Source organism: Ascidiella aspersa, chromosome 5, assembly GCF_963924565.1.
Source record: "Ascidiella aspersa chromosome 5, kaAscAspe10.2, whole genome shotgun sequence".
NCBI lineage: Eukaryota > Metazoa > Chordata > Ascidiacea > Phlebobranchia > Ascidiidae > Ascidiella > Ascidiella aspersa.
This window is the reverse complement of record NC_139451.1, coordinates 27,117,743-27,239,638: the sequence shown is the minus strand read 5'-3', so window position 1 is coordinate 27,239,638 and position 121,896 is coordinate 27,117,743. Positions and strand designations below refer to the sequence as shown.

Sequence of the window (121,896 nt, the reverse complement as noted above, 5' to 3'; positions counted from 1 at the left end):
AAGGGTAAATTTTAAACAGACGTGTACTTCAAAATCTCAATTATTTTTTAGCAGGAAACAACACGTCGCAAATCGCAGCACTAAATTTAAATCATTGGCAGAATTGGCGGCTCATTTGAATCACAAATCGCAATACTAGGGCAGTACACGAGTTGATATAGGTGGTTTTACGATACTCGGGTACCAATTTTACGACCTTATATTTATCGTAAATAACAATTTAGCGTGAGTTCTGGTTATTTTATCTTAGCGCTAATGTTCTGCCTCAGTAAGACTATCTGCCTGATTCTCAGAAATACCAAGAAACTTAATTACCATCATTAATTATATACAACAACAACGAGCTTGCGCATTGAAATAATTTACATATATTATGGACTAAACAATCAACTACTATAATCCAAGACTTTTACATAACATTTTCCTTTATCATAGAACATATCTTCAAAACGGCAGCAATACATAGCGATACTATGCTAACAATCTATAACATTCTCTAACAAAAACTTATACATACTGAAACAATAACGAAACATAATCCAACAATTTTGCCTCAATTTCACAATAATCGCGTGACCTCACATGCTATAGTGATACACAGATTCGCGAGGTAAAGAGTGTGGTAACCGGCGCCTATGAAATGCACGAATGTTTAAAACCCGTCGGGGTACTGAGTGTGTTAATTTAGTATTCTTTAAGTAATTACTAACGGCTAGAGATGTTGCAAGACCGCAACAGGTGGGGTTAGTTACCACCCCTTTTTTATTTGGTTTTAAAACCCTTTCTTAAGCACAACAAGTGTTTTCACGAGCAGATTCGCCCCGACCCTACAAGTTCAGCAAGCGGCAGATGGATCGGACGAAAAGAAGCTTTTGTTTTTAACACCTGGAGCCGCAAATCAATCGTACACTTTCAAACCTACGGGAGAAAGCGGCGGTACAGTGCGAACAGAAAGCGTAGAGTCTTCCGGGCATTGGTCACCGCTTCAGGTTAGGTCATTACTGTAGGCTTGTCCATGGACATTATAGTTGTTACCAACCTTTAATTCGGAAAGTTTCTCAGTCAGAGGTTTGAATGAAATTACACATAATGTTTTTTTTAAATCGGTGGGTAGATAACAAGTGTAAGGCTGTAGGCCTATGGTTCTTTTGATCAAGATAGCCTATCCTTTATGTATATTCATTGTGTTCGTTCACTCTTAACGCCATGACTATATATAGAAACAGGGGCCCTCGTTTTATTAAAGATCTTAATTCAGGATAAAAAAATCTTTTCAGATTGCCTTCCTGAAGTTTCAAGTTGTAATGTCGACAACGAAACAATAACATTGACGTAAGTAAGCAACGACAATTTTATTTTGTTCATTAAAGAGCAGCTGGCAAGTAAAGGCACTTATTCCCAGTGGTTTAAAAGAGTGACGTTAACACAGAAAAATATAACAGAATTCGATAGCATAAACAAGACAATACTCTTGCGCATTTTTCATAGAATGGAATACAATCATGCTGTTGCTAAATTAATTTCTGAAAGTTAATACAAAAACAAAATGCTTTAATATTTTTGCGCGTTATCGAAACTGTCATGGATTTTGCAGAAGATTTGTGGCAATTTTAAAAGTTACCCCAGCTATAAAGTCGACTTTAGATTTTCATTGCAGTCTGTATAGTTACTAGAAATCGTGTTCAGTTCAATCGGTTTTAATTTCTTTAAACACTGTTTTGCCAATAGCATAGGAGAGGTGGACATTCGACGAATGAACCCTACTTTTGGCGACCTTCTGATGTACATGTCAAACGAACGAGAGACACGCATGGAGCAACTAAATTCAAGCTGTATTGCCAAAATTAATTCAAACATTTTCCATTTTTTTGATGGTCAATGCGATGTGTGGAATGTAATTTTTTTAGATGTATTGTTTAAAATTTCCGTGTCGTTTAATTTCACATTTTTTTAACAGTTAAACATAAGTGAAACTGCAATACTTATAGTACTTTGACCACATTGCTATTTTTGATAAGCCTCGTAACGAACCTTTTTGTAATTCATACAGCCTAGAGTCTAGGCCCTGGAATAGAGGTTAAGTTGGCAAAACTTTTATCTTAATTGAAATTATAAGATCGAGAAAGCTAAAGCTTTTGCAAAAAGAATTAATCAAAATTAAAAATTGTGCGGTACAGACTACTAAAGAATCAAATTAAATTAAATTAAATACAAGTGTTTTTTTAGTTTTAAAATAACATAAACTAGCAATAGCTTATTGACATTTAGATTACATTTAAGGTGAACAAAAAGGCGAGCATCTTGGAAGTGTATTTTGCTGTGAGGAAATTTTCAACAACCACCTTCACTAAAGACAAGCCAGTGCTAATAAAATGCGAGGTTTCAAAAGACTACTCGAAGCAGTAAGTATGATCAACACGATTTATTTATATTGGTATACTACTATATGACAGGCACAAATAATAGTCTTTATTTAGATAATTTATATTGCAGCTGAGGCTAAACATGTTTCAAACTTTTTCTGTAAGTTTTTTCTTATTGCGGTATGACTGTAACGTTGGGCATTCAAGCAATTAAATATATTTTATCAATGAAAAAAACAACTGCGTCTTTCACTCTGTTTTTCAAATGCAATTTGTGGCTGCTGATAAAGCTACCGTATTTATTTTAGGTACCGCTGGATAGCGAAGAGCCACTCTGAAAAATCTCTGGTGCAAACATTAGAGAATGAGAGAGATAACTTTGCCAAATCTGATTTTCCACCTTTTGACAAATGTGGCAAAATGCAAACCTTGCTGGTACGTTCAGTGTGTTTATAGTAAAAAGTCAGTTCCATGCTTCACAATACGGTAATCGTAACATGTAAGTAAGGATACAGCAACAAAAATGTACTTAAATATTTGTTATACCCAAATATAATTATTGTAGTGATTATAATAGCTTTTACACAAAGTTAGGGAACTAATTAACGCATCACATGAAGTAAAATATTTCATACAATGTTATAAAATTGACGCCATTTTATGTTTTGTGATAAAACAGGAGGACATACAACCGAGATGCATTGTGAGAACCGAAGGTTCAAATGAATTCGTCCGTCCTATGCTTTATGCTTTTGAAAGGTAGAGATAATAATCAATGGTTCATAAATTTGTTCACAGAGAACAAGACATGATGTAATTGATATATTTCCACAAAGACCGACATTTAGGTCTACCTTGTTTTCTCAAAAAGAGACACAATATTATATTTTATCGTACAACAGATATAGTCCCCTTTTGATAAACGAAAAAGTTGCTTTATTTACTTTTAAAATATAATTAGCCAATTTACAACCATTTAGGCTAAGTTTAACATGTGCCAAGTATTTCCTATAATTTTTCATATTCACAAAATTTGTTATTTTAAGCTACTATTAGTTTGTAAGATCGAACCTTGCTTTCTTAAAATGCGAAAAAGTTTTTCTCGAATAACGTATTTTAATTTCATGAAACTCTGCCACGATTTTTTTTGTTTTGGGAAGATATAGCGAAAGAGGTGGCGTCAAATGTGAGATGTTTGACAATCTCACCGAGTATTGTGATACAGTGAAGACCCAATGTGCAACCGACTTGCGGCATGAACTACTCGGGGACTGCCGACTGAGCCTAATCAGTGGACATGTGGCAACTGACAAGTTTCACTACATAGTAAGACTGAGTTAAAAGTTAACTTAAAATATCTGCAGCAGACAACTTTTTTAGGAAGCATAAATATGGAACAAATACTGCACGATTGCATCACCTGCGTCTGCATGCTTCTTTCTGATTTTTTTAGTTTGACATAAAATAGGAGTACTATTTTCATAAAATAGGAGTATATATATGCTAGTTCCTGTAATAAATTGACTTGACTTAAGTTTTTGGACAATTGACTTTACTTGACTTAAGTTATTCGGACGAATGACAAATGACTTGGGTTGAAATAAAATGTTTTCATTAAGCATTTGTCATTATAAAATTGAGTTATTTATCTTAAGTTTTGTACGTAAAACAATTTGCTTGTAAGATGTTGGGTTTTTGCTATTTTTTAGTAGAGGTAGCTTAATAATCGGACCAATTGACCAATTTTAGTATTTTAACGTTTAATTTACTCGACAAGAATGTGACTTAAATTGACTTGCTCTAATTATGACTTAACTTGGAATTAAGTTTTTGTTTTACAAATAACTGGACTGGGGCTCAAGTCATTTTTGAAAAGTCTTGTTTGCAACACTGGCACAAACTAAAAGTTTTACACGATTGAGTGGAAGAAAAATTATGAGTTTGTTTCAGGATTGTAACGCGAAACAGCAGCCTCGCGTGACAAGTCAATCATGTCAAGTAAGTTGAAATCATTAGTAAAATTTTGCATATTTAAAACCTCTTTAAGAACCAATTTATTTTCATGTAGTCCCGAGCTTTACCTAAAATGATATATTGTTGTTTTTTTGAAGGAAAAACAATTCTGGGATTTTTGCGCAAACGTTACTGGCCGATTTTTTTGCGGCTGCGGCAAGAACAGGTTTTTCTCGGCGGAAAAAATGGCGTGCGCTTGTAAGTATATTGCGTCTTCGTCACATTTACTTATATAAATTACAAAAACTTACGTCGATCAAACACTTTAATTTTAATTTTATTCAAAGTGACTTAAACCAACAGCTCCCAAAAAGTATAAATTTCCTAAAATACATCTTTGTAAAATCCTTGAAAATGGTCGGCAGGTTTTTTTTTATTTCTGCCTTACTGAAATTGTGGAACACACTCTAAATTGCGCATTTTCTATTTTCAACGTCAATAAAAAAATCTGCGGTTACCAAACCCGTGTAACCAAGGGTGAGGTAGAACAATTTTCTTACCAAAACGACGAAAATTTTTGTTATCTGAATGAATTACCATTACGGCATCTGCAATAATCATTCTACCTGAACGCGGTTCCGACTTAATTTAACCACTGCGTGTAACCCTATCAATTTTTTCTCAATTGAAAGCACATATGTCTTGGCAGATTTTAACAATAAATTCTGAAAATTGTCATGGTATCGATTTGCGACCAACCGTTTAGACACAATATTAAAAAGAAATTCCCAACTTATCTTGCCCAAAAACCCCCTGCTTTAACAACAAAAGGGGCAAATAATGAAAATAAGTTCTTCTTTTCGGTATATACTAGATGCCTAGCAGTAACAGCATATATTTTAAGGGCATATGCTACAATATTATAATTTTACCCAAAATTGCAGCACCCGTGGGTCTGAACGCAATGATGTACCTGACAGTGGGTCTGACAATAATCTGCGTCATTGTGCTGCTCGCATTTCTCCTGATGCTGATACTAAAGACCTGGAGCCGCTATTCGCCTCAACTATTGCTCTACATCGGAACCAGATACGTTTTTAAGGAAAGGGAGGACAGCCAGAGAATCCACAGCTGCGAGTGCGAGCACCAGGGGACTTTCCCCGAGTAGAGATGAAAATAAGACTGTATACTTACTGCTTTTTGATTTTTGTGATTCTCGCAATATCCCTTGGGAGCTGGGAAACATTGTTAATCACAGAAACACTGATTTTTGAGCTGAGGAAATTGTCTTAACTGAATTTAAACTTGCGGCACACCAACAGCGCTAAAAAAGTTTGGCGCACACCTACGACGTATATGTCGATCGACACTAGACATTATCATCAAATATCAATAGGAGCCTGGTGAAGATGGGGAGATTTATAATTAAGCGCGCCGAAATTTGACGTAGCCTATTACATTAATTTATCTTCTCATTTTTTTGGTTTTACAACCCTCCTGAAATGTCTTAAGCCAGCCAAAGTCTTAAAAATTGCACCCTTGCTATGTTTAATTAATTGTTCGGAACAGCAGCCAAGATTAATCCATAAAATTAGAAAACACCAATAATATTTTACAAAAAAAACGTGAAAAGCTAGTTCACTAACATTTCCTTATACGAATTATACTACTGACTCAATGAACTCTTTTGGGACAGTAAAATAACCTATTTTGTATTCACCAAGGTCAAACGCTTTGAAAAAAATAGACTCGTTGTTGGTTTGCGATTCGTGTTGATGCTTTTACATAAACGTGCGTTCAACTGTCAAAAAATCGTTTTTCTATTCCCATGTATATGTTTGCATTTATTCTGACGGCTGTTTCAATAACTCTACAACTATGCTTCGTAGCCTGTTGTATACTCGAGCAGCTGTTGGCCCTAAGCACTGTAATATAGCCTACCTAAAGCTGTCATAAGTTATTTTCTTCCTTTGTCATATTAAATCGTAACCTAAAAACTGCGTGCTGGAAGCGAGCTAAATGAAATCTATATTGCCTTAATTGTGGCTTTAATTATCGTAAGTAAATTTGAGCAGAATGCCTTGGACAACATTGAAGAACCACTAGGCTAGTGTTTTTTATCCCTTTATGGCTAGGGACACCCCTCAGAAATAATAAATAGATTGCGGCCCCCTACAAGGTTTTTCTGTAGCTATTTTTACTAGAATGTCACAACGGAACTCAAACATCCACATCAACGCTACATAACGAACTAGGTCATATTTGGATTTTATCTAATCTTTACAAAAAAAGTTGCAAGAGTTAAGCAAAAATCAGGTTCTTAAAGATTCTCAAATATCTCTCGGCACCCTTGAGCGTTAGAAATGGCTCCCCAAAGGTTCCGCGGCACCCCGGTTAAAAACCACTGATTCAAAACATTCAAATTAACAACAAACTTAAACTTTCTACGCCTGGCATATCGTGGATGTACTTTCAAACAATCTCGTGTGCAACATAAACTAGCCAAGTACATGGACGATGTTTCGAAGAAAGGTTTATTTCCGAACTACGTCGCGCGAAGAATATAGGTCAGTGTGACTCGCCGGGACAGGTTCGGCAGAACAACAGCAGAAACGTGCTCACCTCCCAAAAACAAACAAAAGAAGGTTTTTAAGTAAGGGTGTCGATTCCGATAAACGTGTGCGCGCTTGACAGCAAAATACACGAGTATAATAGAGCGGTGTTGCAGTGGTACTTTCGTCTTTTTCGAACTTGATATGTTATAGGGTCGTGGATTTTTTTTTGTGCTGTTTGGGCCAGTGTTTTTTTCTTAACCTATGCGTCGCAGCCTAAATTTGGATCACCGGTTGATTTCGTTTGGTTGCGGAGTGTTGTAGTTTTACTTTAGATACATTGAGTTTTGAGCAAGATTTCGACAATATTTGGGATCATTGCTTAGATTACGAAGACATGGTTCATATTGATTAAATTCGCAAAGATTAATGCTAATTTCCTATATTTGTTTTGTTTAAAAAACGTCAGCAAAAATAAATGAGTCGCTAAAGCTCTGGTGTTATTCTTGCGCTTTAGTTTAGTTCCTTGTGACCGCGCAGAGGCCGAGAAACTCTGTGCTATAGGCCTTATGTGGTTTAGCACTCTTTTCTTTCAAACGCGCATTTCGCTTAAAAAAGTGTCTAATTCATATTTTATCAAATGCTAGCTTTAAACCGTTAAAAAACGCTTTTCAGTTTCAACGACTGTTTTCAACAACAAAATAGCGGAAGTGCATTTCCCAAATCAAAACTAATCGCAAACGGAAAAAAAATTGATCAAAAAAATAATCAACGATGTTTGAATGAATTATAACCTAGAAAGTGAGTTCTAAAAAAACTATTGTTTTATAAAAAAATTATACATTTGTACGATATTATACTTTTAAGAACACGCAGACGACGGTTCGTAAATATAAAAACCTAAAGAACAATCAACTTAACCGAGTTAACAGCTACATTTAGTCGGGATTATTTTACGTTCGGACCCTTAATACTAAAGTTTTTGCCTAAGATAATTACAAAACATAGGAAGGTAGGATTGCGACAAATCATGATACCACTTCACAGCTCTGCTTGGATAGGGCCTTTAAAATGGCATTTGTGAAGTTGTAAAACAATAATCAATATATTATTATCGAAACATGGGCAATCCACTGTATGAGTTTGTCGAATCATGCTACCCTTCATTGAATAATCGCGCAATTCAATTCTTACGGGGATAGGACAAAAAGGGGACGTGCAAGCATTCTAAAAAAGGTCACGAGACAGCAGGGGCAGAAAAAAGGACGCCACGTAAAAAAAAACTACTTCGCGCGAGCTGTGAGCGAGAACGAAAAACCATGTGGAGTATAATGGTTGGAGTTTGAAGTAAGACGTATTAAGAATATCAAATCCCACACAGAAGCAGGTAACATTGTCTATGTTGATATTGAATAAAGAGTTATTCGAAACGTTCAAAATGATAGCTACTTTTGTATGGGCTTTAATATTCTTACTACGAAAAACTCTGTGGAGTATAATGGTTGGAGTTTGTCGTAAAACATAGTAAGAATATAAAATCCCAAACAGAAGCAGGTAACATTGTCTATGTTGATATTGAATAAAGAGTTATTCGAAACGTTCAAAATGAGAGCTACTTTTGTATGGGCTTTAATATTCTTCTACGAAAAAACTCTGTGGAGTATTATGGTTGCAGGTTGTAGTAAGAGTATCAAAGACCACCCAGAAGTAGGTAAAACATTGACTATGTTGAGAATGAATAAATATTTTTTCGAAACGTCAAAAATTATATCTACCTCTGTATGGGCTTTGACATTCTTTACGAAAAACTGTCTTTCGTCATTAAGCGACATCGCGTAACGAAAACGGGAGAGTGGCGTGAAGAAACGAGGGCTCGACCCGCGGTAAAGTTGGATAGCGGCGAAAGGCGGAAAGCACGGAAAAGCGGACAAGCAACGACGGACAACGTGAAAACTTGAGCGGAAACATGAACGTGGACCAGTGGTGAATTGGAGTTGGGATGGCCGATATTTTGTTTTTAGTGCCGACTTTTTGGCGAAAGAGTATCCGTTAACAAATGGCGGCATTTCTCTATGGGAGATAAGCACTGATCAAACTGAAACGTGTAAACTTAAGGCTTTCCAGTTTGTTAAGCAAAATTTAATTTAGCGCTCAAAATTTGCTTTAGCGCTCAAAAGTTTGATATAGCGCTCAAAATTTTTCTTATACGCCCAAACTTTTGTTTTCGCGCTCAAAATTTTGCTTTAGCGGTCAAAATTTGGTTCTAGCCCTATTAAACTTCTTAAGTGGAAAACTCTCAGTTAGGTTGCAAATCATGACTTGAAAGGATAAATTAATTTTGCATCGGTTATCGGCTCTGATCCGATATTATCGAACATCCCGACTGAAAGGTGTTCGCTCGAGAAGCGAAGTGACGTAGGGGCAGTGGTGTGAACAGAAAAATGAAAAGGAGCACCGTGAATATGTATGAAAAGCTACTAACAGCAGTGATAGGGCGGCGAATGACCGAGAAACAAACGAGATTACGAGCTGTTTCACGAACGAAAACGACTCTATTCGTAAAAAAAAAAAGGTTTTCAAACGGATAACGGCCTCAAATTGCGGTTTAAAATACTCAGAATTATCAAGACTTGATTTTAATTATCATTAAATTGCAACAGGACAAAAAAAAATTGTGGTAAACGTTGGTTGGATAATGGATAAGCTTCGCTTTAATTGTTGCTTCAAAATTTCAAAATATCCCCATCCCGCAAAACGAAACTTTGTTACAGTAAACGAAAATTCTCATCGAAACGTCTGCAAAGGCTTTTTTACAAGCGCCTTAACACTTGGGTCACAGTACCAGTGAAGTCTGCTACACATTTCTGGTCGATCTTGGATTTGTTACAGAAAAAAATGGCAGTACATTAAAAAAAACGGCGCGGTTTTGCTAAAATGGCACGGGAGCTCAGTATAGAAAAAGCGTTGGTAATTGTTTCGGTGCAGCAGTACTCAGGTCAGGCAATGAAGAAAGGTACTAGAGAACTATTAAGGTACGTATAACAAGTGGCAAAAACAACAACAGGAGAAGAACACGATTTCGGCAATACCATTCGCGATAAGAGGGACCGTTTTATTTCATGTTGGTCTTCCAGTTGAATGCCGCCGGAAAAGTCTTGAATTTTCCTATTTCACAACACGATTAAGGCAAACGGCGTGAGAAATTGTTCTAACGAATTGCGCCATTTCGTTTGGGCATCGACCATTCTGCCAGAATTCGAAATCGAGATCAGTGGGGTACATATTCGATACGGCATATTTTTTAAAATAAAAACTAAACGAGCACGTACTTTACAAACTATAAAGCTACAGCGTGAAGCAAGAAGTGTGACAGTTGGACCATTAAATTGAATATGAACTATTTTTCTGGAGTAGTGGCGTTTTAATGGCTGATACGGAATCAATATATAGTGATATGACAGAACCATTGTTAAAAGTGAACAATAAACATGCTTTGATAAAAATGATAGGCTAACTGTTTGTAAGATGTTCATTTGTGTAACACAAATTGTTAGTACGACCAGACGATTTGTAGAAAGCATATTCGAAGAAGCTTTGCACAATTTGACCTGAATATTTTTAATTTTAAATAATTGGATCAAAAAAGTTTTCATTGTTTCAGAACAACCCGTCTTTACACAAAGAACAAATACGCACTTTGCTTTACGCACGCAGGAAAATGGCGCTTCACTGTTTAAAACGCTGGCAGCGGGAGAGAAAGAGAGGAGACAACAACAACAAAAAATGAAAAAAAGGCATGCGAAAAAAAAAGGAAAAAAGGCAGTGAAAAAAAACGAGGAGTCGAACTTTTCAGGATCAGATCAGACGGAGGTGGACGAGGAAACGTTGGCGGTGCTTTCCCGCAGCTGAGAATCGGCGGCGCGAATTTGCGCGACGATTTCTCGCCGCTGGGTGGCGTCGTGCACGTGAGAAAGCTGGAAACCGGAAGCGGCGTCGCGCTTTGGTGATTCGGCGTCACCAGCAGCAGCGCTCAGCTCGTTCTGCTTGATTGCTTCGGAACCGAGTTTGTGTGAAGTAAAGAGAAGGTAGACATCGGAGTGAGGCGAATCTAATGAAAAAATACTTGTTAAACCTTAAAAGCAGCTCAAAAGGTGAAAATCACTCGCCGGTTTAATGTTGACGCCGAAGAAAATAAAATACATGTTTTTTAACTAAGCTAAATTATTCTGCAAAGTCGAGATTTTTTTTAGTCTAAACGTTTGGTAAAAATTGAGCAACTATAGAAATAATTTTTTTTCATCGCTGCCTGTCAGCTAGTTTGTTACATTGCGAGTAAGTATTGAAAAAAGTCCAATATCACAAAACATTTTAAGAAAAACTAGCTTACAACTGCGTGCCATGAGTTTTTGATTGACTAAAAAAAAACATTTCAAAAAAATTGTACCTGTTGCGTTGTCGTTGGATTGGAATTGCACAATCTTAGCGCCGTGACGTGCAGCGAACGAATTGAGCGCCGGTGACGCAATGTCGCCGCCCTTTAGGTGCGTCACCAGCACGGGACAAAGGTCATCGGTGACGTCATTCTCACCTAGACGTCATAGTCCACCGGTTGGTAAAAAACATTTGACCACATAGACATAAAGTATACACAAATACAGAGTGCGGCTTGGTGAGTTGTTTTACTTTAATTAAAAAAAAAAACTAAAAAAAAATTTACTAACAAAAAATATAACACATAAGCAAAACTACAGAAATTCGTAAAACATAAGTGATTTTAGGCACGCTATGCAATGATCTGTCGTGTGGTTTTAAAATAAATGTCAAAGCCAAGTATAGGTCGAGTAAATACATAAAAATAAACGTTTTGATACACACTTAATTTAACTATTGACGATATAACTGAATATCGAAACGTCTTTTTTAAGCTAATGTCGATTTACTCGCCGGTATGGTTTTGACTTAAAAACTGTTGGAACATAGGGGCGACATTTTCACACAAAACTAACTTAATAATATTTTTGTAATATTAAATACCGGAAATTTCATAAGCTAAAAATACTGCAAAGCATTGCAAAAAACAAAATTAAGCGAAAAAAACAAAGTTATGTTATTATGTTACCTTCGTTCGTCGCAACTGGGTCAGCCGACTTACTCGTCACAGGGGTAACCATCGCGGGGTGAAATCCCCCACTTATCCCGTCGCCGGGGTAGGGGTAAGGCGGGGACTGCATGGGCAGCTGTGGGTTCACGTAACCGTGGGGCATGGGTGAGTAAACGAGGGTGGGGTGAAATTGTTGCCCGGCCCCAGGGTTATGGTGAAACTGATTGGCGGGTAGGGCCTGTGGGTAGATAAGGAAATCATGTTTAAATCAATACAACAGGTGTATTGTTTGCACGTTCTATTTCAACAATTTCCTTAATGACGCCATAATTACTATATAATCAATACAACAGTAACAGTATAGTGATTCTCTTAAGGCATCCCTAAAAAAAATAATAAATAGATTTGCGGCATCCCGACTGGAATTTTCGTTGACAAATGGAACTGAAACAACACCATTAACCCAAAAAATGCAGGAAAATGTTATTTGATATACTGGTCTCTAATCGTGCAGAAACAGTTGTATCAAGAAGCTTACCGAGAGAGCAAAAATCAGATTCTTAAAATCTTTCAAATTACCTATTGGCACCCTTGAGCATTAGAAATGGCACACCCAGGGCGCCGCGACGCCCCGGTTGAGAACCACTGGTATAGTACATTGTTTGCACCTTTCATCTAAACTATTTCCCTAATGACACGATAATAACTATGATTATGATATAATCAATACAACAGTATAGTGCAAGGATTCTTCACCAGGATACGTGAACTGTTCCTGGGGGGTGCCGCGATGCTGAATCAGGTACAGAAAATGTTGTACTGCTATTCATGTCTTTGCTCGGGTAAATGTAAAACTAACTCACAATTTGGTATGTGTTACTGTGTTATCAGTAACTCGTATAAAAATAAAATAACAATAGTTTCGTTATTTAAGCAATTCTAGAAGGGGGTACGAGAGTTGTTTGGTGATTTGAAAGGGGTGCAACAAGGAAAAACGTTAAGAAGCTGGCATAGTACATTGTTTGCACATTCAACTAAAATAATTTCCTTATTGACGCCATATTGACTATAAATAGTTGACTTATTTTAAAGTTATACAGAAGCGGTAACATTCCACTAACACAGTATGCAATTATGATGTCACAATGGCTGAAGAATGTAGTAGTATCGTGGGCTACACAGATCGTTACATACTTATATGCGTTTAGGTTCTAAAATTATGCGGTGCATAAGTCATTATAAAGTCCCAGTCAAGTTATTGCCATGGTTAAGATGTTGAGTATTGAAAATGACTAACTACTAAACTTAATATCATCACATTGCAACTAATAAAAATAAAACAAATAGCAACCGCTGAATTGTTCTCACGTGTAAGTTTTGCACTTTTATTGAAACAAACATTTTAAAACGCTGAAATCCATCCCAATCCCTATGTCTAAACAACTCAAGTCTATATGGTGATTATTACTGTCAACGTAATATCTGTTCTGAATATTAACAAGACGAAAAACTACCCAGGTTAAACGGAAAGATATACAGGACAGGTAACATACCTGATACTGCTGAAGGCCGCCGTTTGAGTTTGGTAGTACGTAATACATCGGTTGAGGAGATGGACTTGCCATGTAATTGAAGTTAAGGCCAGGTGTACCTGCAATGTGTACAGAATACGTTGTTTTTTTGTTATTACAAAGCAGTGTTATTAGTTTTTAAAGCCACCCGAAAAGATTGAATATGCGTCTGCGTTAACCTGGTGGTAAAATTTCGAAGAAATACACACCAATAGAATTAACCAGAAATGCGCACCAATAGAAACATGTTTAATATCCATAATAATAATAAAAAATATTCAGTTTCGATCTAACCATTTGAGAAACCATAACAGTTGCTAGACTTTATTTTACGTCAACTTAAAATGGCTAAATTTTCAATCCTGGTAAAAGTAATATTCAAAACAGAGGTGGTGGGTTGTTATTCTTACAGCCGACCACATGAACAACATAAATGTTGTGGCAGACCGTGACAAAAAGATTTCAAACACACACAATCTGACTAGATTAGGTTAAAAAATTCGATTTGAGATGAAATGCGATTTAAAGAGGGCCGCTATACATGGTTTTAATCATTCTTCAAAGACGGATACATTCGGTTAAAGCACAAATGCATAAATAAATTTCGTCCGGCCCGCGAATCGTATTTTTCTCTGGTATGATTTAAGCATGGAGGATCGTTTTGAATTATATTTAAGTTGTGATGCCGTGCAAAAATAGAGTTCAACACATTTTCATATTGATTAGCTAGGCTCATTTCCCTCAACGAGAAACGAATCAATAATTCAGTAAGACATTACGGTTTCTGAGTTAGTGAGCGGGCCAGGATATTAAAATTTTAAGCGTTTCCGGTATGCTAATGTAGTCTTGAAGCCAAGTTGATCTAGGGCAGTGGTTCTCAAACTGGGGTCCGCGGTCCTTTTGGGGTCCGCGAGACAATTTTCTGGGACCGCGAAGCACCTAACAAAAAAATCAACACGACTCTCCTAAAGAACATAATTTTTTGGGCAATAAAATTTTCAGGCAACTTACTTTTATTTTCCAAACTAAGCTCATTAGTTGTCCATTTACGTTATTGCACGCTCAAGTTAAATTGTCCATTGTGACGTCATAGTGTTGCGTTGTGCTAGTGAGAATTACGTTTTTACAGCTTGCTGCGCTGGCAATGTGGGCTATACGGCCACGGTTTTAAAACTGTTCGTTATTGCTAGACTCAAATAAATTGATTCGTTAATTAGAGGTTAACATAACTGATAGCAAAGAAGCAAGTGCACCCGTCCCATTGATACAATTAAAAACAACGCGTTATTTTGAGTTTATTTGTGTATATTTTTAAGGACCGTGAGCAATTAAAAAGTTGCTGGGGGGACCGTTGCGTAATTTTTTTAACAAAAGTTTGAGAACCACTGATCTAGGGAATACGGATGTCCTGTAATACTAAGGAAGTACTAGCGCCGATATGATATCAAATAAACACAGGGATTCAAGCTATGGTTTAACATCTAACACAGCGGTTATACCCTAAATCTAAATTCTTTAAAAAAGTAGGGAACAAACTTGTTGGCGATAAAGGAAATTTGGCCAATTAACTTATGAACGTTTTAATTTCGTCTAAACCTCTTTTACTAACTTGAATTGCTATCTTCAATTAGGGATGTCAGCTACTTATGACATTATTACTGTTATCAAGTAAGCAAAACAAAAAAAATTAAAACTTTTAAGAGGGATTTTATTACCATGTTAGTAAGCTAAAATTTCAGTTGTTAACTTACCTTTTTAAAATAAATTTACATGTATAGGCCGAATCGCTGCCTTGGATCTAATATCACGTCTAAAACTTCTATATTAGCTGGTATTGAATCGGCGCATATACCAACCTAGCATCGGACGAGTACGGATACTACCACATAGCATCGGATCAACATAATACACCGAAAAGCCATCGCAGAGTCGCCGAATCTGTCGATCTATGATGCAAGCAGAGCAAGCCAGAAAAACAACTGGCCTGCAGTGAGGTTCGAACTCACGACCTCCGGTCAAGCCGGGACCGTCGCTCTATCAACTGAGCTATGCAGGCTAAGAGAGGAGCGAGTCGAGAAACCACCATGCGCCAATAATTGCACATTTTGTTAGGAGAAGCAACTTCACACAGGGGGATCATCAGTCCGTATCAATCAATGAAAGACACACAAACATATGTGTTTAATAGCATCTGTGAATAGCATCCTCGGAAGTTGCTTTATGACCAACGATTACTATTGATACGGAAGCCGTAATCGTTGGAGGGGCTAGATCACAGATGTTATTAAACACATATGTTTGTGTGTCTTTCATTCATTCATTCACTTATCAATATAACAGTTTGTTTGATTGCAAACTATAAACGACCAAAGTAAGCACTTCAAGTTCTAAACAAAAACAATTAAATTACTGCAATTCATATATAAATGATGTGATTCTACCCCCGAATCACACACACACACACACACATATTTCACCATATACCACTGTGAAAAGTATGGCAAGTGCACACACATTTATTTTTTAACAGACCCAACCTGGACTCCCATTAACCCAAACCTTAAGCAACCAGAAATCAGACTGTAACAAAAAAGTTTACCTTGGTGCATGTAGTATTCGTTTGCCTGTTGAACGGGCGAGGCCTGAGACGGCAAATCCTCACCCATAGGGGGCCTTAAGACCCCGGCGCCAGGATACACGGGGGCCTGGGCCATGAATGGGTGCGATGGGGGCATGATAGGGTGGCCTGTGACCCCGGGGTGGACCCCAGGTAGCACAGGGGGGTGTTTGGGGAAGTTGGGGTCGTGGGATTGGGGCTGGGTAGTGTAGTACGTGACGCTACCGGGACCGGTGTGAACAGTAGAGACGACGTTTGCAGCAACTGAGGGGAAAAAAGAAAATATTTAGGAACACTAATGACATGCGAAAGTAGAACTGAGCTCTGTAACACTGAATCAAATCTTGGTTGAGCATAGTAATGGAGTCATTTGGTATCGGAGCAGACGGCCGATTTCTTTTTTGCAAAAAATAATAAAAAAATGTTTCGAAATAAAAAAGCCCTAAAAAAACTTTTTTAACCTTAGTAATATAACCTTGGTATACTGAGATGATTTAGTATCGAATCGGGATATATTTCGCCTGAAATATCGGCAGTGCTATGATTAAGTAATGTTTCGATAAAGTTTAGGACAGCCACCTATACAACCCTTGTGTCAGACAAGTGTCGATGTCAAAAATGAAAATTGCTAAAATTAGCGGCATGATGTTTTTTAAGTAACAATCCGTGAGATACAGATATTAAATATTTTTTTTTAAGTTTACAACCCAAAAGTATAAGTGGAAACACGGGGCTTGAACTCACTGTGGCGCGAATTGTAGAATCGTGGCGAGTTGTCGTTGGAGAGTGGAAGAGTCCCAGCGTCTGATCTTGCCTGCAATCAAAGAGGACAGGGTAAATAAAGAGAACCAAATTTGCGGATTAGAAACGACATATTTTGGGTAATCAAGTGGCACTGTATAAAGACAAAATTGCATCGATTGAAAAGGGATTTCTACTTTGATCTGTAAAGTACGGTAGTGCGACCAATTGTCGAGAATAGAAAACAATTTGCCTTTATATTGTGCCACCTGATTACCCTATTAAGAATTAGAATTAGGCAAATACGGCGATTTACAAAGACACATATTTTTGAGGCTTGTATAAAACAACGGTTTTGCTATTTTTGCTATAAATTATTTCGAACATATATGAATGCGAATGTAGTGGGTACACCTACATTTGTATGGGCTTTGATATTTATATGCTGATATTCATTTTAATTGTTAAAAGTGAATCAACAGCTTTTTAAACTCTCACGCAAATATACGCGTCGCTAAAACAGTGTGCTTCAAGTAGAGCATATATGAATAAAGTTCAAAACGTAATTACCGCTCGTTCTTCAGGTGAGTTGACAGGCTGAGGCGATGGCTTGGCTGCAGCTGAAATACAAAATAGGTTTGATTATAGCCTTACAAAATTAAACATATGCAAATGATGGCATTCGTGTGCCAAGTTGACCTTACTGGTCTACTAAAATACCTCTTTATCTTTTTTTTTAATTTTTTTTAAACGCTTGTTTTAACTTCCAGGGAAGCTAAAAGCGACAGTAGGCTCCCGAAGCATGAAAAAATGACGACAACAAACACTATTTAGAGAGTGAAAACTACGCGACTTGTTAATTTATGGTGTTTCATTTTGTTTTGTTTATAAACTTTATTTTATTGTCGGCTTTGTTTCAGATTAAAACAGGAGGAATTGACGTCGATTCAAATTTGGAAAAAAGTTAAAATTCACATGAAGTTATATTATTGGATTACAATTGGTCGACTATGATGTCACTAGCTAGATGTCATTCAAGGCCATCTAAGTGGGGTCTAAAAAATGAAAATAATTTACGAATATCATACCTTCCGACGTTGGACTTTCGTTTTTACTAGGCGATTGCTGGATCTAAAAAAATACACAATTTTAATTAGTACCACTAAACATGACAAAGGTTTCCGAAGTTTTTTATAAGATTCGCTGACTTATTTGCTTTATAGAACCAAATATACACTCGTTTTTTTGCACTGCTTTGTTGAATACCACATTAATTTAAGATTTTTTTTTGACGACTTGTCACAATCGCTTAAAAAAGCCTTTGAAGTAATTTTGTTTTTTAGTAAAGCTCAACTAGATAACGGACTTGTCTTTGTGCTACAACAATTTTTATTTTTTTTGCACATTTGCTGCAACTAATAACTCCATGCTCCAACACCTTATGCAGTTTTTTGAATCTCCCTATTAAAAATTTGCTTATCAAATTGCATTGTCCTTTTATGCTTTGTCTTAAACGCATGATAGAATAGGAGTAAATAAAGGGATGTGGAGACACATAAAAGGCAAATTAGGGAATCGAATACCTTATTCTGGTTTGCAACATTTTCATCGTCGTCAACCAGCTTGTCCGAAGAATCTTCTGAGCTCTTTTCAGTAGTGGTTGAGGTTACGGTCTGTAAAAAGAAACGCATTTCATTACGAGCTAGTTTGCAAATCTCATAACTGGCTACATTCCATTTTAATCCATATCGATAGGGTCTACAGCAGTGTTTGTCAACCTTGCATGGGTAGCTGACTTCTTTAATGGGTTCTCACAACTTTGTCGACCCCAAGGCTCACGTTTGGCAAAATTGCGTCATGATATGTCACAAGGTTAATGAAAAGCTCACATTATAGTTCAACTGGCTAATCTTCTGCCCGCTTAACTACCGTTTCGTGCCCTTTCGTGCCCCTGGTCTAGGGATTTCTCTAAATTTTGACCTTCTTTAATAATCCGTTAACTCTCTTAATAGATTAAAACTTAAAACATAAGCAAAAAAAAAAAGACAAAACATTGGGCTATTAACTTTGGGAGTAAATAATTAATAGATTAACATCGTAAAACACGTGATCATTTTAGTTAATATTACGCTTATGGGTTTATCAAGTAAATAAATTTCACTATCTCTCCGTTTACTGATCAAAAAATTATAGATTTTTATTAAAACAGCTTTGGTAAAAACAAGAATGAATTCCTTGAGACAACTACGAAACACGACTCACCGTCTCTGCGACGGCAAGGCCTTGCATCTGGTTAGTGACGTCACCGCTTGGGTTGATGACGTCAGGTGGAGGAGGATGCGCTTTGTTGACCGGCAAAGGACGGGGGCTCTGCAATATAAAAACAAGTTGATTGCGTACAGAGCAGATATAATGGGAAGTAGGTTCATTTCTCTGTTTTTAAGACTATAACAGCATAGATGGCGAAAAGGTTTCAGTAAAACCTTTCGAACCATCGTAAAATGAGGCTGTAAAAATAATTCGACAGTAAAAATCAAATGTGGAATATCTATAAATTCAATGCGTTTAAATAGAAGGCCAAACAACGGAGCTAGTTACATCGCATTTTATTGAATAAATTTCTCAATCCCAACACTAAACAGTGCTTAATTAAATAGTCAATTTCCGGGGACAAAACGCATGGTTAGCAAAATCCAGGCAAAATGTCTGAAATTAAACACAAAATTAGACTTTTCGTGTATCACCGTTTCGTAAAAACACCACAAAAATCGGGCAACAGATCACAGTTTCAAATATACAAATTTAGATTGTACAGGACAAAACCAGTCACCTGTTGCAGCGGCGGCGTTGGGTAGTAGACAAGGTGAACGGGGGCTTGCTGGTAGTGCTGGGGGTGGTAGAGGGCCGACTGGTACATATGCAGGGGAGTGCTGGCGCCACTGTTCGACACACTGCCTTCAGAAGGGGCTACACCCACCTAATTACGCAAAAGAAAAACTTATGTTGAATTACGCTGCAGTGTTTCAGGCCATTAAGCCGGTGGTTCTCAACCGGGGTGCCGCGTTCGATTTCTAAAGCTCGGGTGCCGAGAGATATTTGTAAATCTTTAGGAATGTGATTTTCTCTCAACTCTTACAACTTTTCGTGAAAGATTACAATGGAATAAATTCAAAACTTAAAACTTTCTACGTCGTGTGGAGTTGGTGTGTGTTGTTCCAGTTTCGTTTATAGTGACATTCTAGTGATTTACCTACGGAAAAATCTTTTAAGGGTGCCGCAATCTATTTATTATTTCTGAGGGATGTCGCAAACCATAAAAGGTTTAGATTTTAGAACCACTGTATTAAGCTGTGAAATTTCAATAACGCCATAATCAAGGTTTCCTGCCAGCGTTTTTTTATAGCAAACTTGACTGGCTGTGAGCCAATAATAACATATGCTGTCTGGTGAAACCCCAGCGGCTGTAATTTTTATCGTATGCTGTCTCTACTGCAAACCAACAGTAATACTTAATCGGGAAACTTCCTAAAGCGTCTTCCCCCAAGTTTACATTAAAATTTGAATATTTTTTATCTTTGACGAATCCCAGATTCCAAATCAATGTATACAACAAACCAGCCGCTTTTAACGGTCTCAATTCAAATCATTTCAATACAATTAATCTAATTAAGGCAATGTGCCCAAAAAATCTCTATACGCACCTGTGCGTTACTGCCATCCAGTGGTTGATTTTGAGGGTTCACGACGTCAGCGGTGTCTAAAAATATTTGAGGAATAAAAGATTTTATTTTGGCAATCATAAAACATAATTCATTAAGTAAAAATCTTAGTAACGACAATTTTGTCGTACTACATATAGAAATCGCTCTTTTGGTGAAAAACTGTATTTGTTTTCGTGAAATTTAATGTTTAAAACAAATTAGCGACAGGCCGATTACCTTAAAAATACCACTCTAATGAGAAGCAAATTCTATTTTCTCTTAATCTCTTACTATACAAAACTATTTCAATAAAACGACTAATATTGCTTAAATGTATTTAAATCGGTAACAAATATTATTGCACCCATTAAACATATGAAAAAAGGGTTTTTAAAACAAATCCACTGCTATTCACATAAATCTCTCATTCGTGTTACTTATTCGAACAAAAATAATTATACAAAATTTTAAGCACAAAAATGGCTTACTCTGTTTTGCAGTTGCGTGTGCCGTAACGCCGTAAGGCATGAGGTTTTGGTGGGCCATGGTGTAGGCGGGAATCTGCTGGTATTGTACGGGTATGGTGCGTGCTTGGTAGGTAGGAACACCGATCGCATTGGGCTGGTAGAGGATCGGGTAGCCTTCCATGTTCACATAGGGGTTGCCTGTATCGAGCCATAACAGTATATTAGTCATGGCGTAGAGTGTATCTGTCAATATATTACCACGACTTCAACCTGACCAATTTTGTGCGACGTTTTTTTCAAGAATGGGGGAAGGCTATAAATGATGCTTAGTGCAAAAAATAGGCGCTGTCGTGGATCTCTACACACTGCGCTACACGCAGTGTCGAATTCGGTGTTCAAAGCGCATAGTTTAGTTATTCGTGTATTAGAAGTGACTGTAAGCATATAATAATTTAGTGCCATTTTTTTCCAAATCTAAAAAAAAGGAAAAAATGCCGCAAAAATTTTGGGCGGACTATTGCATTGTGCTCTGCCTAATAAACTGACAAAACATTTAAATATACAAAAAAATCTACCATATACATAAATTATGCAAATGCAGGTCAGTTTTTGAATATTTTTGAAATTAAAAGTAAAACGTATTGCGGCGAAACCAAGCAAAGTTAACTGTTAATTGTTTGAGCCACTAATTTTAGCCTTTTTTTGGTTTTTAACCATTACAATACCATTTAGGGATTTAAAAAACAAAACATGTACAACGACAAGCACACTTTGACAGACATGATTAACAGATCTACTGAAGTTTCATTTAGACGTACACGTGTTTATAACGACGACTAAACAAACAGAAAGAAAAGAAGACAAAACTTAGGAACAAACTACCCATATTCAAGGAAAAGAAAAAAGAGTGATTTGTTCAGAAAGCAATTGTCTTACCGTGGCAGACTAAATGCTATTTTAATCGAAAATTGTTAGTGGATTTTTAGAAACATGACCTAGACAACGAAAGTGAAGTTACAGGTGCTGCAGATTATTCTGTCGATAAGATTTTCAGACGAATTGAGAGCAGGAAATTTTTAGTCACCAAATACGGCGTTCTGTAGAAATTTACTGAAGAATTAAGAGTACAGGAGAGTCAGCACAAAACAAACAACATTACACAGTGGGAGATAGTTGGGGAGTTCAAAAAACATGGATAGTAATAATGAAAAACAGCTCCTGTGAAAATTCAAGTTGTTAACTGTGTTTTTCCATATATTGTACAATGAGCGTTCGGCGTCATTCACAATGAAGAAGGCAATCTGAATGGGTTGCCGAAACGTTGGTTAACAATTACAATTACCAGAGAAGCTGTTCTTGATTAATTTTACTATTCCTGGTAACAACAGTTTATATTAAGGTAAATAGTGTGGAGAAATCTGTGTATTCTTCACGCAAAATGACATGGATGAAGCGATTGCCTTCGATTTTTTGCATCATCGTCTTAAAAGCAGCAAGCATTATTTGTAACTATACCTAAAGCCAAACCCCACGTTGCATAACCGCCTAAAAAGCCAAGGCTATTTTCACTGCCAGAGTGAAGTGATTTTCCCCACGCCTTCCCTATGTAAGTGATCTAACGCTTCGCAAGCGGCCAATTACCGGTATGCGGATGTGTAAGCAGGGTGTCTGGCCTCACTGTAAAGCCGACAGGCACTGCCACCACTATGTCCTTCGCCGACTGATCGATAACATGGCAAAACTCGAAGTCTCCCAACGCTTTGAATGCTGGCATTTCTGAGGGACGGGTGAATTGCGCATCGTAAACCACACAAGGACGGTGTGGCGAAGTTGTATAATGTATGGGGATGATTGGAGGTTTTTGAATGTTCATGTTTGATGAATATTGAGTTAAACGATAAAGCGTTGATAAGGGTTTTAAACGTTTAAAGGTTATGAAGGTTTAAATGTTGAAGAGAAGGGGTTTTCAAGATTCATGACGTAATTAATGCGGCGTGTTTGTGGAGGCAAATTGCGTTTAAAAGAATCAAGTTTGAGGGTATAATGTCACGATATGTTAAGTCACAAATGGGGGTTAAATGTTTATGTAATAATTAGGGGTTTGGTCATTAAAATGGTAACGAACGTTTAGAGAAGAAATTTTCCATAATTTAAAAATCATTTTAACGTCGCAGTTTATTTGAAGTAAAATTGTGTTTGAAAGAGCAGGTTTTAGGGAGTAATGTGTTGGTATGTTATAACACGAGTGCACACACAGAAACACAGAGATAGGGTTTCAATGTTAGTATGATAATTACGGTTTGAAGGTTAAAATGTTACAGGGATTTTTTCAATATTTAAAAAATCGTTAGACGCGATCATAACGCCATAGTTCATTGCCGAGTAAAATTGCGCAAAAAAGTCGATTTGAGGGCGAATTGTTACGATATGTTACAACACGCGTGCACACACAGAGACACAGAGAGACATGCGCGATGTTACCGATACGGTGTCGTGTGAAAGTCCATTGTCGACCGGAAAAAAGAGGAAATAGAAGAGAAACAAAAAACGAAGTTAATAGACCAAGTTATATGCTGCAAGCTGCTGTTAGCGATTCGCTATAAAATGCAAGATCTGCTGAATATTTAACAAATGTAAATTTGCATATACAGAAAATAAGTTCTTCTGGCACTTGTTTGTTAATTTCGACGTTTTGGCTACCTAGTACCTATTCAGAATTCCTTTATCAGGAAAACGTCATTCCTGGATAGTTGCCAAAACGTTGGATTAAACAAATAAGTACCAGCAGTACATAGTTGGCAGGCGATATTAAAATAAATACGTATATAAAAATAAAGGTGGTTATTCTGAGAAATCAACCTTAATTCTGGAAATTAATGGTTTGTTTTGTAAACCTGTGTTTTGAAAAATAAGTCTGAAAAGATTGATTTTTAACCCCAGCATTCCATAGAAAAAGAGTTTAATAGTCTCTTTTGTATTTATTAATGCAGTCTTTACAACGTTCTTAACAGAATACACTGTTATGCAAATAACTGAATTCGTCCTATCAAAAACCACACACATTGTTTAACAGCGCACCATTAAAATGACATCGCTATAAGGAAAAATCGATTACACGGAACATAAAACGCTTACCAGGATGATCGACGTAGGACTGCTTGACGTGGCCGGTGCTGATTGGTGGAGGGTCCGAGTGATCTGACCAATCATCGGTGTGCTGTCCGTTGGTGAGCGGAAAGTCGTTGGTCTGGGATTGCGAGGTTCCAACGAAGACCGACGATGTACTGCTTGATGTGCCTGCAAGTTGAATTGTGGTTTACGAAACGGGTTAGTTTTATCTTAAGATATTTTGTGTTTTTTTTTCAGAAAGTGTATAAAATCGAGTTAATATTGTATCGCTTGTTGCTAAACAACCCGATCACAACCTTAAAGAGCCGAGAAGCGATAATTTTTTTTTAAATATGTTTTTTTTAGTAAAAGGCGAAAGATTTACACGTTGTGAAATGAGACCAGAGTTTTTTTTTTGTTGATAAGTCAACCTTTTGGTGTTTGCTTTTAGTGAAAACTGCTCTTAGTAGCGCGCTTTGCCTTGAGCAGAAACGTGTCTTGTACGTGGTTCATTTCAGACGTGACTTTCTTAGTGTTAACAGCTACTTTTGTGGCGGTTTAAGTTGGTGCCCTTTATTTATTTATTTATTTATTTATTTATATTCTACTTACTTCCACCCTCCCTGGTGTTCTGTCTCGAGAGAAGAGTGATCCCAGAGTTGCTCAGCTTAGTACCTCCGCTACCACTGGATGTCGCTGGTGGGGTGGAGAGGTTGCGTCCAGGAAGACTGCTCAGGTCTAAACGTGAGCGCGTGGTTAAGTATGAAACTACTAATATCGTGTATTCCCCCCCCCCCCCCGAACAATTACTTTCGGGAGTAACCAAAGATGAATCGTGCAAAACATTTGTAAATTGTGAGGCTGCTCAGGTCTTTACAATTAAAGTTTTTATGAATGGCTTTTACTACAGGGTTGCCAGCATGGAGATAGACCGATATATCGTTTTAACGATAATGTCGGCCGATATATTGGTATCGGTAAATGTAGGCCGATACGTTGGCCGATATGTTAGTATGAAAATATCATATAATTTTTCTGTGCAACAAACAACTTACTCATTGTTTGATTAAAACATTTGGGTTTTAGTATCACGTCACGTCATTATGCAAAATAAAATAATAGTTTAATAATCACTACTAAAGGTATATAAACCAAAACTTTATGGGGATTTTATTTTCAATTTATTTAAGTTTTGAACATTTCCCAGGTATATAAAAAAACGGTATCGGGTATCGGTTAACAAAATTGTCAAAAATAGGGTATCTGTATCGGTCCAAAAAATGAATATCGGTCGATCTTTAGACTTGCCACCCAGCTTTATATTAAAGACATTCAAAGAATATTAATAGCCTTTATAAGACTTAAATCGCTTTCCGTTTTTTTTAATATAAATCAAAAACAAAACAAAATAAATGGTACGGTCATCACATTATAAAAAGTAGTATTGTTGTTCTCTCAACGCACTTTCGTAACACATAACTTTAAGTAAACATAAAATAAATCTAAGATTCTAAAGACTATTCAAAGGCTTTGGAAAAAAAACATATTTCAATACGCAAAACAATTTAAATACATTTAAAAACCTTCGAAGTTTCAAAGACTTTGTGGTTACCACGTGTACTACAATTAAGGCATAATGTTTGGAAGTTTTAGGTAAATGTTGTAAGAATATCAAAGCTCATATAGAAGGATGTTGAAAAGAAATAAAGAGATATCCGAAACGTTCAAAAGATATTTAAAAGGGTTTGACATTTTGGCGACATTTTACAATAATAATTTGATCTATATTTTCCTTAAAAAACAAGCAAATTTCCTATTTCTTGAACTTGCTTATTTGTCCATTCGCTTTTATTTTAAGGCTGAATAATTTAACATGGAGTATTGTTTACGGTGCTCAGCATCATGCCAAGTTAATATGAAAAATAAGAGATTCTTCCTAAAAATGGGTAAATCATTGAATGTTATAAATTTTAAAACTTTAAAAATGACAAATTTTTTTTGTTATGTAAACGCCATATGATATTTTTTATATTCAATTGTAAAATATCAACAAAAAATTACACATATATAGGTATATTTCGGATTTTAGGACAAAATAAGCAACAACTGTTCTTTAAATATGTTTTCCTATTCAAAATTAATTAGTACATCTAGAAATTGCGCATAGAAACAATCAACACAGGTAGTACACGTTCGCTTGCACATTAAAGATACATGGCAACTACGTAAGTTCCATCTAAGTCGATTTTACTTTTTTCATGAAAATAATGTTGTGAGCTGTACCTGTGCTGTTCCATGGTCTCTTTGCCCACTGAGCCATCACACGCTCCTTGTCTTTGTTCCTCAGTTCGCGTGGATAACGACCATCTTCTTGTGCCTGCAAAGTATTGGTCAAACGTTAGCACGCAAGCTGAAACAATGGGTTAAATCAGGGGCTTTTAATTGGGCTTTGTGAACCACTTGGGGGTACGTAGACTAGTTTCAGGTCGTCCGTGAAGGCTAAATTGAAATCTTGTATAATTTGAAAACCAGTGAACAGTTTTCGGAAGAACAGAGTTTAGAAAACGCTTGGAGACCTTCGCCTTGAATGTTTTTACACAATAGTTTCACATATTTTGGATCGAAAACAGCGGGTCCCCAAAGTTTACTAGTTCTTTGACGTCAATTTTTAACGTAATCTCTAAATATTTTATTGCAAGCCTGGTCCACGCGAAATCAAAATAGTTTAGGGGCACATTAAAAAAAAGGGCCCTGGGTTAAAATCGACCCTAAAATAACTTAACAACAGAGTTTTTATATAGGTTGAACACGATGTAGAAAAATCACTCACAGATAATGAATTAATGTAAATAATATAATAACAGGTAAATGCAAGTTTTTATTATGAAATGATTCATGTTTTACCTGAGTTTGACAAACGGTATAAAATTATTCTAATACGCCATAATATAAAGCCTTGCATTTAAAAAAAAGGTATAGCTTTTATTCTACGTAAATTTACGGACGTAGAAGGACAAATTGATGTAGGCCGCGACGGCCGTGTAAACCTGATTATTTCTGACCTAACAACTTCACCACTTTAAACAACAATGTACCCTCTTTTCAGCGCCAAACTTACTAAGTTTAGTCACTAAACGATCACAGCATACATCAACAATACGGAAATTTTTAAGAATTAACTGTTTTAGAGTCGTTATTATACATGATTTACGGCGGTGAACTGTGGCGAGAAGCCTACTGTGGTGAGATGTCGTCATCTTCATAGCTTATCTAGTCAGTCACTGGACAAATTAAGTTGAATATCATCCTTGGCCTCATTGTGTGTACATAATTAAGGGTGAATAGTTTCGGGTTAGACCGGCGAGTGAAAAAGACAAAACACACTAGTAACCGTAAAGTAGGATACTTGAAATTTCAAATATCTTGGGCCGCTTTAGAATTAGGTGCGTTATGGTCGAACATATTTAACCAATGAGGCCACTTTAGCAAGATTTTCATTGTGTATAATTATTGAGAACATCACAGTTTTTACGTCGCAGCCTTCATTTGATTACTGAGAGAAATACGTTTCCGATTAAGGTAGTGTATGCGAAATGAGTTAAAAATGCCAATGAAAGAACAAAGAAATTTTACAAAAAATTTAACTACCTCAACAATAGCAATAAATATTAAACTGTTCAACAAAAACAGTATTACGTTGAATCATTTTTTTTAAATGAACATAATTATTTTTATTCTAAAAAAACAATTCACATTTTTACGTGTTTTTAATAAAAAGTTTAATCATGTATTTCAACGGAAGCATGAAATTACTTTTTGTTGGTCGCAAGGGAGTCATTTCAGTCAAAAGTGTTACGTGTATACATGCCATGCATGGACTAAAAACAATTTTTATGAATAGAAATATTTTCACTGTAAACCTGAAGAACATGATTACAAGTTATACCACATTCGCAGCAATTTTACAACGCTTTATGCAGTTTGAAAGTAGATTCAATCAAACCAAACTAGCCAGTCGCACCTGTTCGTTCAACCAAGAAAATTAATTTTTATTTTGGAGAAATTGGAGGTTGTCAAAGATCTAAAAGTGGATTGCTTGACGATTTTTAAAAATAACTCCAAAACAACACTGTGTAAATGTCTATGCTCACACAATAAAAAAATATAAATATATATATGTATATATATTTTAATTGATTAAGAACGTTTCAAGAAAGGAAAATCTAAAAGTTGTACGATGTGATTAAAGATACAATTTAACAACAAAATGCGAATGGCTAATTGCGTTTGTTGATTCAACCAAGATGGTTTATTATAAATTTGGTTTACGAAGCTTGAAACACAATAAGAGTTGTCCGGAAGTACCTCGCTAAAATCACAAAGAAATCTAAAAATTTTACGACGCGTGAAAAATTTATCCTTTTCTACTTTTTAACAACAAAATACGAATGGCTAAATGCTTTCGTTCATTCTTCCAAGAAGGTACATTATTAATTTCGGTCTACAATACTCGAAACACATTAAGAGTTTAACTAGAAATAGCTCGTAAATCCTAATAAAAAGAAACACTGATTAGGGCAAGCGAACGACCTCGGTTTATATTTCCACGAAATATCTGCTTCGTTCTACGATTTGCTTCTCAACAATTAAACTTCTTTCAGCAAACAAGAAGGTTGTTCAGTGATTCGAACAAAACGCGTGTTGTTTACAGAAACGTTATTTTAAGTTTACGGTTTCAAATAAAGGTTTATTTTTACTACGAAATAACGCCACGGTATTGCGAAAATCGTGCCAGAGCCAGTTTAATCATTTCATTTTACCAAAAGGGAAGATTTTAGATTTCGCCGCTCGCTTTACGAGTTAATTCACAAATGTTTTATTCGATATCAACCTACAGTGTTTTTTTTTTTTTTATATTTTCTTTGTTTTTTGTGTTTTATTGGAATTTTTTTATACCAGTGGGCTTGTCCAAATTCAAAACATCTTGAAATTCATGTTGATATACCCTGCAGGGCCTAAAGTGACAGCCATTAATCGCACACTTTGCTGACATGTGAAAGTTAAAAAAAGCAAACTTCTGAAAATTTAGAAATATAAAACGAAGAAATGACTTCGGTTCTAATTACCCAAAACAAACGGCAGAATTGGGAAAGAATGAAGTCTGGATTCGACGTCATTTGGTGTCGGATGGGTTACTTTTTGTACAAAATATCGGGTATCGGTATAGCAACAGAATATCAAGAATCGGACATCTGTAATACCCACGTAATATTTCTTTTCATTAGCCGTTCTCAACAAAGTCTACTACGCCGTGAAAGCCTAAGGCAGGGGTGTCCAACAAGCGGCACGCGTGCCAAAAACGAACTGATAAAAATGGCACGCAATCCCCAATACTTAATTTTTTAAGTGGTAAATTGCCATTGTTTATTTACAATATAAAATAATCGCGGCAATTACGACAACTAACAATTACTTCTAATACTATAACATTATATTGCAATTGTAATGGAGGCTAGCATTCACAACTATAAAGTTTGGTGTGAAGAAATAAAAAAACAAAAGTCAGCTCACCGAAGGACATATAGATGAAGTAATGCGCACTGCTGCTACACGTTTTCATTATGAGTAAAAAAACACTTTTATTATCAGAAAGAATTAGTTACTAAACTTTGGCACGGGAAGAGGATATAGGATAAAAATTGGCACGTCGGCATGTTTAAGTTGGACACCCCTGGCCTAGGGTTATAATCGATTGCAGATTGCAGAATTGGCAGAAGTGTAGCGTTAAAGCAGAGCTAAAAAACGTGATGCTATAATGTGATCGATTGCTGCCATAAAGAGGGGAAGAGCCTATCGGCGCGTGTCGCAATTAAATTCTACAAATTGAAACGCCATTAAGACGGGGGAATGGCATTTGCGCGCATAAACCTCGGCTGAACGGCTAAAACGGGCACGAAAGTTCGCTTTTAACCTTTACATTAACGCCTTAACCCGCGGTCGCCCTTCGGTTTAAATGGCGAACACGCAAAACCTTATGTCGTGTTTCCTGAATGCGGCAAAATTTTTACGGAAAGTTTTTCAGTTGTTTAGCATTGTGACGACCCGCATAAGTGATTGACCTTAATGAGGGGGTTTGGATTTGAAGGCTTGTGTTCAAGATTAAAATCAACGTACAATTCTTGGTAGGAATGTAAGGTATTATCGGTTTGGAGCCGATACCCGATACAACGTTGTATAGTATCGCTAATCGCGTGGTATCGTGGCCAATTGAGACCCAAATAATTATTTTGAGACGAAACGTACAGTTGCCTACTATAAAATGATTTTGTAAAAAATAGGAGGTTAACTCTTGAGGCCACTTTAAGCTTTTTAACGCCAAACTAAATTTGAGCCAAACATCCTGTTGAATTTATATTTCAACGTTTTAAGTTCATCTAGTTTGCTTGTTTGAGCACAGTAATGAAATCATTTGTTAACGGATTCGATATTTTTGTCAAAAATATCGGTTATCGCCATTACCATAAAATGTCACGTAATGGACAACAGATTTTAAACAAAGTGGTCAAAAGTTTAACTTTATGCCTAGATTCATCCCAATGTAAAAACTCGTTTCGATTGAAAGAAGATAGTGTTTGGAGTCGGTCATGTTTGGAGTAGCGATTTTCGATACCTAACATATTATTCCAAAACCGATATCCGATAATTTGGACGTAAAGTATCGCGATCCGATTCGCTACCAACGTAATTAAAATAAGCAAAATAGAAAAAAATGAAACCTTGAGGTATTTTTTCAGGTTATTAAACCACAATTTTCTTTAGCATCAAGCTGATAACTTAAATTTACATTCTAATGTCGAAATTACTCCGTTGGATTGGAAATCATGGCTGAAATGTCTATACCACCCTAGTTTCGGACGAGTAACTATACTACTACCACTTGGCACCACATAAGCAAACTTGAACTTTGGCAACTTAAACAATTTTTAGTGTTTTTAAAATTCTTAAAATTTGGACAACAGACTGCGACATTATTTTTTCACGACGAATCAATAACAGGCACGGACAGGTCAAAAAAATTATTTTTTCATTGATAAACAGGGAGTCTCTGTAAAAGGGCAACGCGCCACCAAAAGTTCAAAGATATATAAAAAAAAATCAGCAAGGAGTAAATCGAATAGCGACGTATAAGGGTTAGCCTCGACACCCTTTACCGTCCTTAGTTCGACCAAGGAATATTTTGGTAAAAGTACGACAGTATTGATCGAAAAAAGCGTTGTACTAAATATAGTCCGTCCAAATTTCGAAATCTTAAAGTGAGGTCGTCTTAGGGGATCTTTAGTGTGATAAGCATGAACAATTTTTCGTGTTTTCAAATAACCTAAACTTTGGTTAACAGGCGACACTATCTGTACATGACGAATAAGTAACAGGAAAGGTCAAAACGAATATTTAAGTCTATTGATTAACAGGGTGTCTTTGTAAACGGGCAACGCGCCACCAAAAGTTCTAAGATCTATAAAAAATTTCAGCAAGGAAAAAATCGAATGGTGACGTATATGCGAGTTAGCTTCGACACCCTTTGGCGTACTAAGTTCAATCAACGAATATTTTGGTAAATGTACGGTAGTTTAGATCGAAAAAGGCGTTGTACTAAATATAGTCTTATCACGACTGGCATCCAAATTTCGAAAAAAGTGAGACCTTCTTAAGGGATCTTTAGTGTGATAAGCTCAAACAACTTTTCGTGTTTTCAAATAACCTAAGCTTTGGTTAACAGGCGACACTATCTGTACATGACGAATAAGTAACAGGAAAGGTCAAAACGAATATTTAAGTCTATTGATTAACAGGGTGTCTCTGTAAACGGGCAACGCGCCACCAAAAGTTCTAAGATCTATAAAAAATTTCAGCAAGGAAAAAATCGAATGGTGACGTATATGCGAGTTAGCTTCGACACCCTTTGGCGTACTAAGTTCAATCAACGAATATTTTGGTAAATGTACGGTAGTTTAGATCGAAAAAGGCGTTGTACTAAATATAGTCTTATCACGACTGGCATCCAAATTTCGAAAAAAGTGAGACCTTCTTAAGGGATCTTTAGTGTGATAAGCTCAAACAACTTTTCGTGTTTTCAAATAACCTAAGCTTTGGTTAACAGGCGACACTATCTGTACATGACGAATAAGTAACAGGAAAGGTCAAAACGAATATTTAAGTCTATTGATTAACAGGGTGTCTTTGTAAAAGGGCAACGCGCCACCAAAACTTCAAAGATCGTTAAAAAAATTCACAGCAATAGGAGAAAATTGAATGGGGGCGCGCATACGAGTTAGCTTCGCAAACCCTTTGCCGCTCTAAGTTCAATCAACGACAACGGCAATCACGCTTGTCTTTTTCAGGTCAGCGACCCATTAGACGACAGACAGCGTTGACTTTGCGTGAGGGTCGCACGAAATGCCAACGAAGCGTCGATATAATCGTTAACGCCGCTGCGGGCGCCTTAGCGTTTTGACAGGGGCGCTTGACGCGGCCTGACATTCCCGCAATATGCCAGGTCGAACGCGGCGACATGGCCGCCGTTTTGTGCGCCGTCCTTTCGCCAAAAGTGCAATCAATAAGGCGCGGGCAAGGTGATGCCTTGCGGGACCGGGTCGGCTTTTAGCGCCAATCAATAACAGGGCGCCCTTCTATAGGTAGAATGGTCGGCCTCGCCGTTGTCTGGGGCTGCTGTTAGTTTTCGGGAAAGCTTATACGTGATATCGTAATTTTGTGTATTTATGATGATGACTGATTAGTGTTTATAGTGATGTGTTTAAGTTTAATATTTTGCATCTTTTGATTGTGTGTTATTTAAGAATATAAGCACACGTTCTAAAAAAGCAATTTTACATTTTTTGTTTGAGAATAATACCTTGGTTTTTTTTAAATGTTTACCCAAACTTCCGGTGTTATTTCAAATTGAACCTTGGTATTTTACACGTTATATAAAAAAAACGTTTTTTAAACTTCCCCAACAGTGCTAGGGCGACGCAGTCACTTTCCACTTTCCTAAATCACAGCCATATAACCTTTTAATTTCTTTAATGAAATATTCAGTCAGCTTTGAAAAAAAAGTATGAAGGCATAACATCATTTATTGAAGTAGATACATTTTTCGAATTGATATATAAAAAAAATAACACTTACTACCTTATATAAATCAAAACAGCTCCTCTGCTAATTGTAATTGTTAACCTGTATAGGTTGCCGAAACGTTGGTTAACAATTACAATTACCAGGAGCTGTTTTTGATTTATATTACCATACCTGGTAGCAACAGTTTATATACTTACTACCTTATATTGAGAGAACGCCTTACACATACAAAAGTGTTTTGGCTACTGAAACGTTCATATACACAACGTGTATTCTATGATCAATACCTCTGGAGTTCAACGATTACGGCACACATTAGTACAGCGGTAGCTTCGAAAGAGCATGCGGGAATCAGGTAGCCCTAGTCAGGATTATAATGCAGGGTCGGGCTAACAAAACAACTAGCCTGCGGTGAGGTTCGAACTTACGACCTCGGCCGTACCAGGACCATTACTCTACCAACCGAGATACAAAGGCTCAGTGGCAGACTCGGACAACTAGATTTATTTTAAAATTATATTAGAATTAAAATTAGAGCATTTCAGTTTTTCCAAATTAGATTAGAAATAGATCATTTTGAGTTTTCTTAAATTAGATTAGAATTAGAATTACCGAATTCTTAAAAAAACGAATTTGAACTAGGATTACATTTGATTATTCACAATCAATTACATTTAAATCGAGAAGCATTTTAATAGGAATGTGCATGTCAATTATGTGTGTGTTAATTTTTAGGCATTTTAGCATAGCCTACGATTTTTAGTCTGTGAAAATTACGTTTCAACCAAAGAGTTTGAATTCAAATTCTTTGTTTTCACTAAGAGACTAAAAATGCAGTTGGACAAAGTAGGATTTTTGGTAAAATTATGTTAGAACTAGAATTAGAGCACACAAGCAATTCACAAATTAGATTAGAATTAGAATTAGCCGCATTTTGCTCTAATTCATTGAATTAGAAAACTAGAATTATCTAGTTGTCCAAGTCTGTTCAGTGGGGAGCACGTCAAGAAACGACCATCATAGCTTCATTGAATTCTGATTAGTCTGACTAATTTCGGTTGGCCTTTCCGAAAGCAGTCGGTGTTTCAGATATTTCCACATACTTAAAAATTATCCTATTTGCGCGATGTTTTGGTTGAACAAACTTAGCGAGCAGGGTTGGCGAAGGAATTGTTAACTTAGAAACATTGCATGGTTGTAGACTTTACCCTTTCGCTCTGTTATCCAATCCACAAGAGTTGGTGGCACCGGGCCATTCCCCTTAAATTATATTTAAATAATTGTCCTAGATAAGCGCTTTGCAGTTCAAGAAAAAATAAACTAAAACTTGCTGAAAAAATCTAATTGCATTTCCAAAATGGTTGCGGAAAACGTTGGAAACCACTGATCTAAACGAAGACGCTAATTTCTAAAATTATCACTTAATGGAGTCTGATTTCCGCGTTGTTTTGTTAATAATTCCGACTGATTTATTACAACCAACCTGATGATTGAAAATCCTGGCGCGAATCTTCTCGTAGTTGTTCTCACGTTCTTCGAAAGACCGCTGCTTACTGGAGCGCCAGTCGTCACGTGACTTCAGCTGCACCAATCAGAAGAGTTAAAATACGAGCTTTGCTTGCAATTGTTTTTCTGCATCGTTTGAATTTGAACGGCGGCTAGGCCGACGGGATGGTATTGTAAATGAGCATTTTGTCAACTGAACGTTTCACTTTGTTTTAATGATTAAGACACGTTCTTTTGACTTTTACCGAAGAAACGCTGACACTACTACCGTTTAAGTTGAAAAAAAGTGCTGTTTCAAAAAAATAGGACTCTTTTTATATTTTACTGGTTAAGAAGGTATGCATTTTTGTAAGTTTCGGGTATTTTTAGTGCTATTGTAACACAGTATGTCTCTTCTACGCATATTACAACCCCTTTTCTTAGAACGTTTACATAAATTTTACCTAAATCACAGTAGATTTTAGACGAAAATCCGTTATAGGTGCGATCCTTTTAACATTAATATTGCGCTTAACGCCTAATTCATACAAACCTAGCCAACTGAAACTCTTAAAAAATATAACGCCTTATAGCTTTCCAACATATGACAAATGACGATAGTGACTCGTAATGAAAGAAAATAAGCTCCAGGTCTTTTTAGAACACATAAAAGTCAGTAAATTTATCAAACTATTGGTCGGGCTAAAAAGCTATAGTTTTATCATCAAGGATGACGGCCAAATTAGACTTAGAGAAACAAAAAAAAGCAAATAAAAAAGCATAGTTTGTTCATAACAGCACGCCCTAGTTTCTTAAAATAAAAAACCTAAGACCTAAAACCGCGTCGGTTACCTTTGTGTTTTCGATGACTTGCGACTGATCGAGGCTCTGGCAGTTCTGCATCCTTTTCAGTATCGACCTTCTTCTCATGTCTTCCTGAGCAGCGTTCAGGTCCCCTCCTCCGTTCAAGATGTGCTCGTTGAACTTGGTGTCCGGACTGCGACAAACATAAAACTTTTTTTGGAAAAAAGTACAGCAACACCATATGGCGGGTCATTACGATGGTCAAATATGCAATATTGAAAAACAGAACAATTAACATAAGCTTTAGAAAATTTCGGACGGTTATCTAGTCCAGGGGTCCGCAAATAGTGGGACTATTAAGTTTGGGTCAAACATATAAAAAAATTTGTTGGCAACTTTTACGGCCGTATAATCCGAAACACCAAATGGCTTGTCAGTTGTCATTACGATGGTCGACTAAGCAGTACTGAAGAACAGGACATACAAAGTTACAAACGTTACATTTTCAGTCAAGCGGCGATCAGCGAAAGAATTTATAGGGTTATTTTTATTACTTTTAACGTTATTTAATATTCATTTTTACTATTGTAACTTGCTCAGCTTAAAATTTGTATAATCTTCAATAACATCAAATTGTAAAAATAAATTTCAAGATGTGCTCGATGAACTTGGTGTTTGGAACTGCGCCAAAAAAACAAACTTTTTTGGAAAACATTATTTGGAAACGAGTACAACACCATATGGCGTGTCATAACGATGGTCAAATAAGCAATTTCGAAAAACTGAACATTAAATTATATACAGTTAAGTTAAAAAAAGTTTTTAGAAAAATCGGAACAGTTATCTAGTCCAGGGGTCCGCAAGGTCGCGACCCAAATTTGGATCGCGGGACCACTAAGTTTGGGTCCAATATAAATAATCTTTAAAAAAAAAATTTTGTAGGAAAATTGTGCGGCCGCATGATCCGACAAACAAAATGACTTGTCATTCACGATTCCTAATTGAATAGGCAATACTGGAGGTGGAATAGGCAGTATTGGAGAACTGAAATTATAAACGTTTTCCAGTCACGCTCCGTATACTATCCAGTCACGCGGCGTTCGGTGAATAGTTTTATAACGTTTATTTTTAGTACCTTTAACGTTATTCAATATTTCTTTTGACTTAAGTAAGTTGCTCAGCTAAAATTCTGTATATCCTTTATATAACAAGTGCAAAATTAAATAGTATATTAACAATGGTAAGTAAAATGCAAAAAAGACTTTAGATCTGTAAAACTAAATTTGGTCAAGCACCCGAATACAGTGACAATGTATAATGCATGAAAGTACCAAAACTCAAAGCAAAGAGTTATTTTATCGCAAAAAAATCCTAAATTGAAAAAGTGTGACCAATTAATCGCAGTTTTGAAATCAGGCACGTTTTACAGTTTTCTCATTTTAACAAAATGAATAAATAAAATTCTCGTCACGTAAAGAATCACCAACAGCAAACAACGTTTCGAAGACCCAAGCTCAAATCGCAAATATATGAGCTATAGGCGTGAACGAATGCTTCCAAGCTTAGCGCAACTGGTTTCCAATCTGCTAAGTGCGGCCGGGCTGGCGGATTTCGCACAGGAAACAAAATTGACAAACCCCTGCGGTTTACCACGTTGCTTTGGCGTGCGAACTGCAGATGGGAACTTTCTCTTGTTAGGTTTATCAACGGATTGTACCGGTTTAAGTCATAGTGTGGTTGTTTTTTTAAAGCTTCGCTTTTTTTTTTGAAGCAAACACTGGTCCGGGATTTTTTTTAAACTGTGGTCCATGGGGACCCCTTTGGGGTACGTGGGCTAGTTTTAGGGGGTCCATGAAGTTCTATTAGAAATCTTGTTGCGTAACTTGAAATCTTTGAAGAAAACAGTTAAATTGAAAAATTTTACCGAGATTAATTTTTTTTTAAGAAAACAGTTAATTGAAAAATTTTACCGAGATAAATTTTTTTTTTAAGAAAACAGTTAATTGAAAAAAGCGCTTTGGTGCCTTCTAAATACTTTTAGATTTCATTTAGTTTTACCTTTGTTAGACTAAAAACAGATCCAGGCGAAAATTTTGCTATTTTATTTGTTATTACTACTCTCGTTTTATGTGGAACAATTTCTAAACTGGGGATATCAGAGCAAAATTCATTGGCAGATAAATTTTATTAGTCTGGGGTACGTCCTTTGGTCCTTCACATTGATTTTTATTGATCGCTTGACAGATTGTTTAGGACTGATGTTAAAACGATTTAGCTAGTTTTTTTTCGTCAGTATTGCCGGGTAACAAACGGTGTCCGCCACATGTGAAAAATCTTAAAATTATACTGACAGAAAATTGACGACGCAATTTGACTTGTCGTTTCCTTCGTTGATAAACGCGACAAATAGCCGCAATTGCTGCCTAATTACCGCACTTCTGACGTCATGAGAGTTTACCAACGTCCACCAGATGACGTCACGGTTCACAAATATGTAGTATTGCACAATTCTATCCAAGTAAGGTGTGCTTCTAGATATTTTAAGTGCTTTCCTACTTAGCAGTAGTTAAGTATCAGTTCGATAAAATAGTAAAATGAAATCAACGCCAGGTATATTTATCAATTCGTATTGCCTTGCGTGACGTCACAAGAGTTTACAAACGTCCCCTAAATGAAGTCATTGTTCACAAATATGCAGCCTTGCACAATTTTATCCTGTTTCTGGACATGGTATATGCCTAATTATTGTCTACCTTTTAAAAGCATAAGAGCAGTTTAAACAGTAAAATACACAGCATTGCATAATTCTATTCAAATTGGGAGTTTTTTGGACCCTTTATTTATGAACTAGTAGACTGCCTTTAAGGCACTTCATATACTTACAGTCTGGTGTTCTTGGTCTTGTTGATGATCACCGACTTTCCCTTGGCATCGATGTTGTGGTCCATGCCGAAGTATGCTGCCACCCGGTGGACAAGCATGCGGTGGTAGGAGGTCATTTCCGGAAAGCGCATGAATTCGATTCTGAAAAATAAGCAAAAAATATAGGTTTTAAGTGTTACTACCTAGCCGGGTGGATGCAGAATATTATTTAAGGGCTGGGGGTGTAAAAAATTCAGATACGACTGAACATCAAAACTGAAATTCAGTCTAATAAGTGAAAAATTCCGTCTAAATATGCAGCTCTAAAAATAATGTTCTTTTCACCCAATAAATTTGTAACGAAGAATTAATTAAGAGAATTGGTATTGAACTGTTTACAATATTTTCCGAAAAATATTTTGATAATTCTAGCTGGTGAATGGTTCACCCCAGGGTGAATAACATTTTTTTACCATCAACTGTTAAAAGTAATCTAATTGCGGCAAGCAAAACTGATTCCAACGCATACCAAATGCATATCACAATAGACTACTCTGGCTTAGTTAAGCAGAAGATCAAATATACTGAAATTTGTCAATTCTTTATTTGGAGTGGGAAAAAATATATATTAATCCCGATTTAAAAATACTGCTTACATAAACTTCAGAACATCCTTATCACTAGTCTACTACTGTGATTATTCCAAGTGTTATGTTGTGATATGTTGCATGTTTTTATGTCAAGCTTGTGATTTTGATTTCAACTGATTCTCAATATATTCCGTTTAACTGTTTTGTTTTTAAACAGAATTGCAGCGTTCATAGATTTTTACAGTCTAACCGTAGACATGAAGGTCTTTTATGGCAATACAAAGCTAAATTTACCTTGTACTATACACAAAAATTATACTACATCATGGACATTGCCTCCTAAAAATATTATACATTTTTTCCTATATAAACATATGACAAAATTGTGCGTCATGCAAATCTAACCTAACATGCATTTGTGTGTAGTTTATTTTTTATTGGGTTGAATGAAATGCAGTATTTTGTGTTTAGGGTAACGAAACTAAGAAATTCAAAAAAAAACATTATTCTAAAAAAAAAACATTATTCTAGGCAACAAGTTTACTGCAATGCTTGTACTGCCAAGACAATGCTTTGGATGTATTGTATAGGACTAAGAAGCTTTCTATTAGGGCCACATTTTAAGATTTTTATTGTACAGCCTTCTATAGAATTCAAGGGGAAACCGGAAATCTTTTATAATTAGCTTGCCACAGTTTTCTCAATCATTGTGTGTGCCTAAAATCGAAAGATATACCTTACTTTACTGCTCGACTACTTTTCTTGAATTGCCAACTTTACGATCTAAAATCATTGCGGGCCAATGGCATTCAACAGAATGAAAAGCTTATAGTATAATGCAGAATTAACCATTTAAAAAATGAAAATATAGATAGCAACTTACGCAGAATTGTTGACAAACTTCACCATGTCGTGTTCGAGCTTGAGCAGAATGCTTCGGTCCCTCGGATTGCTCTGTAGGGCTTTAACCAAAAACTCGTGCACATCAACACCCATCGAATCAAGGCATTCGGTCGTTTCAACTGAACAAAGAATAACAATGTTGAATTGTGTTGTTGCAGGATTTATTGTTTTGTTTTTTGTTTTTTAAAAAAAAATTGATAGAATTAAAAAAAACAGTTTTTAATTTTGGGGTTGATTGTTGGTCTTTTTCAGATAAAGAAGGAAGCACATCCAACATGCATAACTCATTCTTTAAACTTAACTTAGTGTTTCCTATTATGTGTTCAGATAAAACCTGCCTCACACTTTTACAAAATATTTTGTTTAAAAATTAAATTTGTATTTTCGAAACTGCAACTTGTTTGTTAAAAATTCTGCAAATATTACTATTAAAAATACTTGATCTAGGTAATAGTCGAAAAAAAGGCTTTTTAAAAAGTAAATTCGAAAAGTTTAAATAAAAGTTTTAAAACTACTTTTCTCTCAGTGGCTACAACAGAGAAAGCAACAATACAAATTTAAAATCCCAAGTGCTCGTTTATTGCAAGAACTTTTTTCAAGGAATATTCCATAAACAAGATACACAGAATAGAATTTTCTTTTATACGATGATAAAAGAGTTTTTATGCTTATCGACTTAAGCACTATGTTCATTAGCACGTCATCAAGTTGAACCAACTTAGCAAGGGCTGGCGCCTTTTTCTTAGTAGAGGGCCACTTCATTAAATATTTAAAGCAGCCCATGCTATTGAAAGCTTACATATATAGTTTTGTAATAAGCCAGCGGAACATATTGAATTTTCCCGATGGGATTGGCCAGCAGAAGACCTGACAAGCACGGGTCAGCAACAAATAGGGTAAAATCAGAAAGCTAGTGCATGATGGACCTAATGGGTAACTTAAGCTTTACCTACATTAAGATTGGCTATCTCGAAAATGCCAAGGCCAGTAAATTACTGCAAAGGATAAACTTCTGACTATTAGAGTCAAAACATGTAAATATTTTTTTTTACTTCAAGAGGTTGAAGGCATTTGCGAAGACAACGAATGAAAGAAGAAAAGAAATGAATAAATATTTAATGGACAATTGTCTGGGTTTTGTTCTGGTGGCTATAAATCATATATAAGAGAAAAATTGGACACAACAGATTAATAAAAAAAACATGCACCCATCAGCCCAAAATAAAACTAACTAAATTATTAACCCAGAACTTTGTTAAAACCTAAATATATATATACAAAACAAACAAAGTATGAGGTGCACACCTTTTTGAGAATTTCCATTCACGACCGTACTTGGCGAACTGCCGCCATCCAAATTTTGATTGGCAGCTTGCTTAGCAAAGGGGGATGAAAGCCGGTCTCGACTGGCCTGCTTTTGCAGTCTGGGTGGCTTTTCGACTTCACGACGTCGCTGAGCATTACCTGAAAAAATTCAGCAAAATTTTTCAGGTGTAGACGTCAGTAAAGTGTCTTCTTTGCTCCTCATGGGTTTAATCTACACTCAATTCATGTGTTTGTATATTACTGGAAATGTATTACTGTAATTTATTTCTTTGCTCATTTAAATATAAAACCAACTCAATATTTTTTTGAAGTATGTCAGAAAGCTGGCGACTATGTCGGCCGAAGAATCAGCCAAAATGAAGAGAGTGGTGTAAAAAAAACTTCATTTATGAAAAATAAAGTTATATTTTAATATTTTTTTTTTAAAAGATCCATTTTACAAAAAAATACTTTTGTTTGTTTCTACACATATTAAATCACATTTATTTTTGCAATGCCCGAATATGTACGAACAATATGGGATGTGAAAGGGGTGAAAGAATTATTTGGTGATTTGAGAAGTTGCAGCAAGGTAAAAGGTTAAGAAGCACTGTCTTAATCTTACCTGTATCAATGCTAGCATTCGCATTGGTCGGTGAATATGACTCATCCAAACCTTCTTCAAAGGGTGCATTATTGTTGTTATTGCTGCGGGAATTGACAACTTGATGTCTGTTGTTTTGTCGCTGGTTGTGGCAAGAAGTCTCTCGTAGGGCCTACAAAGGTAAAAATTCATTTAGAATGTTTTCTGACAACGGCATACATAAAACAAGTTGCTTGGAGATTCATAAAAATATGCAAACAAATGCATGTGTCCGATGTGTATGACACTATAAATATTTTACCTAGATTAAAAAAGCATGAATGCATGAAACATTTTTGATTAGAAAAAATGAACATATTTTATTACATTATGCTAACCACCATTTAACCTCAGCATCCAACGTACTGCTTGAGGTGTTTTGAAGGTAAGTATAAGTGAATATTAAATACTAAGTTTCCTAATTGCCTTTTACTTAAACTATATATATTAACATGTATATAAATATACATATAATATATGTATATTATACATAGGCATAAAGTAGCTTGGATTGATCTTTCAGTTCTGAATTTGACAGGAGGAAGATTTCAATGAGAATGTGGGATGTTCAATAATATTGGATTGAAGTTAAACCTGATACCAAGTGGTAGTATTTGTATTAGACCAAGATTAGGGTGGTTTTAGTGCCAATGCGATACTGAAATAATATAGCTTTTTTAGCTTTAATTTGCATCTAATACGAAGATTTGCACCTTAAAAGGTAGATTAACCAAAAAAAGTAGGTTAACATCTAGAGCAGGGGTGTCCAACTCAAACATGCGGACGTGCCAATTTTTATCTTATAACTTCTTCCTGTGCCAAAGTTTCGTAACCGAACCAATTCTTTTTAACCATAAAAGCGTTTTTTACCAAAAATAAGAACGTTTATTTAAACTTGAAAAAAAAAAAACTGTCCAGTAGAAATGCGCATCACTACATCAAAGAGTCTTAGTATTTTCTGGCAATTGACTGAACAACAAATTGAGCTTTTTGTCAATTGGCTAAATAACAATTATAGTATTTTTTGGGAAGGGGCCTGCCATTTTTTATTAGGTTGCATGCCGCATTTTGCACGTGTGCCGCTTGTTGGACACCCCTGATCTAGAGGTTAGTAAACAACAACACTGAAGTAAATTTTGGCCAAATATTAAAAAGCAATTTTGGCCAAATATACTTTTTTGAACATTTGAATTCATCTAAATTTGTGTTTGTTTGAGAATGGTACATTTGATCCCATTAGTATGGGGCTGGATCGCAATACTTTCTGTCTGAAATAACGAGTATCAGTATCGGATTAATTAATTAATATGAGCCAACCCCAGTAAGCCACTTGCAATCGGAAAATAATGCCACTTGCAATCGGGAGTGTAAGTTTTAATTTATATTAACCCTTAATCAGACAAGTTTAAATCGAGCCAGTAAAGTAAATTTTTTTTCATTCATTAAAATTACAGATTATTTTGGAAAAAAGGTGCAAAATTTGCAGTTTTATTATAATTTACAAAATAATTAAAAGATGTTTACTCAACGCTTAAGACATTTAAGACAGGAAAGACAATCTGTAGTTTAAATATCAAACAGGTAACAGACAATTACTTTAAGTAATTTTATTTACAGTATGATTCAACGGTGACAAACAGTTCATGATTACTTTTCTTACAATGACATTTGCTTATTGAAATCAGCTAAATAGTGTCGGGCTTACACTGGACAACACGACTGTGGTTTTAAGGTGATCATGCCATGTTTTTGTTAGCCTGGGCTGCGAGAAAATGTCCACTGCCTATATAGCTAGCAAAATATTGATCCAACAATTTTGGAGCTCGGGTCTAGCACAATGGGCTCGCAGAAAACAAAGGTAAACGTTGGAGGTAGCTGGGTAAATAGCACAATCCCATCTTATTTCAGGTCAAATCGTAACCTTTATTTTGACATTAAAAAAGGAAATCAAATATATACAACAAGGTAAACATATTTATAATTTGGCTAAAATTAGGCTACGATCACGTCTTTTTCAAATAAGTGAATCAATTTTCATTATAGCACTACAATTTGGGACAATGTTTATTTAACATAACTAAGGGGTAAATAAATAATATAACAAATTAAAAAACAAATATTAGGGTTGTCTATTTAAATTAATTAGAATTAGGAATATATAATAGCTAAACAACAAAACACATGCTTTTTAACTAAATATGCTTATGTTAGTCCGGGATTTTTTAGGAAATACTTAATAGGGCATATTTTTTAACATGGTGAGATATTTATTGAATAATTTGACACATTCTCATTGTAAAGTATAAAAGGGGGTTTTGTATTTTGGAGAATAATGGTTGAAGGTTTTAGTTCATAGTAGTAGTTGAATATCAAAGCCCATATATATACAGATGTAGGCAACATTTCAAATGTTTTGAATGTTGAAAATAAATGAAGAGATAGTTGAAACGTTCAAAATGTTACCTATTTCTATATGGGGTACTTGGCATTGGTAATAAAAGTTAAGTCATTAAAGTGAATTCCATTTTTATTATGATTGATTTTAGGAAAAACATGGGACAGTTAATTTTTACTCAATTTTCTTAATCAATAAAAAATGTAAACTTTATACCTCTTCCTGTGTTATTGCCACAGGGGATGGAAAAATGTTGCTGTCTCCAGAAATATAATCGTCATTTCCTTCTTGTGGTACTTCGTTTGTTTCGTCCCCATGTACAGCATTCTCCCGTTGGAGAGTTTTCTTTTTTCGCATCTAAGAATGTCAGAGAAGATTGTAGGTTGGTAAAATCGAGATTCATACTGTCTTAAGGTTTCAGTGACCTTTTTATTGTATCAAATAGTAGTTTTTTTCAATAAACAAGCATAGCACTTCAAGGGTTGTATGTGTAATCACAGTATACACACTCACAGCTATATAATAAAAAAAATACATGAAAAAATATTTTTTTTGTTTTAAATTCACCTTTAATTTTAAAATAAATATAAGTTGATATAGACATGAAAACAACCTCTTGAAACCGTTGCAAAATTTAGTATGTACAAAAAATAATTTGTCTTTCTTGCAAACCTATATCTCAGAATATGTTTATGGCATATATTTACTCCTGGTAAAACTAGAAAATATATGAAAAATACAATTTGAATTATTGACCATGTTAAAAAGTAGGGTATTTAATTGGTTTCAACTGGATAATTAAGCAAGATAAACCTAATTAAAAAAAAAAAAAATTGGCCAAAAACAAGACCTGTTTTGGTATGTTTAATATTCAACCATATTTATTACGTTTGAAAGGAAGGATTTGTTGATATTATTTGAATAAATGGGGTCAATAGATACATAAAAGGATATCGGCGCAGACCAGTGCGTGTAAAGCCAAAAACCTCAGGGGAATGTGCCATGCACGCTACATGCAGCAAGCCTCTTTAGACAAAGACGCAGGCAGTTTAAAGTTGTGCCTGCTTGCATGAAGTGCACCGCAGAGATTTGAAACAATTGCCCCTTGGGAATTTATTACGTACATTCAAAACCAACTTCAAGAGGGTTCTTTCCACAACAAAGAAGATTTTGACACTGATGTTGCATACAGAGAATGCCCAGGTAATAATAGAGGGTTAAGCTAAATTCTTACTTTGCCTGCAATTATGGGGGTATCTTGGGTCATGCTCTTTATCGTGAATTCACCAGATCTTTCTTTGTTTTCTTTTCCAACCGGCTGTAAAGTATAACGCTTTGTTTGGGAAAATATTAGCATGCCTATTGCCTATAATCTCAAACTATGTGACAACCAACAATAAAAAGCTAGATATAATTTTTGAGTAATTATTATAATCTTTACTAAGAGAATACAATTAGTGTAAATTAACACTTGACTGAAAAATATGTAATCATAGGTAAAACAGAAAATAGCTATTTTACTATAACATTGTATCTTACTTCATAACTTTTATGCGACATTATGAAATTAGTTTTAGCTTCAATTCCATCAGCGACAGTAGACATTGTTTTTGAAAACTGCAAAGAGAAAAATATTAGAATCCAATTTGTTTAAAAAAATTTACAGAAATAAAAAATTAGGTTGGTTTATAACAATTTCTATGTATTTACCTGTAAATTAGTAAACTTTCTTGTGATTATTTAGTTTATCCTACATGCATTCTGAAAGGTTTGAAAGTTCTAAAGTGACACAGAATGTCTGCAATTATATCCAATTATACAATCTGAAAAACAGCAAAAAATATTTTCAAAAACTAAAACCTGCAAATTGGGTAAAAGTTTGAAAAGGGAAAATGTTGCAACTAAATTATTATATAAAGACAACTTTGCAAATTAGGCAATATTTGAACACTCATTGGTGGAAATCAGAGTTTACTAAATACCTTGAAATATCTTCCAACACTGTATTTGCAAAAAAGCATAAAATGAATCATCTAAGTTAACAATTCGGCGCTGGTCTAGAATCCTACCACAACAAACATTATTTGGGTTAGGGCGCGGGTTAGCGTTTGGGTTATGGTGGGTCAAGTATTAGTATTGAATAAAGAATATTATAATACTTCACCCACCCACACCCAAACGCTAACGCACACCCTAACTCAAATTTTGTGACTTGATGTCATAACTGTGGTAGGATTCTAGACCAGCGCCAACAATTCCAGTAAAATTGACTATACAATTTCATAAGTTGCTTGGTGAAAGGTATTATATACTTGGCTGTTGGCTACATAACACAATTGGAGAAATATAAATAAAAAGTAAGCACACTTGCAATCTGCACTATTACTGATCTGGATTTCTGCCATAAACCTTTTGCCAGTTAGTTGTATACCCTAGCTTTTATTCGATATACACAATAACAATACACGGTTAAATAGCTGTGGTTTTGTAACTTTTAAGTTTCCCTTCCACAAACTTTACATTGCGCTACAATTTTTGCATTTATTAAAAGCTCTAAAAAAATAACCAGTCCCTACCCTACGGCATAACCTAAATCTGTAGTGTATATGTGCAATGAGACACGATTAAAGTTCGGTTTTACAACCACCTGTCTCAAAAACGAAAAACAACTAGAAAACGTGACGGTAAACGTCGTTGATAGTACGCACTCGATTCAGGTGAATAGTTGTAAATAAGCGGCCATGCACGACACCGCAATTTATACCCTGGGGAATAAAGCAAGAACGTTTTTTGTTTGAACTTACCCTCCACTACACCACATTTATCCATAGCATAGGAGAACTCTTTTCAAATCTTTTATAATAAACGTGCCTGGTATGTTTTGACATTTCCTACAAATATGTACAACATACCTAGTGTACCGACGTATTTCTTTCTCTTGGTATTGAACAAGAAATGGATGAGTTAAAACAACACATTGTATTTGGCCTTGATTCTTTGTGTTTTAATCTAAATTAAAGTGATTAAAACCAGTTTTTCGGCAGCAACACAATAACGTTTGCGCGGTAAAATTTGCTTCTAGTGCACTTGTAAAATTAGATATTTGTCAAGATTCACCGATAAAACTAGGGCAAAGTATCTTACTCCTTTGTTTACAACGACAATGATCCTACTTATATACAAAGTTTGTCATTTGTTCAGAACTCTACTTACTTAGCGTTGAGTTAAAAGAGCCAAGCTCACTAAAATAACTTTTGGATAATGCAAACAATTCCTAGCAGGAACACTAATGCCTTGGAAAGATATCCCACACAAATCTCGCAATCCCTAATGGCAGGTAACAAATACAGCTGAAGGCCGCACAGTCGTACACATAACGTATAACCAAGAGTTAAAAGATGTAGCCTACCTTTAAAAACTAGGACTTCTTCGCTATCAGAAAGTCGTGGAGACCGGATAGTCAATGGAAGAGGCTACGACTTAGGCAAAGCTAAATTCACTGGCTTAGCCGTTTGTAAATCTACGAAAAATCGCAGATAAAAGTTATTGACGAAACTTTCAAGAAAAACGCATAAAGGTCGTTAATGACGCATACATTAATTGACCATTTTTTACTTTTATTAGTTGTTCACTGCAAAGAATATGTAAAACGCTGTGCTTAGCGACGAAACATGTGGGATACCCCATCTAAGAAACTGGGTCTTTTTCTGTACCAGAATAATTAACCAAACATTGCATAAACATAAGACAATATATATATTTATATATAAATCGGCACTGTACACTACAGTGTGGCCGGCAAGCGGACATAATTAAAAAGAAATCACAAAGGCATATATCATTAAAATAGCATGATTCAAACAAAATTAAAATAAGATAAAAAAATAACAATTTAATCTTAAAAAGCTCCTTTTCGCAAATCGACTCATATGCCCGAGTTTCACCATACTTGCATAGTTATTAAAACACAGCACTGTGAAACAAAACAACAAAATATCTACTGACGTGTCACACTGAAGGGGTAAATTGCTTATACATACCAAAAGGCGATAATAAAACATCATTAAAATTAAGAGTTCAGCAATGGCTTATTGCAAACTTAAATTGCACTGCGAAAAAAAGGGTGAAGTTCACTTAATAAAATAAGATTGCTGCACAATTTTATAAAACGACATTGAGAAGACGTTTTGAAGAAAATTTGTAGGTTTTAAAAGACCTAAAATTTGACTGTTTTTAAAAAAAAAAATTTGACTGTTTTTTTTTAGAACAAAACACATATAAAAATATTTTTTAATTGTTTTTTAGAAATCCTATAAAAATGCATACCTTAAGCTAGACAAAAATAAATTTACAGACTTGAAAAATAAAGAATTTTCCAAAGACTGTTTAATACTCAAATCAATTGAAAAACATTCAAATACTTTTAGAGATTTAAATACTTTGTACAAAGACTTATGAATATACACTATGCGGTAGGATGCAAAATTACGAAAATTGAATTACAATAAAGGCTCCTAATGGTTTTAAGACTTCTTGTCTTTCTCGGTTGATCTCAAGAAGTAATACATTATCCAAAGGACGGATGAAATCAGATAGAACATCTGAAGGTAGGTTGCTGTAGATTCCGGAAATTCGCGCATTGTTTCGATGGGGTCTCTCATCACATAAATAAGTACGACACTGAGTACACATCGCACAAACTCCAATCTGTAGGCATATGACCTGGAGAAAAAACAATGAAATAATTATGTTTGACCTAATGTTTTTTTTTTTTTTAAATATTGAACATGCCCTTAGTTCAGGGGTCGGAAACTTTCGGATCCAGCAAACCAGTGAAAATCATCGGGGCGCGGATCTCTTTTACAAACTGGAACCAAGGCCAAACAAACGTTATTTTTTCTTGCAACGCGCATTTATACTTGTTTCAGTATTGTTAGACTCATTTTTAATTGATTAACACACTGAAGTCCGTCCCTGATTAAGAGCTGTAATAATAAATTGATTGTGTTTGAGTGACTCTTTTGAAAAAAGGGTTCTGGCCGCTTAAAATATGCTGAACGGGACTCAAAAGGCCGTTGCTTGTCAAAAACAGGTTCAATGTGAAACATAATTTTTTCATATATTTATATAGGCTACATAGTGGGCCAAAAGTAGGTTTACAGTTATAAAAAGTGAGCTTTGGGTCTATAAGTAAATTTATTGTTTTCGGGTTCTTCTCATACACCTTGTTCTTTACAACACCCCCCAAAAAGAAATCCATTGGTGTCAGGTCAGGTGAGCGTGGTGACCTTTCAATGCTACCTAAAAAAAAGTTTAATAACTGTAAGCCTACTTTTGGCCCACCTTGTATATATATTTACCCTTGTTGTGAACTTACTTTTGATCAAACAACATGCTAATGCAGGTTAGCGAACCAACAAAAAAAAGAACGTCAAACGTGATCATAGGGCCCGGGATTTTTGTGCGCAGAGTCATCATTTTTTCGTAGAAAGGCACCAACGCATTGTAGTGTATGAATCCGTATGCCATCAGCATCTTGGAAGTTTTTGGATTGTAAATCGTGATAGGACTTTCTACCTAAAATATACAAAGCTTGTTAAATAGAAAAAAATAATTAAACTTTAATTTTAGTTCATAATTGGGTAAACAGAACACCATCACTATGTTTTACATCAGGATGACTTAAACCCAGGCCATAAAGCTACACGTGGTATACTATAAAGCAGTGATTCTCAACCTTTTTTAGAGCCAGAGTCGCATTTCAAACCTACAAAGTTTGCAAGGAGCCGCATAAAAAACAACAGTAGGCATATAATTAAAAAACATTAAGAAAGCAACTAGAAAACAACAAATATACATTACGCTAGCCTAGGCTAACTAATTAGCACTGTTGAAACAGTTATTTCTTATTGCCATAGCTTGTCGATCAAGACTAAATATATTATGACGTCACAAACCACAAAATTATTTTAAAGAGTCGGACGGAAGTACCCGTTAACATTAGTACTTCGTACTCGGGATCCTTGCTTATCAAATTCATTCACTTTCAATTTATTTTACTTCCTTTGTTGCAATTCTGCTACTGCTAACTAATTTTTCACTCCGTTAGTGAGAGCCGCAAAATGTACAGTTGGGAGCCGCATGCGGCTCTGAGAGCCGCGGTTGAGAATCACTGCTATAAAGTATACACGTTTATTACTGAACATTGTTTTGTTTAGTGATTCCCTTTTTCGCGTATTTTAATTAAATGTTTTGTCCAGCGTTTGTAAAACACCGTTCGCAAATAATATTTTAAAAAGATACGACAAAAAGCACCAAAGTAAAAATGCTTAAAACAAATTTGAGCAATAGGTTGAAACACTGTTCACGTTTTTTCTCAAACTGTTTTGGCGATCTAAAAACACAACTGAAGTATAACCATGCGGTTTTTTGGCGACCCCGTTTTAATAGTAAGACATAAATTAATATGACCCACGTGTTTGGACTACATTTGACGATCTAAGTTTTAGAGAAATCTTGCCCTATAAGTATTTCAGAAATCTTGCCAGAACCAATCTCGATAAATCTAACCAGGTGAGGTACTGTAGTCAACAACCCAAGCACGTCAAACTGCGACCCATAAATTGAGAAAAACTGCTTAAGGCAAAGAAACCATTGAGAGAAAGAGTACATACATTGTGAATTGTTAAACCCGACTAAAAGGAAAAAACAAATGTAACATAAAAAGCTATAGATTTTATAAACAAATATTTTGACTTAAATTTGTAACTTTGGTATGCTATATTAGTGTGTTGTAAATTCAAGCAGCAAACTCATTTGACCAAAGACAATAGAGAATAGGGATGAATGGTAATATTTTTAAAATCGAAAACTTTTTATAACATTACTCATTGACAAATGAATACAAAATGCTCTAAAAGTCAAGGAATACCTCAGGCAATTCAGATGGAATTCCTAATCTTGGTTTTCCTGGTTCCCAGCCTGGGCCTTTAATGAGAACGTTGACTTTATTGCAAAAGCCCTCCATGTGAAAAAAACGCTTGGCTATATCCTTGTACATAGCCAGCTATGGGAAATATAAAAACGGTCAAATTTACTGATAAAATAAATGTTAGAGCACAGTTAAAAAGTATTTACACACCAACATAAGGACCTGCAATTAACCTTCATTATAAAAAAAATAAAAAAAATTCCCTGCTGAGCTACGCATAGTTTCCATTACAGATAACTTAACAAAAGTGGACACTGGGCATTTTTGAAACTGTTGACATCAAAAAAACAAATATAGGACTAAATTTTAGCCTTACTTTTCTGTGTTATATTCAACTAATCTAGTTTTACGCAAAAAACGAAACCTGAACACACATATGTGTGTTTACAACTTAAATCTAGCCCTTCTGAAGCTGCTTTTTGACCAACGATTACGGCTTACATATCATTAGTATACCGAAAGCCATTGCAGACTCTTCACCGAATCTGTCGATCAATGATGCAAGCAGGGCAGACTAGAAAAACAACTAGCCTGCAGTGAGGTTCGAACTCACGACCTCCGGTCAAGCCGGGACCGTCGCTCTACCAACTGAGCTATGCAGGCCCAGAAAGGAACGAGTCAAGAAACCATACGCAAATGCTTGCTCAATCTGTTAGTACAAGCAACTTCAATTGAAGGGGATTCACAGTACCATATCATTATCCAATGAAACCTGAAAACACAAATGTGTGTTTACAACTGAAATCTAGCCCTTCTGAAGCTGCTTTTTGGCCAACGATTATGGCTTACATATCATTAGCAAAAAAGCTTTGATTAAAATCTTTAAAAAATAAAAGGGCTCACAGGAAAATAAAGCATGACTTTACCTGAACATAGAGTGGGTTAAATGTATTGATTGGATGAACCAGGCCGTAAGCCAACTTGACATCCTTTTTCTCGCGTTCAAATGTTCCTTAAATGAAAAGGCATTTAATTTTTATCAGACTGCAAAATGTTTTTGAGCATTAAATATCTTTAAATTTTCATTATACATAATGTTTCAAAAGTTGAATGAATTTGTATTAAAGTAGGCTTTATATTGCTTGTGTGTTAAAATTATGTTGTTGATTTAACACGCCTGTCAACAAAAGGTATGTGGAATAACATCAATTCAGTTTATATATTGACATATTGATCAAAATACATATCCGGATGTAATAATCCACACATATACCCTTTTGCATTACAAAAATAAAAAGTACAAAAATGCATCATCACTTACACAGATTTTTAAAGCACATAGAAAATTGTGTTTTTTAAATTGCACAAATATATAATTTTTTATGGCTGATAAATTTGTTCCAGCGAATAATAACATTGTATGATTATGTCAAACAAACAGCATACTTACCAAACATTCTATCCCATATGATGAGAGTGCCAGCGTAGTTTTTATCAATGCAGTAAGGGTTTCTTCCGTGATGAACACGGTGGTGGCTTGGAGTGTTTAGAATGTACTCCAAAGGACCTGAAACGACATGGGTTTAGCAACCTATATGTTGAACATTTGAGCATTCTGTAAAAAAGCCAACGTTGTGCGAGACCAAGTCCAGCAGCTTTGCAAAATTAAAAGGGATTTAACAACACTTTTTTTAAGCTTATACATTTTTTATTGTTTTTAACAAACATTTTAAATCACAGTTAAAAAAAAAGCTACCTATATCATCGATCAGTTCTGTGTGGATCCAAAATTGAAAGAGAAGGTTAAACTGAGAGTGGACAAGATGCATTGCAGGCGGAATAAAAGGGGCTTGGACCAAGTAAAAACACTGCAAATGAATTAATAAGTTATTAACTTATAAGAAGCTAGTAGTTATTTTTAAAGTGTTGATTGCACTGTTGCTATGTATTATATCTTCCATTTAAATCATGTACATGTGACAACCATAAAGTTAAGATTCAAACCCAGTTATGGCTGCTGACAAGTTATTCATTAATCCACACAAGACCAACTTTAGTTTTTTGCGAACCGCCTTTAACTGTAGTTAAGCAAACAAATATTAAGGCAACATTCTTCTCCCAAACATAAATAAAATTGATACTAAAATACTTCGATTTTTAAGCTTCAATCGACATGTCTATTAAATAAACACCAAACAAGAATATATATCCACAGGACTTTTACCATTGACCAATATGTCTGCACGCAGGATTGTCTCAAAGCTGTTGTAAGATTGTAGTCCTCAGAGCTGTGGTGTGTCTGGTGTGAAGCCCAAATGATATTGACCTCTACAAATATCAAACAGTGTTTAAAAATAACCTTTTAGGATAGGTAATCAGGAAATGCCTTGGATTTTCTCTGGGACTAAAATGTGATGTAAAGACAGCAAAATGTTTTTGTCAAAAGAAATATTAAAATTTGTATTCTTTTTAGCGGTTTATTGCTTTCACAACATTTCTTAAGAGTAGATAAAATATATAGAAACCTTTCAGATTTCATTAAAATATTTTTATTTCTTTGCACCACCATCACTGTTTAATATTAAAATATTTAGGGGGAACTCTAAATTTCTCGCAATTGCGATAAATTAAATAAAACAAAAATTGTCTGATTAAAATTAAAATGGCCTGGCTTAGTACTTTTTTTGGTAAATAAAGATTTAAATTGCGTTGTTTTGTTAATGTTCTACAAAAGAAAGACAACTAATACCATGTGAAGCCCTGTGGAACCAATAGTATATTAAATCCAGTAGAAAAAATGCCAATATCCATGTAGCAGTGGAATCCCATGGCAAACTAACAGACCAGCGTTCATGAACATAAATGTAGAGAGTAATCTCAATTGAACGACTGCTGAAAAGCCTAAAAAACATTAAATATATTAGCTGACACTTACAATAAATGGTACTTGGTTACCGGGCAGGTGATATTTTTTCAACTTTCAGATCTTCAGAAAGTCTAAAATATTTTTTTAATGTGCCAGAAAGCAGGTTAATCAGACAAGTTGATATATAGATATATGGTTATACATTTTTGTTTTTTTATTTTGGGAATTGTATCTGAAAGTTGATGTCCACTGAAGTCTTTATCAGTTTACATTACAATAAACACAACGATGGTTACAAAACCTTAGTTCCTTAATTCGAATGAATACACAAAGTTATCAACATTAATAACAATTAACACATAATAAATATAAAACTTAACTTACACCGCAACAGAGTAGATGTTACCACTAACACAGGCGCGTCTCAAATGAAGGACAAACGTACACGTTTAAACGAGACACGTACATGCTCTAGGCAAAGCGCGCCACTAGGAGCAGTGTTTAAATAAAATAAAACACTAAGGTTAACAGTATCAATCCAATAATGTTCATTGTTTATCTTTCCATTAAAATATTTACCAAATTTAATTACACTTCCACTATTAATTATTGTTTAATTCCTAATATCATTTAAGTTTTACATAGTACTAGAACCAATTTTTCTTTTTTATGTTTTTTATTCTTTTTTCACACACTTATAGCCTTAAATATAGGATACTTATTCTTTTAAACAAAATTTATATTACAAATTTTACAACAACATACGGCAATCTATTATTTTATATAGTTAACGCAAGTATAAAACATATGCCCATATGTGTGTGTCAAGGATGAAACAAACAATACTGAGTAAAGTTTAGACTTCATTGTGGGTTTATTGTTTAGAATAATTAATTCAAAAATAAAATAATACTATCACTGACAGCTGTTGCTATAGAACAGCAACCCTTTTTATTTGCTGAACAAAAGTATATGGTTTAAAAATCAGCTTTTTTGTTTGACATAATCCTGTAATGTTAAACAACAACATTTTAACTACAGACAAAATGACAAAACACACTAGCTCAATGCAATAATGTGCTAAATTACAATATTAAACAAATAAGTGATAATTGCAATGAAACTTGCTGATTGCAAAAAAAAATCAAATAAGTTTTAGGTTGTTGTAGTTTTTCAATTATATAATAGGCCTTAAAAAAATGAATTCGATCCCTAAATGTTGCACGCAATTAAAATTGTGTTAAATTGAATTTGTTTTTGAAAATTTAGGATCCTTGCAAAATTCAATTGGAATGCAAAATGTTAAGTGCATTATGTACTAGTATGGTCACATTGTTTTTTGCACTCTGGCAATAAGTTGAGCACATTTATGTTCAATGTTTCAACATATTTAGTCAACTGCCTTGAACAAAACTTTAGCCTAATTCTCTTTATGATGATGGCTTAACGTTACTTCGGATTAATAATTAACAAAAACCTTAGAATTCTTGAAAACACTCCAGCTGTTAGACTTGTTACAGAATCGTTAACTCTGAGTTTCCTCTTTCCTTTCCAAGCTGCAATTGCAAGTTCCAGCAAAATGAGGCTTACAAAGCAAACCAGTACCTTGAAACAACATTATAAAATCTTTTACCTTTGTTCTGGGGTCACCATTTTGTTCTTTTAAAACACAAGATTTATATTTTTTACAAAGATTCTATTTTTTGTTATAGCTTAAGTAACATATCAATGTTTATTTAAAAATAATAAGGACATATTACATATTACAGTATATTTTATACCACAAATATCTTAACTATATAATTAAATATATGTAAACTTTTTTACCGAGTCAGTATAATTCGGAACTTTTGAGACATCCTCATAAAAAGATTCAGAGGGCAGTATCAAGTAAAATAAAGCACGGAATCCTTCCAAAACACCTGGTTTGTGGGAATTTGAATAAGGAATAAGATCAAGTTCAGAACTGTTCATTGCTACTTAAGTTATCCAAAAACTAAGGAAAACCTAAATACAAAAATATTGAAAAATTAACAAGCATTGTTTTCATTGTGGTTTTAACCAGAAAAAAATCACAAAAAATAAAAACAGTTATCTGTACTAAGGGTTTAAAAATATTGTAATGAAACGTTGATGGCTGGCTAAAAATAACACCAAGTCTAAAACAGAGCATACAAAATAAATTAATAAAAAAATGGCATCCTGAAATTACTTGCATAGCATTTTGGAAAAGCTATTTTTATTGGGAATCTTTGGCAGCCATCAATCATGAAATGCAGCCCATGTGCAGGTGTGCAATCATAGATTTATTTACACCGGAGGTGTTTAATGCTAACAAAATTAACTACCTGTGCAATTTAAAATTCTAGGTGCACACAAATTGCATATAAAACCTCAGGTGTGTACCTGTCGCATATTGCAGACTGGGAAAGACCCATGTACTAAACCTCAACCAAAACATATAACCAATGATAAACTACATGCATTAAGCACAATTTGTTTTAGCTAAGGTTTGTTGTCCCCCGAAAATAAATGTACATAGGTATTGGTATTAAGCCAACATTGATTTTTTTATTACTTTTATATTTTTATCGTTGTGCAGTATTGTAGTGATATGTAAGTCAATGACTGGACTTGACTTAAGTGCAACTAATGTGAACCATTTCTGAGAATAAAACACATTTTCTTTTTGATTTTAAAATTAATGTTTGATGCCAGTAAGACTTGACTTGGAATTGACAGGCAATGCTAATGACCAGTGTTGTAAACAAGGTATTTCAAAATGACTTTAGTCCCAGTCAAGTCATTTGTCTAAATGACTTAAGTCATGCCAAGTCATTTGACCCTTAGAACTTGAGTCAAGTCATTTGAAAACAGTGATTTAAGTGCACTGAAAGTTAATTTGTGAATGACTTGACTAGGACTTAAGTCATTTTATATTGATTTGTATACAGCACTGTCATTCTACATAATTTATTTTGCTTTATAAACAAAATGGAATTACGAAAATAAATCTAAATAGTATAAATATTTAAACAGCAAACAAAATGACACTAATTCCTGGCGCTGCTGATGATTAATGGGTAAATGAAAATGCAGGGGCAGATTTACCACCTGCCTAACTAACTGACTTGACAGATTAATGTGCACAGCGCAGCAAGAGTGTTTTGCAAGGTATGCGTTTGTTTAGATGGCGTCATAACATAACTCATAACTAGTAAACATTAACCTTAAAACAACTTATTGTGTTCGGTTAAAATTATGCCTAGAAATGTTATTTTTTCTGTTCTATTTAATTAAACCTCTTCGGACACAATACAATAAGCTGGTTACACGGCTGCCAGCCGCTGCAAATGATTTGCAAGAAGCGCAAAAATCCCCTTGGTTTGCAATGTAATAGCATTAAGTGTCATATAGCTTGAAAACGTTGCATTTGAACGTTTAGAAATAATCATTTTGGTTATTCGTTGCAGCAATGACGACGTTAGGTATTTGATCGGATATCCGAACTTTATATTCGTATTGCTTGCTTAGTGAGGCATTTCCACAAATTACATATGTTGGTTTTATTCGTCTGGTTCTCAAATTTCTTCAGGTAACAAAATAACCTACAGTACTACTAACAAATAAGAAGCGTAAATAGAAATAAATACGATAGTGCTAAGCAGGGCTGCGGACTACGAAAACCAATTGAGTCTCTATCTGCATTCCTGATTAAAAACCTGTTTGTTTCGCGTGTCTAAATAAAACCTTTATTTAAAATTGTTCTGGCATATTTCCTTTGTGCCCATATGCACCCTGCTTGCCGTAGTCAGCAACTGTAGGTATAATCCTCGACGAAGTCGCTCTTGAAGTATATAGCGGCTGCTCAAAATACACTCAACTATTCTATTGTAATACTTTCACGACGTTGTTTGCTGCTTTGTTAGCTGTATTCATCGAAACCGGGTCTATGCGATTTTTTTCAATGTATAACAAATTTTGTGGCCTGACTATGTGCACGTTAAATTGTTGTTTAGTTGCAATTTAGCGGAGTAAGATAGTACAGTGGTCATTGGAACCTGTTGAAATATGTGCCGCTTGCCCAGCAGCAAGTTCGGAGAAACGATAAGCCTGCGCAGTGATGCAATAGCGTATTGCTGTGCCAACTTTATTTAATTACGTGGATAGGTGTAACAGTGCGATAGTCAGGGCCGGACTAGTTAAAAGGTTTGAAGTCGGACTGTAATATCTATTTTAGGCCGGAGAACACGGGTTGTTCTAAACCAGTGGTTCTCAACCTGTGGTACGCGTACCACTAGTGGTACGTGAAGTCATTTTCGGTGGTATGCTGTACGCAGTATGTTTTTAAGTAAGATTACAGTTTTACCAAACGATTAAGCATGTTTTTATTGTAATAAACTATACAGTCATTATAATGATTGTATAGTTAAATCTTTTATGCTTCTTTAACGATAGGAACTATTATCTTTCCGGAACATCTATGCAAATTTATTAAAGTTGAGTTTTTCAACAATTTGTTGGTACGCACCAAGATCATTGAAGCTCGAGGTGGTACGCAGTGAAAAAAAGGTTGAGAACCACTGTTCTAAACGGACTCCGCACCCGCGAAGTAGTGATTATATCGAGTCGAAGACAATATTCTATTACAAGTGAATGTATCGATATTCGTCCGATATAGGGATAATATCGGTGCCGATTCGACACTAAATTAACCATTTCAGCCATGGTTATGACCTAACTTGGCGTTTTTTCACATTAAATGGTAATTTTTAACTTCGTTTTATAGTCCGGATTGTTTCTGATTACAAACCGGGAACGCAATCATTTGGTCGAAAAGATAAAAATGTAATCGATAAAAATCAATTTTGCTGCACTGAACATAATATGGGAATAGAATAGGAAGGTCCAAACATCCTTGGTGCTACGTTTCACCTTACACAGTACAAATATTCATCAAAATTTAATAGTATCATTTAGAAGGCAAGGCTAGTTATTTGAAACACTGGCGACAAAATATGAAAATAATATACAGTAGAAACAAATTGAAACGAATTACTAAGCAGGAATGGAAACAAACCAAAATAGTGGCAACAACAAATATAGGTAGGGGTAAGTGGACATAATAATAAGTACTTAATACTTGTACATTCATCCAGATAGAATTGCTAGAACTAGAGCTGGACCTATTTGGCTTTGTTATTTATATTTAAGCTACATTCCTGATACGTAAATGGCTAGTGGACATTAAAAAAATAGGTATTGTTGTAAAAGAAATATTATCAACTTGAAATCACAGCATTAAAATTAGTTTAAAAACACAAATGAACAGTTTGCGAGACGAAATGCAAATAGCACGGTCAGACTAACAATTACATAAAATCAAGACAAAAATTAAATAGTATGTCAATGAATCATTGCATCTTGAACTACGCAAAGAAAAACAGACAAAAATTGCTTAGTAGGATTGCATATAACACAATCATCGATAAAACTTTGCAAAAGGTGTTAGTCTCTATCTTTTGCAAAGGTGTTAGTCTCTATCTATTATTATAATACTTATCTTTGCGACAACAAACAGAAAGGCATCGTTTTGACAAACTGATGGGATTAGGGAAAGTTTGGTTGTAATTTATTTAACAGCATAATCTAAAATCAAGATAAAACACGTTAAGGGTATATTTTACTTAAAATGTGCAGCGGGCCGTAGTCTGCCGAAGTCTGCTCTAAAAAATACCTAATCGGCAACTACAAAATAAAGCAGTGGTAAAACTGGCGAATTAACGAAATATTAAGTAAGTGCGTTTAAATTTCACTAGGGTTTAAAACGATTATATAGGTACAGCACGACTTCTAAATTATAACACTATAAGCTACGGAATGTAAATTAAGACATACCAAAATGTTTATAAAAACGTAAAAGAGTAAATTACAAGTGTTTTTTTCTAATAAAATACTTAATCTAGCGACAATATAATATAAACAAAACAATACAGTAGTAACTGTACAGTAATGAAACAAGGTTAATTAAGTGCGTTTAAATGTAATTAGGATGTATGACATATTACGGCAAATTAATATACAACATAGTGCATAACGTAATGTAAATCTAAACAAGTCAAGCACTTTTGTCTAATTTGGCTGGGCTTGCAAAGTAACAGACAATCGAAAGAATATCTGAAGGTATGTTTTTTGTCGCCTGTGGCGCTTTGAGTTTTAATATTATTCATTAATGTAGTTCTGTATATTTTCCTCTTATAAAATACCTAATCTAGCAACAACAAAATATCAACACAACAATACAGTATAAGTGTAGAGTAATGTCACAAATTAAATGCGTGGAAATTTAATTAAGATGTATGACAGCAAATTTGACGGCTAATTAATACACAACATACTGAGTGTAGTGCATTACGTATAACGTAAATCTAAGTCAAGCCTTTTTTTCTATTTTAGTTGGGCTTGCGAAGTAATAGACAATCCAAAGAATAGAGGAAAGCAGATATAATATCTGAAGATAAGTTGCTGTGGATTGGGGTATCTTGTGCATTGTTTCGATTGGGTCTTTTAGCACTTGGAGAAACAAAACACCGACTATGCATCGCACAAACTCCAATCGGTAGCCGTAGGACCTAAAAAATAAAACGAATATTGCTTTTTGTGGGTGTCTTTATTTTGATTTTGTTGGGACTGTAGCGGCCCTGTAATTTCCCATATACGTGTACACGAAGTGAACCTTTTTCTTATTTTATCTTCTCTGGCTTTTTATGCGCGCTGTCACCGCTCGTTTGGTCTTTTCGTTTTGGTCGCTGAATAAACTAGTTGTCGCCTTTGGACTATCCATTCTCAAACTGTGTGTCGCAGCACACCCTTGTTCCCCGAGAGAATCTAAAGTTTGGAGCGGAATATTTTTTCTAATTCTAGAAAATAACCTATTTGTATTACAAATGGAGATCTGAAGCATACGAGATTTGGGTGTACGTTCTCCATTAGATAAGTGGTCTCAAACCTTTTTATTACCCGACCCCAATTTAAATTAAAATAAATCCGCTTTTATATGCGAACCCGATTTGTTTTCAAAAAGTACTGCTTGAAATAAATAAAACGAATGTATGCTTAAATCGCGCACAATTCCAGAGAACTGTTGGCCACGCCAAAATGAGAAGTTTAAATTAACACATGCATTTAGAGTTAACACATAAAACGACTTTTTGTACCATTTTTAATATACTTATTGGGCTCGTTTAAACCACGGGCGCAATGGAACCACAAAAACGGCAGTAGTTGGTGAGTTATGGCGACTCAATACAATGTTTAGGCGACCCCAAATGGGGTCTCGAAATATAGGCCGGATACCAATGCATTAGATCAGTGCTTTTCAACCTTGAAAATTTCCATCTGCACTTTTTTATTTCGGAAAATTTCCATCCGCACGAAACAAGCACAGCAAGTTTGCAATCTTTCGTTTTATTTGTGAAATAACAATGAAAGGTTTGTGTATTAAAACCGTGTGCCTAAGCCTTGACTGTTATAAAATTAATAGCTTAAGCTGCAATGAACCACTATACGAGACTATATATTACTGTAACCGTAACGCTTAAGTGGGCGCACTAGCTTTCTTGATTACTGTATTACACAAGTCATCCGCATTACAAGTTTTTTTATCCGCACAAGTGCGTACCATCCCACCGGTTAAGCACTGCATTAGATAACTGATTATATTACGCCTTGACGTGTACGACGATGGGTAATTTCTAAATATAAGGTGAGCGGTAAAATTTATTTCATTGTTTTTGTGCGGCGCAGGCCAAAAAAGTTAAAAAATGGTTTACAACCAGGCTGTTTGTCTATTAGGTGGCCAGAACCTTTAAACTAATTAATGGAATCAAATTATTTTGCATACGGTGCAATAAGTGTGTGCTGATGTTGTTTATTTGTTTTCTTTTTAGTGTGACAGTAGTGTAAGTGTCGAGGGAATAAAATATTACGAAATAAACCATAATATATAAAACTTCGGTTAGTGTCACAAGAGATAAAACATACAGTTCAAACATATATAGGTCATATTTTGGCAACAGAACGGTTAATTTATTAGTAAAAGTATCATACTTACTGTTTTGAGTTATAAATTATTAGGATTTTAGCTTTAACTTATTATGATTTATGTTGAACAAAGGTGTTTAGCAAATTAAACCAAAAATACCTTTGCAATTTACTTTAATTTTAGGTTATTAAAATCAAAAAAATATATTACACACAAGAACGTGAAAACAACAACTCTTAGATTGGGTTCTGTTTTGCCTGTAGGCCAACAGACCTGCGTAACCCGTTTTAAAACGTGTAAAAACGCCCTCTATACAAATGTTAAATCTATACCAAACCCAATTTATGTTAATTCAGTAAATATATGTTATGTAGCGTACAGATATGTTGTAAAATAAGGTTCACATCTGAACTAGAAAATGTTAACTTTTTCTAACTTTTGACATTAATCTGAAGACTCACTTTTGATCAAGCAGTAGACTTATGCAAGTTACTGAACCAAGAAAGAACACAACATCGAACGCAAGCATAGCTGCTGGAATGTCCTGTCGTAAAATCATCATCTTTTCGTAGACAGGCAACAGCACACCGCTATGCACTACACTGTAGGCCATCAGCCATTTTGAAGTTGATGGATTGTAGACACGTATAGGCTTTTCTATCTAAAATTATGTAGAATACAAATTATTTTACTTAAGTAAACAGCATATTATTTCATTCAATTTAACTTGAATATGCTAGGCCAGCGGTTCTCAACCAGTGGGCCGTGGCTCACTGGTGGGCCATAAGAACATTTGAGGTGGGCCACAGACCAATTTAAAAAAGCTAGATTTAGTTTCATTTGTGTCACTATATTTAATTTTATAGGAATAATGGCTTGGGGAGGAAATAAAAATAAAGGTAAATGCCGTATCTCACTAATGCACGGTTGAATAAATAATCGGTTTTGAAATATGTCCTGATGTGTTTAGTTCTAAACCTATTTTACATTTTTTTCTTTCAACAAAATTTGGTGGGCCACAGAATTTTTTTGCAACGTAAGTTGGCCACGAAAGAAAAAAGGTTGAGAACCACTGTGCTAGGCTGTTTGGTTGTATTGCTGTAGTTCAGTTTGACATAAAACACGGATTGCACAGAAAACGAAAGAACATTTATAAAATATTTTATTTGAAATAAAATACTTTGTTGCAATCATGACACTTTTCTATTTTTCCGACTGACGACAAGTGTTATTTTTTTTTTTTTGAAAATCTACGTTTCTTAAACAAATGACAATTTGTCATCCACATTCTGGGTGAGTGTTTTTTTTACACAATTAAGCCGCAAATTAAAGAAACCACCATCACAATTTATGGGATTTTCTGTTTAAAAATGTCACTTAAAAATGTATTTTCTGGGTTGGCTCAGCCTCATAAGAAAAGCAAATATTAAAGTATGAATCGTCGATTAGTCATAAGTTAATTACTTCCCCTTTTAAAAATAACAAGATGTTCAACTAGAAAGTGTATTTTGTCTTCAAACAATCTTTTATAGTAAGTCTGTTTTAACATACTCTTCATACTTTGCAAAACGACAGGTTGGGTATAAAATAAAGGCAACTTAAGAAATACCTTTGGTAATTCAGATGGATTTCCTAATCTTGGTTTTCCTGGTTGCCAACCTGGACCTTTAATGAGAACGTTGACTTTATTGCGAAAGCCCTTTATGTGAAAAGCACGCTTGGCTATGTCTCTGTACATCGCCAACTGAAAAGAAAATATATATTTTGCGATAACTAAGATAAGTGGGAGTCGAGGGCACGGATCTGTCTGTAGAATAAATTTGTTAAAAAAATAAGGTCAATTTAGTCAACCTAAGATTCCTAATAATAACAGAGTTTGTTTATATTTATCAAACAGGGAAATATATTTTGTAGTTTGGAAGATATTTATCAGAACAAAGCAATAAGGCAGAAGAAAAAAAAAAATTCGGGAAAATTATTTTTTTTAATTATGTCGATTTAAAAAAAATTGTTTATGGTACATCAAATTTTCGTTATAACTTGCAAGGAATGATAAAAGCTGCTGTATAATGCAACACATTCTTCACCTGGATATAAAGAGGGTTGAAAGTTTTGATTGGGTGAACAAGACCATAAGCCAACTCCACGTTCTTTTTCTCGCGTTGAAATGTTCCTAAAATGCAAATTCATGACACTGATTTACGTTGCCTGTCAAAAAATGGTATAAAATAACATCAATTCCGGTTATATATTGACATATTGATCAAAATACGAATCCAGGCTGTAATAATCCACACTTTCATATATGTTGTAACTTTGGTAATGCAATAATCCACACTTATACATTTTTTGGCATTACAGTAATAAAAATGCAGCACCACCTTTGTACAACTTTATACAGATTTTATGGCACTTGTAGAATATTGTGTTTTTCCAATTGGCATGAATAATATTTTTTACATGGGATTGAACTGTTTTTTAGTGTTTTTAACCAACAGATAAAATATAAAACTTAACCAGAACATATTGTCACAAAAACTTTACTATAAAAAAGCAGGTACATAGTGCTTGTGTGTTAAATCCTGCTTACCGAACATTCTATCCCATATGATGAGAGTGCCAGCGTAGTTTTTATCAATGCAGTAAGGGTTTCTTCCGTGATGAACGCGGTGGTGGCTTGGAGTGTTTAGAATGTACTCCAAAGGACCTGAAACAAGTAGACAATATTTGTTTGAAAAGTCTAATGTTAAAAGCATTTTGCATTACACAGAAGGTCCCAGATACATTCATTAACTCTGGGTATCACGTTGATGATAATAAATATAACACCGCATAAAGCGCTAGGTTTTCAGGAAGTCAAAGTTTATTTGATATGGTAGCACTCAGGAAAGTAGAATACAATTAAAAACTGTTTTTTTTGTTCTAAAATACTATTTTTTTTCGTGTGTACATTGTTTTTAGAGAATAGTTAAATTTGTTGGAGTGCAAATTGTGAAAAAAAAATTGTGGTTGCACATCATGTGATTAAGATTTTGACAAAAGACAACAAATTAGAGAGCAATTGTCTTTAAATGGAAGAGATAAATTTTTTCACTGTTAAGTGATTTAAAAACCAACTTCATTGAATGAACAGTAAAGTATGTTTGCTGCATTAAATTGAACCTTCAAGTTTTATTAAACAAAACTATTTATTTGATTTAAAATAAAGTACAGTCACCCAAATCATCGATCAGTTCCGTGTGGATCCAAAATTGAAAGAGCAGATTAAACTGAGAATGAAGAAGATGCATTGCAGGTGGCATGAAAGGGGCTTGAACCATATGAAAAAACTGCACAATATAAAAAATTATTATTTTTAAACATATATTACCGAGGAATTTTTTAGTGTTTGTTATATTAAACATAGAACCCAGTTACACTGCATAACTGTTGGACGCAAAAGGTTTATGTCATTTGTTTAATTTTGATGTGCCAATAGCCATTGTAATATCATAAAGTTAGGGGGCTGCTAAGTCAGATTGAATACCTAACAAGCTGTTTAGCAAGCTTTGCTTGCCAAATATCTTTGGCGGCAAAAGGTTTGGTATTCAGTCAAACATATTTGGTCTAGAGCAGTGGTTCCCAACCTTTTATCCTTCGTGGACCCTTTCGAAATGCTTTTAATTCTCGTGGCCCCCCTCGATTATAAAAAAATGGCTAAAATTTGTGGCGGCATCTTTCTTTCTTTGGGGATGCTTTTCATCACAGTGATTTTTAAGTTTTGAGGGCAGTAATGACGCATTTGACATCACCATGGAGTAGTGTAGACACTACACACAATTATGGCCATCTCGTCTAACTTTTGTGAAGCCCAAAGAGACGTAACTCTCGCATCATTTGCCAATTTTGGACATTTAATAACACAAAACCTTGTTAAGCTTTGTGTAAACCTCTGAAAGTATGTGTAATTCAACTATTATCGTTCTGTAAAGCTTGCTTTGACCACTTAACACAATTCATTTAGCAACAAAATTTATCAATGGGACAACAACAAACCTATCTCTAAAAGCCAAATGGTAGTATCGTTATTTGAAGTTTCGTGAAAAAAAATGTTTAACTTGCTTGTATTAGTTTTGCTACCATTTTAACTTGCGGTTTACAAACTAATTAAAATACTGGTTAAACGTTCCAAAGAAAAACTGAGTAAGCTAGAAATACACAAATGTTGGTTATCAGTGACAAAACAATGTTTGGCGATTAGGCGACAGCCAAAGAATTGCAATCTTGAGGTTGACTATTGCAAAACTTCTCACGAACAGCAGGCAGCAACATGCTAGAAAAAATGCGTTACAATAGGCCAAAGAAAGTTTGACACTACAAGTTTGAGTTTAACTGAAAAAATTGAAAATAGTGACACGGTTTTGCAATAGCACGACATTACTACAGAAATGCTTGTGGCCCCCCAATGACAGCTCCGTGGCCCCCCAGGAGGGGCGAAAGCCACGGTTGAGAAACCCTGGTCTCGAGTTTGGTAAACTGTTTTCAATGTAAATATCAAACAGTCCAGATCAGTTTTCCAAACATTCTTGGCTTGGCAACCATACTAATATTTACAACTAACGGAATTGAATCAAGATATATCAACTGCACAACGTAGGAAAACACGAAAAACCCTATGAATATATAATTGTATCAAACGCTTAGCAAGAGAGCAAAATTAGGTTTTTAAAAAACCTTAATATTCTCTCACTATCTTCAGCATCAAAAACGAAACTACAGTGTTGATACACTTTGGATGGGAACCACTGGTTTACGACTATGCAAATATACTATTTGGCTACTTTCTTTACAGCACACATTTATTTAACAGGTTGCAATTTAAATATAGTATTGACCTAAATTGGCTACATATTTCAACTTTTAAACACCAAACAATCACAATTTAATAACAGTAAATACCATTGACCAATACCGTTGCACAAAGGATTGTCTCAAAGCTGTTGTCAGATTGTAGTCCTCAGAGCTGTGGTGTGTCTGGTGTGAAGCCCAAATGATATTGACCTCTGCAAAAACAAAATTGTGCAAAAATTGAAACTTCAGTGCATAAAGCAATCATATATATATATATGTATTTTGTTTTAGAAAAGTAAATATTTTATGTTAACCCTTTAAATGAGCTGCAAAGAAACAATATGTATATTTTACTATTAAAGGAACAGTATGACTCAGTGTTGTAAACAAGTCATTTTAAAAAGTCCAAGTAAAGTCATTTGTAAAATAACTTAAGTCAAAGTCAAGTCATATTTGAAGCATGTCAAGTCCTTATCAAATATTTTGGTAAACTCATCTGATTATGAGCAATAACTCAACGTAAATGATACGAACAATGCAAAATACAGCAAGCAAAAGTCATTTATCTAAAAGATATAAGTCAAGTCAAGTCATTTTGCCCTAAAATTTAAGACAAATTATCTTTACAACACTGGTAGGAGTAATGCCAATTTCAAACAATGCAGGTATTATAAACATTACCATGTGTAGCCCTGTGAAACCAATAGTAGAGAAAATCCTCCACAAGAAACGACAGAAGCCACGTCCAAGCAGAATCCCACGGCAAACTCGCATTGAATTGTTCATGAATGTAAATGTACAGGGTAAGCTCAATTGAGCGACTGCTGAAAAGCCTACAAAATTATATAAGCAACTAAGATAAGGCATATGGATTATAATGTGATCTAGCACTGCTGAAATAATTTCAACAAATAATAACAGCATACTCATAACAAAAATCAACCAGTATACCATTACAAAAGCTATAAGCTAACAGGTGTTTAGATCTATTTTAGCTTTCCAACATTGATTATCACTAAATCCCTTTATTATATATTATAGTTATTTCGTTTTCATTGTAAAATTACTATCCTGGCGACGTATTATGCCTGTTACTATTAATGGTGAGTTTGGATCTGCCAAAAAATCAAAATAAATGCATTCAGGATACTGTGCGGGTAAAAGTTTCGGAGCTGCGAAATTCCTAAAAAAGGCAATGAACATATATGTCTTAAAATATATAAAAAATATATGGTTTGGAGTGACCCAATGAAAGTATAAGAAAAGTAGGCTTGTTATCATAATTGTTTAAGACATTTATTTGCCTGTTACCAGGCTATTCGCCTCACAGCCATCCATTGATTAACATAAAGTGACATGAATAGGGTCTATATAATTATATATATATTGGAAATTATTATAATGCATATATAGATATATTATGGTTTATGTGTGGTTTTACTGCCACAAGAATTCAAAGCATATTTGCACTTAGTTAATGTGCCATGTATTTTTGTGTTTAGTTATCTATTGTGTATTCTATAATGTAGGTAAATTATTGTGCTGCACAAGCTCATTTTTATCAACTTATTATTTAATAATTGCACTTAAGTTTCTTGGCATTTTTATGAAACCGGCAGTTATTTTAACTTCAAGACATAAAATGAGTGCAAGGATCCAATAAAAATAAAACTCACACAAATTGAGGTTTTTACGACATACTTTACATAACATCGTAAAGTACGGTGTATTAAACAAATAGGTTGGATTCATTTTTTTTAGTTTATAAAACATTTTTATCTTAATATAAAAAAAGCTTTGTTTTTATATTTGGAGCAACAACTCTTTTTTACCCGGTTAGCAACTTTATAATTTATATAATAATTTTGCAAATAGAAACCTGAGAATTCTTGACAAAAGACCTGCAGTTACACTTGTTATAGAATCATTTACTCTCAATTTTCTCTTGCCTTTCCAAGCAGCAATTGCAAGTTCCAACACAACAAGACTCATAAAGCAAACCAATACCTTCAACATAAAGGACATACATAATAAGTGTGCAACTTTTTTATTAAAACTCATAAATAATCTGTTTTCTAGTGACAAAATTAAAATTCGGCAATGGTACTAACAGTGAAATTTGTTTATAATTAGGAAACAAATTTTTATACCTTGAAGATTTTAAGTATTTTTTACCGTGTCAAGGTAGTTCGGTACTTTGGACACATCTTCATAAAGCGATTCGGAGGGCAGTATTAGGTAAAACAAAGCCCGAAACCCTTCCAAAACACTTGGCTTGTAGGAATTCGAATGAGGAACAAGATCATTTTCGGACCTATTCATTGCTACAATATGTCTTGACAAAAACAGGAGAGAAAATATGTAACAAAACAAATTGCACGATTGCATTACAGCAAGTAAAAGTCGTTAGCTGGTTAAAAACAACCATTACATGCGAAAAATAAATATTAATAAAGTGCATTAGGAATTCAACTTATAACAAACAGCATTAGTTAACTTGCAGGTAGGCCAATAAACTAAACAAAAAATCATGAATAGCATGGCATTGTCATGATAAGAGATTTTACTTGCAGCAAGAAATAGCTTTGTTGCAGTAGTAGAGGATATAATTCATCACACAAAATATCGCGAGACATATAATAGTGTCATGGCGAGACATATAATAGTGTCATAGATTCTAAGTGTTTGTATCTAGCTTTCGTAAGCCAAGGTTTAAAGTAGGAAAAACTTAAATATTGGTAAAATTAAAACAACAAGTAAGTCTTTATCTGAAAAGAAGAAATGCACATAATAGTGTCATCCCTAGGACATGGTTTAAAGTAGGAAGCAGCTAAATATTTGTAGGGTGCATAATGTTTAGATAAACTTAATTGGCAAAATGTACTCTGGCTGGTGTTGATTTTTTAACCTGGTCAATGGTGCTGCTTGCACTTCTGGCACTGTGCTCTCTGAGCATGTAAAATTCCATTGCACTGGTGCTGTCCAAGCTTTGGTCTTCTTCGACGGCCACACCAGGCCTGTCCATGTACTCTAAGACATATTTCCCGACGTATTTGTTTCCCTTGCGCCGTTTGATCGCCTTTCTCAGCACTTCGCCCATTGTTACATTCAAGTCTTCAACTTGAATGAGCGAAAAACCGGCGTAGTCGTTCACGCGAACGAAAACGCTCTCTCGGAATTTTCCTTCATCGGAAGCGTCTTCGCTTACCTGGTGTTTCTCAACCAAAGCGAGAGTCGGAAAACTGAACTTGGATACAGGCTCGTTGTTTTCTAATGCAGGAAAACCGTAATCGACTTCACCGTCATCTTCAGCAATGTTAAGGGAAAATCCTTGTACGTCGGATCGCTTTAGTGCCGGCTGCAAATTGTTTGTCACATATTGCCAACATGTGAGTCCGATCAAATCGACTATTTTTGCACCTGCCGAAAGAACTACAACCTGAAGGGGTCGTATGGGCGGGGCTTCGGCATAAACGTAAACAAACATGTTAATTCGCTGTGTATGGGTTGAACCCTCGTGTCCACGCCCGTCAAACTTGGAATAGTCCTTAAATGGATTGTTCACCACATTAACAGACTTTGACAGCTGTTCGGACAACACAGAAACTGTTGGTGTTCGTTTTGGGATTTTGATTTCAGTCTCATCGGGTTCAGGATTCAAATTAAAGCCTGTGGCAAAAGCAGACTGGCTTACAATTACTGGAACAGACTTTTCCGTAATTTTCATTGCATCCAGTTCTTCTGCAAAGTTATTGGAAATATATCCGTCTATAGTTTCCCTCGAGTCGGAATCAAAACCAGTTGAGCAGTCTTCAGCAGTGGGAAGTGCATTTCTCTTTGCAAACATCAGGTCCAAGTGTTCGTTCATGAATCGTTCAGGCAGGTCTTTCCAATGAACCGTTTTGATCTTGACGCGATTTTGACGCTCCTTGCGTATTCGCTCCAGCTTCTGAGCAGTGTTCGATCTCCTGCGAATACCAAAATCCCACCCGGAGGTGATATCGGGGCTGGGCGACAAGGGAATAACTTGGTCATCGTCTGATGTGCCCTCCACCGAGTTTCCTAATTGTGTTCCCGGTTCTTTTCCGTTGGAGACAGCACTGGATTTGTCTGAGGCCGCACTTTTGGACCGACGCTCTTTCAGTCGCTTGCGATGCTCATCGAGTGTTAAGAGGTCGTTGTCTTGTATGACCATTTCGCACATCCCTGTGTCGTCGCTGGTGATAAACGAGTGACGGATGTGACTAAGCAGCCAATCTGGATCATCCACCATAGCCATGGCAACCAGAGTTTGAGAAACTAAGCACAGACCAGGCACCTAAGATTAATTTTAACTGAACCTGTTAAGAGTTGAAAGCATGTGTATCATGAAACACTTGTTTCTTGGCAAAATCAAACAACAATTATTCTGATACTTTTCATAAAATCACCCAACAATAAACCGCACACTCAACTTGTGAATTTTGAAACGCAAAAAAAACGAGCAGCACGTTCTTATCATTCTCAAAAGCAAACAAGCATATACTGCAGACACATTATTATGTACTAAAATTTAGTTAAGATTTAAAAAACACGTTTGTTTAAATTTAAAAAAAAAAGTCATTAAATTAAGAAATCATACAGCAACATTAAACAGATCTATATTAATGATTGTTTTTTAGAACACAAAATCCCAACACCACATAATAATTGTTATTTTGTCAGGGGTCTTAGATTTCCCACCCACAAAGAAAAATAGTATTGCCAGACATAGTCACATTACATGCAGCAAAGGTCTCCTACGATAAAACAAAAAGCAGCTTTTTAGCTTTGTATTATTCCAAGTGAGTTAAACATGTCTGCAACGACTTGGATAGCAAAGTGGACCAGAATTTTGCTAAAACGTTATCGTTTATTTCTTCTTTCTGCCGCCGCCTTTGCTTCGGATCGCATTCAGGCTCGCTTCCTTGCTGGCCTGTGCGCGACTCTCTTTTTCCTTCTTCTCTTCATCGCGCTTTCTTGCCGCCTCCTCCCTTTGTTTGCGAATGATGGCGAGACGAGCGAGATCGGATTTAGCCTCGTCGGTCTTTCCCTCGGCGTGCAGTTGCTGGTAGCGTCTCGTAGCCTCCTGCTTTGCAATCTCTTCTTTTTCGCGACGCGACAGCTCCGTCTTCTTGGTAGGGACTTCATTCAAGTCGGAGAGCTTCTTGTTCTTCTGCACGACGTAGTTCGGATTGTTCACCTCGATTACGTTCTTCGCGTTCTGATCATCGTCCTCGTCTTCATCCGAGGACGATTCATCCTTCTTGGAGCTCCGTCTTCGTTCATCCTCTTTCCGTTGCGATTCAAGCTCGGCGACGCTGGTGAACTGTCGGCTTCGGCCCTTATGGTTCTTCTTGTATCCTCCAGGCATAACACGCTAGTTATTTTGTTCAACAAAGTGATATACTGTAAACCTGAAACTGTAAAACAACTTCTATGAATCTAAATTTAAATTATGTATTTTGATGCGGATGTTATATTTGAATGTGGTAGGATTCTGGCACTGATTTTTGTCATGTTATAGATTTTTAAAGAACCATACATTTTTACAACATCCCATTTGTTACTGTATATTCCAAGTATATATACGAAGATACTGATTTGAAATGTTTTGACATTACTTTATAGCTAAATAACTTGGCACTGGTCTAGAATCCTACTGCAGGGCTAAACTTGAATTGTAGAGACTGATGCAAGTTTATGCATTGATTGATTCCGGTTCCATTGGTTAAAGATTGATCGAAGGTGCGTGTTCCAACAGCTTACCCACAGCAAGGTATTAAACGTATCTGAGTTTATTGAATAACGAACGGCAATCAACTTACAGGAATAACTTTAAGTCCATGGTACAATACTAACAGTCCAGCATAATAAAATCTGTCTGTCGCATTATGTTAGTTGAGTGAGTTGAGCCATTTGTCCAGTTGCGTTTAGTTCAGTGACGTCCAGTTGGTTAAGTTCATAAGTTTCGTTTAGTCTCGTTTGGCTTATTGCCAACAGCTTTTGTACACATCGCTTCAAGCCTCTGTGTTACTTGTTTTATAGAAGCCGTCAAATGTGTTATGGTCATTGGGTTACATCATAAAGTTTGATTTTAATACTTAATATCAATAATAAGAACAAATAATAGTGTCCCCTGCACTACCACAACGCACATTATTATTTGGCTTAGGGTGGGCGTTTGACTATGTCAATTATTATTATTGGGTAACACTAATTTACGGAATGATGAATGGTCGGAACGCTCACTAATTTACGGAATGGTCGGAATTGTCTGAATGGAATGAATAGGGCCGAAACTAATTTGATGATTGGTCGGAACGGAATGAACTGTCGGAATAGACTGAACTATCGGAATGGAATGAATGACGCTGAAGGAGCAGAATGAACTGTCGGAATGAAATGAACGAAGTGTAGTAACAGAATGAACTGTCGGAATAGAATGAACGTTCATCTCATTCCAACAGTTCATTCTATTCCGACAGTTCATTCTGTTCCTACAGCGTCGTTCATTTCATTCCGACAGTTCATTCTGTTCCTACAGCTTCGTTCATTTCATTCCGACAGTTCATTCTGTTCCTACAGCTTCGTTCATTTCATTCCGACAGTTCATTCTGTTCCTACAGCTTCGTTCATTTCATTCCGAGAGTTCATTCCGTTCCGACCATTCATCAAATTAGGCCCTATTCAGTCCATTCCAACAATTCCAACCATTCCATAAATTAGTGAGCGTTCCGACCATTCATCATTCCGTAAATTAGTGTTACCCATTATTATTAAATATAAATATAATAACACTTGACCCACCGACACACAAACACTAACCCACACCCTAACCCAAATATTGTGCTTTGATTCATTAATTGTTTCAATGCTGTGCCAGCTGTGGTAGAATTCTAGACCAGCGCCCATAACTTATCCAGCAATCACACAATTTTATCCTAACATGTATATTACTTTTTAGGAAAGTTTATTGAGGGTTGAATTATGAAAATAATTCCAACTTTTAGAGGATGAAGTTCTACAAGGCCTTTGGTGCCTTGTAACCTGATTACATTCCACTGCCTTCCTGCCAGAGATCTTTGGCGTGGAATGCTTGCCCAAATTCACGCCAGTGACGTCATTTGGCGTGAAATATCACTGGCCTGGTGAATTAACTCTATTAACTCTGTTTTTGGCGTAAATATTGTCCTATTTTGTCGTAGGATTTCAGCCAAAACAAATTTTGGCGTAAATCTTTGGCGGCTACAAATTATAGAATGCAGTCAGGCCTTGTAACAAAATCACAAGTTTGTCCTGGCCACTAACGTGTACCAACACTAAAAAACCTATGATAATTTTATCAAAGCCTGACAAAAATATTTACACGCCCTTGGGCCATATATATAGGCTTGGTGCACCTTACTTTGAGTAGTGGCTATACGATACTATTTCTCGTAATCGGGGGCGGTGTACGAAAAAATAAAATCAGATATTAAAATTAAGGCACGAGTCAGCAACTTTCGCCAAATGAATTCATGATATCGAATTAATCTGTGCTAAACTTTGCGTTAATTAAAGTAGCGCATGTTGAACTTTAAACAGAAGTGTTTAGCGCAGTTGCTCCTGGGGCCTGGGCTCAATTTGCCATACAGAAAACGACCGCCATTTTATGTCAGACAGAAAAGTTTTTTTTAAGGATCCATGTTTGGAATAAATGCCTAATGCAAAGATTACATTAGGTTGCATCTTGCGTAACGAACATCAGAGAGTAATGTGTAAAAATTGTTGATCAATATGTTGTTTAATTTCGAGCTACATGCTTCTTTTGGTCCAAATTAGTCGAATTATATCTCTTATAATAAATGGCAAAGTTTGACCGCCGGACGGCAGACCATTGTCGCCATATGTCGCCCGATCGGTCGCATTTTAGACACAATACGGAACAGTACCGTTCGGTTATATGCCAAATTACCACAAGTAATTTTAAAATCATCGGTTATAAAGCGAGATATGAGCACACTGACACGTCACCCGATTCGTCGGCAAGTTTGGCTTAGCCATGCCACAGCATACTGCATTTTTGTCGCAAAGATAAGCCAAAGGAATATGATTTCCTGATTCCAGGATCACGCCTGTTAGCATAGAAAGAGAAATGTCTGATTCCCGTTGGATGGGGACTTCCCTTTACCTTTTTGCGACTGAAACGCGGGAAAACGCGAATCTAGGCTAAAAGGCGCTTTTTTCAAGCAACATAATTTTATAAACTAATAAAACAGACAAAAGCAAAATAGCCTGGAAAAGTAAATTGGCGCTGGTCTAGAATCCTACCACGATTTTGCAGCTTGAAATTGCGCGGCTTTAATTCCTGTAATAACGTTATTTGCAAATTTAGCGCGACTGATGATGGAGTACAAGACTGAAAACCGTTAACGCGACAAAAGTTTTGCGCGTTTGAGCGATTTGGTGCTGGTCTAGAATCCTACCACAGTTCTAAAATCAACGCACAAAATTTGAGTTAGGGTGCAGGTTATCGTTTGGGTGTGGGTGGGTCAAGTATTATTATATTCTTTGTTTAATAATAATACTTGACCCACCTTAACCCAAACGCTAACCCGCACCCTAACCCAAATGGTGTTTCGTTGTGGTAGGATTCTAGACCAGCGCCAGCGATTTTTAGTGGCTGGCCGCATTATACGTTGATTTTACATGGAATGCGCGGCTATGAGCGGGAAACTGGCCTTACTTCGAACCTGAGCGTGCGTGTTAGCGTTTGGGCGTGCGTATGGGTGAGTTTTGTGTTGTTATATTCATTATTTAATTATTATACTTGACCCACCCTAACCCAAATAATGTGCGTTTTGGTAGGATTCTAGACCAGCGCCAGTAACTTCTTGTACTTGTAGTGTAGGTTATAGTTATAATGAAATGTAATAAATTGGCACAGAAAGGGCATATGCAGGGTTTCTGTAGTTTATGTAATTGGCTGCCCTCTCAACAAACAACCGGGAAGCTCTTTTAACATTGTAGCTTTATATGTTTTCTCATGGAAAGGTGCCATTAAGCGTACAAAATGGTAGCTTGCTATACAAACTTAGCAACATTTAGGGGAAGTAGCAAATGTCTTGTTTACCCATTAGCTACCATGCAGTACATAAGCACCAGTCTGCTGTTTGAATTTCATTGCACTTTACGCCGAGATCTCTGGCATACAGAAACAACTTTTAAGGTGTGCAATTATGTTTTTACACACCTTGTGTTGGAAATCCTACCAATATTTAAGTGTACAGTATACCAATTTAGAAGTTGGAAACTCTGGTTATTGCAGTGCTAAAATAAAGCTACGTCTAAAATTTGTGGTCGTTTTACAACTGACCTGCACAGGCTCAGTGGGAGCTGTTTGAAACATGACAATTAACACAGACGCCTGCTGCATTTTGTTGGTAAATACAACTTTATTTGAAGAGGATCAACAGCCCATATACAACAAATAAAACAATTTACAATTTGTGAACAAGCCCTTCTGGAACTGTGCTGACTAGAGTCCTCTTTTTCCCAGATTTTTTCACTCCTGAGAAACAGGATTGAAAAATGAAAATCCTGACGAATATCTATGTGCCTAATTTCATCATTATGATGTTTAAAACTATTTTATTTTAGCTCCAAGCATTTAATTAATTCTTCCTAGTGCTGACCAACAACCCTAGTGCTGACCAATGATATTTCCACACATTATATACCATGCATCATGCCTTCGGGAAGGCTTACTGAAATTAGTTGGATCAGGATTTTAGTGCAAGCAAACAAAGGCTATTTTCAAGCCTTGCTTGCATGCAAATCCTGATTAAGCTAACTGATTTTGGGGCACCAATTTTTTTCAATTTGGTAAGTAAAGAGTAACGCAAAGAAAAATGGTCTGCAAACACTGCAATACACATTGTTTGGGTTACCCTGCAGGTTGGGGTTTCAAGAGTTCACACATTTTTTTATTTACTATTAATAATAATGCTTGGCTAACACTAACCCAAACGCTAACTCAAATAATGTGCGTTGCAGTATGTGGTATTTGTAGGCCGTACCTTTTTGTAATTTTTTGCCTTTTTTGATGTACCAAATTAAAAGAGCCCCCAATTTTTAGAAGCCTTTCTAAAGGCATGTGTACATTTGTAGAATCAATCATTTTGTTATGGCTCTTGGTCTGTTAGATTCATTTTTTCAAATTCCTAAATTAATTGCATAACATACAACAAATAAGTGCTCTTAATACTATTGAAAGTTGTGTTTTCTTGGCATCAAATTTTGAAATTTGCAATACTGTCCACGGATCTGCAAAATTACAAAGTGATCCAGGGTTGATTTTGAAGTAAAATTTTCACTCGCCAGCAGGGCTGCGAAGTCGGACTCGGGGAGTCGATTTGTTTTGGTTGGAGTCGGACTCTGGACTCGGGTAAGACCTTGTAAATCTACCCAAGTAGACTGATATGGCCGCCAAATGGAAATTGTAATGGTGTAATATTTTCCAACCATGTATTGTGAGTGAATGAATTATTAGATACCCCTATAGGTGGATTGCTGAATATCCACGTTATAAGAGTTACGCAATTTGGTGAAATACAGGCTGTAGAGTCCGGGCCAGGCTCGGTACTTGACAAAATAGCTCTTTTGACTGGAGTCGAAGTCGGGAGTCGGATTCAGGTTGTTTTTAACCAACTCCGCAGCCCTGTCAGTCTGGTAAGTGCAAACAAATCAGTACTCACCTGGACAAAATGCCACATGCCAAAAATATCAGTCTGTCATCTGCAAGTTTACATTCTATGCCATTGTTTAAGCAATGATTTAACCTGCCTTGTATTTCGGAGAGTTTACTTAGATCAGTGTTTCTCGACCTTTTTCACCCCAGGGCGCACTTGTAAACCTTTCAAAACGTGGTGGCGCACCTGACGCGCGAGTCGACTGCTAACTTTGTTTTTTGCTGGCAATTTTTATTACATCAGGCTCCCAATTCTATTATCTATTAAGAAGCTTGCGGAGTCGGTTAAAAATAACCCGACTCCAACTCCCGAGTCCGACTCGTCTGCAATCCTACAGCATTTAAATTTCCCATTTACGTATCTAAATTAAGGTGGATTTTCAACAATCCCCTCATAGGGGTGTCATATATCTCATCCAACCACAATACATTGCTGAAAAATATCCACCATATGCTATTTCGCCTTTTTAATTTGCATTTGGCGGGATTATTAGTTTTAAAATTGGTACTGCGCACGTCAGACTCGGGACTCCATCAGTCCGATTTCAGCAAAATAAATCGATTATGGTACGCCGAGTCTCAAATATGACTCCCGACTCCACAGACCTGCTATAAAATACGATGTGCTCAATAAGACATGCCTAAAGAGAATTAAAGGACATATTCTTGGCATCGGCCTTTTGGTGTCGTCGGTTGGGTGCCATAGTGTTTTGGCACAGGATTGTTTACCTCTGTTTGGAGTTAGGCGCGAGTAATGGGTAGAATTAGAATTTGGGTTATGGTAAAAATTATTAGGGGAGTTTGTGTTGAAGTTATGGGTGGGGTTTGGGGTTAAGTAAAAGGTAGCAAAGGCCTTATTCTTGCCATTTAGGCCTTATTCGGACGAATTTAGGTCTTATTTTGATTTAAACGCTATTACGAGTATTAGGTATCAGTCCTATTTCGGTCTTACTCCGAACTGTTTTTTATGCCGAAGTTGCTGTTGTTTTAATTGTGGTCTTAAGGCGGAAGCCCCACTAGATTGCAATAGTTCCTCTTTCTTTGTTAGCGAAGAGCCAACATCAACTATTGGGATTTCAATAAGGGCTACGAATCCAGTCATATTGCTCAGTGTTTATTCACAGAAAATAGTGACTAGATTTTATTCTAAAAGTATTCGCAAATTCTACAAATAGGCCTAATACAGAATTTTTGTAACATTTTTTCCCCATTTTCTCGCAGCGCACCGGTTGAGAAACGGTGACTTAGATGTTGTCAATGTAATCAACCCCAATTGTTTACGCCAGGGGTCCGCAAATACTTTTTGGCGCAACCCAAACTTACTTGTGACCTAAATTTCAATCTAACTATTTGTAGACCCCTGGTTTATGGAACTACTGAATGCATAGTACTTTTTGCCATATCTAAAGCACAGGTATTTTTCTATTTCAACAACTTGCATTCATTCTTTTCTATAATTTGTCAAGATCTTATCATGGGATTAAAAATACCGTGAAACAAACACCGCATCCACTGATTAAATGGACTTCAACCAACATTTATTGTTTTTTATAATGCCTCACAATATTTGCTTTTGATTGCAGTTTAGTCAGAGCTAATTTGCAGATGTTTCAGTTTGAATGTTGTCCGGCTAAATATTCCTTAATTTGATTTTTCTCTTTATTAATACCCCTGTACCTAAAATATCAGGTGTGTTAAGTAACAATGTCTGAATACAATTATGTCCACTCGAGCATTTTTCCAGTGTTTAAATCAGAGTCAGACTAGGACTCTGGATTTGAGGACTCTGTTTGTTTTGCTGGAGTCGGACTCAAGAGGAGTAAAACCATGTAAAACGACCAGAGCCCCGAATCCGACATGCGCATGCGCAGAACCAAATATTGAAACTGATATGGCCCTAACTGGAAATTGTAAAGGTGGAATATTTTCCAACCATGTAGAGTTAGGGCCGGACTTGGGGCTCAACGAAATCGCACAATTGACCAGGTTGGATTTGGGGTATTTTTGACCGACTTCGCAGCCCTGGTTTAAATAGTTTATTATAACAATGCACAATATTCTGGTTGGGTTCAGGTAGGTTAAATATTATGGGAGGTTAAAAAAATTAAAGATAAGATAGGTTAAAAAATATAGTAAGATATGGTATTCCAGTTTTTCATTTTTGTGAATATTAACACATAAAAGTGTGAATCAACCAATACATGCGAACAGAGACCATTTTATGTATTAGGATAGTTACCTAAAGTTATCTCATTTAAATTATTTTCCCAGTTTTCCTTCTTTGTGGTCTAGTGCAGTGCTCTTCAACCTTTTTTGATTTGGTGACCCCTAAAGTTGATGTCAATTAAACTGAGCAAATCTGCCGAAGTTCTATACACTCTTGGTGAGAGCTTGCCTGTAGGCTGCTTGCGAGTCCTATTGAATGTCATAAAACAGCATTCCAACAAACTTGAAAAAATAGCAAAGAAGCTATTTAATGACTGTTTTATCAAAAAAATTGTGGTATTAATGGTTCATTAAAATTTTGTGATGCACCAGTGTATACCTTTTCGTACTGGTGCACCCCATGCATATTTTGGTGTACCGGTCTAGTCTCTAGTGTACCAAATTTCTAAATGTTACGTAAATACCACCTTCTCTCTAAAAACATATAATTTTTCAAAATTGTTTACATAACAAATCCTGCAAATCACCTCTAAAACCCCAGTTTAAGAAGGTTTAGCAATGTTTTTTAATTACACATGATTATTTCTCTAATTTGTTTTTCAGAAATAGCAATAGTATATTATAATGTTTATATGAAATACTGAAAGTCAAAAATAAACATAATAATTTAAAAACCAAATGAGATGAGTCGATGACTATGGAGGATAAATCGTTTAAAAAAGATTGAACAGTAAAAACAGGTATTATGAAATAACAATGGTCTAAATTTTATTATTTCCTTAAAACATAGTTTTAGGATAAAAATTAGAGTGTCTAAAAATAACTAATTGTATTTTCGAACTGCATTATCTTAAGCTTTAACCCTAATAGAGACATAATCGATTTTTTCACAATGTGATAGCACATTTGTTTCTATTTCAGTGTTAATCTATGAATATTGGCATGTTTGCCACTTCATACATATTAACAACTTTTATATATACTGAACAACTTTACAGATTCCATTGTCAACGCCACGAAGACAACTCCTTTCAATGTTTAAAAATTAGTAAAGATTATTTTAAAGATTCATCATTTCCTACCTACTTCTGTATAAATCTAACTACAACCTCCATCGTTTTTCTGCCCAAACGCATTGACTTATTTGTTGTGTAGAGTGGCTGTAAGAACAGTCTTTGGGAAGTGTCGGTCATTTTATATTTAAAATATTTGTTTCCGAAACACTGAAATGTAAGCGTAAAGGTCACAAGTTGTTGTGATTTTATGGAAGGAAACCACAGCTCATAAAAGGTTCAAAACCAGTGACATAACCCATGTTTTTTTTAAAACATTGGATCTGTTCTAAATGACAAACAGTTCCGTGCGCAATTGTCATATTCAGTGGCTCTTATAATTCTTCTTTGTTTTTATTTTGAGCTTGGGTATTTCTGCTGGTCACGGCCTACTCCGTCATTGAATATGTTTTTTATGAAAACGTATTTTTACTGCTTTGTCACACTGGTGACGTTGTTTCCACTTTGTATGTATAACGTTATAAAATTAGCAGGTATCTATCATTGGTATAACAGAATTTTGGACGTTTGTTATTTTGACTAAATTGTTTCTCACTTATAAAATAAGTGCATATTTTGCATCTACAATTAGAAATAAAACTATGCCTAGTTATTATTTGCAAATTTGAATATTGGGTTTATTTTGTGTTGCTTTGGAAAATACTTTTCGTCTATTTGTGAAAATTTCTCGCGTTTGTCTTTTTCCTGTCGTTCTATTTAGAATAGTACCACAAACGTAATCAGTGTTAACAATGGTTTAAGTATGTTCCTCTCTAAAAAACAAAACAATACAACCATATTTGGTAACTTTATCAATTGTAAGATTGGTATTTTTTATTTATAACATTAAGAGTTTCAAAAGAGTTATTTTTTGCGACATAGTGATAATAAACAAATCAGTTATTATTAAAAGGCGGTGATGTTGTGTTTACAGTGTTGTCAAGGCAAGCAAGTCATTTAGAAAGTCTCCCAAGTCCAATTTAAGTTAAGAAAACTGCTTTAAACAAGAGAATAATGCTCCTTTGCTAAAAATGTATTCAACTAAAACATTAAGTTTAAGACAAATCATTTTTTCAAAATACTTAATGTGAAATCATTTTAGGCAAAAGTTTAAGTGCAATTTTGAGGCAACCCAAAGTTTTAAGGTTTAACAAATAGTAAAGAGTATGTTGTACAATGGACGACACTTGAGTGGTGCGAGCCAAGTTTAAAACGTGTTTCATAACTTCGACTAACATCGTAATTAAAAAAAAAATCGTAAATAATTATTAATGAATCAGGTCGTTTTCACAAAACGTTGTTTTAAATGCAGCAATTCACATATTTGTTCACATATTATTGAACGTATAGTAGATGGTAGGTCATTTCCAACTGATCACTTAACATATACGACACGTCCTAAATGTGTTTACGCAAACGTTTTCGATGGAAACTGCCAATACGAAAAATAAGTATTTTCTAGTGAAATTTGTTTTCTATCGGTATCAGGTTGCGAAAGACTTTCTAACTTGCGTAATGTTAAGCGAAACAACAATTAATAATGGAAGACGGTACTAGTAATTAATACATATTTGTTTTCAAATCATGCTGATTTGCCATGGTGGTTCAATAACCTGAGCGAAGACGTTTAATTTACCTTTCTTATTTATTAAAAACGACTTTGTTATGTTGATAGGTTCTAGCGCCACCTAGCGGGTATGACAATTGTGCTGTAAATTAAATTTAGTTAAAATATTTTTGCAATATTTTTGTGACTAAAGATTATAACACGTAAATATATTCAGCACAGGCTTACAGCGCACTCCACTGTCGCTTAATGCCAGGATTAGTATTCAACTAAGAGTTATAATGTTTAGTGTTAAATTTGCCAAAAACTTCCTTTAACACAAAAGAAAATATTAAAAAGCAAGTTTAAGCGAAAGCTTCTTCTCTAGGTTATGTGTTAATAAGTGTTTAAGTAATATTTGATGTGGTTTGTTACATTTTTAACAGTTTTAACAGAAAAAAGTTTACAATTTGACATTAAATATTTACTGCGACCTACGCACATCAATATAAAAAATCAATCTAAAATGTTCGTCTGTATGTGAAGTAAATAATTCGAACTCAAAATCCATATCTCAATCGCGAACGTAATAAGTCGATCTCTAAATCTTTACTTCGAACATGAAAGTTTTGCGTCGATCTAAACTGTTCGTACAGTTTGTGAAGTAAATAATTCGAACTCGAAATCCATATCTCGATCGCGAACGTAACCAGTCGATCTCGAAATCTTTACTTCGAACATGAAAGTTATGCGTCGATCTAACCTGTTCGTACAGTTTGTGAAGTAAATAATTCGAACTCGAAATCCATATCTCAATCGCGAACGTAATAAGTCGATCTCGAAATCTTTACTTCGAACATGAAAGTTATGCGTCGATCTAACCTGTTCGTACGGTTTGTGAAGTAAACAATTCGAACTCGAAATCCATATCTCAATCGCGAACGTAATAAGTCGATCTCGAAATCTTTACTTCGAACATCAAAGTTTTGCGTCGATCTAAACTGTTCGTACAGTTTGTGAAGTAAATAATTCGAACTCGAAATCCATATCTCGATCGCGAACGTAACCAGTCGATCTCGAAATCTTTACTTCGAACATGAAAGTTATGCGTCGATCTAAACTGTTCGTACAGTTTGTGAAGTAAATAATTCGAACTCGAAATCCATATCTCGATCGCGAACGTAATAAGTTGATCTCAAATCTTTACTTCGAACATAAAAGTTATGCGTCGATCTAAACTGTTCGTACAATTTGTGAAGTAAATAATTCGAACTCGAAATCCATATCTCAATCACGAACGTAATAAGTCCAACTCGAAATCTTTAGTTCGAACATGAAAGTTATGCGTCGATCTAAATTGTTCGTACAGTTTATGAAGTAAATAATTCGAACTCGAAATTCATATCTCGATCGCGAACGTAACCAGTCGATTTCAAATGTTTACTTCGAGCATGAAAGCTATGCGTCGAGCAACGAACAGTAAGCATACTGCAATTGTTTGTGTATGATTACATTTTTCTGTCATATCGTTAAATAAACCAGTTTCCCATCGCTCACAAAATTCGGACCGAAGGGGTGGCAAGAACGCTTACATTTTGTATGTGTTAGACCGGTTTAGGAAAAGCCGCAGTGCGTCCTATAATATGTAACTTTGTAAAATGGATTTTTTGCAAACTTATAAGATATATTTGCGCTTTGTTTGTCGTTTTTTTGATATGAAGATTAAATAAAAAGTACGACCCTATATAAATTATTATTAATAAAAAATAAAAAAATATATCACGCTGCTGAAAAGTATTGTTTTAAAGGTTTTCATGTGACTTTAGGCTAACGCGTCCCTTTCTAAGATGCAATTTTACCCAAATTTATCTGGTTAATACATTTTTGCGCGAAATGATAACGTCTTTGCAATTTAGCGATTAGTAGCCTATGCAGCATCGCTCTTTAAACTTTACTAAGATTCATACGGTTTCAGCGAACATTCCAAGCTTATAAAAAGCAGTCTTCTAAATTGAAAGTTTTGTCAAATACGCAAATTTTTCGCGCTTCGCGCACCATTTTTCCCAGTATCAATAATACTCCTTTTCATTTGCGCACAAGTCGGACTAATGCAGCATACTTCTGGAACTTTTAAGTCTTTGACGGTGCTTTGTGACGTCATTTTTTAACATTTCTTGCCCCGATCAAACAAAATCGTTGATCCGCTCCTGTAACCTTATGTTTGTGGTCCACAATGAATATGCATGAAATATTGTGGCCCGCGATGCTGTCAACTTTAGATCACCCTGTTCGAACTGAAATCTGTGTCTCAAGGTAATCATATGTTTCGTTTCGGTTGGGAAATAAATTAAAATTAAACTAAAAATTTGTATTTTGATTTAAATTGTAATTATTGATATTACAAATCAACATGTCGAATGTAATGTGAATGAGGTAAGACTAAAGTGTATATTTTGGCCTCAAAATTCTCGTCTCGCAAGGATCTCGACTGCTAACTTAATAGCTTGTTAGTTGTACCACCTTTCTGATTATTTCTGTTTATTAATTATAATGCTTAGACTTAACATTGTGATTGAAGCATTTTGTATACCTTTACTTTGAAGCATACCCGCAAGGTGGCGCTAGTATTCTTCAAAATTGCAAAGTCGTTATTAACAAATTTCTAGGGCAAGTTACATGTCTTTACTCTGGTCACTGGACCACCACATCACATTTTACCAAACCTAAGGTTAGTTATTATTTTTAAACGTGGCATAACCGTGGTTTGATACAAAATATGTATCAACAACTAACACCGTCTTCCAATATTAATTGTTTTTTGTTTAACTTTTAACATTACGCAAGACAAAGCGATCTTGTGGATCCTAAAGAAGCTAATAGCTGATGAATTAAGGTAAAAAGTAGAAAGTTTGGTGAGGACAGTATCAATCGAAAACAAAAGGCAAATACAGGAGCAGATATACAATTAGTAGTCAGAATGTCCAGTGATGAAGACACTCATCGGTCAAAATGTTTTCATATTTTCAATAAACACACACATACGACGTACGTGTACATTACAACCACTGCGATCCCTTCTGAAGCCGTCTTTTGACCAGAGATAACCTAATAGCAAACCAGGAACCTTCAAGTGACTAACCAAATCAGTCTATTAATTATGCAGGCAAGGCAAGATTAGAAAAATGTAGCCTGCGGCGAATTTCGAACTTTTGACCTCGTGCCCACAACTTCGCTCTATAAGTTGAGCTACGGATGCTCAGAGGAAAGCAAGTAGATAAGCAGCCAACAACTTGTTTCGTACTATATAGTGTTGGAAGGATGGCGAATAAACCCGATTCTATTTAACAAAATACGTTTAGCCATTTTTAAAATTGTTTTTTTTTTAACTTGGCTAGAACAACTCAACGTCGTCCAGACAACTGGAACGCAACATTCCATATAACAATTTCTTTCCTAAACAGCCCCTCCCCCTTTATTTGACACAATGTACGTAAAACGCATCCGTGCTGTAGTACCGTAATTCAATGACTTTATGGGTGCATTAACGTTTTGCTTTAAATGACTTGGCTTAGCTTAGTCATTAGTGTTTTATCAACTTTTTTATTGATAATATTGCGTTATTTACATGATTTTTATAATGTAAAACATTTTGTTAACTTTTCACAATATTGCAAAAACACTATCACCACCTTTCAATAAAATCTTTTTTTTGTTTATTACATATTATAGTGCAAAAACAAACTCATTAGAAACTAATCAATTGTAAACTTGAAAATTCACAAGTTAAACAAGAAAAAATGTTTCGTAAAGACAGTATAAATAGATTAAGTTAGCAAATACAGTTGTATTGTTTCATTATTTTTGGAAATAAGCATATTCAAAACAGGGTTTAAGAAAAAGGTCACAAGAAATAGATAACCATCTAAAAGGCCTAAAAGAGGTTGAAAACAAGACAAACATAACAAATATTTAGCAATATAAACTAAACCCAATATTCAAATTTGTAAATAATTTTCACTGGGCATAGTTTTGTTTTAATTCTTAAAAGAAAAAGATGAATTTCTTAAAAAATGTGAACCAATGTAAAGTCACGGCGGCCAAAATTCTAAAAATACAATATACACGAACAACAGGCTACACATTTGTAACAAATACTACACTGCAAAACAAAAAAGCATCCCTAGTCGGCAAATATTTAGGGCTTTCCTCAAATATACCATATATTTTTACATAAAATGCAAAAAATAGTCTATATGTAGGAACACTAAACACAGATCTGTTCACAATCTTCAGTAGAATATATGGCTTTGCATTATGTTTTAAATAGGAGTGAATGGAATGCAGAATTCTGACACAGGGGTTAACAGAATTGGAAAAGTTTAAGAAATGCTACAGCCCATATAAAGAAACATATTGTACTATTCAGAAAACAACAGATTTATAAAAATTAGCCCTGAAATGTGAGTGACAAAGGACATTTTCCGTTGGATATAATATAATTTAAGTGTGTATAGCATTACAACACATACGCAGGTTTACAGTTGCACTGTGCACAATTCCATTTTAAGGACATTTGTTGAACCCTAAAGCAGAGGTTCTTAACCTTTGATACCCTGTCGACCCCTGTGTTACTCTGCAAGCATTGTTAAACCCAATTTTCACTCGACATATGTTTGCCTATAAAACATTTTTTATGAGTCATGCGGAGAAACATGACATTAGCATTAATAGATTCCTTAAAATATACAAATAAGAGAGAAAATAGGTTTAAAGGTCCCGCGGAGCTAAGTAAACAGTGTGGTAATGCTTCAGAGGCTGTTCTCGTCGAACCCCAGGTGTTTGATTGAACCCTGGTTAAGAACCACTGCCCCAAAGGGTTTATGGGCCAGAACATTTAAAACACATCGATTTAGGTCAGCCGAATTGATAGCTATGTTAGTTAATTTGCAACATCCTTATTTCTTAGTTACTTCATTGTTACGTCACAACTGATATAGTTTGCTACTTTCGCTTAAAAGGGTAAACCATACAAAAAAGGTTAAGAACCCCTGATTTAGGTTATGTTATGGATATGGGCATTCAACAATTGTCGAGTTCGAAAGCTTCAATAAAGTTATTATAAACTATTGGATATTGATGCCATTAAAGTTCCAAATTTTTTGGTGTATTTTTGATTAAAAACAATCCACACAGCATATTAATCTATCTAGAGCTTTAGGCATAATCGCTGGATATTGTTGTTACATTTTTTTCATTTTCAACATAGTCTGTAAGCTCATGATTTGTGGTAAACTTAAAAGCAGTTGTCTTTGTGAAGTTGACATTGGGATCCGTAAAGTTGTTCTCTATATATAAAAGTTGTTAATATACTACAATGAAAAGTAATGTATTATGTTATGCAAACATATTAATATCCATGAGGGTTACACTTTAACTTTTAGAGTTGTGCTTTCAAACACAGAAAAAAAATTGGTTTATCATTAAGTAACAGCTAGAGATTGATTAACTGTTTTGGTAAAGAAATGAATTTAGTATGTAGTTAAAAAATACAATTTGTTATATTTTAGGCACTATAAATTTTATTGTGAAATATATAAATAATAAAAGTTTAACTTTAAAATACCTGGTTGTATTAATCAATGCTTTTTCAAAGATTTATCCTCCAAATCCATCTCATCTTTTTTTTCATAACCATGTTTATCATTGACTGTCAGTACTTTACATAAACCACACTATATTATGATATACTATTGCTTTAAAATTCTAAAAAGCAAATTGAAAAAAATTGCGATAAAAACTATTATATATACCCCATTTAAACTGGGTTTAGGAATTTGCTTTGATATTAAACTTCAAGCTAAAAAAATCCAAAAAGAAGGCAGTTATTGAGACTCACTAGAAATTTAATATGATGCAAAATTCCTAGAAGCTGATTAAACTTGAAAGTTTTATGTGCACATTAACATATTGCAGAATTTATTTAACATTAAAATAACTTAGCACACTAGGTTTAGGGGCTGTGTAGCTGAGGTCGTTCTCAAGATTAAACTGTATTGGTTTATTTAGCGCCAGATTCCCTTAAGAAAGTTCACATTAGGTAACTAAAGAGATGGCCCTGCTAGGATTTTAGTGAATATAGCTCACAGCATAGCACAAACATGTCTTGTAAGTAGTGTGATTGAACAGGTGTGTCGTTCTACAACAATAGCACAAATAGTAAAAGGGCAAAAAACAAATGCTTTGGGATTACCATGTCACAATGCTGATCAACATAACCCTTTAAAGAAGGAAATATGGAAAAATACATTAAGAGATTACTTTAATAGGTAACTCTCATAATATATAAAATGGTCTCCTGTGTGGATGTATTGGTTGATTCACTGTTCTATGGATTAAGAAAGGCTAAGTAATCACAAAAATTAATAACTGTTAGACTAAATCTTAGAATATAATATAATGAAAAATCAAATTAGGGAATATTTAACCAGACAACATTCAAACTGAAACATCTGCGGATGGGCTCGGACTAAACTGCAATCAAATGCAAAAATTATGAGGTATTATAAAAATCGATAAAGGCTGGTTGATATCCATTAAATTAGTGTACGTGGTGTTTGTTTCACGGTATTTTTAACCCAATGATAAGATTTTTGACAAATTATAGAAAAGAATGAATGCAAGTTATTGAAATACCTGTGCTTTGGATATGGCTAAAAGTACTATACATTCAGTAGTTCCATAAATCATTATTTTATATAGTAAATAAAAAAAATGTGATTATTTTTAATAGTAAAAAAACATCATTATTATTAATAGTAAATAAAAAAATGTGTGAACTCTTGAAACCCCAACCTGCAGGGTAACCCAAACAATGTGCGTTGCAGTGTTTGCAAACCATATTTCTTTGCGTTACTCTTTTTTACTTTGCGTTTACTCTTTACCAAATTGAAAAAAATTGGTGCCCCAAAATCAGTTAGCCTAATCAGGATTTGCATGCAAGCAAGGCTAGAAAATGGCCTTTCTTTGCTTGCACTAAAATCCTGATCCAACTAATTTCAGTAAGCCTTCCGAAGGCATGATGCAAGGTATATAACAGGGGTGGCCAACCAATCACATACCAAGAGCCGCATTTGTTACTTGGTTAACCTCAAAGAGCCACACTTAACACACATGAAACGAAAAAAAGGCGTATCACTCCATTTCTTATTCACTCGCACAAAAAATGCCTTTATTTTGTTAAATAGACAAAATATTAATTTAAAAGGAGACGCGACACATTGCATGATAAATTACACATTTCTCGATCTAATGTGATTTATCAATATTATTTGGGCATATATTTGCGTTTAACTTCTTTAAAAAGTGTTACTAAAAATACAATGGCCTTAAGGCAAACAGTCGGGAGTCGGAACCGGCAATATTCCATAACTTAACCCAGTAGTTCTTAAATTTTTTTACAGAAATTTCGCAACGTTCCCCCAGCAATTTTTTTAATTGCTCACGGTTCCTTAAAAATATACACAAATAAACACAAAATTACACGTTGTTTTTAATGGTATCAATGAGACGGCGCACTTGCTTCTTTGGTATTAGCTCGGCTGTGTTAACCTCTAACGAATCACTTTATTTGAGTGAAGTGACCGTATAGCCCACAGTGTCAGTGCTGCAAAGTGTAAAAACGTAATTCTTATTAGCATAACGGCAACGCAACACCATGACGTCACAATGGACAATTCAACTTAAAGCGAGCAATAACCTAAACTAATCAGCTTGGTTTGGAAAAGTAAGTTGCACAAAAAATTTCCTTCTTCGGGAGTGTCGTGTTATGTAACGTTACGTGCTTTGCGGTCACAGAAAATTATCTCGTGGACCCCAGTTTGAGAACCACTGGCTTAACCAAACAAAATCAAAATATTTAAAAAAAAGTGCAACAGGAACGTAAGAGCCGCATATAACTGCGTGAAGAGTCGCATGCGGCTCGCGCGTGTTGGCCACCCCTGGTATATAATGTGTGAAAATATCAGTGGTCAGCACTAGGGTTGTTGGTCAGCACCAGGGAGAATTAATTAAATGTTTGGAGCTAAAATAAAATAGTTTTAAACATCATAATGATGAAATTGGGCACAAATATTTTCATCAGGATTTTCATTTTTCAATCCTGTTTCCCAGGAGTGAAAAGATCTGGGAACAAGAGGAACCCTAGTCAGCACAGCTCCAGAAGGGCTTGGTCACAAATTGTAAATTGTTTTATTTGTTGAATATGGGCTGTTGATCCCCTTCAAATAAAGTTGTATGTAACAACAAATTGCAGCAGGCATCTGTGTTAATTGTCATGTTTCAAACAGCTCCCACTGAGCCTGTGCATGTCAGTTATAAAACGACAACAAATTTTAGACGTAGCTTTATTTTAGCACTGCAATAACCAGAGTTTCCAACTTCTAAATTGGTATACTGTACGCTTAAATATTGAAAAAAGCTTTTGTGGTAGGATTTCCAACACAAGGTGTGTAAAAACATAATTGCACACCTTGAAAGTTGTTTCTGTATGCCAGATATCTCAGCATAAAGTGCACTGAAATTCAGACAGCAGACTGGTGCTTATGTACTGCATGGTAGCTAATGGGTAAACAAGACATTTGCTACTTCCCCTAAATGCTACCATTTTGTACGCTTAATGGCACCTTTCCATGAGAAAACATATAAAGCTACAATGTTAAAAGAGCTTCCCGGTTGTTTGTTGAGAGGGCAGCCAATTACATAAACTACAGAAACCCTGCATATGCCCCTTCTGTGCCAATTTATTACATTTCATTATAACTAACCTACATTACAAGTATAAGAAATTACTGGGTTGGTCTAGAATCCTACCAAAACGCACAATATTTGGGTTAGGGTGGGTCAAGTATAATAATTAAATAATGAATATAACAACACTTAACCTACCCACACGCACGCCCAAAGCCCGCTCAGCCGCGGTTATAGCCGCGCATTCCATGTAAAATCAACGTATAATGCGGCCAGCCACTAAAAATCGCTCAAACGCGCAAAACTTTCGTCGTGATAACGGTTTTCAGTCTTGTATTATCAGTCGCGCTAATTTTACAAATAACGTTATCACAGGAATTAAAGCCGCGCAATTTCAAGCTGCAAAATCGTTGTAGGATTCTAGACCAGCGCCAATAAAATTTATAAAATTATGTTGCTTGAAAAAAGCGCCTTTTAGCCTAGATTCGCGTTTTCCCGCGTTTCAGTCGCAAAAAGGTAAAGGGAAGTCCCCATCCAACGGGAATCAGGCATTTCTCTTTCTATGCTAACAGGCGTGATCCTGGAATCAGGAAATCATATTCCTTTGGCTTATCTTTGCGGCAAAAATGCAGTATGCTGTGGCATGGCTAAGCCAAACTTGCCCACGAATCGGGTGGACACGTTATGGGTCAACATAATATGTAATGGTGATTAACAGGGAACAACTTGATGGCCACCCGAGAACGATTTGGCACAGCCATTACATATTTGTTTTAAATATGACGCCACGCAATCGATTAATTGCCGCCTTCACAGAGACCGTTTTCATATAAGGATTTACTGGTTTTGTAGGAAAATATCTTTCATTTTACATACAGTCAGCGGCTAAAAGCATAAGGACGACCAGCTACCAGTGCCATTGCTGTTTTACTATTATGAGCTATCCGATCATTGCGAAATACCAAAAACACATATGATATTTCTTTTATCGAACGTTGTAGCTCCACGCAGTGCAGCGATTAGGGAAATTAAAATATTTTACCACTTTAGGCTACAACTATTTTCGAACTATTTAACACCCTAGCCAGGAATTTGCGCTATCCGAAACATTTCTTTGTAAGCAAATGACGCAGGGTTCAACATGATATGTAATATAGTTATTAAGAGGCCACACCTTGATGGAATCTTACTTTTTTTTAACCTACACTCGAGAAAGATTTGGGGAATATTCATTTATTATGGAAACAGCAGCGCCTTTGCCAATATGTTGGGCCTAATATTGTTGCTGCTTTTGCAAGGGCGGCATCCTACTTTTATTGTGAGAAAGTAGGTCTATTTACTCGACTCTTTTTATAAACAATACGGAACATTTCTTTTGGTTATTACGGTAAATTACCCATTCATTTACATTTAAACGGAAATGGTACACCATAATATGCGATGATGATCAACAATCAACAGCTTGATGGCTTCATACATTTTTAACCATGCAAAATCGGGGAATTGCACGAATGCACGTAATATATCGCGCTTATTGCGAAAGGCTGCATATTATTGTTAGAAATAAATATCCTATTTAACCGTGGCAACACCGGATATTTCTTGTAGTGTTCGATGGGCTATGCAGGGATGTCCAACTCAAACATGCCGCCGTGCCAATTTTATCCTGTAACTTCTTCCCGTGCCAAAGTTAGGTAATATAATTCTTTCTAATAATAAAAGCGTTTTTTTTACAAATAATGAAAACGTGTAGTTAGCAGTGCGCATTACTGCATCTAAATGTCGTCGGTGAACTGACATTTTGTTTCTTCACACCAAACTTTATAGTTATGTGCAATGTTGTAAACTAGTCATTTTAAAATCTTTTAAGTCCCAGTCAAGTCATTCGTAAAATAACTTAAGTCCAAGTCAAGTCTTTTTGAATAAATAACAAGTCAAGTCCCAGTCCAAGTCATCGGTTGCCCAAGCCAAGTCCCAGTCAAGTCATAATTAGAGCAAGTCAACTTCAAGTCCAGCCCTTGTCAAAAAAATAAAACTTTAAATTAAAAAAACCGGCAAACTCCTCCGATTATTATGAGCAACTCAAGTCAAAAATAACATAAAAGCAACATAACAAGCAAATTCTTTTAAGTGCAAAGACTGGGCTAAATAACACAATTTTATAATTAATTGCTTAATTAAAACAATTTACTTTAACCCAAGTCATTTGTCCAAATGACGTAAGTCAAGTCAAGTCATTTGCCCAAAAGACTTAAGTCAAGTCAAGTCATTTCAAAACAGTGACTTAAGTGTACTTAAGTCAAGTCATTGACCTAAGTCATTACAACACTGGTTATGTGAATGCTAGCCTCCACTATACAATATAATGTTATAGTAATAGAAGTAATTATTAATTGTCGTGATTGCAGCGATTGTTTATAATGTGAATAAACAATGGCAATCTACTGTATACAAAATTAGGCATTTTTTTACAATTGGCTGAATAGCAAATTAGGTAATTTAGGGGGGATTGCGTGCCATTTTTTATTTGGTTGCGTGCCACATTTGGCACGCGTGCCGCTTGTTGGGCACCTCTAGGCTATACCTATATTGTTTGTGTATATAAACCGTTGTTAACCAGGTAAAATTTATTCTGAAAATAGCTCTTCTGGCAAATATATTTGTTCTCCAAAGTTTTGGCGACCTAGGCCTATATATACATGTCTATTTTGTGTAGGCCCTATATACTAAAATATTTGTGTAATGAAATATCCCGGAGCACTAGGGTCTGTCAGAGAATAGCCGAATTCGTTACCTTATCTGCTCAATAAGTGGCCTCCGGGCATAGCATATTATTTACAAAAGTTATACATCAACGTTAAATAATCTTAAAATTTTTCAGAAATATATATTTCGCCTATAAGGCGTCGTCAGTTTTCTTAATCATTCGAACTAAGAAACTGACGATGCCTTATAGGCGAAGTATACATTTCTGAAAAAATTTAAGAAATGATTTTATGTTATATCTGTTTTGAGGTTCAGTCGGGCATCGAATAGGCAGCAGACATGCGTGACAGCAGACGACTTCTTCCTGCTAAAAGTTTTAAAACTAGGGCAAAAGTCAATCTCTCGCGTGAGAAGAAAAGTTCGTTAAAAAAAAACGACCTTTGTGAACGCAACGATGAATAACGGCCAAAAAATTTGCGCGAATTGTGGGTTGGGAAAAATGCGTGCTTTATGAGACGGAATGTAAACACATGCAATGTGTAATAGACCGTTGGGTTGGAATAATCGATGTCCGATAATATTGTATCCGAGCCAAAACCCGATGGTAATTAGTTAGTATAGGCATTGTTACTGAGGTTATAGCTGTTTCCGACCTTAATGCTAAGTAGCCTACTCCTAGTACTTGTCTTGGTAAAGGCCCTGGCCTGTGCAGAGTGCACATATTGTCACGTGCTACTTTAAAAAGTATAGATACAAATATGGTCAGTATTTGGCCTGAGCAAACCGAAAAAAAAATGGTGACATTTCGAGGTAGTTTGTGAACTTTGGATGTGCACATTCAATCGAGGAAATGTGAGCGCATCTTGCAAAAACGTGCACGCCTCTCTTGCTTGCTTTACCGGTAAAATAAACCAGTTTGCGTTTGGTTGCAACTTTTCTTTAAAAGGATCAATTACTTGATGATTTGTCTGAAAGGGATTGTTTTACACGCTGGAGCCCAGAATAAGGAATGTGTGTAAATGAAAAAAATAACTGTTTAAATACTGTCCTGGTAATGTTTCATTGAATCGTAATAAATCACATTACAGGCTGGAGACCACTCTTTCGCTGCCCATGCGTACTTTAACTATACTGACTTTAATTGTATTCGTAACAGTATAGTAAATGCAAAAAGGTAATTTGTCACGTCATCAAATAAAGGTTGTAGGCTTATGATCTATACTGTTTTTGAGTTCGCATTTGAAACTCACTTTGGCGGGCTAGCAAAAGCGTTTTTTTTGCAAGTTTTTTTTTAAATATATTAGCACTTCGTCTATTTTCTTTATTCAAGCCTTCTTCTAAACCAGTAAGTTTTCGACATTTTATGCGGCCACCTCTCCACTAAAAATAAGCTATAGTGGAAAGTTTTGATTAACAAATATTTTCCCTGCGCTTTTATGAACTCAAAATGTACCACACAGAGACAGTAGCCAAAATTTTGAACTGAATTTAAGTTAGGTCTTCGCTTTGTACTGGTTTTCCGGTTGGAGGGTAAATATTTTCTCAAATCTAACCACGTGATCTACCGCAGTTGGCGATTAGATCCAAACCAAACTCCGGTACGGATTTACACACATCGCTTTTTCTTACTTCTCTCTATTCGATGAACGGGTTTGTATTACCAGACAAGAAATCAGTATTTATTTAAATAATTGAATATGACCAGCGACAACACCCTATCAAGCGATTTCAACCGTTCTTGTAAACTGCTTCCAGTGTCGCCACCAAATACAAGCCTAGCACTTGATTGACGTCACAGCAAAACAGAAAACCGGAAAATAAACGAGGTAGAAAACCCTGAACACCCCCCATGTTCTGGAAAAAAATTTTAGACCCTGAATCCGAATTCATCGTTAGCGTGTGATAGCTAAATATTTATAAGTCGTTTCAAAGCGTCTTTTTACGTATAACAATCAGTTTTTTTACCAATCTTTGGTTAAGTTTATGTTAAATGCGACTCATTATTTATAAGTTTCAGTAGAAAAAATAAATTGGGAGAAAAGTTGTATCCGATTACGTAATAATTTAACGAATGTCAAATGTATTTATAAATTTAGAATACCTGACCCAATTTTAAAATACGCCGTTCGGTTTAACGTTTTCAGATATTACGAACATACGGCAATCGTAAAATCCGTAGGTTATAAATTAATTCAACTGTTACATCAAAAGTTAATGTCAATTATAAATTAATTATCATAACAGGAATTTATCTGACTAATCAGAAAGTGTTAAAAAAAACAGGTTCGATACCGGGTTTACAGCGGCGTAATTCCTTGTGTGTTGAAATATTTAAGAGGTCGTGGCTGATTTTCAGAAAACCAATATCTTGAATCTAGCGAAAGAGGTTCAGCCGGGCTTAAAATAAGCAGCAGACAGGCGTGACAGGAGACGACTGCTTTCCGCGTACCCTTTTAAAACTAGGGCAAAGGTCAATCTCTCGCGTGAGAAGAAAAGTTCGTAAATCAAAAAAAGTGCCATGGAACCCAGGTGACTTCGGACAAAAATGCGTTTGCAGGTCAAGTTTTCTCGCAAGGTAGGCCGTGAATTTGTACCTTGTTGATTAGTAATTCGAGGGAAACCACAAATGGAATATGACGAGGCGAAAATATTTAATTTTTTTTTAGTTGTCGAAACATAAAAATAAAACTCGAAATATAATACAGTTCTTTTATTGGCAAAATGTGAATATTTGAGTTATTTCAGTGGTCTACTATATCTGTTTGATAAAACAGGATTTTATTCCTGCGTACCCTTTTAAAACTAGGGCAAAAGTCAACCTCTCGCGTGAGAAGAAAAGTTCGTAAATCAAAAAAAAGTGCCATGGAACCCATGTGATCTCGGGAAAAAATGCGTTTGCATGGAGGTTAAGTTTTTTCGCAATGTAAATTGTAAATCAGTTAATAAGTTGTTCCAGTGGTCAGAAAAGTGTGATAAGATGTTGCCTGCGCGGCGCAAAAGGGTGTAAGTCTATTCATGTAATAATGAATTAGTGCAACCATTCCATTTAGATAGAGTAAAAATTAGGCCTAAAAACAATAAAGAGGTAAAAAGTCTGTTATCTTTATGTGAGACCCATGTTTGCAAATAGTAACGTATTTCAAAAAAGTGTTAAATAAATTAGTCACGTATATTAAAAAGTGGTAAAAGTGCAGACCTACTCCATGTAATGAAAGCACAAAGCAAACGACTACTTCAAAAAATGTTTATAAAACAACTAGAAATATAGTTACTCGTAAAATAAATAAAAATGTATGTAACTGCTTCATTTGTACATACTTTGTCGGGAAAAGGTTTTGCAACTGTAAAAAATATGTACTGTTACCAACAGCTTGATGGAAATAAAGTATAAAAAAAGCTTGGCGTATGATTGAATTTCAAATGCAACATAGCCAATGTCTACAACTATCCTATTTATATAGTGCCACCTAATTACTCTATTTACAGTTAGAAAAATACGGCCATTTACAAAGATACATATTTATTGCCCATTATTACCTTTCCTTGGAAACAAAACACGTTCCGAGAGATGCAGTTAATGCTATATTTATGCAATGCCCTTTCACGCAGCGTGGTTCTTGCAAAGGCATGGGTTTGCTTAATATCGAATTACCCATAGAAAGGTTTTAACGTGGCCTATATCGGTTTGTTCCGATTCTCGATGCCAGGTTATAGTAGAGGTTTTAAAAAGTTGTTTGCGATAGCGGAAAGAACAACTTTGTTTTCTAAAAGTGTCTTGTTAAAATTTCTTTCGATTCCAATTCGAATAGGGCAGGGGTTCTTAATCTGGGGCCCATGGACCCCTTGGGTGTCCGTGAACTAACTTAAGGGGGTCCGTTAAGGCCAATTAGAAATATTAGTGTCTATTTAAGAAGTAAAACATGTTTTTAAGAAAATAATTTAATTAAAAATACCGCGTTATAACACTGAATGTATTTAGACTCCATTTTACTTAAATCTTGCTTCTGGCATTTTATTTATATTGGGACGCAAATTTATCAAAAATCAGCATATTTATGAAGTCTATTTAATTGTGACGTAATTTTGGAAATTTTCGTGCCTACCGTGATTTACACGAAGCCAAAAAAAATTTAAGGGTTCGCTGAACAAACAGTTTAAGAACCCCTGGAATAGGGCAAGTCAAGGGCGTCTAAAAATTACCGCGATCGGTTGTATATATTAATGCCGGTTATCGACGATTAAACCGCAGGTTCTCAATATTAACTGCATCTTGTGTGGTTCGGAAAGGTTTGATCAAGCGCTTCACCAATTTGTTGGTCTATTGGTGCGTTAAGGATTTTTTAAATAAAAGAAAATTATGGCGAATAGGCCTTTTAAAACAATTCAATTCTAATATATTTTTAATTGGAAAATATAGACTGTTCGTATTATTGTGCTAAAAAAATAAAAAAAAAAACCTTTTAAGACAAATATGACGACTTCGCAGTCCTGGTTGAAATCTGACATTTGTGACCAGCTAAATTTTTTCTTTGTAGTTTTTCTTCCAATATGCTCCAGTTTATAGTTTTCTGTATCCTGCTAGTTACGTGCTTAGGCCAGCTCACCCCTAGCGAAAACTTCGACCACAATGCTGTGCTGGACCCAAACGGAAATGTCAGAATCTGGTGGACTTTTGACGCAACCCACATTACATTTGAGGTTAGTTTACCAGATTATTTAAAAAAGTTTTTTTTGCGGAAGAAAAATGAAACAGAATTAAAAATCAATTCAATCTAAAAAATAAAGGTTTATAAGTTTATTCCTGAGTTGTGAGTTTTAAACGCCCCTACTTCTATTTTAGATGCAAGCAAATACAACGGGCTGGGTTGGAATAGGGATTTCCCCCGGTGGAGGAATGGCAAACTCTGATATCTATGCTGGATGGGTCGCCAACGGAGTAACCAACATCACAGTAAGTTCATATTACCCACCGTTTTCGCATATCTTTCCCGTCAATTTAACTTAAAGATGTCATTCAGCGTCTTATTACTGCTGTTTAAATATAAATCGTGAAAAAATAATTAAAAGCAAACCTTTTGTTATTCAAGTAATTTGTCCAAAGTTTTTAAAATTTACATAACAACACAACATACCGAGTGCGAAAGAAATAGAATAGGCGAGGTCAAACACGACGATTTAGCAGGGTGGAATTAAAATACTGTTAGAGATTCAGGGTTACTTGTACTGAGCTTTAAAATAGCCCTACCAGTCTCTTACACCAAGTTGAACCCAGGACCGTCACGGGCCCTCTAGTGGCAACAGTTTCCCGCCAATCGACGCCGAGCAAAATGTGGAGAACCTCGGTGGTCTGGAACAAGACGGGTGGACCCGGATTAAATTCAGGCGAACCATCGCTGCTTGTGATTCAGAAGACATCACTATTACAGTGAGTATAACCTCACAATCACTAAGTTCTAAAGTGTTAATTACTTTTAGCGTGGAAATAAAATAACAGTGGGTGTCACGTTACAACAGTTGTAAGTAATAGTTTAAGTACAATGCCACATATGGCACTGACTTCAAAATAAATGTGAGAACAAAAAATCTACAACTGTGGTTCGATACTTGATCTTTTATTCCGATACCGTTCCCGATACTTTAGAATAAATGTATCGCGATCCGATCCGATACCAAATGACGTCATTACCAAGCCAAATAGATGTTGAAACATACAAAAATAATTTGTCCAGGTTATTTAGCCAAAGTTAGGTTTAGTGTAGGACATTAAGTTACTCTAAGATGTTAACCTATACTATTTTCAATAAATATACGTTTTACGATAAAAATTGCTGCGTTTAATCACAAACATGGCTGAAATTCCAATAAATAATCTGTATAAGAAAGATCGGCGCCGACACCACCCTCGGACGAGTAGGGGGCTACCATTTGGTATCACGTATCGATTCCTATCCGATATCATCGGACGTTCCTATCCACAACTTATATCCTACATCATTATAAAACTAAACATATCAATTGCTTTATAGTTTTACGAGGCCTTTCAGAAACACACACTTACTTTAACGTAAAATTCTGTGAGAATGACGTCATTTTTATACTCTTTCGTAGGAGGGTACGATTCGAGTAATCTATGCTTTCGGAGCAAACGAAGACACGGACATCACTTACCACGGAACAACCGACAGGGGTGAGATGCATTGACCAGTTGCGAGTTCTACCGTAAAAACAAATACTGCCACTCTGAAAAGAAGGCGATTTGTTTTAGTTTCTCATACGTAACATAGTGTGTTGAAAAATAAGGATCAGTTATCAATTATATTACTAAAGCTATAGAAGAATGCCACAACGTATGTGCTGCATTTAAATGACTGATCATACCAGCGGTAAACGTAGAAGAATTTTTTTATTAAATTTGTAAAAATGTGGTCACGATGTTGCGCCATAACGACACGTTTAAAAAAACAACACAACATGGTTTGCAAACGTCGGCACATTTACTTTAAAAAGTATTTTCTGGAAGAACAACTTTACAATTGATACGATGCCTGGCAGCCACAGTATATTCATACACTCATTGCTTTGCAATAGATAATCCATTTTACGCGGTAAAAAACGAATGGAAAATTTCTTGGGTCAGGGTGGCCTTAATTGCCCCTAATCGTGTGCCTAATTTCCGCTCACGCCACATATGGCATTTCACGAAAGTTTCGAAGCTTGACTTGTACAGGTTATTCGGGCGTGCGGTTTCTGAGCTATAAATTTCCAAAAATAGCCAATCTTTTTTTAAGTTATAGTGTAAAGGGCAATGGTGCACCGGTACCATTTATAAAGCCCAAGAATGTCGACACACATTCTGCATTATTGGAAAATTTAATTTTAGCTCCATTTGTAAGCTTATTTCTATTGCAACGATATTTCGAGGAAATCAAATAATCTGTATATTGCACACAGTGTTGGTATGTTGATTAAAATATGTTTATGTTGCCATTGAAGTAGACCACTTACGCTATTTAGGGTGCCGCAAGCTAGTTTATCCTTTTTTAACGGCGCCACAAGCAATAGAGCAGTGGTTCTCAACCTTTTTTCTTTGGAAGCCCATTTACGTTGCAAAAAAAATTCTGTGGCCCAATAATTTTTTACAAAAGAAAAAAATGTAAAATAGGTTTAGAACAACACAGCAGAACATATTTAAAAACAGATTATTTGTTCAACCGTGCATTAGTGAGACACTTGCGGCTGAACAATAAATTTACATTCCTTTTTAATTCCTCCCCAAGACATTATTCCTGTAAAATTAAGTATAGTGACACAAATGAAACTAAATCTAGCTTTTTTAACTTGGTTTATGGCCCACCTCAAATGTTCTTATGGCCCACCAGTGAGTCATCATGGCCCACTGGTTGTAAACCGCTTTAATAGAGGTTTGTGATGACAACTTGATTAGGGTTTGACGACGATACAAACATCAAGCTTAATTAGGAAACATGTGTCTACATCTTTTCATCTGTAATGTAGCTTAATGCAGATTATCTTAATAAAGACGTTTTGATACCTGTTTGTATCATATTCAGCTAATTTTAACTTTTTATTATTGATTTAATAGGAATATCAAAGGCCATACAGAAGTAGGTATCATTTTGTATGGGCTTTGATATTCGTATTACGTCTTGCTACAACCTTCAACCATTATGCTCCAAAACACATTAAGCCGTGAATGGGTACAAGATTTAAATATTGTGATTCCTGCTCAAATTATTTTTTGTGCCCCCGTTAGGTACCAAAAGCTTATTCCTGCTTGTCCACGGGAATACTGGGAGTCCTTATCCAGAAGGCGAAACTGAACACTCCTACTTTGATGTTACCACTGATAATTTCAACCTTCCACCAGTTACAACCTACTACAACTGCAGAATTTTCAAAGTGCCGGAAAACATTACCACTAAGCAACACATTGTCACGGTATATATAATAAACTGCATAAAATCTATAAAAACATAGCTCATCTCAATAGGTAGCATTTTGAACGTTTCAAAAACCTCTATGTTTTTTTTTAAGATCGATGTTGAAAATGTCGAAAATGATTAAAAATTCATACAATGAAAAGAGATATTCAAAACGTTCAAAATGCTACCTACTCTTGTATGGGAAAAAAAATTCCAAGAAAATTTCTGAAACATGTTTTGTTACCCCTGCCTCTGTATAATTTTGCTCTAATTTCTTAGATCGCTCCAATTATTCAAGCTGGAAATGAAGCCAACGTCCATCATATTCTTCTCTATGCTTGTTACGACGTGGACGAGGTCTTTCAAGAACTAAAATTAAAATTGGACAATTTTTGATAACTGCGTCTCATCGCTTTAATATGTTAACCACATCCTAGAAAATAAGAGTTTACAGTAGATAAATTGCAATGGCTCAATATTTCTAAACAAAACAATTCACCGGTAGAATATTGAACAAAACTGATTTATATCATTGGGTTGAAGGTTTTGCATCAGCAAGGAGATGAGACTGTATCTTGAGTTTCGATAGAATTCAGCTGGGGGCCACCAAACTACATTCACAATACAAAATAGATATTTCAGAAAAAGCCTGATGATTTACGTAAAATGGAGTCTGAATACATTCGGTGCTAAAACGTTTTATTTTTACCCCCCCCCCCCAAAAAAAAAAAAATTAGTGCACGGACCCCCAAGGGGTCCATGGACCTTAGTTTAACAACCCCTGGACTAATTGAATGATAGATCCTTTTATTTTTAGAGCACCATTAACGTTGGCGTGGATTCAAGGTGCAACTTTATACCGACCCAGCGTACCAACTGTTTAGCCATCCTGGCAGCCTGGGCTATCGGAGGAACCGTAAGTTTGAACATGTCCCATAGTTGGCCGCCATTTGCTATAATGTTAGTCTAGGAAAGTTCGATACTTGATGCTTCATTCCCATACCGATACCGATATTTTGGGCGCAAAGTAGGCTATTGCGATCCTGTCCGATACTATATGATGTCAGTACTGTTCAAATAAACAAAATTAATTAAATTTCAAAGTTCAACGGCAATGATGTTCAAGGTATAGGGCCGAAATTAGCTTTTACGCTAGTAAACCTCTATCTTTTATTTTAAATCTAATAATTTCTTGGTAATTTGTCTTTTAAGATAGAAAACTCTCGGGTTAAATCGTAAAACATGGCTATAATGCACAAATTAATTTGGTATTGGATCGGCACCGACACCAGTCTAGTGTCCAAAGAGTACCGACAGGTAGTAACTTGGCATCGGTATCGGCTCCGATGCAATATAATCGGACATTCTTATTATCGGACATCCCTACACTTGTCTTAAACCTTGTATAACAGAAACAACAATACCAACATTTTTGTCCATTAAATATTTGTATGACTTACAACCAGAGCTTGTCAAACATGTTAATTTGCGACCACTTTGGTTTGGTATTGTGTTAGCTTTGACAACTATTAAAGTACAGTTTGTATTCCTCTACAACTTATATGAGCAGCTGGTCTCTCTAAACCAGTGGTTCCCAAACTGTGGTACGCGTACCACTGGTGGTACGCGAGAGTCTTTCAGGTGGTACGCGACTAACTTCAGCATACGTATAAATTTGCGAAAACTTTCAACTTCTAAAACTTTCAGATTGGGTAATTTTAGTTACATTTGGTTTCGTACGTTTATGACGTAACACTTCTCTTGTACAAGATAATAAAACGCTAATTGTTCGCTGGTTTAATATGTATGTAATAATAATGAACCGATAGCAGCAGTGTAGTATTGTCGTATGTATGTTGATATTTCAATCATTTTAAACTACTGTAATTTCTTAGTAAATAGAGGAATAGTAAGAGAACTAAAATTTTGTTAAAAAATTAGGAACATGTCTAAACGAAAGTACAGTCAGGCTTACATAAAGTACGGGTTTGTAGCTATTGATAACAAAGGAGAAGTTCTTCCGCAATGTGTATTTGTACGAAATATGTTATCATCATGCTTGAACCGAGTGATGGAACGATTACATTTCGTCAAAACATCTGCCCTTAATACTCGGTTGTTTAAACGTTTTTGTGAGAATCTCAGTTCCAATTACACCTGTGTTTTTACACAGAGGTGCGCTGGCTCTCACATCCATCGCATTAAAACAATTTGCTATGTTTTGTATAATTTATGGCTTTTATATCTCCCTGGAATGACATTTGTTAAACTTTAATACAGCTACATGCTTATTTCTTATCTATATGCTAAAATAGTTTACAGTTTAGAATATTCTAGTCAGATGTAGGCCTAACTTAGGTGGTACATGAAAACTGTACAAAAGCTCGAAATGGTACGCGAGAAAAAAAGTTTGGGAATCACTGCTCTAAACCTAATTGCGCGGCCTCAGTTCTTGAAGCTCCATTGAAAACCTCGCTTGGTGATTCGAAATTTTACGAAGAACTAAATATCTTCTAAAGAAAACCTATTACTCAAAAAGTGTGTGTTTGATGTGTCGTATTTTTTTTCTCTACCAGAATTTGAATTTTCCCTACAACGCTGGGTACCCAATAGGAGACGTGGACTCACCCAAATATCTGCAGATTGAGACGCACTACGATAACCCAACTGCATCCGCAAGTAAGTCGACTTACTGATCCTTACACTACAACTAAAAATAAGGTAAATGTTTAGTAAAACATTAAAGATCCTTATCACCATTCACAACATGTTAAGAATTATGATAACGCATTAAAAGCATTGAAAGATAACATATTTACAAGCAGGAAAAACTTGTTAGATTTCCTTTGCTATTCTGCAAGCTAGCCATCCCGTAAGTAATTGGGCACCAGATCATCTGGAATAATCTAGTTCAGCGGTTCTCAATCAGTGGGCCATGAGAACATTTGAGGTGGGCAACAGACCAATTTAAAAAGCTAGATTTAGTTTTATTTGTGTCATTATTTTTTAATTTTACAGGAATAATGGCTTGGGGAGGAAATAAAAATAAATGTAAATTTATTGAAGTATATCACTAATGCACGGTTGAATAAATAATCTGTTTTGAAATATGTTCTGCTATGTTTTGGCTAAACCTATTTTTAAGTTTTTTCTTTTATAAAAATTCTATTGGGCCACAGAATTTTTTTGCAACGTAAATGGGCCACGAAAGAAAAAAAAAGGTTGAGAACCACTGATCTAGTTCATCAAGGCAACCTGTGTAAGGCAGATGTTCTTAACTATAATCCATCGAAGAATCTATGCTTGTCGGCCTTTGATTTTTCTCACACAGAACTGTAATCTCGCAATATTTAAAGACCATCCCCTTGAAACCACAATCTTATAGACCCGTGTCTGATATCTATATATATATAGTTTCTTTTGTGACTCTTTTTAGTCAAGTTTCTCCTGTGACTCATTCTTGTTAATCAAGCTACAGTTCTTTTAACATGATAATAACTTAACCGACTGATTGCTGTTCAAGGTATCGTGGATAGCTCCGGGTTGCGTCTGACCTACACTCCCCAGCTACGTGTAAACGACGCAGGTATGATGACTATTGGACAGGTGGTTTCACCACTTATCCAATTTATTCCACCAAAAGCTGAGAGCTTCGAGTCTTTTGGTGAATGCTCGTCCGGGTGTTTGCAGAAGGTGAGAATAAAGGCGGAGACCACTAAAGTTCAATGCTAGTTCAAGCCCAAGCCCGGGCAAAGCGTTGCACCCCTTTATTGGCCTTTAAATAAACCACCTTAAAATCTCCCATAAGAGTATATCAAAAGGGCAATGACGTATTTTTGTTTGCTGGTAAATGCAATCAGAAATTTATTGTATTTCTAATAACTCCAAGCTAACGTTAGGTTCTACATATCACCCACATAGAAATTTGGACCCCTATACTTGTTTTAAGCAAGTCCTGCCCTGGACGTAAAAGCGAGAAAGGTTGTCAATTAAGCCCGTTTATATGCACCTTTCGCGGGCAGATTAGATTAAGGTTCAATCCGGATTGAAAAGTAATCCGTTCCAGCGTCGTAATTACATGGCGCAAAATTCAAGCCAGCTTGAGTGTACAAACTAATCTGATATGCATACATTTCAGTAAACCTCTGACGCACAACCGATTTTTCGAGTGTATGTAGTATTCTTTCCTATGCGCTAAACTTGTTGTTTTGTTTACGACTAGCCGTTCGTGTTACGTCATAATGCCCCAAAAGTGGCGTGATGTTTACTGCGTTAAAGCAGGTCCTGCATTAAACGATTTCGGCCGTCAGCGAAACGAACAGATTAAGCGGAGAACGGTTTGAAAATCACTCCTTTTGACCGATTAAGAAACGAGAGAACTCAATTCATTCCAGCGCCAAAACGATCGAGAATGAATTAACGAAATAGATTCGAATCCGGCTTAAACGTGCATATAAACGGGCTTAATGTTAGATGAAAGGGACATTGTATATCCAACACAGTACACTTAACGATAGAACCTAGAAGCTGGTAAATATACACACAGATAGAATTTATTTGAAGGTTTTTGCTTGAAAACAATTTGTGAAATTGCGTGCACAAATCTCAGGGCCTATCTGAAGGAAACTCATCCAGCATCAATTTTTTTGCCACCATGCTTCATACCCATCTCATCGGTAAGGAAATGAAACTCCAGCATATCAGGTAAGTCACCAATTTTCATTGCTGATTGTTAAGAGGGTTTATAAAAACAGGTTGAAAACATTTCTTGAAACTTTACAGAAATATATATTTCGCCTTATGAATAGGCCTAATTTGTTTCTGTAGAAAAGGCAAACATGTATAAAATGCCCAAACTAGTTCAGTTAAAATGTAAAATATGAATATAAGATGGCGTACAAAATTATAAAACACTGTAGCGATCAAAGTCCAAAAAATTTTAAATCGAGTTCAAAATAAATCTAAATCTATATAAAGGTCCAAACAACAAATTAGCGAATAGCAACAAGCGACATCGTGCGAAAAACAAACAAAGATTACAAACTGGTATGCATGTTATCAAATAATTACTATAGTTTTTGCCTCAGAAACTGATGATGCCTATCACAATGCGAAATACATGTTTCTGTAAAACCCTAACAAATGATTTTATGTTATACCTACTTTTACTTTTATAAACAGTTATCATCTGATTGCGAAAGCAAGAATCTTTCTATTACATTTTATTGTCTGCGGGAGATCACTTAGTAAAGTCGTAACAAGAATATCCAAGCCCATACTTCTGGTACCTACTTCTGCATGGGCTTTGATATTCTTGTTACGTCTTACTACAACCTCCAACCATTATGCTCCAAAACTTATTAAAGTGTTTCAGATTATTATTATTTGTAGAACCACTTGAAGCAGTGACTTATTGGCGACTATAAAAAATAAGTCTAAGTACGAAAACATATGAGGGATCGCAGCTTTATGACCTTTATCCAAGGGATGACAGTAGAATTTTTTTAGTGATGACGTCACAAATTTACATCATACCGGAACAACTAAAACAATTTAGGAAATCTGAGAGAATCGTTTGATGTCTTGCCAAAACATACACCTGAAACCCTGGTTTAATACCTGGTAAAAAGACATATTTCTTAACTATTTAGAAACTTTAACCCGGAAGACAGTTTCAGACCTTTCCGGCTTGGTTTCATCTCTGCTTCATCCGGGTCCTACGAAAATAGTTTGCTAAGTAGCTGCTTAAGTGTATAGAAAAGTTTAAAACGTTTGATTAGAAACAAACTAAGAGGATTTGTTCAATTTTGAATTTCTCTGTGTTTTTTTATTGTTGTTTAACATATAAATGTCTCGACCTTGTCTTGAAATAGGTAATACGTTTGTTTTACTTAAAGTTGCAACATCAAGTAATTCAACCGAATTACGCGCAAGAAGTTAACATCCCGAAAAGTCTCGCATGTTTGCTTATTGAGGAACGAAACTTTATTTGTTAAAGTAAAACTATAAGTTAGTAGTGCGAAAGTGATTGTGCTTCCCTATACTGTATGCTAAAAACCGCAAATAAACTTTTTTGTACGACTTTCAATGGACTTCCAATTTATTTATCCAAGCCAAATATAGATACGGTATTGTACAAGGTTATATATATGTATTGTATTTTGGTTTACTAATTCAACTGTTTTACTTCTAGAAATGGCGTTGAACTTGAGCCACTGGCTGTGGACCTTAACTACGACTTTAACTACCAAGAAACAAGATGGCTTCCAAAAGAGAGGGAGGTTCGCTCTGGCGACACCTTACGATTGATTTGTACTTACAACAGCATGGCGAGGAACAAAATGACCTTTGTGAGTCCGATGTTTGACTTTCGCAATTTCGTCTGTTTAGAAAATTATTTCTCAAACATTTCCACCATGCGAGCCTCTGTGCTTCAATGAAATATTTAAGGACACAATGAAGTTTCGAAATACAACAATTTCTTTAATATACAAATATACGAGAAGGATAGGCACAGCTGTGTAAGTTTTTAATAATGAATTTAAAAGATCTTAAGTCTATCCGCATAACTTGCTCATAAACCCCCAGGGTTCTGAATCCCAGTCTGGTTAAGAAGGTCGCATTTTTCTTCTCATGTCAATAAATGTGCTGGTAGAATAAAATAAGTGCTTTTGCTCCTTTACCGTGCTTGAAACACTACTTTTAGTAACATTTTGATAAAACTTTTTAAAAGAACTAAACTTTGTTTGTAGGCACAAATTTCGATATCGACATTTAGCTGAGATTTTGGATTTAATGCTTAGTCACCTCTTTTACCCAATATTAGAGCCGATAAAATAAATGTTTGCAATATATTTGTAATTTGTTTAAAAATAGATTATAGTTGTTCTTTTCTTGATTCTAAGTTAACCCTGATAAGCAAATGCTACCTTATTTTCTTACATATTATTTTTAAGTGTCTAATTTGTTTATTTTAGCCTCTTACAGGAATTAACCATATCGGATCGCAGTACATTTTGTTATAACTGCATTCAAACTAAACAAAAGATTGCTAACACCTCTATTTTAATTAACAGGGCGGATTCAGCACTTCTGACGAAATGTGTCTGAGTTTTTCCTACTACTACCCCAGGATACCTTTAACTACTTGCACGTCTCGCCCGACATCTCCTTATCTAGTGTGGAGGGATTACTTTGGCATCCTTAACGCCCCGTACGTGTTTACTAGACAAACGAGTCGGTGTTGACGTAAATATATACGCTGTCTGTCAGTGTTCTAAACAAGGCATTTTAAAATGAAATAACAAGTCAAGTCTCAGTCAAAGTCATGAGTTGCCCAAGTCAAGTCGCAGTCAAGTCATGATAAAAGCAAGTCATCTCCTAGTCCAATCATTGTTGAAAAAATAAAGCGATGAACCTTTAGATTTCATAAACTCTTGCGATTATGAGCAATAACTCAACTAAAAATAACTAAAAACATGAAGCAACCTCATTGTTTGACGACCAAACTTAAGATAAATAGCTCAATTTTACAATAAATTGTTAAATGAAAACACTTGATTTTAACCCAAGTCACTTGACTTAATGGCGTAGGTTAAGTCAGGTTATTTAAAAAAATTAACTTAATGCATTGTCAAGTCACCAACTTAAGTCATTATAACAGTGCTGACGGCTGCAGCATCTGCAAACTTTGACTAGTAAAATGTCAAAAGAGAAACCACATTCTTTGCTAGATAGTTGTAGATGATATTGTAAAAAAATAAAAAAATACACCTAATTTGAAGTGAGAAACACCTAACGTACACCTCCTTCTAATAATCCATTTAAAGCTTGTAAACTTGCTCCTTTGACCCGTCGTAACAGTATACATATTTATCTGCATTGTCATTGCAGTATACATATTTATCTGTATTGTCACAACTAGTTTGTTTTGTAGACTCACAGTAAGGTGATCGTGAAGTCATTGTAATAGGTGAAATGTTTCAATAGTTATATGGCATTGCGAAGAGCCGCGTAAGCACTCTATATACGTATAGGGCAGTATTTCTTATCCGACTGGTCGCGCAGTCGCGGCAGGCGTCGCATCGTATTCCTTCGTCAACACACTGACAATAAAGGCACTGGAACTCATTGTATTAGCAGTCTGGACAAGTTTTGTTTTTATTTACAGTTTGCCAGCGAGCCTGGGACTTTCTGCAACTTTGTACGATACCGACGTCACTTTACCGCCGAATTTGGCCGGAAAAAGCGTGGCGCAAGTTATGAACGAGGTATTTCATGCTTCTGCTTACTTGGCCTACTAAGGGACGCACAAATCCTCTATTTGTAAAACAATATAATAGAGGGCAACAGTTGATGCTCTGAACTTCGACCAAGTTTCCTGTTTCTACCATTTATTTATTGCTGTAAAGATAATAATATAAGTGTGACGCCCCAAATCGCAAATCGTTCGATCAGACCACTTTACCTTAAACTAACCATTTACTAAACTATGTATCATATAATGATCACACATTATACATAAATTGTTGTTACCAGGCATAATATTAATGAAAAACACAGCTCCTTTTTGAACGATTGCATTTCTTCCCAGTTATTTGTACTATGAGACGCCATTTACCGTGAAGAGGGCGACATGAATGGTTGGCCGAAAACTTGGAGAAAATAAAACTACCAGAAGAGCTATGTTTGTTGAGTAACATTACGTTTGGTAGCAACAGTCTATGTATACTGTGTGATGTAACATTTGCGTATTTTAGAATTTGTGCAGTATTTAGTCTGCATTGTGTTTAAGCGACGTCCTCCAATAAAATTACCCTAATTAAGGTGGCGTGGAACGAGACAAAAGCGGATGAGTTCAGCGTATTTTTACGACAGCAGCAGGCGACCCAACGCTGTATTATTGGGACTAATCGGGTAAGTTTGGAGTGCTGGGCAGGTCAGGGCTCGGGACTCGATAGAGTCGGATTGTTTTGTTTGGGCTGACCGGGGACTTGAGTAGAAGTTGCCTACGTAAGACCACCCGAGTCCCTAGCTCGACGTGCGCATGTATTACCAAAATTCGACACGGACAAAGCCGCAAAACTGTAGAAAAAAAAAATGTTATGGTGGAATATTTTCCAACCACATATTGTGTGTGGATCAATTAGACCTATATGACATCCCAATGAGTGAATTGCCCAATATTCGTGCTATTTTAGTTACGTAAATGGGTGAAAATCCTACTGTACAGTCAGAGCCGGATTTGAGAATAGCTGAGATAGCACATTTCACCGGAGTCGCACTCGGGTTATTATAACTGACTCCACAGCCCTGGGGTGCTAGAATGATTTAAATAAAAGATTTAATTCGATTTGCAAAACGAATGGCTAGAATCGAGCTACAAAGACTCCACATTACTAAAGAGACTTTTTCTTAGCCACGACTCCTTTCGAAAACTCGCCGATGCGTCGCCATAAACTTTGTTTATTTTTACACGTGCAACTGTGCATAGCTAGCTCGATAAAAGAAGTTTAGATAAATGAGTAAGTGTTTCTCAACCCCTACTGGGTCGCCGTTGAGTTTAATTTGGTCGACAACGGTACAATTCACGTGTTTAGATTTAGTTAGATTTGTTTCAAAATTTCACAAAAAGATTTATCCAAAAAGACTAAAAAACGATATCGCTAATATTATTAAAATTAAAATTTACTTTTCTTACAATGTGGTCTTTTAACTTTATGGTTATGCAAAGTTAAGTGAAGTAACTTGGTCCGCCAAAGCGTCGCTATTATATCTAGGCCTAGTATTTGAGTATCTGCAAAAACAGGTTGAGAAACATTAAACATTCTCTATACATTTAACATGGAAATCGTTTTAACTTCGAACACATGTTATTTCAGGTTGTACTCTTCAACTTAACAAGGGTAACTCAGGACTACGTCACTCCAACCACAAGTTGTACAAACGATGTCACTTCCGCCCCTGTTACCACGGCAACAATTTCAACCACTTCCGACGCAAACGGCGTAAAAAATCTAATTTTTTTCACGCTAGCGGGCGCTGTTAGTGCTACTTTTTGCCGTTTGGTCGATTGGTGAATGGTGGTTGTAATATAAGCGTTTAAAAAAATGTCAAATATAATATGTTGTGTATGTATATGCTTGGCGTAGAAGGTTCTAATTTGAGCTATACGTAGAAAAAAGTATTAGGTGTGTCTCAAATTAAACTAAAACGACATAAAGTGAATTATTTTGGGCCATAAAGTTTTATAAAAAAATATTCACCCATAGCTGGACAACACATATGTTTATTATCAGCGATTTTTATCTGAGAGTCACAAACTGACACTTGAACCAGTGTACCGCAGTTCGCCACCAAAACAAAAGTTAAGGCAACGCACATTTTGCTCGAGATCAGTGAGTGAAGTAACACTTTACTAATAACTTTGCGACCAAGGTTTTATAATATTTTTTTTTCAACTTACACTTGATAGCTGAGAAGACAGAAATTACCCTCATGAATCCGCAAAGCAACTTTTTACAACTGTATTTTAAAAGGGTAATTTTTTTACAACAAGGTTTTAAAAACATGTAAATCTTTTAACATTTGTGTAGAGTGGGTGTTAAACCTTTAGACTTGGGTTTGAGGCTGGGTTTTTTCTACTTAATCCGGTTTTTTGTTTCGACATTCTGTTGTTTTTCTAATTTTGGTTTTATTATTTTTGCCGGAGTCCCCTGCTACAAGTCGCACAACTGTTTGTAATTGTGGAAAATTACATATTTATATTACATTGCCTTAACTAAAATGCACAAAGCCAATTAGATATTTAACATTACTGTGATATTATACCCACATTGCCTTGCCGATGGGTGATTGTCAAAAATGAAACTCTGTTTTGTTAAAAGTGTTGTGTTTAAATGCGCCGCAAGATGAAAATGTTTCATGCATTATCGGAACTGTTCAATTTAATTTTGCATGGTGTTAACTAAAGTGCTTCATTGGCAAAATCGGCGTTGTACCGCAAGTAACACATCAGTAACTTAATGCTTAAAAAAGCCTAAAAAACATTGTAAGGTTTTTTGTATTAATTTTTTTCGAATTTTAATCTTAACTTTTGGGTCAACGCGCCCCACAACTCGATAAACGCCAATATATCAAGCAATGTACTATTTTTGTCTGTTCTTAAAGCTTTACCTCCCCGTCTAAATCCAAATTAAACTTTGCATTTTAAAACAATCATAGTCAAAAAAAATTCGCGTTTTGCGCGACGTCTTGTGGCCTTCTTTAGATTCAACTTAAATTCCACAATTTCGCGTTGCTTCTCAAACGTAATAACAAATCGTTACCTTATTCGTTTTATACCGTCAGAGTTTCTGACGTCATATTGCGTGTATTTTAGATCCTATTTTTGACCCGGCCCGCCACAACATTTTAAGTTTCTCATGCGGCCCGCGGCTAAAAATAACCCACTCCTGCTATAGGGTAATCGAAATCTGCCAATCATTTATTGGCTTTTGTATAGCAGGATATTCAAGGGTAGGAACACAATGAATTGTATATCTACAAATTGTATATCTACAAATTGAGATAAGCCTATATCCGGGTAAATTAAGGATAAGTACCCCCACTGTGTTTTTCTTGAGCCTACCTTATTTGTATTGAATTTTACGCTCTTTCTTTGATTTTATGGAAACCTAAATGCTTAGAGTCTCTAGGACTCTGGAGTATTCATTTATTTAGTCGCGCTTAGCTTGTGAAATGTGTTAAAGACTTATGCTGCACACCACGAGGCGAGATGTTGTTATTTTGTATTTATCAGTTTGAAAACAATTTTTAAATATTGTTCACTTTAAACAAATAGGTCGCAACAATATGAGTTGTGAATATTACACAGTTATAATTCAGCTGTGTAGACATATCAGATTCTATTTTTCTAATTTAACTTTACTGAAAGTGTCAGGTATTGTTTATAACGTTGCAAATATTTTGGTTTGTGTCGAAAATATCATGTATCGGTATCAGAATAAAATGTCAAGTATCGAACATCCCTATCGTATTTAGCGTTAATGAAATTTGTTTTTGTCAATTGTTTAGTAGTAATGAAACTTGAATACTTTATTTCAGGGGTTTTCTGCAGGTAACACTTGGAGCATCAACATTTGCTCTATCATACTTCATACACACCTTCTTGGCAGTAACATGAAGCTCCAGCATATAAAATATAGTTTACACCTAATGTACATGGTATGGCCAGCTGTGATAATAAAAAAATATGATTGCGAACCGATACTAAATAACGTCATTACTATGCTCTAACAAGCAAAATATATGAAGTTAAAAGGTTCAGAAGTATTTTGCCAATGATGTGGTCTCAATTTATTTTAGAGTTTAGTTGTTTAGTAACCACCAGTTATGAACTTACCAAGTTTTGATAAATTTTCCCTTAACTGCAGAATCGCTTTTTTGCTTTTAAAAACATTGCTGATTCCTATGTCAATTTATTATCTGATCGGCACCTATACCACCTTAAGTATCGGGCGAGTATCGATACTGCTAATTGGCATCAGGTATCGACTCATATCCGATATTATCTGCCATCCCTACATACAATATGCAAAATGTATATAAGTGGTACTTTTACAAACGAAACTTTAGAGTTATGTCAGTTAACAATACGGTTGACCAATTAATAAACAACATGTTGGTTTAAGCTCCAAATCAATGTTAACATTTCAATGCGTTTGGGCAAGTCAACTTTAGTTTTTATAGCAAAAGTACAAAGTAAGTAGCGCAAACGTGATTATACTTCCCTACTGTATGCTAAGAACCACAATAAGCTTTTTTGTCCCACTTTGAATTGACTTAAAATTCGATTATTTTATTCCAAAATTTATTAGCCAAATATAGATACCTAATTGTGGTTTTGGCTTACTTATTTTAAAATGTTCTACTCGTAGAAATGGCGTTGAACTTGAGCCACTGGCTGTGGACCTTAACTACGACTTTAACTACCAAGAAACAAGATGGCTTCCAAAAGAGAGGGAGGATCTTTCTGGCGACACCTTGCGGTTGATTTGTACGTACAACAGCCTGAACAGGAACCAAATGACATTTGTGAGTCAAATATTCGTCCTATGACAGTAGTATTATCACAAGAGACACGATTTGGATCCGGCACAGAACTGTTCTTGCATACCAGTGTTATATTTATGAATTGACTTCACCTAAACCAGGGGTTCTTAAACTATTTTCACCGCGGACCCCTAATTTTTTTTGCTTTGCGTGAGATGACGTCACAATACAAAAAAACTTTATAAATATGTTGAGTTCAGTCCAAAAAATGTAGAAGTGAAACATAGTCTAAATACAGTCAGTGCAGAACCGTTTTATTTTTAATTAAACTGTTTTGTTTAAAAAATTGATTACTTCTTAAATATACACCAATATTTTAATTAGACCTTTATGGAGCCCCTAAAACTAGTTCACGTACCATGGACCCCAGTTTAAGAACCCCTGGTCAAAACCCAACTCGAATTAAATGTACAGGGCGAATTAAGAACTGCTGATGAGATGTGCTCCAGTGTCAACTATTACTACACCAAGATACCCTTAACTGATTGTGCCTTCGGTCCAAAGACCCCGTACCTTGTTAGAGAGATTACTTTGGAATCGCCGAAGTCTCGTAAGTTACCAACAAATGGACGAGTTAGGCGATTTATTAACATGAATCCGGTTGACGTTTTTACCTGTTATATTTAGCTAAACAACTACGGCAAAAGACCCAAGCTTTTTAAATTAGTTAAATTGTTTTGTATTAAACTTAACAGGAATTAAAAAACAAAACAAAAAAGGTTATTTATTGTGTTTGTACAGTTATTTAATCGCTACTTTCATCTCAACAAATTGTCAACAAAAAACGATTTATTACACAAATTGTAAATTCCCTTGTTTGAAATTTCACCCTAGGGAGAGTCCCCCAAACGGTTGCGAACTTCCGTCCTCTTAAACGGTTTAACCAAGAGGTCGGGAACCTATGGCTCGCGAGCCATATATGGCTCTTTTGGTGACGTCATATGGCTCTTTTGATGAGAAAATTTTGTTCGCAGATAAATCTAGGCTATGATTCTAGCATGATTTGAATAAAACTGCACACGGCCATAACCCCTTTCAAATTGCATATTTTACTTATTGAACAAAAAAAAACAGTAGCAATTTTTGTCGCGCCTTATATGTAGAAGTGAAATTAACAGTCCTATTTAAATCACTATTTTGGGCAACTTAAACTAGATTTTCTACACAACTATATCGCACTTATTTAAATTCAAACAAACGTATTCAGCTTTTATGGCTTCCTTGGCTAAAAGGTTTCCGACCCCTGGTTTAACCTATAATTATATGTTTATAAAGGATGGAAGAGGCTTTAATTACACAAAAGTGGCGCAGGACTACGCCACACCAAACACCAGTTGTGCGAGCTACGTCACTTCCGGTGCTGTTCATTCGACCGACGCAAACAACGCAGAAGTAACAACCGAAACCGTTTTCACAACTTCCGCCGCAAGCGGAAAAAATGTATCGATTTTAATGCAGCTAGTGGGCGCTATTGTTTTTGTGGTTTTCCTTTGTGAGGGATTTTAAGAACATGGTAAACAAAAAATTAGGCACATGGTAATACTTTAAATCAGTGATTCTGAACCGCCAGTCCTCGGACCGGTGCAGGTTCGCGAAAAATCTTTGCTGGCGCGAATGACACCTCCTATCTTAGTGTGTTACGCCCGCTTAAAAATAAAATATGCCGCTTTTAGGTTACGGCAACAAGTTTGCATAACTAAGTGTAAGTTTTGTGTTCTGTGCTCGTAAAACTAATTCTAGTGCTTGTCTCTTTTTAAACATAATGCCATATCGCTAGAAGCCTGCAATAGATTTAGCGCGCAATATACTCCTGGCTATTTTGAATATTTACATAAACAACTACTAGCCGTATTTCGAACCAAACTATTATGTACAATATCACTTTAAAAATAGTTGGAAAAAATATAAACAATCTTAAAACGTTAATGGCCACAACAAAACAAACAGCCTCAACCGAGAAGAGGCTATCGTTAAAACGTTTCATATTTTGGTATTTATTATAGACGTAACAATTTGGCTTTAAGTTCTCAGCAAACGGTATATTTTAACACGGTTTCAATGCGTTTTTCGTATTTTATTATTGTTTTCTTATGAATCATTGTGTTATACAAATAGGTGGTGGAATATTTATCATTTTCTGAACTACTTGTTTCTACACTTCTTTTTTTTAATTTAAGTGGAACAGTGGCTCGCCATTTCATATTCACAATTCGACAACTCGAGTACGAATAAGAAAAACTGTTTTTAAAAACGCACAATCGAGTTATATTGATGGAAACTATAATTTTACGTTGTGTTAGTTTTTGAACATTTCTTGTTTATTTTCTATATGCGAATAAGGTGTAACGTTATTTGTTCCATGCTGGGTTTTAAAGTAAATACAGAATTTAGATTACATAATACCTTTACTAATCAGCAACTATTTAAACGATGCTTAATTTTAATTTAACCGCTATCAGTATTGTCGACAAACACTTCCGACTATCATAACAGAAAAACTGTTGTTTTTTCTGCAAGATAACGTAATGTTGTTGTGGCTTTTATTAGTTGGCTTAAATACTTTATAAAGCAGGTATATTTGAACTATAAACTGGGGATGCAATATAAAGTTACACCTAATTTATTTCCCAATTTAGGTCGTGCTATCGGTTGCTGGTGATTTGTGCTTATATGGTAATCCCTCCAACAAACATATTTTTAAATGGAAAAGTATTTTGGTTAGAATATCTGGGTATCAATTAAAGGCAGGTTTGTTTTTTCAACGGATAAAATGAATTATGGAAAATACGGCGTTGAGAAATTTCGTTCATCTCTCTTAAACCAATTTATAAATATGGACGGGTGTTTTTGTTGCGCTCAATATCAGTATATCGAAATCGAAAAACAACACAGAGCAGGAATGTACAATACGAAGGTGAATAGGTTCCGATAACCTAAGTCAATAATATCGGTACGTGTCCGATACTTTGGTGGTTCCGATGCCAATCCAAATACAAACTAACTTGAGTATACACACATGTTTTTCAAATGTGCTCCTTTAATGCCACTGTTTGCTTGACTAGTTTAATTGTACATTTTATGAATTTCATAAAGGCAAATGTGACAACAACAGTCGCTAAAAACAATGGTGTCTCTGTACACAACAAAAGGCGAGCAAACTGGTTTGTGATCTTATTTTGCGCTTTGAACCAATTAAAAAAATAATATTGTGGCGAACTCAGTGGTGTGTATTAGCGAAAAAATCAGTAAGTTTAGCAGCGCCAAAGCAGTTATTTGCTTAAGATTTTGAGATCATTAAATGCGTTGCCCTGATAAAGATTTCCTGTATTATCGAAACTTCGAATCATCGCTACGTTTATTTTTTACAATTGATACAATGCCGGGCAGCGGCAGTACATTTACGTATATTATTACTTTTTATCATTTTAATGTAATTCAATATGCTTATTTTACAATAGTAATGAATTGTTTCGGATCGCCAGTGCTTTTTTCACATAAAATATCGGAAATCGGAATAAAATCCAAAAGATTTAACAACGAGGTGTTAAGAATCCTTTAACCGAGCCTCTTCTGTTTAAGGACATTGACAATATGCCGCGGTAGGTGGTATCGATTAATCCCAGTTCGAAACCGTGCCTTCCCTCGCCAACTTGTCCTATCGTTCAGTTTCTATTGTGTCGCTCTCACGAACGTTTATACAAGCGGCACACAACTCCCCAACGGTCGACTTACAATTTATATCTACCTGAGATTAAGAGTGAATAGAGATCTACCTGGTGCCAAACAATAGTTTTATGGTAAATTTCGTCGATTTCAATATCAACCCACGCAAAAATACCCGCACAATATAAAATTTTGCGACCACAGTGAAAAGTTTTATCAGTTGTGTGTACAACTCACAATAAATATTGTGCGAACGGACAAGAGAATTGCATAGTTGCGCGTTTTTGCAACCTTCAGCAAAAAAAACGATTGCTTTGAAACGGTGCTTTCAAACATTTTTGAGTCACGGTTCGCTTTTAAAATATTATCAAGCTTGCGTACCCCTAAATTGTTTCAGACTTACCCTTACGATTAATCGTGCAAAATCATAAACAAAAGCATTTATATCTAATAACAGCGTGTAAATGCAATATTGTCGTCGAATTAGATTTAAAAACTCTTGATATTAAACTGTACGAAAGTTTTGTCGTATTTAAACAAATATTGACAATTTACAACGCACTTACGAATACCATGCAAGATTTTTACTCGTCCCTGGTTAAGAACCACTGCTGTAAAACATAAACAAATCTAAAAAAACATGTTTTTTTGTATGAATGAACTAAACTGTAGCCTATACCCTAAATTTTTAATTGGATCGTTTGGTTTACTCTCCTTTTCAGAGGCGGCTTTGCGCGGGCTTACAGTTTGATGGAAAGGAAAATACTCGCGTGAGCCAATAACATGTCGCCTTGTAAAACAAATCACCCAAGCAGTTCCTCGACGTTGTTGTGTTTTGTTGATCCTACCTAGGCTCACGACTAAGCTCGGGCGATATCCGGACACTGAAAATAAGCCACTTGAGAAGAGACGGACAAGATGGCGGTAGAAAAGCTATTCGGGATCCGAGAATCTATTAAACTGACAATGCGAATGACACACACGACGACGCTATGTGTTCGTTGACATTTAAGAGTTTCGCCAAGTGGAATGCCGCGGGAGTTTTGGCGCCATTTTTTATCCCCAGCGTGATCACGCGTTCGCCGCGTGATAGTCAACTTTTTTTTCGACAAAGGCACAAACGGCAACTTGCAACGCAAATAGCTTTCGCGTACCGGCACCAAATTATTTTGTATTTTTGTATCTGCTTTGACAAGTAGTAAGGAGTAATTAGCTACAATACTGTCAGAACGGTGTTTAAATTTCAACACCAAAACGGTCTATGCACGTTTAAAATCAAACATTTAAACACCTAATTTAACCACCTTCGTGTTCAATTTTAATTTTAATTTTTAAATTAGAAACACATCAACGATTTTATGCTAAACACCTGATATTGTTATAAAAGCTCCATTCATAGTGCTATCAAATAACATGGCCTAAATCTTCAGCTTTTTTATGGCAAAAAGAAATATTTTTATTTTATATAAACTTGTACTTTAAGGTATTCTATATTTCTAGATCAAGGGTCACCAAACTTTTTTTTATGATGGTACGAATAACTGTAAGGTGTTACGATCACATTGTGTACAGTTGGAAGAATATTCTGGGAGAAATAACCCGGAAATGGGCGGTTAGCGTCCACAAAGAACACACAATGATCGCGCCCTATATTTTTCCTAACCACCCTCGCTAAGTAAATTATAGTTGAACAGGTATTGTATTGCGATGACGTACGTATGACGTCGTGCGTTGCTTTTATTTCTAAATTTTTTCGCAAGGGTATGTTGCCATGTAATCTAAGAACTTTTAAAAACAGAACATCTTTATTTAAAAAAAAATATTTGGATGTTTAAAGTAGGGTGACTGAAAAGTTATTCTGCGTTTTTTGTGTGGGCGTATTATTCTCACGAAAGCTTTGTAAACGCCCAGGCGTGGGTAGCAAAATATTCCCCGATAGAAAACCGTTATCCCGTAGATATGCAATTATCCGGCATTTAGGAGAAATTCCCCTTTAAAACGACCGGCTCCAAACAAAAAGGATTCAATTTTTTTTGCCTGGCGGAACAAATAGTTCGGCACACGGCTTCGCAAACATTTTAAGGGGAATTTTGGCAAAATATTAGAAAAATACCAACAATTGATCCACGTTTAGTTTGCGTTTTTTTAGGAGCAATTTAATTCACTTCAGGCGGAATATGTGACTGAACCATAAAAGGTTTCTATGCACAATCTTATTAGATTTTTACAAGTCCAATTTATAAGATGTTAATTTCTATCAGGACAAGTTTTTTAATATTTGAGAAAGCCTATAGTGACTGCGCAAATCACGAACGATGGTTTCAGCTATAGGCTTTCAATAGAGAGGATTCAAATGTGAAAATAACACTTGTCTGGGAAAAACCTTGGATCACCATGGTACGGTAGTACAGAGTATAAACAACTTTTCTACCATTTGCGAACTTAAAAATTGAAAATCTTAATGATAATTGAGAAAAACGTTGTGACTGAGTCTTTGTGTTGCCCGTCATTCTTAGAGTTTTACAAATTTCATAGTATTTTTTACTACTTTTAAACCGACAATTAACAAAGCCAAACACTTTAAAATATAGAAACAATGTTAAAGTGAAAAATAGAAACAATGAAGCCTTGACCGTTCTGTAAACATATGATGACCTCAACTCCTAGATCAGAGTTTAAAAAAATAAGATATTAATATATGTAGTTGTGAATAGATGAATATAGATTTCGCCAGGTATATTAAGTTAAATGATACTATTAAAGTAGAAAATAAAGAAAACTTTTTTAGGAAAATCATTAAATCTTAATAAACATAACTTTAGGTCGTACAACTGTTATTACTCATTGGTATAACTAAGGAAACAACAATAGCGGAAATAAATAGACTAAAATCGTGTTGGTAATTCGATCAAATTGCGCGAAATCAAGTTACCCAGGGGAAATATGAAGGAAACGTCGTCATTGCGTCGCTATTTCGGTCCTCGTGCTCAGGGTTGCGCAATTACCACGCGTCACGCAACACACGCAAAGGAAAGGCAATGGCGTAAAAATAGCTCGCCAACGGTTTGGCAACGAAGCGTAACAAACCGCGACTGACGTCTTCCTATACGTCAACAAATCTAAACCGTCTAACGAGTTAAAGCGATTCGGATCAAATGAAGGTGTTTTGCGTGACGGCTTAAACGGAACTAAGGCGCTTGTGGTCAGACTGAGGTGGACTCTCGCCACCACCCGTCGCACCGGCG

At 35.5% G+C, this 121,896-nt stretch overlaps 6 protein-coding genes and 1 non-coding gene across 8 annotated transcripts; 1 reads left to right on the top strand and 6 right to left on the bottom strand.

Moving 5' to 3' along the window:
* Positions 1 to 10,292: 10,292 nt before the first annotated feature.
* Positions 10,293 to 46,111, bottom strand: LOC146145714 (uncharacterized). Its single transcript, XM_083389671.1, has 27 exons — positions 46,007 to 46,111; positions 45,836 to 45,913; positions 45,531 to 45,614; positions 44,513 to 44,653; positions 41,884 to 42,034; positions 41,259 to 41,417; positions 39,934 to 40,072; positions 38,482 to 38,622; positions 35,647 to 35,791; positions 34,793 to 34,891; positions 26,458 to 26,551; positions 24,787 to 24,912; positions 24,202 to 24,363; positions 22,708 to 22,842; positions 21,088 to 21,264; positions 20,600 to 20,655; positions 19,729 to 19,875; positions 19,161 to 19,268; positions 18,482 to 18,571; positions 17,987 to 18,029; positions 17,469 to 17,518; positions 16,902 to 16,971; positions 16,140 to 16,421; positions 13,523 to 13,620; positions 11,988 to 12,207; positions 11,313 to 11,456; positions 10,293 to 10,976 (listed from the first exon to the last, which is right to left on the bottom strand). The coding sequence occupies exons 2-27, from the start codon at positions 45,899 to 45,901 to the stop codon at positions 10,729 to 10,731; spliced, it is 3,375 nt and encodes a 1,124-aa protein (XP_083245797.1). The 5' UTR covers positions 45,902 to 45,913; positions 46,007 to 46,111; the 3' UTR covers positions 10,293 to 10,728.
* A 2,568-nt stretch (positions 46,112 to 48,679) lies between these two features.
* On the bottom strand, positions 48,680 to 56,067 carry LOC146145712 (alkylglycerol monooxygenase-like). The gene is made up of 10 exons (XM_083389683.1): positions 55,921 to 56,067; positions 55,571 to 55,698; positions 53,977 to 54,128; positions 53,452 to 53,555; positions 52,984 to 53,095; positions 52,678 to 52,794; positions 52,154 to 52,239; positions 51,228 to 51,362; positions 49,674 to 49,873; positions 48,680 to 49,018 (listed from the first exon to the last, which is right to left on the bottom strand). The coding sequence occupies exons 1-10, from the start codon at positions 56,065 to 56,067 to the stop codon at positions 48,820 to 48,822; spliced, it is 1,380 nt and encodes a 459-aa protein (XP_083245809.1). The 3' UTR covers positions 48,680 to 48,819.
* Positions 51,816 to 51,890, bottom strand: Trnaa-ggc (transfer RNA alanine (anticodon GGC)). Its single transcript has one exon. It is a non-coding gene; the product is annotated as a tRNA-Ala (tRNA).
* A 2,976-nt stretch (positions 56,068 to 59,043) lies between the features above and the next one.
* Positions 59,044 to 69,657, bottom strand: LOC146145711 (alkylglycerol monooxygenase-like). 2 transcript variants are annotated; one of them, XM_083389681.1, is made up of 10 exons: positions 69,118 to 69,657; positions 68,847 to 68,974; positions 67,649 to 67,800; positions 67,076 to 67,179; positions 65,355 to 65,466; positions 64,728 to 64,844; positions 64,225 to 64,310; positions 63,747 to 63,881; positions 62,599 to 62,798; positions 59,044 to 60,725 (listed from the first exon to the last, which is right to left on the bottom strand). In XM_083389681.1, the coding sequence occupies exons 2-10, from the start codon at positions 68,957 to 68,959 to the stop codon at positions 60,527 to 60,529; spliced, it is 1,218 nt and encodes a 405-aa protein (XP_083245807.1). In that variant the 5' UTR covers positions 68,960 to 68,974; positions 69,118 to 69,657; the 3' UTR covers positions 59,044 to 60,526. The 2 variants fall into 2 exon arrangements, with proteins under 2 accessions (XP_083245807.1, XP_083245806.1); XM_083389680.1 differs by lacking the exon at positions 59,044 to 60,725 and having other exon boundaries at positions 62,595 to 62,798; positions 69,143 to 69,657.
* Positions 69,658 to 69,665: 8 nt separating this feature from the next.
* LOC146145710 (target of rapamycin complex 2 subunit MAPKAP1-like) lies at positions 69,666 to 71,303 on the bottom strand. The gene has a single exon (XM_083389679.1). The coding sequence runs from the start codon at positions 71,244 to 71,246 to the stop codon at positions 69,834 to 69,836; it is 1,413 nt and encodes a 470-aa protein (XP_083245805.1). The 5' UTR covers positions 71,247 to 71,303; the 3' UTR covers positions 69,666 to 69,833.
* A 4-nt stretch (positions 71,304 to 71,307) lies between these two features.
* LOC146145709 (28 kDa heat- and acid-stable phosphoprotein-like) lies at positions 71,308 to 72,404 on the bottom strand. Its single transcript, XM_083389686.1, has one exon. It carries the CDS (start codon positions 72,357 to 72,359, stop codon positions 71,859 to 71,861), a length of 501 nt encoding a protein of 166 aa, XP_083245812.1. The 5' UTR covers positions 72,360 to 72,404; the 3' UTR covers positions 71,308 to 71,858.
* Positions 72,405 to 98,472: 26,068 nt separating this feature from the next.
* LOC146145708 (DBH-like monooxygenase protein 2 homolog) lies at positions 98,473 to 112,123 on the top strand. The gene is made up of 15 exons (XM_083389675.1): positions 98,473 to 98,630; positions 98,773 to 98,883; positions 99,205 to 99,357; positions 100,041 to 100,119; positions 101,707 to 101,891; positions 102,155 to 102,232; positions 102,693 to 102,791; positions 104,452 to 104,554; positions 105,399 to 105,568; positions 106,485 to 106,579; positions 108,069 to 108,225; positions 108,952 to 109,088; positions 110,046 to 110,145; positions 110,702 to 110,791; positions 111,757 to 112,123. The coding sequence occupies exons 1-15, from the start codon at positions 98,481 to 98,483 to the stop codon at positions 111,952 to 111,954; spliced, it is 1,905 nt and encodes a 634-aa protein (XP_083245801.1). The 5' UTR covers positions 98,473 to 98,480; the 3' UTR covers positions 111,955 to 112,123.
* The last annotated feature ends 9,773 nt before the right edge of the window (positions 112,124 to 121,896 follow it).

What these genes read in the sequence shown, in the direction of transcription:
- LOC146145714 (XM_083389671.1), bottom strand. Translation starts at nt 45,901, where the DNA reads ATGTCTACTGTCGCTGATGGAATTGAAGCTAAAACTAATTTCATAATG. An exon ending in GCGGCCTTCAGCAGTATCAG is followed by an intron (nt 12,208 to 13,522) that starts GTATGTTACCTG and finishes ATCTACCCACAG; the next exon opens with GCCCTACCCGCCAATCAGTT. An exon ending in ATCCAACGACAACGCAACAG is followed by an intron (nt 10,977 to 11,312) that starts GTACAATTTTTT and finishes TTTTTTCATTAG; the next exon opens with ATTCGCCTCACTCCGATGTC.
- LOC146145712 (XM_083389683.1), bottom strand. Translation starts at nt 56,067, where the DNA reads ATGAACAGTTCTGAACTTGATCTTATTCCTTATTCAAATTCCCACAAA. An exon ending in TTCCGAATTATACTGACTCG is followed by an intron (nt 55,699 to 55,920) that starts GTAAAAAAGTTT and finishes TGTTGTTTCAAG; the next exon opens with GTACTGGTTTGCTTTGTAAG. An exon ending in AGAACTGATCGATGATATAG is followed by an intron (nt 52,795 to 52,983) that starts GTAGCTTTTTTT and finishes ATGTCGTTTCAG; the next exon opens with GTCCTTTGGAGTACATTCTA.
- LOC146145711 (XM_083389680.1), bottom strand. Translation starts at nt 69,355, where the DNA reads ATGCAATCGTGCAATTTGTTTTGTTACATATTTTCTCTCCTGTTTTTG. An exon ending in CTTTTGTCAAGAATTCTCAG is followed by an intron (nt 67,801 to 68,846) that starts GTTTCTATTTGC and finishes ATAATTTTGTAG; the next exon opens with GCTTTTCAGCAGTCGCTCAA. An exon ending in GGAACTGATCGATGATTTGG is followed by an intron (nt 64,845 to 65,354) that starts GTGACTGTACTT and finishes TACTTGTTTCAG; the next exon opens with GTCCTTTGGAGTACATTCTA.
- LOC146145710 (XM_083389679.1), bottom strand. Translation starts at nt 71,246, where the DNA reads ATGGCTATGGTGGATGATCCAGATTGGCTGCTTAGTCACATCCGTCAC.
- LOC146145709 (XM_083389686.1), bottom strand. Translation starts at nt 72,359, where the DNA reads ATGCCTGGAGGATACAAGAAGAACCATAAGGGCCGAAGCCGACAGTTC.
- LOC146145708 (XM_083389675.1), top strand. Translation starts at nt 98,481, where the DNA reads ATGCTCCAGTTTATAGTTTTCTGTATCCTGCTAGTTACGTGCTTAGGC. An exon ending in CAACCCACATTACATTTGAG is followed by an intron (nt 98,631 to 98,772) that starts GTTAGTTTACCA and finishes CTTCTATTTTAG; the next exon opens with ATGCAAGCAAATACAACGGG. An exon ending in CGAGGAACAAAATGACCTTT is followed by an intron (nt 108,226 to 108,951) that starts GTGAGTCCGATG and finishes TTTAATTAACAG; the next exon opens with GGCGGATTCAGCACTTCTGA.